This window comes from Pinus tabuliformis, chromosome 2_1 (assembly GCF_031772625.1).
Source record: "Pinus tabuliformis cultivar Carrire ecotype Pingquan chromosome 2_1, CPIR1, whole genome shotgun sequence".
NCBI classification, from domain to species: domain Eukaryota; kingdom Viridiplantae; phylum Streptophyta; class Pinopsida; order Pinales; family Pinaceae; genus Pinus; species Pinus tabuliformis.
Window position 1 is genome coordinate 312,612,041 of NC_142299.1, and position 144,179 is coordinate 312,756,219.

The window sequence follows — 144,179 nt, forward strand, 5'->3', positions numbered from 1 at the left end:
CGGGACATGGCCAAGGAAAACTTTTCAGGAAGAGAACCTTTCATTAAGAACTTAATTAAGCACATACCTAAACTGGTATCCAGAGAGGATAATGGTAATCTCAACAGACCTGTAACTAAAAAGGAGATCAGTGAGGTCCTCAAGGAAATGCAAAATGGCAAGGCACCAGGTCCAGATGGATTTAATGTGGATTTCTTCAAAGCCTACTGGAATATTGTTAAAAGGGATATTGTAGAGATATTAGAAGACTCCAGGCGGAACAAGACCATTTTGAAAGCTCTCAATACCTCCTTTATTGCCCTTATTCCAAAATAGGATAATGCTCAAACACCAGAGAAATATAGGCCCATCGCCTTATGCAATGTTGTCTACAAGATAATTTCCAAGGTTGTGTCTAACAAACTCAAACCCCTGCTACCCACGCTTATCTCCGGGGAAAAAACAGGGTACGTAGAAGGAAGACAAATTCTGGACAACATAATTCAAGCTCATGAGGTGGTTCACTCGTTAACATGCAACAAGAGAGCAGGCATGATCATGCAACTAGACATAGCCAAAGCATATGACAAAGTGAATTGGATATACATCAAAAAAGTGCTCACAGTGTTTGGTTTTGATCATAATTGGGTCAGATGGGTCATGGCACTTGTAACGTCATCCAACTTTTCAATTTTAGTGAATGGCTCTCCTTCTGAACTTTTTCTCCCTTCCAGGGGTCTCAAAAAGGGTGATCTGCTCTCTCCTTTTCTCTTCATCCTCGTGATGGAAGGGATGGGGCGGTCCATCAAGCATGCACAAATAATGGGAAGAATTCAAGGACTCCAACTTTCAGAGAATGGGCAAGTTCTGACTCATCAACAGTTTGTCGATGATACCATGTTACAGGGAATCCCCACAGTTAAAGAAGCACTTGCTTACAAACAAATTTTGAATGACTTCACGAAGGCTACAGGTATGGAAGTAAACCTTTCCAAATCAAAAGTCTTTTTCTTTAACACTCATATTTCCATCCGAAAAAATGTCTCCAAAATTTTAGGCTTTCAAAGAGATTCCCTTCCCTCCAAGTATTTGGGAGTTCCTCTTACAGCTAAGTCCCGACACAATAGTATCTGGGATACAGTAGCAACTAAAATGCAAGAAAAGGTTAGGAAATGGACAAACAGATCTTTAAATTTAACTAGTAGACTGGTTCTTACTAAAGCAGTTCTCCAAGCTATCCCAATCTTTATGCTATCAACCCTCCCAGCTCCAATAGGAGTCTTACAGCAATTTCGGAATATTCAACGAGATTTTCTTTGGGGCAAAGAGGAAACAAGGAAAAAATGGGCTTTAGTTTCATGGGAAAAGATCTGCAAACCCAAGAACCAAGGAGGCCTGGGTTTGGACAAACCAGAGATTCTCAATAAGGCTCTAAGAGCCAAACTTTGGTGGAGATGGGTTAAGGATCCCAAAGCTCAATGGGCAAGCATCTGGAAGGAAAAATATGCCAATGCCTGGCCGGCTATTGATATCATATGCATGACAGGTACAGTGAAAGGCTCCCCCATATGGAACAAGGCCTGGGAGAACAGAAAAGTGGTTCAAAAAAATAGTTTCTTGGAAGTTAGAGAGGGAGATCTAGCACTTTTCTGGGAGGATAAATGGCAACAAGAACCTATTCTACTGAAGGAAGAATTGTTAGGCCTCAAACAAGAGACTGAAAATCAAGGATTAGTAAAGGTGAAAGACTTTTGGGAGAATCCACATAATGTAGGAAAGTGGAGAATTTGGAAGAAAATTGAGGGCGGAGAGGATAGGACACTCAACAGTAAAACAGAGTCCCTCAAGAGATTGCTGGATCAGAGAATAATCTTAATAACGGAAGGGCAGGACCAACTGAGATGGGGTAACAACAAAGAGGGCAACTTTAATATTAAGGAAGCTAAAGGTTTTCTCCTTGATCTGGAACCCCAAGCTCCAAATAATACTTGGCAGAAGCTTTGGAGGCACCAAGGCTGGATGAAAATCAAACTCTTCATGTGGTTACTTCACCACAGAAAATTTTTAACCTGGGACAACCTTAAAAAAAGGGGCATGATGGGACCCTCCAGATGTCATCTTTGTGGGACCCAAGAGGAGACTATCGAGCATCTTCTCAACAGCTATATTTTCACCGACAGGATATGGAATTTTTTTACCAACATCTTCAAATAGTCTGATAGAGACAAAGAAAGTATTGCTAACACTCTAAAAATTGGAGGAATAATTTTTCGGATAATGAAGTTGTCAATTCGAATTGGGGTCTCCTGCCAAGTTTCATTATATGGAATGTGTGGAAAGAAAGGAACAAAAGAATATTCAAAGAGGTGAAGACTGACTCACTCAGCCTGGTGGAGCTAATCGTAAAACAACTTAAGGAGACAGTTGGCACAACGGTTAGGAATCTCCCTAAGAATCTTCCCTCAGTAGAAGAGGTAAGAATCCTCCAGTTGTTATACATGCAGGGGTTTATTCCTCAAGGTCTAGACAGGAAAGCAAGCTTGAGAGATAGGGTGGAGGAATTTTGGCATCCTCCCCCTGAAGGTTTTTAAAGTACAACATTGATGGAGCTTCCAAAGGCAACCCGGGAGAAGCAGGCTTCGAGGGAGTTCTAAGGGATGATACAGGTAGTATAGTCTCCCTCTTCCATGGACACTTAGGAAAAGCAACTAACAACATGGAAGAACTAATGGCTTTGGAACAATGCTTAGAATTTTTTATACAGAACGATTGCCAAAATGTTATAATAGAAGCGGATTCAGAGTTAGTCATAAACGCAGCCAAGAGAATCAGTAATGGAACAGGGCCGGAAAATGTCACAAAGAACTGGAGGTTAACTTGGGTTCTACATAGAATTCAAGTACATCTATAGGAACTTCGTACTCTCAGATTTATTCATGTAAGGAGAAAGGCCAACAAATTGGCAAACATTCTAGCCAACCAAGGTGTCAGCTACAAGGATAGCGCAATTTTAAGGAGGTGGAACACAATGGTGCAGAGCAACCTGAAAAAACTTTGTCATAACCAGGCGAAGGAGGACAAAGAAGAGTATAGAACCAAAATGATAGATTCCAACTAGCATTGGACAGTGGTCAGAGGGCTTCGCAAGGGTGGACACAAAGGTACACAATGGAAGGTAAGCCAAGGTTAGCGGTTCAGTTGACCACAATCAGAAATATGCTCAGTGACAGGCGACAGAGTTTCCCTGATCGAAGAAAGCAGCAACCAAAACTTCCGCATCACTCAATTTTTTCAGTGGCTGAAGTCAAAACCACCTCTGGAGTGGTTTCGAAGTGATCGCACCACTTTCATGATTAAATTCGTTTCCGTTTTTTGGTAGCGATGCCATAGATTACTTGACAAGTGGTGGAGGGCCCGGTCCAAAAACCACTCTCCCCGCTCCCTAAAGGTCGACGACTTCGTTTCGTCTTAGTCGTCCGATGGATCAAAGGATTTCAACGCTCAGGATGGAATGAGCAGTTTTGTGGGGCCCATGGGATAATCTGCTTACCTATCCTTGGTGAGAGAGATAGTGTTATGGAACCAGCTCAAGAAAAGATAGAAAAGATAGATCAACGCCTTAGAATTCAGCCTCTTCGAGGGGGCACCTCCTTTACATTACATAAATGAACAATTCTTGGATGATACAAATGAAAATACCTCCTTTCTATATATAGGAGTCTAAGTGGTCCCAATACAATCAAAGCCTACATAACAATAATATTGTAGGGCACAACAATAAAAATAGTGGGCTTCTATGTGGCACAATAGTAACAATATGGGCACTACATGGGTACATCAATATAATAAATGGGTTGTACTAATAACAATAAGGGGTTACACTAGTAGTATAGGGGCCTAACATGCCCCTCTCCTTCAAAAAGCGTTGTCCTCAACGCTTGAGTAGTTCTTGATGCTTATGTATAAAATTCTTGTCCTCCCATGTGGAATCTTCAGCAGGTAAGTTCTTCCACTTGATGAGATACTCTGAAATTGATCGATTTCGTAGCTGTCGGGTTCTTGTCTCTATGACTACTCCAGGTTCCAATATGATTTTTCCTTCCTCTTCAATTTCTGGCAATATTGTTTGCATTGGAATCTTTTGCAACTTTTGAATAAGTGGCCATACTTCTTTGTCCTTCTTCCATTCATCCCTTGCTTCGTTTATCCAATCTGGTTGGATAATAGAAATAGCACAAAGCAATGCTTCCACATCCTCATCCTTGAAGAGTCTTCCCATTCGGTAAGGTCGCCATTTGTTAAGTGCATGTAGTATTGCCCACATTTCCTTCTCATAAATAGTTTTATTTATATGTAGCAGCAAAAATACCCAATCACCTACACCAAAACATTTTTCACTATGATGTTGATCTACCTATTGTTTCATTTGATTTTGCACCAAAGTGGCGTTATCCTTTAAAATTTGGAGAACTTGTTGTTGATGCTTGATGTGATCTTTCACTGCTTGAACCTTTTTCTTCTTGATATGTCCTTCTATATTTAGAGTTTGAGGAGTGGTAAGTTCTTCCAATCCTTTACAAGATATGGTCAGATTCATTTCTTGATGCTCGATGTGATCTTTCACTTCTTGAACATTTTTCTTCTTGATATGTCCTTCTAGCTTGGTAGTTTGAGGAGTGGTAATTCTGACCAATGAATTACAAGATATGGTTGGATTCATTTCTTCTTTCTTGACTTGATCTTTCACTTCTTTCACCTTTTTCTTCTTGATATGTCCTTCTATCTTGAGAGTTTGAGGAGTGGTCTTTCTTGCTAATAGTTTACAAGATATGGTCTGATTCTTTTCTTCTTTCTCTAGGGTTGAGTCCTGGCATATATCCTCTTATTTTGATGTTTCTTGATCATTTTCTTCCTCCTCTTCATACTCTATGTAAAATAATTTCTTCTCGGCACACTTATGACCTTTAGTGCATTTGCTATCACAATTGTAACAAAGCCCTTTTTCTCTTTTTTCTTCCAATTGTTGTGGTATAACCCTTGTAGGTTCTGGAGGGCTTGGAGAAACAACACTTCCATCTTTATAGTTGTGAGGGGTAGACTTCCTTGTTGCCATAATTTTACTTTCCAATATGTCACAAAGCCCTTTTACTCTTTCCAATTGTTGTGGTGTTTCTCTAAAGAAGGTGTTGTTCTTTGTATCCTCATAATGTGCTATCATTTCCTCCGTGACAATTGACCACGTAACAAGTTGTTTACGAGAACAAAGCCCTTTATACCATAAAAATTGATCTGGTTCTAAATATGAAGATGCAATACATACCTTTTGTAACAATGGTACCCCATGTAGATCAAAATATTGCTCCATCTGAAGTATCCAATTTATCGGATCCTTGCCATCAAACTTCCTCATCTTGCCTTTTCTTGATTTTAGGATCTCAATCTTACAACGACTGTAACTCTGTAATTTCGGATATTTAAGTTCTAAAATTGCTACCTGTAGTAGCCCTCTATGTCCTCTTTCCAATGCAACCAGTCTGATCCAAATTTGATTCTCCAAGAAAGAGTTATGCACAATCTCCCAAGATGACCTGATTATAGACCTTTCCAGAAGAGCGAACTTGTATGAAGTGCCACGTGTCAATTTTTCGACCTTTGGTTCTGAAAAATATATACAAGAAACTAAAGTCCATCCTCTTTCTATACCTTCTTACAGAATTTCAATCCGATGCTCGTAGAGAAAGTTATGACGATTTTTCCCAGGTCACCTATTTTGAATGTAATTCAGGAGTCTGCAAAAAGACCAACTTCCTCAGATCATATCTTCGCAAATATCACGCGAAAAGCTCTGAAATTAGGACCCAAGGTTCAGCGTGATTTCTTCTCAAATGGGTTTTTTTTGCGGCTTCTGAAACGTCACAGAAAAAAAGTTATAGCGAAAATTCCACGATGACCTGTTTGGAGCAGCGAAACCCTAGAATCCAAAGCTCTGATACCAAATGTTATGGAACCAGCTCAAGAAAAGATAGAAAAGATAGATCAACGCCTTAGAATTCAGACTCTTCGAGGGGGCAACCTCCTTTACATTACATAAATGAACAATTCTTGGATGATACAAATGAAAATACCTCCTTTCTATATATAGGAGTCTAAGTGGTCCCAATACAATCAAAGCCTACATAACAATAATATTGTAGGGCACAACAATAAAAATAGTGGGCTTCTATGTGACACAATAGTAACAATATGGGCACTACATGGGTACATCAATATAATAAGTGGGTTGTACTAATAACAATAAGGGGTTACACTAGTAGTATATGGGCCTAACAGATAGCTTGGCTTGTTAGATCAAAGAAAAGATTGAACGACAGTGTTTGAAAGTAGGGAAGGGGTTGTGGTTTCACAAGGGGAGGGCTCTTAGCACCTGAGTTGCCCGATGTTTTTTCGTGGTTTGGATGCAAAAAGGGTTGGGAGGGTAATTTTGTAAACAGAGGGTTAGCCTTTAGATTTACACTTATCTTTCGCCTGAGACCATTAGAGTGAAGAAGTTTGTTCATATTGTAAATTTTATTTGATATAATGATAAGAAGGCACGTCTCTTGCTTTAGCAAAAAAGAAAAGTGAAGATGAAATCTTCAACTTGATTACTTTGACGATGGTTGAAGAAGATGTACTAGTGCTCCCTCTTAGATGATCTTCTTCCAAATGAAAAGACCTTTCTTCAATAAAGGAGATTGCTCCTTTTATTACAACGCCTTTTTATCTAGCTCCTTTTGATGATGGTGAGTGATGAGGATGTCTTTGTTGCTTCCTTGGATGATATTATTCAAGGAAAAGGAGAGGATCCTTGCTTCAATGAGAGGGAAATTTCCTCATGATAATGCCTTCTTGCTTTCAAAATACTTCAACTAATTTGGAAGTGAATGAGTGCAAATCATAATTGCTTCTAGGGTTTCAACTTTCTCCAAGATGATGTGATCTTCATATTTAAAATCCTTCGAGCTACCTTGATTTGTAGATAACTTGGTGAGGGTGTTTGTGGTCTTTTTACAATGACTAGAGGATCCAAAACTTTTGTTGTTCTAGATTGCATCTTCGATTTAGGGTTTTATTATTCAATGTATATCTTGATATTTTTCTTTGATAACCTTCGACTTGCTTAGATGTCTTTCTTGAAACTCAATCCTTGAGTGTCTTTTTGATTATATGCCCTTCCTTTGACTTTAGAACCTTAGATATAATACCATGTTGAGAAATCTAGGGCATTGGCATTAGGTGATTTCTCTTCGATTAGTGACTATTTGTGAATGATTTTTACTTGTTTAGATTAAGATCTTCTTCATGTTAAATTATTAGTGTTATTCTTCATCAAATAGTAACCAATGCATGAACAAAAAAGACAAGAAACACAACAAGCAGGTTATTAGCTAGGGACAAAACCTCTCTCTTTGAGAGGAAAACCTGCACAATTTTTTCTTATAGAGATTCCAATTGAATAATGCCAAGACTAAGACCCTTGACCTATAAGCCACTCCAAGACCAAGACGCTAGTTCTCTTCTCTTTTCTTATTCTTGATTCCTCTTCTTCTTCGACCTACTTAACGTTGATATCATCTCCTCAACGATATATAGATGCACTAAAGATGGCACTGAGACATGTCAATGTAGTGTCTCCAAAATGTGACCTCTGCAACAGCACTAAAACACAGTAATACAACACTAAACAATAGCTCCAAAATTTCGTTGTCTCTTCATCACTCCTCGCTGACCTACCTAAATTGTTCTCCCTTCTCTGTGATATGAATCTCATAGGGATCCAAATTCCCTTTACTATGAGACAACATTATATTGTAGCTTACACAAAGATATCTTGCCACTACTCATCCAAAAACACAGAGATGTATCGAAACTTCATTTTTCGTCTATCTATCCGAATTCAAAGATCTGAACTTTAATGACTATAGCCTCATCCAAAATTTAGAGAGAGATATCTGAATCACTGTACATGTATCTATCCCTTAGACTTTTTAATTGTTCCATCACCATTTTTACTTGCTACTCCTTTCATCTGAATTAGTCTATGTTATAGAGATCTTAACTATATATTATTATTACCCATCTGAATTCAGAGGATGATCCGAATTTCTGAACTTAAGAAATGTGAAGTACCTTGATGATTATATATAGTGGTTTTCCATCATAAATAAGCCGACTTGAGTGTATGAAGAGACATGTCTCTATATTGTGAGCCGACATGAGATCCTTATTCATTTTAAGGCCGAAATGAAGAGTGGAACTAGTCACTAGTCGTTGGAGGACTTCTAGACACCTTTTTTTACTCATATACATGCTTAAGAAGAGCTCTTCATACATGACATTAATTCTATGACTCTAATGATAAATCCTAAGGCTCTCAATGGGAGCCATTTAAAATAAAATCACTTTCTCATGAAACCCATAAAGAAAGGCTTACAATAATAGTTTTATTTTCTTCATTACATCATTTACAAAAGTCACAATTACATGTCATTATGAAGACCAAACCTAGTTACATTTTTCAACACTTTGGGTATTTTGTGGATATTGCAGGGATCTAGATCGGCATGGCCAAAAATTGTAAAACTCTATTCATGGTCGAGGAATCTATAAACAAACCTCATGATCATGCAAAGGTGAGATTTTTGTGGTTGGAACAACAAATCACAGATATCAACTACAATGTAAGCCTCCTCATGACGCCCCTAAATAACAAGCTGGGGATATTTGGAGAATATGGGGGTTCAAATGCAGAGGAAAAATTTGAACGGGGATTGGAATATGTGCGAGAAATGGAGAACCAATTGAAGAAAGAACGTGTAAAATATCATCAACTTGGTTCGGGTGTCGTGAATCAGTCCCTGTTTAAAATGGAAGCCAAAGTCGATATCAAGCCATACCACAAAGAGATCAATGCTTTGAAGCTAAACCATTGGTTGCAGCAACTAGAAGTTTATTTCAGCATCCATCGGATTGAGGAAGGACAGAAAATCTCATTTGCATTGTTGAAATTGGATGGCCATGCACTGACTTTGTGGAGATCCACAAGGAAACCCTGAGGTTGGAGCGAGATCCTCCAATGACTAAGTGGGAAGATTTCAAAACCCTCATTAAGTCACAGTTTTATCCCATTGGGTACGTGGAGGACTAGTGGATCTAGTGGCATTACTTCAAGAAAAGTCGGACCAAAGCGTGCAGGAGTACACCATAGAATTTAGAAAGATGGCTATAATGTTGGGTATCCAAAGAGCCCAGATGTACTCCTAAGCGGGATAAGAAGAATAAAAAAAGTGGAAAATATAAAAAGATGGCAGCCACAACACACTAGTGTAAAGATCCTAAAAACCACTGCAACATTGATGGATATACAAAGGAAAAATGTTGGAAGTTGCATCCAAAGCTAAACTCGAAGAACAAGAAGAAGAATCTCATGGCCACGGATCTGAGCAACCAAGTTGAAAGTAACTCGGACGTGGATGAGAAGATAATTTGTACGTCGGTGTAGAAGGAGGTGAATCTAAGATCCCTTCGACAATAGGAAGAGAAAGAAATGACCAAGCTCTTCCATATAAAGATATAGGTCAAGAAGACAAAGATTGATGCTTTGTTTGACTTAGGTTCATAGGTGAATATCATTGCAGTAGAGTTGGTCAAGAAGTTGGGGCTGGAAGTTCGTGATCATCCAAACCCATATCCACTAGGATGGGTAAATAAGGATGCAGAGTTGAAGGTTTGTATGCGTGGTTAGTTATTCCATTTGGCCTAAATAATGCACCAGCTACGTTCATGACATTAATGAATTATGTACTGCACCCTTTTATAGATTCATTTGTTATTGTCTATTTGGATGATATATTGGTATATAGTGCTACCTGGGCGGAGCATATTTCACATTTAACGCAGGTGCTAGAAACATTGAAGAAGAACCAGATTCTAGAAAATCTCAAGAAGTCTAATTTTGCACAATAGTCTTTGATATATCTAGAGTATGTGATCAATGGAGGATAACTAAAGATTTATGCTTCCAAGATAGAGGCCATCATGAAATGGTCAATACCTACTAATGTTTCTAAGGTCAATATGTTCATTAGGGAAGCATAGTACCTAAAAAAGTTCATAGCCTCATTTTCAATGGTAGCAGCATCGCTCCATGCCATAACAACAAGTGGTAAGAGTTTCCAGTGGGGAAAAGTTCAGCAGAAGGCTTTTGAGGAGCTAAAGAAGAATATAAGTCAAGCACCAGTTCTAGAATTACCAAACTTGCAGTGGCCCCTTGAAGTGGAGACAGATGTGAGTGAGTATTCTATGGGAGATGTCTTGATACATGGACGAAGGCCCATTTGCTACCATTCTGAAGTATTTCATGGGGCAGTTCTTAACTACCCTACCTAAAACAAGGATCTCTATGTCATGGTGCAAGAAGTGAAGAAGTGGAAGCACTATATGATGGGAAAGGAGACAGTAATCCACATAGATCATCAGTTGTTACAATATTTGCAGGCCTAGAGTAAGCTATAGCAGACTAGGAACTACAAGTGGATGGGTTTTTTACAACAGTTTCATTTCGTGATCAAGTATAAGAAGGGAAGCACAAACAAGTTGGTCGACATGCTCTCAAGGTCACCCACGTCAAAGATCACAGCTTTGGGGAATCTTATGAACATGGATACATTCACCCATGATGCATATAGAGAATCATATTCAAAGGATGGGGACTTCAAGGAGGTGTATCAGCAGTTGCAGATTCATGTGCACAATGGTGACAACACCATTGGCTACCATCTCCAAGATGGGTTACTCTACAGGTTGGATAAGATGTGTGTTCCTAAAGGTGAATGACTGCAGCTTATGAGAGAGGCTCACACCTTCAAGGTTTTAGGGGACTTTGGTGTAGGGAAGACTATGGCTAACTTGCAGAGGTATGTGTATTGGCCCAAGATGCAAGAGAAGGTAGTTAGGTTCATAAGAGGATGCATGTTTTGTTATACCAGCAAGCCTAGCAACGGGAAACAGGGTCTATATTATCCCTTTCTTGTACCTACTCATCCTTGGGAAATAATGATCCAGGTGGATGTTTGTGGCCACCCACCTATTCCACTTGAACGGCCACAATTTTCTCTTTCAGTTTTTAGTTTCCTTAATTATTGCACAATTTACTATTTTTAGCAATTTTCCGAGCACTGAACTTCCGAAGTCGTTTTGAGGCCCTAAAGCACGTTTTTTGGGAAAACTAGGAGCAACATGGGCCCATGGATTGATATTCCTCTTCCCAAATTTGTAGTCCTTGGATATATCTTTCTAACGAGGTATTGTGCATGTCAAACAAAGATCATATGCCAAAGTTACGACCCTGGAAAGTTGATGTACCAATTTACCCAAAACGGGGCCCATAGTTTGGCGCTTCATCTCCTAGGGTTAGATTTTTTTATGTTTAGGGTTTTCCATTGTTTCTCAATAATAAATAAGCCTTCAAACCTCATTGTAACACAGTTCATAGGCATGTAGTTGCAACATCTCTTCTCAGAGATAAGCTACGTCACCCTAGCTAGTTGATTTCCATTTCTATTTGTAAGCATATTTCAGTATTTTACATTAATGAAATGAAGTATTATTTATGTTGCATCTCTTTATTTATGGTTATATCTGTAATTTGTTGCGTTCCTAGTTAAATCCGGATTAGTGGTATCCGAGCAGTCTGCTCTTTCTCTGTTTTTCTTTGCATGTCCCCAACGAGGTCGGGATATAAGGAGTTAGGGCTTGAACTGGTCGAACCTTTGCAAGACTAGCCTCGCAAATCCCGATGACCTCCCATGGCGGATGAAAATAAAGACGAGGGGGCAGGAGATCCTATAAAAAATTTGCTCGAAGAAGCCCTCGAGCGACAAAGGAACGCAATGATGGAAAACCTTGCTCATATCCTTCAACGGCTACCCAGGAGTGACACATATGCTTCCAACAGCTACTCTAGAAATGCCACACCCTTTAAGGTAAAAGTTAACTTTGAAATCCCCATATTTGAGGGTCAAATAGATGCAAATGTCGTAGATAGATAGTTAAATCTGCTAGAAGGTTATTTTTTTGTTCATGATTTTTCCAAACGGGAAAAGATCACTTTTGCACTTCTCAAAGCAGCACCCCACATCAAAGACTGGTGGAAAACCTATTGCGAGAAGAAGGATGAAAGTATGGGCTCACTACTTTCAGCCGCACCCACTTGGAATGCATTCTGAGATGCCATCAAGGAGCAGTACTACCTTGTCAAGAGCTATGAGGACAAATACGTCAAATGGACCACATTATGACAAGGAAGGGACCAAGATATGTTGAAGTTCACAAATATTTTTCATATCCTTCGCACAAAGTTAGGTATCAAGGATTATGAGCTGCATTTGGTACTCAAATACCGCGGCTTCCTACACAGGTACATCCAGGATGAGATGGAGTTCCTGAACATCTCCTCACTTTGTACGGCGTATAGAAATGCTATCAAGATCGAGATGAAGTTTAAAAAAAAAGAAGCGAGACTTTGGATCTGCGAATCCGAAGGACAAAAGACAAAGCCAAGGTAGGGTAACCTAAGACAACCCGCCGAAGCCGCAAGAAAATAACAACACCACAAAGTCAAAGAAGGACACAAGAAAGTGGTGTGATTTCCATAAGAGCCCCACTTATAACACAAGAGAGTGTCAGACCAAGCAGTCGTTGGTGGCCGAGTTGAAGGCTTCAGAATCAGATGCATGTTTCGACCCTGAGTTAGAACCTGATAAGGGGAATGACAAAGGGAAGAAAATCATTGATGCAGAGCCCAACGCTATTATTGCCACTGCCAAGGTACAAAAGAATGAGCTCGAAGATCCAAAGGAGGGGGAGTGTGTTTTCCACTCACAGATGTAGGTGAATGGTTCACTGCTACAGTTCATTGTTGACAGTGAGAGCCAAAACAACCTCATTTCAGCAGAGGTCGTGAAGCGGCTGGGACTACCAACCATACCACACCCGCAACCATATAGCATCGAGTGGCTTCACCAAGGACGAGATCTCTGAGTCCGCCAGCAGTGTCGCCTTCCCTATAGTATCAAGCCCTTCACAGATGAGGTATTGTGTGATATTGCACTGCTTGATGTTTGTGATGTATTATTAGGCCAACCATACTTGTGGAAGCGACATGTTGTGTAGGAGTTAAGGCTTCGCGTTGTTATTATTTATTTGTTTAATACACTATATAAGATATCAGAGGTAGCCCCACCTACCGCCACTTCTTTGATCTCTGCTAAGAAAGGAAATAAGATCATCTCCCAGACTAGGAATTTTATTTTCTATCTGGTTTGCTCTCAAAGTAAGGGGAAGATCATAGCCACATCCATGGCCCCCGGGAAGGGTTCCTCCACGTAGCAGAAGCAGGTGGATATGATCATGAAAGAAGATAGGGACATCTTCTCCTCACCCACAGGGGTCTCGTTGCACTGTTAGGTCAAGCAGTCGTTTGATCTAACTTCCAAAGCACCTCTACCCAACGGGCCAATCTATCATCACTCCATTCTAGAAAATGCCAAGTACAAGCAGCGACATGATCAGCATCAGGTACCACACAAGTTTCAGGTGGGCGATAAAGTCTGGTTGCATCTGCAAAAGGAACGCCTTACTAGAGCCCATGAGAAGCTCAGACCACTCCGATATGGTCCTTACACCAGTGCCAAGGCTATGGGAAACAATTCTTTGGAGCATAGCGTTCCCCCATTCCTTCGCTTGCACCGAGTGTTCAAAAAGGACCACCCTCAACCAAGCTTCCCACCATTACTAGACACATCAGAGGTTGCAGAACAGCTCACTAGGGACCAAGTTTAGCAGAAGTTTCCTCATCTCATGGAGGAACTCAACGCAATGGGGACCATTTCTTCCTAAGGGGGCAGGAATGATCCAGGTGTATGTTGGTGGCCACCCACCTATCCCACTTGGACCCCCACAATTATCTCTTTCAGTTTTCCAGTTTCCTTAATTGTAGCACAATTTGCTATTTTTAGCAATTTTTCGATCCCTAAACTTCCGAAGTCGTTTTAAGGCCCTAAAAAATATTTTTTGGGAAAAATGGGAGCAACATTGGTCATTCCTCGGATAGATATTTCTAACGAGGTATTGTGCGCATCAAACGAAGATCGTATGCCAAAGCTACGACCCTGGGAAGTTGATGTACCAATTTACCCAAAACGAGGCCCATAGTTTTGTGCTTCATCTCCTAGGGTTAGGTTTTTGGATGTTTAGGGTTTTCCATCATTTCTCAATAATAAATGGACCTTCGAGCCTCATTGTAACACTATTTAGAGGCATGTAGCCACCCATCTCTTCTCAGAGATAAGCTACCAATAGCTGGTTGATTTCCATTTCTGTTTGTAAGCATATTTCAGTATTTTACATTAATGAAATGAAGTATTATTTCTGCTGCATATTTGTATTTATGGTTATCTCTGTAATTTGTTGTATTCCTGTTTAAATCTGGATCAAATGATTTCCATGGAATTTGTGGAAAGTTTACCGAAAAATGGGAAGGGACATGACTACATGTTCGTGGTAGTTGATAGGTTCAACAAGATGTGTGTTCTGGCGCCCTATAAAAAGACCATTAATGGACAAGAAGCATCAAACTTGTTCTTTGGACAGGTCTAGGTGCACTTTTGCATACTAAGGCGCATCATTTCAAACATGGATACAAGATTTCTCAGTGCATTTTGGACTACATTGTGGGAATATATGGACACAAAATTGAAGAGATCTACAACATTCCATCCACAAACAAATGGGAAGATAGAAGTAGTCAATAGGACTTTGGTGCAGCTTCTGAGGGAATACAACTAGAAGCATCTGAAAACTTGGGATGAAAATTTGGTATATATACAACATTCTTACGACATAGAAATCCACACTTCTATAGGAAAGTCCCCATTTGAAACTTGTTTAGGATATTTTCTACCTTCACCTTTGGATAATGGATATGGGCAAAAAGGAGGAGTGAGGGAAGATCTTACAAGAGATGCTTTGAGGGCTGAAATTTTTTTAGAGAGGATCAAGAAGATCCATCTACAAGTACAAGAAACACTACAAAAGTCACAAGAGAAGTATATGGCCAAGGATGATTAGCACAAAACAGATAAATCATTCAAGGTGGGAGATAGAGTATGGCTATAGTTGAACAAGGAGAGGTTGTAGGGGGCTGGTAGGAAAATCAAGGCTCGGAGATATGGTCCCTTTGAGATACTGGAAAAGGTGGGTGATAATGCCTATCAACTCATTTTACCACTGGATATACACATTTTCTCAATTGTGAATGTGGATAACTTGAAACTCTATGAGCCTTCCATGTTAGATTAGGAAGAGGAACAGGTCCCACCTTCTGTGGAGAATTTGGTACCAGACGCTCAGGAAGAGTTGACAGAAGATATATTTTTGCAGAAGAGGTCCAGAACTACAAGACAGGAGCAACATGACCTTTGGCAAATTGGGTTAAAGGGACAACTTCCAAGCAAAGCTAAATGGTACACTAGAGAGAAGGTGGAGGAAAAATTTCCTCACCTCATTTAGTAAAATCTTTTTGGGACAAAATTCCTCTCAAAATGGGGAGGTGTGATCTATATTTGATCATTATATTGTTTTCATCCATATTGATGCATTCGGAGTGGAAAAAGTGGAGGAATCAGCTCACGGGACCGTTTTTACCAGCAGGATTGAGATTGGCAAAAACTTGGTCTGAAACCTTACGGGATCGTTTTGAGGCATCAAACAAAATTTTAGAGGGGGTAAAACTTTATCGCTTTAATGCAACATCTTTCAATGCTATTCTACACATAGATATATTTCCAATGGCGTAAGAATTACGTCAATCGGAGTCCATATGCAAAATTTATTCACTTAAAAGTTGACCTTCCTATTTTCACACCTATAGTTCAGGAGGATGTCGCATCAGCCCCCATTAATCATGGAAAAGGGGCTAGCCACGTGCTTTTGATGTAAAAGACTCTAGAAGAGTCTATGTTGTAACTCTATTTAAGAGTTGATGTAGTCAAACTTAACCACTAGTAGGCTATCGGGTTGTGTTATAACCGAGCCACTAGGAGGAAGAGGCATTCCATTCTTTTGAGAGAATTTTGTTCCATAGTTAAAAACAGATATCCAAGAGAGAGAGGAGGTAGAGCGCATAGAGAGGATTTGTACATTGTAGCAACCCATGGGCCACAAGCATTACTTCTTTGTACTTGCAACCACATTTCCAAACAGAGAAAGAGAGCGAAGTGGCCTCACCTTCTAGCTGGGTTTTCTCCCAAAAGGATTTCCCAGAGCATATCTTGTGGCTTATATGTCTGTGTGAGCTTATTTTTCATTCTATACTTTTATGTATAATTTCAATTCTCATGCATGCACTAATTACAGTTAGATTTACATATCTAGAAGTATAATAAAATTGTAACTGTGTAAAAATCCAGAATTTTAATATAATATTATCATATTTGTTGTGACGAACTGTCTAGTGGAATCTCCACAACAGTTTATGGATAAGATCCCCTAAGAGTGGTTGTGTTATGGGTTGTAGGTGTCGGAATTAGGAACAAGAAGATATGTTTAGGTCATATGGTGCAAGTGTTTTCCTCCCCTAACCATGGAATTTAAGCTCAATAAGGTTCAATTAGGGATGAAGCACTTTCCCCCCCTTAACCATATATTTAGGTGATAAGACACATTTCCACTATGTAAAACATATTCATGGCATGTGCATCCACTCAAATGCTAAAAAACACCAACCATGGTCTTAAGAGGCATTGTTAGTGTGGACCCAAGACACATTATTGTTTAGGGCCTATGTTGTGGTTTAATCATGACACTCATATCACTCTAATGGGCTAGAGATAATAGGGTTCCATGTAGTTATTAAAGGATTCATTAATGGAACTATAGCCTAAAATATGGTTGATGGGTTGTAGATGTTGTTCATAACTCTTGAGTATGAGAAGCTTCACTAAAAAAGAAAGGTAATTATTGTCCTACCTTCAACTTGATTAATCCTTGAGAAGCACTCCTAGTTCATAAATAATATATCCATGGTGTCACATGTAGGTGAATATGTCGTATAAAGGTCCCATGTGATTATTTAAGGGTTGTTCCTTGGATCCTAAGCATGAAGCAAGGTTTAGGGCTTCAGGATCTTGTTTCCCATTCTTAACTTTAGCGAAGGACTTAAGACCCATTATTTATGGTCAAGACTTTGTAATAGAATCCATATTCAACTCAAACCTCAAATACTACCTAGAGAGGGCTTCTGACATGGTTTTTAGGCGTTGTTCATGGAATTTGAGCTTAAGAATATTCAATTCACGTATAAGGCCTTATTTCCCATCTAAAACATGTTTAAATCGTGACATCCATTTCCATTTAAGAAAACCTACTCATGGTGCATGTCTCCTAGTCGAAATTTGCAAGGAACCACTACAAAGAACTCATATGTTTCTTTGAGGACTCATTCATTGCTCTTGAGCTTGGGAAGAATAATAAAATCAAAAAGCATTTTTTTACTTCCTTAGCCATGCTTATGGCTCCATGAGCCATCCTTGATGCACATAACCTTGTAATGGTGTCCATAACCAAGTCTAATTGCAAAGATCCCCTAGATTGTTTATTATGATTTGCACATGTTGTTCATGATGTGGTTTTAATGGAAATCACGCTTTGCAAACATGGATTGAAATTAATGTATAGGTCATCCATCAAGATTAGGAAGCGTTGAAGCAATTCAAATAGGAATAAGGTTTTCCTAAAACATTTGCACATTCTTGATATTTTCAAAAAACATGCATTCCTTTTACAACAATTTCAAAAAGCGACTTTATACACCTATCATTAATTACTAAATGACCATGACTACATTTATAATTTTATCTGTTAAAATTGAAATTTTTAAAAATATATAAATTGAAAAATTGACCTAAAATATACTTAGTATCAAATGTTATATATATATATATATAGATATTATTTAATTATTATATTATCACTATCCATATCTCTTAATAAAGAGCTTAATGGTTAAGAGCATATATTTTCTCCTAAAAAAATCACCATTTCAAAATCAAAAGAAGTTAAAATATATATGCCTACAGTGAAATCACCTTTCACCATTTTTTTAATCCCTAAATTCGCTTGTGCTCGACACTTCCCTACCCAAACAAAATTAATACGTTTTCTAACCTTAAAACGATCGATTAGTCATATATATATAGACAAGCCAGATGTCCGTGTGATGCACCAGACAGTAAATTTCTTCTATTTCTTCGCAGGTCTCACCTTGAAGCTTCCGCAGTAAATTTCCAAAAGGCTATTTCGCAGGTCTCACCTTGAAGCTTCCGCAGTAAATTTCCAAAAGGCTATTTGAGCAACAATTGAATCTGCAAAGGGCGATTTGGCAGGGGAGTGACAGTAGAATTTGCGAAGGGCGAGAGGCTTTTTGGCAGTCTGTCGTCGAGGCTTGAAGAGTAGAAGCCATTCTTTTTTGCGAAAGAGGTATTTATTTCAGTATACGATATCTTTTTCTTTATTCTGCTTTTGTACGAAGAGAGATCAAAGAATTATATTTAAGTTTGAAATTTTAGATTCTTATTTGTTTTTGAATTTTGAGAGATTTAGAAGTTGCGAAAGTTTGATTTGTTATTTGCGAAAATTTGGACTTCGTTGTCTTAAATTGCTCTGTATCGACTCTGTATTTGGACAGTTTTTAAGCTATTATTCCTAATGTTTGTATTCTGGTTCTGGTTCTGTGAGTTTGAGTAATATGAAAGCAAAATTATCCCTAATTCCTAATTCCTGGCGCACGCAGGCCGACCTCGCAAGCGAACAAGATGGCAGGCAATAAGAAGGGCGGGAGGAAGAGATGTGAGCAAGAAAAAACCAAAGCTGCAAATGGTCCCTCTTCCACGCGTGAATTAGATGATAAAGTATCGAAGCTGAACGACCTCAATCAAATCCTTATGAAAGAAATTACTGTCTTAAGAGAAGAAAAAGCTGTTTTGTCCACAAATCTCACTGAAATTGAATCCACAAGGAAAATGACTGAAGAATGGAAGGAGGTTGAGAAAGAATTGAGAAAAGAACTTGCAAAGAAAGATGCTGAATACGAAGCTGCGATTTCTCAAATACACAGGCAACTGCAGGAAGCTGAGAAACAAATGAATATCGAAATTTCTGCGAAAGAAGAGGAGCGTAGAGCAGTTAATCTTGATCAAAAGAATCTGGAGGCAACTGTTTTGCAGTTGAAAGATAAAATTGAAGAGATATCTGCAGAATTAGAGGTAACCGCTAAACATGCGAAATGTGAAAAGGAAGTGCTTTTATCCCAGATTATAGCAGCCAAAAACGAGACTGATCAAATCACCAGCAGTAGCCAAATAGCAGAGGATGCTTGGAATTTGGAGAAGGAGAAAATGCTGAGCAGGTTTGCAGAGCTAGAAGCTAACCTTGAGTTGATGTCCAGCGAGAAAGGCTCACTGAGCGAGACAAACAGGGAGCTAAGGACTGAAGCGGAATCTTTGAAGGCCCAGTTGGTATCAGAAATTGAGTCTGCAAGGAAAATCACTGATGAATGGAAGGAGGCCGAGAAAGAATTGAGAGAAGAACTTGTAAAGAAGGATGACGAATACAAATCTGCGAATTCTCAAGCAGTCAAAGAATTGCAGGAAGCCAAGGAAAGATTCAATGCCGAAATTTCTATGAAAGAAGACGAGTGTAGAAGACTTAACCTTGATAAGAAGAATCTGGACGCAACTGTTTTGAAGTTGAAAAATCAAATTCAAGTGATATCGTCAGAATTAGAGACGGCCAATGAAGATCGGAAATTGGAAACCGAAATGTTTCTATCGCTAGATATTGCCAGAAAAGAGACTGCCGAGATCAACAGAAGTTACCAAATGGCACAGGAAGACTGGAATGCTGAGAAGGAGATCCTGCTGAGCAAGCTTGCAGAGCTACAAGCAAAGCTTCAGTTGGTGGCTAGCGAGAAAGGGTTGCTGAGCGAGACGAATAAAGACCTAAAGACGGAGGCGGAGCCTTGGAAGGCCCAGTTGGTATCAGAAGTTGAGTCTGCAAGGAAAATGACCGAAGAATGGAAGGAGTCTGAGAAAAAATTGAGAAAAGAACTTGAAAAGAAGGACGAGGAATACCGAGGTGCGATTTCTCGAGCACTCAAACATTTACAGGAAGCCAAGAAAAGATTACATACTGAAACTTCTATGAAAGAAGAGGAGTGTAGAACACTTCATCTTGATAAGAAGAATCTGGAGGCTACCGTTTTGAAGTTGAAAAATCAAATTCAAGTGATATCATCAGAATTAGAGACAACCAATGAGGATCGGAAATTGGAAAAGGAAGTGTTTTTTTCACTAGAAGTTGCCAGAAAAGAGACTGCCGAGATCAGTCGAAGTTACCATATGGCAGAGGAAGATTGGAATGCTGAGAAGGAGATCCTGCTGAGCAGAATTGCAGAGCTACAAACAAAGCTTCAGTTGGTGGCTAGCGAGAAAGGGTCCCTGAGCGAGACCAACAGAGAGCTAAAGACTGAAGCGGAGTCTTTGAAGGCCCAGTTGGATGACTATAATGATAAATTGGTTGGTATGGAAGATGAAAGGCAGGACTTGAAAGCTGCGTCTGTTAGCATTGCAGAGAGGTTGGAGGCTTTGCAGGTAGATGAAAATGTAAAACAAAACTCTGATGTAATTCAGGAGTACAATGTGGAGGAGTTGAGCAAAAGAATTGTAGAGCTGCAGGAAACACATGTCAAGGTATTGCAGGAATTTGAAACACTTCATGCAGAGGCTATCAGGAAATGTGAAGAGATGACAGAAAAACACTCTGAATTGTTCAGCGAAAAAGAAGAACAGGGGAAGACAATTAACTCATTGCGAGGACAGATTAATTCTCTTATGAACGAAAAGAGTTTGCTTTCTCGAAATCTCAAAGAGGCAACCAAAAAATTTGAAGATTTTGCAGAAAGATGTTTACAGATTGAGCATTCAACTATAGCAGAGGAAGAAAGGAGTGCGTTGGTTGATATTGCAAACCGTATAGATGTGCATGAAAAGCCAAACAGAGCAACTTGAAGGGAAATCAAAACCCAAGCGATGTCAATGGAAAGCCAAACCCAAGCGATGTGATTGAAACGCAAAGTATGCAGGAAAATATAAAGCCCAAGGGTGGTTATCAAACAAAAACGCCAAAGAAGTCGCAGAGAAAGAGAAGGTGAGAACCAAGTTCTCACATAAGCACTGAATTTCTTTCTGCAATTTTCCGGGTATATTCTTTCCAACTATGTAAATAATTGTATTTTTGTTGTGATGCTGTAAGTGTTAGTTTATGCCTGCAGCAGCCATGTGCGATGGTTTTAAAATTCAGAACTTCCCAGGATTACTTATCTAGTTTTGCTCAAAGTGAATAATGTTTCACTTTGAAGGTTGTGTGTCATGTACTTTGTTATTTTTGTGGAATTTCAAATTAGATTTATAATGTGGGAATCTGATTTTTCCAATTAAATGATTTATATAATTATAATTATTGTTGTGAAGTTATTTTATATTTTTTAGTCTTTCTGATATTTATATTCATAATCTAGTTTTGGTCCAAGTGAAGATGAATGTTTAGCTTTCAATGTTATGATGAAGTGTGTTATCTATGGATGTTTGACTTTGAATGTGTTATTGAAATGGGTTATGTGGATGTTTGACTTTGAATGTGTTATTGAAATGGGTTATGTAGTTGTTATTTTTTTGAATTTCAATTTGCATGTATATAATGTATATTTGTATATAATGTGTTACATATATAATGTATATATGTACATAATGCGTTAGGTAGTTGTTATTTTTTGGAATTTTAATTTATATGTATATAATGTGTTATGTAGTTGTTATTTTTTGGAATTTTAATTTATATGTATATTTACTTTGAATGTGTTACTGAAGTGTGTTGTGTAGTTGCTATTTTTTGGAATTTTAATTTACATGTATATTGTGGGATTCTGATTTTTTTAATTATAATTATTGTTATGAAGTAAAGTTGTTTCATTTTTTAAAATTTTTCATATTTCTATTGATAAATTAAAATATTAGATACGAAAAATTAATTAGATGACAAGAGAAAGATTTAATCATTTATGATTATTTTGTATATGACTAATAGTTAGGAGGAAGTGTTTTCAAATAAAAATATTAGTAAAAAATTTAAATGTAAATTTAAAAAAGGATAAATTAAGATGTAAAGTATTATGGAGTTGGAAACTAGGGTTTATAACATGTCTTTTTTTTTCATAAAATGGAGTCACAATCCAGGGATTTGAATCTCTCAATTATCTCAAGACTCATGTTTCTTGGATCACCAATTGAGCTACTCACTAGGACATGATCTCAAAATGATTAATTGAAATTATTTGCATATAACAATTAGAAATATATTCACCTTACAAATAGATAACGAATGTTAATTATGCAAATACAATTTTAATAATTATCAATAATTCTTAGGTGGATGGTAGGGATTTAACCCTTTAGAAAAAAACATTGATATATTATGAAAAAAGTATCCAATACATATATTAGAGATTGTTCAAAATAGATAGCAGCATAAGAGCCATGTCCATCACACTCAAAACAAATTGTTTCGTGTAAACCATATATCCGTGATGTCACAGTCCAAACAAATTGTCTCATGTAAACTATATATCCCAAATTGTCTCATGTAAACCATATATCCCTGCCCTGAATATTGAGTGTTATACAAAACATTACATCATATTGAAATACCAAATTAGAGTCATCTATATCCATCATTATAAGACTAAAAACATAGCTTATGGGAGAGGAATGGAGCCCTCATCTTTAATTTTTACTTATCAAAGATTAAGATATAAGTATAGTGTTATGAAATGAGTTATGATTTTTTTAGCATACGATATTGATAAGTCATAGTACTGTAATAAATTTTATTTATGAACTAGAATCTCCATGGTAAAGTGGAGGTAAATCTTTGTGAATAAGAATCTTGTTCCATGTTTTTTCAAATGTATATATAATTTAGTTAATTTTATTATTTTAATTTTAATAACTTGAGATGTTTATTATAAATGGATGCAGATTAACATTTATGAACCAATTAATTTATATAATTATCCTAATAAAAATACAAAAATTGTAAATTATGAAAAATATTCCTTATTCATTAATGATATAAACATCTTTAATATATCAAGAACATTTAACATTCAAACCTTACAAACTTCCCTCACTAATAAGGTTCCTTCCTTTAAGCTCAAGGGTGGTATTGAAAGGTTCATAATTCCTATTGGTTCATGCGGATTGAAAGGGGCATGCATATTGGTAGGCGGACTGAAAGCGTAATGGGGGGGATTGGTTCCTGAAAGCATAATGGGGGAAATGCATATTGTTCCTTCCTTCCTGGGTGATTGTACTAGGCAGGCGGACTGAAAGGGGAATGGGGAATGCGGGCGTGTAATGCTCTCAGTATGTGTAAGTGTGCGGTAGGTTCGGTAATCAATTGCAATGCCGTGATTCGTTAATCTCTTGCTGGTTCGGTCGTGGTGATTGATGTGCGGTAGGCAGGCAGGTTGACGTGTCGGTCGGTAGGTGGAAACGTGATGGTTCGTTCTCGCGGTATTGGTTTAGAATTCTTCTTGGACCTGGGTAAATTGCTGCGTGAAAGTTCTCATCACTTCTTCTCGTTTCTTCATTGGTGACTTGAGATCCCACCTCCAGAAGATCCTCTTGGCCTACTGGTTTGCTTGGTTGATTGCCTATATTTGGTACGGGTGTGATCTGTGATACTTGTAGTTGGCCATAGTCTTTTTTTTTCTTTTCATTATTCATCGTGGCTAAATCACAGGTCCATCGGTCCTGTAGACTTCATGGGATTTCTCCCATTGAGGAGGAGCCTTATCCTAGTCGACGTCGGTTGACCTTCACCACGGAGGGACCTTGTATCTTGGACAAAGAAAGTGTTTCCGTCCATAGTGATCATGTTGACGTCGAAGGTTGAAGAGGGCACAGTCCCGCCTTCCAATCCTCCTTTGACTGATCCTTTCGGCCCTGTTCTCATAGAGGTAGCCCCTAGGATTAGTGAACCTTTATCTGTTTTACACCATCGGCCCATTATGTAAGGTGTTAGTGAGTCTTATTCTATGGATTGGCCCGTCCCATCGTCTCTTAGTCAGTCAGGAGGAGCCCCAGTGCTTCCCCCTTTGCCAGTTATTGGTGGAACAGGTGTTTCTTCCCATGCCCCTAGCACATATACATTCTCCCTTTGGGGAATGTCGTCGATCCCATCTATTCCATCCTCAAGTAAACCCAGTGTAAGTCCACCTGTTGCATCTTCGCAACCACCTGCATCTAGACTCGGTCAGGGGAAAAGTCCTAGTTTCACCGTCGGTAGTGGGTTTTCACCTCCTTCCGATAGATTTCCAGGTAACCCGGTGGTTTCTAATACTACGTTCCCATCAGGATTGAATGTGAATATAGGGAGTCAACCTTCCCCTCTTAGTGGGGGCCAGAATGCATTCATAAGTTTCAATTATCTAGGGGCAGCAATGTCTCTGGAGGTTTCCCATTCCCTAGTGTTTTTCATACTCCTTAGAGTGTTCCTTATATTGGGGGCAGCCACTTACCCAGGAATCCTTACTTTACTAGAAGCAACCATGCTTTCCATAGTTCCTTCCCTTCTCGAGGCAAAAATATATGGGTACCTTTTAGTCCGACTAGTGTCGGTGTCCTATTACCTTTCCACCATCCCTTAGACGTCAACTAGCAGTTGCCATTTCTAGCTACTTTGGACCGATCTATCTTGGTGTATTAATGACCCTATCATGCATAACCCCTTGTGGCTGACCATCCCCGTCAAATTGCCTTCCAATATCCCAAAGTGAAATGGTAAACCTGGAGAGGATCCTATGACCCATGTGATTACCTACCATCCTTGGTGTTCCTTGAACTCATTGATGGATGACAGCATCAGTTGAAATGGAATTATTTGAATCAGTTGAAGGAACATAATTCCTAGCAGTTGAAGAAGCAATCCCAACAGGATCAGTTCCAGCAGTTAGAGTTGCACTATGACAAGCAGTCCTAGCAGCTTCATTAGAACCAGCCTCATTCCAAAGAGCAGCTGAAGGAGCAATCCCAGTCCCATTTATAGCAACAATAGCCTAACCAATTGAACCTGAATCTCCTCCAGAGGCATCCCCACCAGAAGTACCAGTTTCACCATCCTAATTTTAAGCATTACCAGCAGCCTCATTGGCATAAGTTGAACCTGGATTCCCAACGTCACCAATTGAACCAACATCATTCTTATTCCCAAGAACAGTTCCAAGAGCATTTCCATAATCAGTTTCACCGGGATTCTTCCCATCAGTGTAAGCCCCGGAAGTAGTCACAACACTAGATAGAAATGGAATGATTTCGATCAGCAGTTGAAAGAGCAGAATTTCCAATCAGTTGAAGCATAATTCTTAGCAGCATTACGGCTAGCAACCTAATAAGCACCAGTTGAAGGAGAAGAATTCCTAATAGTCTTCCCAGCCACACCAGCTGCACCCGTTGTTGAACCTACTACAGTCCCAACAAAAGCAATTGAACCAACAACTGACTAAGGATCTGTCCGAGCAGCAACTGTTAAAGGAGTTGTTGAAAGTCTAATAGTCTCAGCAGTTGATGACCCAGCATTTCCGGCTGAAGCATTCCTAGCAGTAGAAGCAGTAGTTAATGAACTAGCAAAGAGAATGTAAGAAGAAGTAGATCCTGGATTACCTGCTTAACCAGAAGTCCTAGTTTTAGCTACACCTGTTGAACTAGCCTCCCCAGTAGCAGTAGTCCCTGCAGCAGCCCCATCAAAAGTTGAAACAGAAGTCCCATCCTCTCCAGTAGAACAAACATTGATTGAAACCAGTTATCTAATTATTGACATAAGCATTATTTGGACCAGCATTTCCAGGAACAAACGGATTCTCAGCAAAGGTATTATTTCCAACAAAGGAGGAACATACCTAACAGTAGAATAACAACAGTTTAAGCGGCATAACCAGCATTTCAAGCAGCTTCATTAGAACCAGCAGGATCAATTCCAGGAGAATTCCCATCAGTAATATTCCCAGTTTCACCAGCCTCATAATTTCCAGCCTCAGCACCAATAGCAGTTCTATCAACACCAGTTGAAGGAGCATGATTCCCCATCAACACCAGTTTCACCAGCCTCCTCAAGATCATTTCTAGAAGCATAAGTCGAAATGAAATGATTTCAATAAGCAGAAGCAGGAGGATCAAAATCCCCAGAAGCACCAATTGAACCAGAATTTGAATAAACAGTTGAAGGGGGCATCATTGAAATGAGCAGTTAAAGAAGCATAATTCCCAACAGCCCAATAAGCATCCCCACCATTAGCAGCACTAATTGAACCATATGTGTAAGCCCAAGCATCACCAGTTGAACCAACATCAATTGAATAAGGAGTCTTACCAGCACCAGTCCCAGCCTCAGTTCCATAATTATTTGAAGAAGCTGCATTTTCACATTGAGCCATTGAGAAAGGAGTCCCATTTTAGGATGATCTCCGATCTCAAGATCTACAAATTATGAAGATTATGATTTGATTAGCATAGGTATAGATTCTCTTACTTGCCGGTTCCTCCCCCCCCCGGCTCGGGTAGGATCGCGCACTATTAATAGAGATAAGCGGAATTCGATTGGAACAACTTGTTTGGGTTCGGTCACTTGCTTGGAGGTAAGGCATAGCTAGAAAACCAAGAATTGATTCATTCCTATAGTATATATATTCCAGTTCATTTGATCAAAGGTAGAGCGTGACGTAGTCTATAGTGCTAGCAGTAGGAAGCATAGTAGTGTAGTTCAGATAGGAAGTCTGAGTTAGTAAGGTTAGTTGAAGTGGCGGGTCAGTGTTAGCAGCATGGGTAGTTAAGGCTAGTGTTAATCCTGATGAGTCAGGAAGGGTAGTGAAAGTCTGGTAGTTCTGGCTAGTGTTAATCCTGGTGCTTTATTTCTGGCTAGTGTTAGTTTCGGCTAATGAGGGTAGGGGGTATGGGCTTGCGAATGATATCTTGCTTGGCGGGTATGCTTGCTTGGCAGGTTCAGTAGAATCAGTCTATCTCAGTAGGCAGGCTAATCTTATCTTAGTGAGCTATCTTTCCTTTCTCTTGCTATCTTGGCGAGTGAGCTATCTTTCTCTTGAGATCTTGGCAGGATAGATTGCTTGGGGGTAGGTCAGTGGGAATCCAAGAAGAGAATATTGTTGGCTTTTCCCTTCTTTGGGTTTATAAGCATGATGAGTGAATCCATACCAACGATTGGATCTGCAACTCGGACTGTATCTGCATATGGAACTAGATTTGCTCGCTCGGTTTTTGGGAAGGCCTGTTGACCTAAGGCTTCAGGGTTTGACTCGGGCTAATTAGCTTAGAAGGTGATGAATAATAAAGTATAAGCCCAGATGACCAATCTTTCCTTCCTTATCCTCTATCAGGTATGGTGGCTCGATAGCGGGGGTTCTGATTTTCCTAGGAGATAAAGTCCAGTGGGGAGGGATCTTTTTTCCCTTTATAATGGAAAAATCCATATAAACGGGATTAAAGACCTGCTTTCAATTAAATGAAATATATCTGCTTTTGGTCTACCTTTTTTCACGTATGCTTCACCCCCTACCTAAGGTTCTTCAGTTGCTGGCCCTTCCCTTAGACTGTCAGAGGTATTGCAGGAGAGGCTGAGGGACCAAAATGAAACTACCTTAGCTGATGTGAAGGAAGGAGAAGGTGGTATGCTACTGGGAGGGGGTTGGAAGACCTTTAGAGACCTGGGATTGGATGCTAACTCAGCCGGAGAATGGGACTCTTTTTTGTGGAAGTGACAGGCGAGCAACTTAGTATTGAGGAACAAGGAAGAGAAATTGGTTTTTGCCTTAAACCCTGTGGGGAGGTGCTTATACAACCAAGCTTGGATATCAAGCTATGTTCAATTCGGAGCAGGGCCAAAACTATCCATGGTGGTGGCAGAAGATCTGGAAGGTGGGGGCCCCACTTAAGTGCAGACTCTTCATGTGGACGACCCTATTAAACAAAGTGCTCACGTGGGAGAATTGACAGAAAAGGAGGTTTGAAGGCGGCCCGAATAGGTGCCTGCTGTGCAGAGAAGCCCCAGAGACTATCTTCCATCTTCTGGTATCTTGTCATTTAGAAAATAGGTTTGGGAAAAAAACTGGTGGTGTGGGAATGTGGAGAGGGGATACTCTCAAGGAATGCCTTAAAGCATGGAGAGAGAACAAGAGATTGGAAATCTTACTATCATCTTGACACGCCTCCTTTTCTCTAGCGAATTTCCCATCTTGATAGGTTCGCATTCTCTCTCTATCATCATTAGCAGTAGGTATTATGGTCTTAGTTGGTATAGGCACTCGCACCTACCCTCGCCTATCCCTATCATCAGACTAGACACCGCTGGAACCAATCCCACTCCGGGCGCTATAGGAAGCAGGAACAACTGTTTCTGAACCATTTCAAGGGGGATCAACGGCTGCTACGTCAAGGGCTGCGTCATCGGCTTCTTTCCCTTCCTTTGTCCGTGCTACTGATCGAGGACCTGGAACAACTGCTTATATAGATAGCTCAAATGCTGCGACTAATGCTCTAGGTAGGGGTAGTAATAGATAATGCATATAGCTAATGTGTTTGTTTTTTCGAAACAAGGTAGAATTGACCAAAAGTAGGAACAGGCTAACCAGTGGGTGAATAATCTCTTTTTGCATCTGTCTAATCTACTGTTCCCACGGCTCACTTTGCTATTGGTAGTTGTTACGCTTGATCTGGTCAAGGTGGTGGTGCTTGCTCTGATGTCTCCCCTGCTTTCACTTGGTCAAAAGGTTCAAGGTAAGCGACTGGGTCAAGCTCATCAACTGGATCAAAGTAAGAAACTGAAGAACAAAGATCAAGATCATAAGAAAAGTCAAAGTCAAAATCAGAATAAGAAACTGCTGGCTGGGTATACTACTGGTGTTGGTGCTGGATATACTGCTTATGATGCTGGAGGATCTGGTAATGGACTTTGTCTAGCTACCTCTGTGACTCCTTGTCTAAGGTTGGTCCTGCAGATGGTTTGGCAGGTGGTTCAGCAATGGTTAAAGCAATAGATCCATCCACCAATCAATACTTCCTTCGACAGCTCTACCATCGCAAAGTATGCGTGCGTACCCAATAGTATGGAGTTATTTTCATGAATTATGCACTAATCGGGTCAATCGTCCAAGGCTCGGTTCAGTCCAGTCAAAGTCAAGGAGGGGAAACTACTCCCAAGATTCACCTCCCAAGATCGCTTGCCAGGATATATTTATTGGGCTTGGCTTTGCATCTCCATTCAACTCCTTGGCCCCACGCACATTGATCTTAATTTGAAACTACTTGAAATTTGTTTGCACGGTATTCAATTCAGAATTAAACATGTTTAAAAGATTTCCATGTCTTGCAGAAAGAAAACACATGAAATTTTCAATTGTTCATGACCCATTTAAGCATAGCAGAGTTATTTCCTTTTACTGTTTAACACATTAAAATGATTTTGATCTGCAAAATAAATCAACCACAAATGCAAAAGAAGTTGATAAAGCAGTTCACCCCCTCCAGGACTACGTCTGCTGGGTCCAAAGCTCCCAACCAGGCTTGTCCTTGTTTTTATTAAATGTTAAAATTGAAAATACAGCTGAATAGAAGCATCTACAAGAGAAATAGATGGTAAAAATGGATTCAGAACACTTGAATCCTTCAGGATTGACTATTGGATCACCTCCAATGGATACCTGCAACCCTATACAGTCTTCACAAAACTGGGCCCTAGTGGCTCCTAAAACTTTCACGGCTCCAAAACCTCTACAAATGACCTCAGATGGCTGTAAGACCTGTACTAATGGCTTCAGAAGGTCAAAAATACCCAAAATCAAAAAAAAATTCGTCCAAAACTGACTTTCCTAGCCAACGTTATGGCCATTTAAAGTTTCTCCAGTTTGCCCCTAGAAAAACTCCAGCTAACTTTAGTTAACTCCAGATAGCTCCGCCAATTATGGCGGGTCCGCCAAATTTGGCGCTCCTGCCAAAATTCCGCCAACTTAACTGCAGTTACATTTAATGTTTGGGTGGTTGCCTCGGATTTCGTGCAGGCGGAATATTCCTTTTTTAATTTTTTTTTTGAAAAATTAAAATTTCTAATGTTATGGACAAATTCTTCTTTTTGCCATAACTTCCTCATACGGCGACCGTTTTTCGAACCATTTGCGGCGCTGGAATCGGGAAGATGAGCAATTTCCAGTCATTCAATTTTGAACCAGTTCTAAGCACTTTAAATTTTGAGCATTTTACGACACTTAGGACATGAGCACCTGATCACGCCTCCCCATTGGGAAGCTTTTGGACCCCAAAAGCCTTCAACTACCTGTTAAAGAGGTGAGGGTACAACTCCCTCACTCTGTCCACCTCCATCCACTTTGCCTTGTTCGGTTTGCTGCCTTTGAAACCAACCCGAACATAATCTACACTGCCCCTTCTTGAAGTGCGTGTCCTTCTGTCAAGGATTGTATCTTCTTTCAGCTCATCTAAGAATTCTGGCGAGAAATCTTCTATAGATGGCAGCTGAACAACATTTTCATGATCAACAATTAAAGGAGGTTCATACAAACGTAAGTTCTCTACATTGACAACAGAATACATTTGCATGTAGGAAGGCAAATCTAATTGAAAAGCATTATTTCCAACCTTCTTGAGGATTTTGAATGGACCATAACGAATAGGCTTCAGCTTTTTACCTTCTCCTTGCATCCTTTCCTTACTGATGTACAGCCATACCTCATCTCCTTCTTGAAACTTGTGATTGACTCTATGCTTGTCGTGTCTTTCCTTGTACTTGCCTTGACTCTTCTCAAACTGTTCTTGAATTTGCTGATGTATTTGCTGAATTCTTTCAATGAATGAACGAGCTTTGTCAATGTCACTATGTCCCTCAATGGCAACATCTTTCTTAAGAATGAAATCAAGAGGTGATTTTGGCAAGTAACCAAAACAAGCTTCAAACGGTGAGGTGTTTGTGGAAGAGTGCTTGGCACGATTGTAAGCATGCTGCATGTAGTGCAAATGTTCATCCCAAAGCTTGGGATGCTTGTTGCAATAACCTCTCAAGAGGTGCACAATGGTTTTGTTCACAACTTCGGTTTGTCCATCTGTTTGCGGATGGAAAGCAGTACTTTTCTTCAACTTTGTGTCCATCATCTCCCATAGGTTGGACCAAAAATTCCCCACAAATCTGGAATCCCTGTCACTAATAATGGAAGTAGGCAAACCAAAGTGAATCCATACATGATGAGAAAATAATTCAGCAGTTTGTTCAGTAGTTATAGTTTTCTTACAAGGCATAAGTATACACATTTTGCTGAAACGATCAACTACTACATATAAATAATCATGCTGCTTTCGAGATTTTGTCAAACCTCCTACAAAATCCATAGATATGCTCTCCCATGGTCTAGAAGGTACCGGCAAAGGAGTATACAAACCAAGCTTCATGTTGCTAGGCTTGCTTGTAGCACATAATGAACAACCTCTTATGAACCTTGAAACAGAATCTACCATGCAAGGCCAATAGCAATACCTCTGTAGATGTGCAATTGTTTTGCTCACACCAAAATGGCCAGCAATAAGAGAAGAATGAGCTTCTCTTATGACATTTATCCTCTCCCCCTGTGGTATACACAACTTGCCCAAATGAAACAGCAAATTGTTATGCATGTGATAGTCATTTTCCTCTACATGATTTCGTTTACTCAAGTTAGCATACACATCTTTAAAGTCTTCATCAGATGCATATTGTTCTATGTAACTATCATGTACAATGGAATCATTCTTAAGTAAAGTAATAGCACCAATAATAGGCCTTGAAAGCATATCAGCAACCTTATTCAAAGTACCTTTATTATATCTTATTACCAAATGGAACTGTTGCAAGAAGCCCATCCATCTGAAGTGTCGTGACTGTTGTAACTTGCTTTGTGATTGCAAGTACTGTAAGGGCTGATGGTCGGTATGTATAACAGTTTCTTTGCCCATCAAGTAGTGTTTCCACTTTTTGATGCTTTGTACCAACGCATACAACTCCTTATCATATGTAGGATAATTTACAACAACACCATTAAAAGTTTCAGAATGAAAAGCAATAGGCTTACCATGTTGTGGAAGAACTGCACCCATAGCATAATCACTAGCATCAATTTGTATCTCAAATGGCTATCTCAAATCCGGTAATGCAAGGACTGGAGCTGAACTAATATTCTCTTTCAAAGATTCGAAAGCTTTTTGCTGCTTGCCTCCCCATTGGAAAGCATGCTTCACACTTGTCACTGCATGCATAGGAGCTGCTATAGAAGAGAAGTTAGAGATAAACTTCCTCCAATATTGAGCTGCACCCAAAAAACTTCTTACCTCTGTTATGGATTTGGGAGTAGGCCACTTCACGATAGCCTCAATCTTAGCAGGATCAATTCTCAAAGCACCTCCTCCTACTATGTGTCCCAAATAAACCAAAGAAGTCTTTCCAAATTCACATTTTGACATTTTAAGAAATAACTGATTCTTCTTCAAAACATCAAGTACTTTTCTAACATGCATGACATGATCTTCTCTAGACTTGCTGAAAATTAAGATGTCATCTAAGTAGACAATAACAAAATCATCAAGAAAAGGACGCAAGACATCATCCATTACCCGCATGAAAGTTGCAGGTGCATTGCACAAACCAAATGGCATCACAAGCCACTCAAAGAGTCCTTGTTTGGTTTTAAAGGCTGTCTTCCAAATGTCACTTTCTTCAATTCTTACTTGATGATATCCACTGCGCAAGTCTAGCTTAGTGAAATATCGAGAATCTTTCAACTGGTCTAGCAAATCATCTATCCTTGGGAGTGAGTAACGATTCTTTACCGTTATCTTGTTCAAGGCCCTGAAATCAACACACATACGCCAATTGCCATATTTCTTTGGAATCAATACAATCGGTGACCCACATGGCGAAGTACTTGGCCTTATGAAACCCTTGTCCAACAAGTCCTCGATTTGCTTCTTTATTTCAGCATTCTCCATAATAGACATGCGGTACATGCCTATGTTTGGGAGAGGACAATCTGGATGCAAATGGATTTCATGTTGAATCTCCCTCTTAGGAGGCAAACCTGTTGGCTCCTGAAACATCTCATGATATGCATCAACTACATCATACAGATCTGATTTAAGTTCTGGATCACAATTGTCAAATGACTCATGATTCACATCAACCTTGGGCTTAATCATAAGAAGAACAAAATTCTTACTTTAATTGACCAGCCTTTTTACCTGTCCTGCATTCACCATCGCTATATTTGTCTTCTTGCGATGAGCTCTAACAATGAACTCCTTGCCATCTTTGAAAAGATGATATTTGTTTTCATGGCGATGAAAGATAGCTTTCCTGTCAAACAAGTAAGGACTTCCCAAAACAATTCCTGCTATATCAAAAGGTACCACATCAAGTTCAACTATGTCAATAAAATGTGCAGTAATTGCAAAGCGCAATGTGCACTTTCTTGAAACTTGTAAATTTGCATCCTTGCAAATCCATCCAAGTGGATATGGCTTCCGATGTGGAACGGTCTCAAGTTTAAGCTACTTTACCAAGTCCTCTGATATAAGGTTTGCTTGTGACCCATTATCAAAAAGTGTGTCAATTTTAGTATGTTTTGAAATCACCCTCACATGAAACAGTTCAATTCTTTATTCCTCATTAGGAGCTTGTACATGGCAGTTTGAGGTACTAGTGCTGGCTTGAGTTTCAATTTCTTTTCCCTTCAAGTTTTTCAAACCCATGGCTGCAATTTTGGTTTCATCACCTGAATCTTCCCCTAAATCTTGTGGTGTAGATGTAGTAGCAGCAGTTTTCTGTTTCCCTTTGGATTTGTTAAATTGAGGTCTTTTTTCAGGATATAATTTCCAACAGTTTTTCTCCTCATGGCCTGGTTTAGAACAGTGTTTACAGATCACTTTCTCACTCTCTTGTTTGACAGATGCATTCTTTTTTCTCTTTCCCTTGGAGGTTTTCTCTTTGTTTTTCCCCTTGGGGGGCTTGTTTCTACCCTCTTGAAATGTGTTTTTTCCCCTTGCCTCTAAATGGGTAGCTTGGACACAAACCTCGTCCAGGCTAGTAGGGTTAAACATCAAGATGGTGTGTCTAAGGTAGCTATGCAAGCCACCGATGTATTTCAGCAAGGTTTCTTGGGTCTGTAAATCTACCCCTAACAAGAGAGCTCTTCTCCTGAATTCTTGGGTGTAGTCTTGGACACTCTGACCCTTAAGTTGTCTAAAATTTTGCCAATTCATAATGGCCTTCTGCATGTGAGCAAGAGGATAAAACTGTTTTTTAATGGCTAACAGAAATTCAAGCCATGTTAAGGTAACCTTACCAAATTTCTTGATCTCCTCTTTAGTCTTGGCCTCCCACCAGACCAATGCTGCTCCATCCATTCTCAAAGAAGCCAACTGAATCTTTGTGGCATCATCATGCATATTCTGGATCCTTAAGTAAACTTCCAACTGCCTAATCCAGTTGTCAAGCTTTTCTGCATTCACTTCACCATTAAACATAGGTAATTCGAATTTTACATCAAGCTTCAAAAAAGGACTTTTTCCAGAGGATCTATGCTTATGAACAAAAGAAGACAAGGATGAAGAGGAAGAAGGTGAATATGGGGGTGGTGGATCACCATTTCCTCCATGTCCTTTCTTGGAATGATCATCATCCTTCTTACCTCCTGAAGAGCCCTCTCCTTCATGTGGATGTTTGGACCCTTCTCCAGCCAATTTCTCATTTCTTTCTTGGTACAATATCCTCACCATTTCATTGAGGTCCAAGAAAGCCTTTCTGAAGACTCTTTCTTCTTCTCTTGGATCTGTCTCTGTAGGAATTTCTCCTTCATGTTCAGACATCCTTAAAGCTTCCGTTGAGACTCTTGAGGGTGAAATTGAAGGTAGAGGTGATGGCTCTCTGGCCTTTCTTGACTGAGGATTCTCTCGTTCTCTAGTCAACTGTCCTTCCCCTCTTTTAAGTTTCAACCTGGTAAGCATCAATACTTTGCAAGACAGTTAGAAGATCTTTGCACAAAAACCATGGGCTCTGATACCAACTTGATCTGAATTTGAAACTACTTGAAATTTGATTGCAAGGTATTCAATTCAGAATTAAACATGTTTAAAATATTTCCATGTCTTGCACAAAGAAAACACATGAAATTTCAGCTGTTCATGACCCATTTAAGCATAGCAGAGTTATTTCCTTTTACTGTTTAACACATTAAAATGAATTTGATCTACAAAATAAATCAACCACAAATGCAAAAGAAGTTGATAAAGCAGTTCACCCCCTCTAGGGCTACGTCTGCTGGGTCCAAAGCTCCCGACCGGGCTTTTCCTTGTTTTTATTAAATGGTAAAATTGAAAATACATCTGAATAGAAGCATCTACAGGAGAAATAGATGGTAAAAATAGATTTAGAACACTTGAATCCTTTAGGATTGACTATTGGATCACCTCCAATGGATACCTACAACCCTATACAGTCTTCACAAAACTGGGCCCTGGTGGCTCCTAAAACTTTCACGGCTCCAAAACCTCTGCAAATGACCTCAGATGGCTATAAGACCTACAACAATGGCTTCCGACGAAAATACCCAAAATCCAAAAAAAAAATCGTCCAAAACTGACTTTCCTAGCCAAAGTTATGGCCATTTAAAGTTTCTCCAGTTTGCCCCTAGAAAAACTCCAGCTAACTTTAGTTAACTCCAGATAGCTCCGCCAATTATGGTGGGTCCACCAAATTTGGCGCTCCTGCCAAAATTCCGCCAACTTAACTGCAGTTACATTTAATTTTTGGGTGGTTGCCTCGGATTTCGTGCAGGCGGAATATTCCTTTTTTAATTTTTTTTTGAAAAATTAAAATTTCTAATGTTATGGACAAATTCTTCTTTTTGCCATAACTTCCTCATACGACGACCGTTTTTCGAACCGTTTGCGGCGCCGGAATCGGGAAGACGAGCACTTTCCAGTCATTCAACTTTGAACCAATTCTAAGCACTTTAAATTTTGAGCATTTTACGACACTTAGGACATGAGCACCTGATCACACATTCTCTTCCAACTATCGATTAAGGTGTCGCTGTAGTTGGGGAAGGTTAACACCACCCATAGAGACGACCAACTAGATACGACTCAGAGTCGAACCGGTAACACCGGAATGAATCAATTTCTCTGAACTCTTTTGCTGCGTTGCAAACGGGAAAGACTTTATTTGCATAACCGGGTCAACATGAATTCTCTTTATCATATAATGCACAACCTGACGATACGATCGAGAAAGTATTTGAACTCCCACTTCGTTAACTAAGGAGAAGAAACCAGCTAGTATAAAAATAGCAGGATAAGGGAAAGGACCTATCTAGGTTGGCAAAAGGACTGGTCCTGAGCTCTGCTCAGGCTTTGAGGGGAAGAAATAGAATTCACTTACCTGAAAGAAGGTAGGCCTATTGAAAGCCTTTGAGGGGAAGAAATAGAAGTACGGTAAGAAACATCCGCCTTCATATTGATTATATTCATTATATATGATTCAATGCAATTCCTTGCACTAGGAAGCGCAAGCCCCTCCGGGACCTTTTCATTTGCATTAACAGCCGAAAGAATATCTAATGTGCACTCTCCCTTCTTCTGTTTCCTAATGATTATATATGTCATAATTTGTGCATATGTTCTGATGCACCTTGTAGTGATTGTTGGGATAATGGGAACCCTTGTTGCCTTTGTGCATGCCATGCTTGTTGCATAGGTTGTTATAACCAGTTTGATTTGCTCGCTTATTTTCTTGAAAGCTCGTCTAAACTTCTGGCTCATCCATGGAAAGACCCATCATATCTCGTATTTGCTTCAGTATAATGGGATATGGCTGCCCTAGTCGTGATTAACCTGGTGTACTCTTATAATAAGTAATTTGATGCATCTCTGGACTAGGGGTGTTTTGCCAAAGGTCGGGACTTGGATTAAGTTGAGTAATGATGAGACCTGAAGCATCTGGCATTCATCTGTTACCTCTATTATGACATCTCCAGTGATTAGCTAAACAGGCCGCATATCTTAATCTTCCCAGAGATTATGGAATCGTTTTGGGGATTTCTATATTGCTCAGGGCTGCTTGTGAGATAATGTTCTTTTCTTCTTGCGAAGTCTACTCTCCCCATGAAGTATCCTCTCTTGTGTACTCTGACATCAATGGGGCCTACATGCACTGCTTCTTTGTGGTCTGGAGCTATTCAAATTAGAACCTATGCCCATTTTTCTATTAAATGAGCTCAATGTATAATATAAACTAAAGATAGACACTTTATTATATACTAAATTCATGCTTGCTGGTCACCGGTCTGGTTCATAAGTTGGAGCTCAATAACTTGGACGAACACTTACCCGTTTTCACTCACTATGCCATCACTTCAAACATTAATGACAATTTGAAACTTGATGTGATAGTGCTGGACTCCAAAGACCCGTCATGCTAAGTTATGATCAGACTCGGCTACGTGACTACACAACTCATAACGGTGCAGTCTGACAACAACATGTATAAACTTGTTAACACAACATTTAGCTATCTTCATCTGAATGCTAGTCCAAACTGAGATGATAGGCAATTTCCCTCCCCGAACACAAAGGTGGTGTATGTTCTTCAAAAACCAAATGAACAATGATGGACTCAATTGACCACCTTTATGAAGTAGGGAGATGAATGGAAGGATGGGAGAGATGATAAGGCTATAGTATAATAATCAAAAGGTTAAGGTAGAGGTCAAGGCCTAGGCCTGAGTTACGATCCTAAGGGGTAAGGCAAGTGTTTATGGTCATGGTTAGGCTAAGGAGTCACTAGATCGATTACAACAATATGACCGGGATGGATTACCTATTCTACAGAAATGGGCTAACAAGTGGTTGAATGTAATTGTATTGGCTCACATGGTGTTAGAATCTCAAATGCAAAACTCACCAAGGCCCACTAGATCAAAAGAGAGGTTGAGTGCTAGTTCAGTCTCTATCATGGGACCATGCAACTGGTGCTCAAGGCCATATAGAAATGGTAACTTATCTGTAAAAAGCTACAAGTCCTCAACTTTGGATTGAACTTTACTAGGAACTGCCATAATATGTAAGGGTGTATTGTGCTACTCAATCAATGCTATAAACTAGGTATTAGAGTTATCATGTTTTACATTTTGTAATAGTCAGTGGATAAAGATGGAGTCTTGGTATGCTATATGGTCTCAGCTCTAGGTGCTATAAGTGAGGGAATAATCTTATGGTCATCATGCTCAGTAGTGGGTGGCTTAACAGGGTAATACATAAGTGGATCAGGGTCACTAGGGTAGCCCATTTCTAACCCTTGTATAAGAACACAATGTAATAGAAGAGTGCGGATGGGATAGCTCACATGCAGTGTAGCCATAGGTGACCGAGCAATAGATTATAGGTTAGGGATATATCGATGAGAAAGCAATATCTAACCAAAGTAATGGGTCCCCAATGATTGGGATCTTCACAATGCCTAAACGATCTCACATGAGTCATATACATGGCATGTACAGGGGGTGGCCTGGATATCATCATTAGTGTAGTGCATATTAAGGAGGAACGACTCACCTGAGGGTAGGAAGGTTAGGAGGACATCATGCAAAATGACATTAACCTAGAGCCATAGTTTACTAGGATGTGACATAGCAGGGGCCCATAGTAGCCTTGATGTATAGTGCAAGATCATGTGTAGCAAGTAAGTCACTATCTATAGGTAGGCAACCAGTGTCAAAGATGAAATGTCGGATTATACAACAAGCATAGAACAGGATTCAATTAGAAGGTCCCATCATTCATTCGCAATGACCGGGAAAGGAATAACCTCCCGTGCATCTCTATGTAGTCAGCAGGTGATTATGCTATTTTGAGAGATCGAATTGTGAACTTCTTCTAGCCAGTTATGAATTCTATTTGTAATTATGCGATTTCGAGAGATTCAGTCTCAGTAGGCCAGGTCCGGCTTGAACTCTACAGATGATGATCTTCACTCCAATGGAGACTCTCTTAAGGCGAGTTTCTCTGCTGGACCAAGAAGGCTAAGACTAAAGCAAGTGTCCATAGGGGGCTCCAAGGCAGGACTAACAGGACTAATAAGCTCTCTTAAGGCTAGTTTCCGAAGAGCTCTTACTCTCCGAAGCTCCAGACTACTCTTATATAGAGACCTGAACTCTAGGGCTTAAGGCCTTCCATCCATCCATAGGGGGGTACTAGTACACCAGTCCAATAGGCTAATACTTCAGCTAGTCCAGTCCAATGGGGCTCTTACTCTGTACAGACTAATAGGGCTTGTCTCAAAAGGCTTGTTTCTATGGACCAAGAAGACTAGAGCTAGTGTCCATAATAGGGCTCCAGGCGGGACTAACTGCTTGGACTAAGCTAGAGTATATCTGAAGGCAGCTTGTTTCTCTGTTGCTTGGACCAAGAATATGAAAGCTCTAGTGTTGTCCAAAGGGCTTACTCTGTACAGACTAAGGCTTTGTCTCTTAAGGCTTGTAGTAGCGTTCAGTAAAGCTGTAATAAGGCTGTGCCCTTCGGGAACGATTGCTAAAAGGCTGTAACGTTCGGTCTTCCTATCCTTCCTCTCGTGTAGCGCGTCATGAGCACTGAGCAAAAGGTGGTTGAGCCGCTCAAGTGGGGCGAACCGCCCCCAAGGGAAAGAAGGGAGAGGGTTGCGAAGGTGGCCTCGTTATCCACACTGTAGGTACGGGGAATGGGGTACGTCCCCCACCTGCACACCTAGCATACCAGCATCACTAGCTATCAGCATAGCCAGATAGGTCAAGCCTAGGACTGAGGGGGAGGCTACCTTGGGCACGAGAGTGACACAGGATCCAGGGAGTGTTGCAGGGCCTTAGAAGCAGGCAGAGGAGGGTACTTTAGATTCCTGAGGACTCATACTCTTTTTTCTCTTTTTTTTATCCATGTGTACTGACACTACTCGCCTCCGGGATGTGGATGAGTATCTTATTTTTAGAATTGACACGGTACAGCATTTTTTAGTATATATATATATAAGATGTGATGTTTGGTTATTAAAAAAAAATACTTTAAAAATTTAAAATATTATCAGCATAAATACATCAAATGTCATCAAATTATCTTAAAATTAAAAACTTATGAGCATAAATACATCAAATGACATTGGTACACATCACTCTCCCACTTTAATTCTTGATGGCCTTGTGGTGTTTGATGGTGAGAACGCAAGTTCTGAGAATGGAATTCATGAGTCAATGTAGGGTTAGGGACTCTGATGTACTGATGATAATTTATGAGTACTTATGATAATTTATGAGTACTTATGATAATTCATGAGTGACACTCATGAACTAATCTGGGGTTAGGGTATTGGGATGGGTACTCATAATTGTTTGTGAAACTGCAAAAGTAGAATTTTTTTCTAAAACGCCTTGTGATGAGATTTATCTAAACTCAAATACTCAATGCTTAAACTCAAATACCATGGAATATACATGGAATTTGTAGTCATGAAACATATTATGAATATTTTACATTATTTATGAGTTGAAATATGGTGTATCATTCCTTTTAATAAATTACAATATGATTTGTAATTTAAAATTATCATTTTGTTTGAAGTACACATGTATTGTATTTTAATATAAAATATAAGAAATACAATTATGTAGTTACAAAATTGTGGCATCGTATATATAAAGTTGTAAGGTTATGGAGTTAATATTGAATAAAATGTTACATGGTTGATGAATAGAATACTTAATGGATTATATGATATTAATTATAATTTTTTTATTTAATTAATTTTAAATTTTTTATTTATTATTAAAAATATATTGTTTAAATTAAATTAATTAAAAATATTTTATAAAATATTGTATAAATTTATTTTTAAAAAATGTTAAAATATTTTAGATTAAGTAGTTTGATGAATAATTTGTTTCTCAAGTGTGTGCATTTAAGTTTTTAGAGATATGTTATGGTCGGTTTATTACTGGTATTTACCAAAAGTTGTATCTAATGTAATAGTGGTATCTTATATTTTGAAATTAGTAATTTTCTAGAGATTCTTATTATTGTTTTAAAAGAGAATTTCAAATAAATATAAGAATTTAAAATTTATTTTTTCATTTAATCAAATATAAATGGTAATATTATATTTTTTAGCTATGTAAATTTTATAATACTAAATATTATAAAAAATATATAAATAAGTGAGAAAAAAAAAACTAATTTAAATATTATTCTCTATCTACATTAAAAAAAAATAGTACATGTTGAATAAAAAAATTATCAAAAATTAAGAAAAGTAGAGAGAAACGAAAGAAGATATATTTATAATAGTTTTTTTTTCTTTTTTTTTTTTATTTTTTCGTCAAATAAGAGTGGAGCCTTCTATTAACCACAAGAAAGATTACATATGTTACATGGCTTTATAAAGTAAGGATCAACAAGGGCTAACCCTATAAATGGTAACCAAATCCATAACCCGAAACCATCTAAGATCTCGTGTGATCCGACGATCACAAACACTCTCACCTCGGCAACCTGCGCCCCTTTTACTCGGTTCACAGACCCGAAATGATTGTGAGACATTGGTTTATAAAAGTTCGGGTCCATTTTGAAACTTAAGCTCCAATTTCTTGTAGAACTCGGCGATTGATCTGACGGTCCTCCGAGATATCGGAGCTAGAACCTGCACATTCTATAACTGCCTTTTCGGACTCGATGAGGATTATAAACCGTTAGACTAAAGAGCATCGGGTCCGCTTTGTTGGTTAACCTTTGATTGCTTTTCCGCCCAATGGCCATTAGATTACACAGGCTGTCAAGATTCGTGGCCGACAACCAACGAAGAGACCTAATGTTTATTAAGTGCTTCTCCCCTGTGTAAAGCTCTGTTTTAAGTATTTATCTTCCCCCTTTTTTTCCTTTTCTTCTTCTTTGAAAATTAACGGTTAAAAATGACTTCCACTTCCGCTTTCTCTTTCTTCCACTAGTCTTCCTTCTTGTTCAGTCCTAATAGTTTGGAAGTTTTCCATGTCTTTGTCCACCTGTCTTTGACAATCCTCACGCAATTTCCCTGAGGGTGTCGAGTCCCATGCATGCCTGTTGTACATTTCTTTGCAAAACACTCCTTCATTCGCCAGACAATCAACTAGCATATTGGCTTTTCTTCGCACATGAATAAAGCTAGCCGTTCTTAGGGTTTGAAGGTGGGAATGAATACACTAAAAGACTTGTAAGAGTCACCAATGTTTTGATACTTTTCCAGGTGCTTTTCCATTGCAGATCTTCTTGTCCGCATTAAAAACCAATTCCGAGTCTGCTTCAATGATGACATTATGAGAATTTGACTCAATTAGTATTTCAGGCACTGCTCTAAGGCCATGAGCTCTACCATGTTATTTGTGGCAGTTCCCAGATGGCTATGAAAAATGTCCTTTATGCACCCCTGCTCATCTCTAATGACCCTACCAAAACCAGCCATCCCTAGGTTTCCTTTAAAGGCTCCATCTATGTTAATTTTCAAGAAACCATGAGGAGGAGGTTGCCAAAAATCTTTACCAACGTCTATCCAGCTCACATCCTTGTGTATGCTATGGGGAAATAGCGAATGGAGACCCAACTGCAACAATATACGAGTGTCCTGGGGCTGAGTCGGGTTCTCAGGAGGTCTCCCTAACATGGCACCAATGGTGTCTTTGAGCTATCTTAATATCTGTGCAATAATTTTCTGGGTTGAGCCAGTTTTTCCCTTGAAAATCATGCCATTGCATTCTTTCCAGACGTCCCAGATTACGAAGCATGGAACCAGAGTCCAAGCGTTGTTGATGATCTCATTGCCTGAGAAGTTCCTTCTCCAATTCCTCTAAGTGTTAGTAATACTAAGGCCATGCCTATCAGTTTGCCTGAAGACTAAGGCCACCCAATCCCACAATGTTGAGGTGAAGGGGAAAAGGTTGAGTAAGTGGTCCATCGTCTCCTCTTTTGTGCCACACAGATAGCATTTGGATGGGCCAACAAAACCTTTCTTCAGAAGATTTTCCCAAGTTATAATTTTCTTTTGTTGAACTAACCACATGAACAGCTTTATCTTCATGCAATGTGAGTGTTGCCAAAGGTTCTTCCATGCCTTATCAGGGTTTTGATAATCGAATCCTAGAGCTATTTGTTTGGCTTCTTTTAGGTTAAAGTTACCTTCTGTGCTTCTTCCCCATCTTAGTTGGTCAGGCGAGGATGATACCAAAATTTTCCTTTTTTCCAAGTCCATAGCAAGAGAGTTTGTCTGAGCTTTCAAAGGGCTCTCTTCCTTGTAGCCTAGATCCTTCCATATTCTCCATTTGCCATTGTTCCTTACCTGCTCCCAGAAGTCACTTACCATGCATAAAGCTTTGTTGTTAGTGTCATTCTTGAGATCAATTAGTTCTTCCCTAGCCAAGTTTGGTTCTTGCTGCCAGTCGTCCTCCCGAAATCTTGCCAAGTTCCCATCTCAGATCTCCCAGAAGCTGTGATGCTGAACAATACCTCTATTTTCCCAAGCAAGATTCCAAATGTCAGAGTCCTTGATAAGCCCAAACATTCGAATATGATCCCTTTCCTACCAATTTCTTGCATATTTATATTTCCAAAGCTTGGCCCATGGGGCTACCGATTCCTTTAGCCACCTCCACCAAAGCTTTGCACCCGAAACTCTGCTGAGGCTTTTGAGGTCATGAAGCCCTAATCCTCCGTGGGCCTTAGGTTTGCATAGCTTGTCCCAAGCTACCAAAGCCCACTTCTTTTTCTCTTTCCCTCTACCCCAAATAAAATATCTTTGAATGTTCCTGATCTATTGTAAAACTCCTTTAGGAACAAGAAGATCAGACATTATGAAAATGGGTATGGCTTGTAGGACAACTTTTGTGAGCACAAGGCGCCCTGCTAAGTTTAAATATCTACATGTCCATTTCTTGAACTTATCCTGAAGTTTATTAATGACCAGCTCCCACACTCCCTTGCTTAGAGGTTTGTCTGTAAGGGGCATTCCCAGATATTTAGAGGGTAATTGATCCCTTTGGAACCCTAGAATTCTAGTAAGATTTCTTTGAATAGCAATGTCAGTGTTAAAAAAGAAAACTTTTGATTTGTCCAGGCTTACCTCTATACCAGCGGCCATAGCAAAGTCTTTCATTTGTTTAAAAGCTTTGGCTTCCTTGACTGTGGGAATGCCCTACAGCATATTGTCATCAACAAATTTTTGGTGAATTGAGGTTGCTCCATCTGTGGTGAGTTTCAAACCCTTGATTCTTCCCTCAGTACTTGCAATTTTTATTGTTGTGCCTAGCCCTTCCATCATGAGCACAAAGAGGAAGGGGGAGAGCAGATCTCCTTGTCTTAGTCCCCTAGAGGGCATGAAGGTTCTTGAGGGCGAGCCATTAAGCAGGATTGAGAAACTGACCATAGATGCAAGGGCCATAACCCATCTGATCCAATTGTGGTCAAAACCATAAGCTTTCAACATTGCCGTGATGTAAGTCCATCATAGATTGTCATAAGCTTTCGCTAGGTCAAGCTGTATGATCATACCAGCTTGCTTGTTGCGTTTCAGAGAGTGTACCATCTCATGAACTTGTATGATATTGTTGAGAATCTGTCTTCCTTCCACATAACCAGTTTGCCCCTCTGAGATGAGAGCTGGAAGAAGGGGCTTGAATCTGTTAGCAATCACTTTTGAGATTATTTTGTACACCACATTACATAAAGCGATGGGTCTGAATCTATCCGGTGTGATGGCTTTCTCCTGCTTTGGAATCAAAGCTATGAAAGAGGCATTGAGAGCCTTCAGGACTGATCTGGATCTTCTTGAGTCTTCCACCACCTCAAGGATGTCTTGTTTGATTGTTTTCCAGCATGCTTTAAAAAAGTCCACATTGAAACCATCTAGGCCAGGAGATTTCTCATTTTTCATCTCATTGATAACTTCACTGACCTCATCTTTGGATACTGGCCTATTGAGATTATGATTGTCTTCCCTTGTGACAAGCTTGGGAATGTACCTTGTGAATTTGTTAATGAACTATGACCTATCTAAGAGAGGCTCCTTTGCAATGCTAAGTAAGTGTTGTACTAGGACATATTCCATTTCTTTGTGGGTGACGAGCTCTTTCCCTTGAGAGTCTTTGAGTTTTAGAATTATGTTCCGTGACCTGTGACTCAAAGTTTACTTGTGAAAAAACTTTGTGTTTCTTTCCCCTTCTTTAATCCACTGTACTCTCGATTTCTATCTCTAGAAAATCTCGTCTTGCCTGCACCTGTCATCCCCTTCCTTCTTAAGAACATCTTCCTGAGATTGCCTTTCCTTGTTAAAGCCATCTGTGATCGTAAGTTGATTAATCCCCTGAAGTTTTTATTCAACTTCTTTTTTGGCTTCGAAAATGTTACCAAACTGTTTTTTTTCCAATCTTTGAGTCTGACTTTAATGTGTTTAAGTCTTTGTTGTAGCATGAAAATTTTGGTAACTTGAAAGGGAAACTCTTCCATCCATCATTTATCAATATTGTTGGTGAAGTCAGGGTGAGAAAGCCAGACATTTTCAAACCTGAAAGGTTTGTTCCTCGGTGTGCCCATAAAAGTTGGCTTCAAGAGGTGTGACCTTTGGAATTCAAATTCGTAGGTCTCTTCCCATTCTAACTACTTAAATTTCTTTGTTTACATATTTACACAGTTTTTCCTAATCCATGAGGATTAGGTATATAAGATCCCACCCCCCACCCGCCAATCTGAAGGGGTGTTTGTGAGTCCAAGCATCATTCTAAATCTTTCAATCTTTTCTCTTCTAGGTGCTTTGGTGAATACGTCTAAAATTTTCTCATTTGTGGAACAATGTTGTAGGTGAATAGTCTTGGTCACTACATGATGTCGAATCAAATGATTATTTGTGTTGATATGATTGGTTCAATCATGGAATTTTGGATTCTTGGCCAATTTAATTATAGAATTATTATTGATCAGAAGAGGAGTAGAGTTCAGCTATTTCTCCTGCAAATATTCAATAATTTTCCTGAGCCACACAATCTCCTTGGTTGCTTATGTAACTGCCACATATTCTTCCTCTATTGTGACTCTACTAGAATTGACTATTTTTATGACCTTCAGGAGACAACTCCTAATCCAAGACTCATAAAATAACCTAAAGCGGACACTCCATTCCCCTTATCTCCATCAAAGTTTGAATCATGATATCTAATCAAGCTGAAGTCATCCACCGTGAATATTTGAGTCCAAAATATTGAGTTATTTTCAAGTACTTTAGAGCTCTTTTTGCAACAAACCAATGTCCTTCACAAGGCTTTTGAATAAACCTAGAATGGATTCCAAAAACAAATGAAATATATGGTCTGGTAGTTGTGAGGTATATAATACTTCCCACAAGTTGTCTATGCTTAGTTGCATCCTCAAATTGATTTCCTTCTTTAGATGTAGTTTCATATTTTGTTCCATTAGAGTAGACAAAGGATTGCATTCATCCATGCCAAACTTGTTCAACAATTCTCCAATGTACTTCTTTCTAGAGAGGAATATATATCTTGGATATTGGGTCACTTTAATGCCCAAGTAATAATGAAGGTGTCCCAAATATGTCATCTCAAATCCTTTCTTCAATTCTTTCTTTATGGATGCAATATAATGGTCATTGTTCCTTATTATCAAACGATCTACATATACCACAAGAGAGACAATAGGGTTGCCAACTTTCTTGATAAATAAATATGCATCATCAATATTAAAGTGTTTGAAATTTAATTTCAGGAGTTGCTCAGTCAAATTTTCATACCAGGCTCATGGTGCTTATTTTAGGCTATACAAGGATTTGATGAGTTTGCATACTTTGTTCTTGTCCCTTCACAACAAAACCTTATGGTTGAGACAAATACATTTTCTTTCAAGTCTCCATTTAAGAAGCAGTATTTACATCCATTTAATGGAATTTCCATCCATTTTTGAGCTAAGAGAGTCTGGATGGTGGCTCATTTTATTGTGGGGGGAAATGTCTCTTCATAATTGACACTTTTTTGTGAAAAATAATTTTTCACAAGCCTTGATTTATGCTTGTCAAGTGAGCCATCTAATTTATACTTGTTCTTGAAGACCCACTTGAAACCAAATAGCCCACCCTTTAACATTTCTTTCGGACCCGAAGAAAGAATAGGCCACCAATCTATATTTTTTCGGGTCCGATTGTAGAGTTAACCTACACGTATTTTCCAACCCGAAATCCATAGGATGATAGAGATCCGGGCCATCTTTGGTCAAGAACCTTCCAACCTGCCTGATGTTTACCTTCTGCTTCTTCCTTGTGAATGGTCCTCTTTCTTCAGTTTCCATTAGTCTTTGCTTTGCTTATTTCTCAAGCTCTGAAAGTACTCTCGGTCTATGTTAGCCTGTTGCTGACAGTCTTCGCGCACTTTTCCTAGGGGGTCGACATCCAGTTATATCTTCTATTAATTTTTTAACAGATTACCCCTTCATTCGCCAACCGATTTGCTAGCCTATTAATAGTTCTACGAACATGAACAAAATTGAGGGTTCTCAGTGTTTTCAGGTGGGATTGGATACGTTGATATACCTGCAATAACGCCAGTGTTTCGACACTCTTTCTCGTGTTGTTCCATTACATATTTTCTTGACCGAATTGATTATGAATTCAGAGTCAACTTCGATGATGGTGTGATGCAAATTTGATTCAATTAATATTTCTAGGCATTGCTCTAGGGCCATGAGTTCCACCATATTATTAGTGGCTTTCCCCAAAAAACTATGAAAGATGATTTTTGTGTATCCCTGCTCATCTCTTATGACTCCGCCATAACTAGCCACCCCAGGGTTTCCTTTAGAGGCTCCATCTAAATTGAATTTCAAAAATCCATGTGGAGGAGATTTCCAGAAGTCCTTATCTGCTGTTATGTGACTAACAATATTGCTTATGCCCTGGGTGAAAGACACCTGAAGATCCAGATGCAAAAGTATTTGAACATCCTGGTCTTGAGGTGGGTTCTCGGGGGGTTTCTTTATAAGGATGCCTACAGTCTCTTTGAGTTGTCTAATGATCTGAGCTATGACGCTCTAGGATGAGGCCATTCTATTCTTCAAAATCCTATTGTTGCGTTCTTTCCAGACATCCCATATTAAAAATCCTGGAACCAAATTCCAAGCTTTGTTGGTTATTTCATAATCAGAGAATTTTCTCCTCCAATTCTTCAAATTTCCAGTGATGCTGAAAATGTCCCTATCTGTTTGTCTGAAGACTAAAGCCACCCAATTCCACAAGGTGGAGGTGAAAGGGCAAAGATTGAGAAGGTGTTCCATTGTTTCTTCCTGTAATTCACATAGCTAGCATTTGGATGGGCCTGCTACACCTCTTCTCTGAAGGTTATTGTCTAGTCAATTTAACATCTTAAATTTCTCTACATAAATTATCAATCCGGGTATCGTAAACTGATGAAGTGTGGTGCACCATATGTGCTTAGTTAACCTTTTTCTTACTTCGTTGTTTTATAGTTTTTGTTTTGTTTTGGGGTTTTGTTCTTGTTGATCTCCTAAAGTGTCTAATGCAAATGGAAATCCTATTCCTAAGTCTCTAGAAGGCAAGTATGGTTACAGATTTTAAGGCAATTATGTCCTCTATAATGATTTCCAGAACTTAACACTTCAGAAGGTCTTAGAATGTACTAGTGATGACAGTAATGCTTGAACAAGAATGGAAAATTTGCTGCTATTTAAACAAGTAAATAATAAACTACTGATCATGAAACTATTATCTCTGCTACTGTCTAAATACAGAAAAGCGATTTAAGCTACTGCACTCAAAGAAATAAAAAATTGCAAGGAAAGTAAGACTAAAATCAAATTACACATTCATAATTCAATCCCTCGCCAGTAGTCCAGCTATGGCTTTCGGAGGTAATTATCAATGTCATGAGCAATCTCATATCTAATTGCAGAAAAGTAAAACTAAAATCAAATTACACATTCATAATTCGATCCCTCGCCAGTAGTCCAGCTATGGCTTTCGGAGGTAATCATCAATGTCATGAGCAATCTGATATCTAATTGCAGAAAAGTAAAACTAAAATCAAATTACACATTCATAATTCGATCCCTCGCCAGTAGTCTAGCTATGGCTTTCGGAGGTAACCATCAATGATATGAGCAAGTTGATTTCTAAACTAACTAACAAAGCAAGTAAAGAAGACTGAAATCAAAACAGAACTGGAATTAAAAAAACTAAGAAAAGCAAAGTTAGCAGAGAGGTTAATCTCATGTCACTAGTTGATGCAAAAACATATAAAGAAAAACTAATCTACAATCAACCGGTTGAACACACTTACATGAATTAAAATTGCATGAATGGAAAATCTAATCTATCAAACTTGAAAGCAATCAAATGACATAATGAAATCAAAGCAAAATTACAAAATGAAATCTACTCTACCTTACATTCTAATGTGCTCCATGACATCTACTTCACATCTCCTTCCATGTTGAGAACATCAAAGCTTTATTCAAATTCTTCAAAATTACAAAGTACAACAAAGCTCTCCAAAGCTTTCAAAAGCCATCTCACAAGCTAACAAGCTTAAGAACTAACAAACTAAGACTTAAGAACTCACAAGCTAACAAATGAAGGAGAGAGATCTCCTATTTATACAAGAAGATGAGAAGCCATCTCATTAATGAAACTAGAGTTCTAATCAAAATAGGAACTGATAAGACACATGTCTTCTTAGAGTTACAATATAATTAGGAGATGTGACACATATCCTCATGATCCCATGATTCTTTCCACTCAAATTCGAATTTGGCCTTAGAGTGCCACATAAGGGTCTTCTAGAAGCCTCCTTTCAACCTACACATGTCAACAATCTCAACCCATCTGTTAGGTATAAGCATATGCACATTATTTTCTAATTTTTAACCACAAATTCACTTAAAAAGCTTAGAATTAATAAAGTTTGGAAAAACATAAATGTGGCCCAATGATAATGAAAGTGGGATGAATGTGGCGAAATAGTAGTGAAATGGAGGTGCAATGGAGGTGATATAATGGACATAATAGTGAAATTGTAATGGAAATGAATGACATTTTCAAGACTCAACAGTTATCCCAAGTCAGAATTTTCTTATGATGCACCAACCACATGAACATTTTGATTTTCATCCAGTGCAGGTTCTGCCATAGGTCCTTCCATACCTTATTAGGGTTTGGTAATTCAAACCATAGGGTCAATCTCTTGGCTTCCTTAAGGTTGAAGTTGCCTTCGTTGTTTCTGCCCCATCTCAATTGGTCTGACGATGTTGATGTCAAAATATTTCTCTGTCCCAAGATCATTGCAAGAGCTTCTACCTAGGCCTTCAGAGGGGTCTCTTCACTATAAACCAGTTCCTTCCATGTTCTCCATTTTCCCTTGTTCCTGGCCTAATCCCAGAAGTCACTTACCCTAAGTAGGCCTTTATTATCAGTGTCATTCTTGAGATAGGCTAGTTCTTCTCTTAACATAATAGGTTCTTGTTGCCAGTTGTCCTCCCAAAACCAAGCTAGGTTTCCATCTCTGATCTCCCAGAAACTGTGTTTCTGTACAATGGCTCTATTCTCCCATGCTTTTTTCCAAATGTGGGATCCTTTGATGAGCATAAACATTCGAATGGGATCCCTTTCTTGCCAACTATTTGCATACTTCTTTTTCCAAATCTTGGCCCACGGGGGTACCATTTCCTTTAGCCATCTCCACCATAGTTTTGCCCCCAAAACTCTGCTTAGGGTTTCAGGGTCATGAAGTCCCAAACCTCCATTTGTTTTATGTTTACAGACCTTATCCCATGCAACTAAAGCCCATTTCTTTTTCTCTTCCCCTTTTCCCCAAAGAATGTCTCTTTGGATACTTCTGATCTGTTGCACAACTCCTTTAGGAGCAGGAAGGGCTAAAAACATGAAGATAGGAACAATTTGTAGGACAACTGTTGGGCAATTTATTGGGCTTAAATTTCTGCATTAAATTATCAACCAAGGAAATTCGTAAGCTTGTGATGATGCCAGCAAAATATATGCAGGAGTAGGCAACTAACTCTATGTCTAACTGAATTATTTACGATTCAGTATAATATGCAAGGGAAGAGGCTCCTAACTAAGGAGGTCATGGTTGTCCTTCCCTACAGTATCATAGAGAAATCATTGATTACATGAAACTAAAAACTTGAAATGAAGACAAGAGAATGAACTTAATTATTGTTCAGATTCAAGTAGAGAGAGAGACTAACTTAGTCTCTTGATTGTCCTCTCATGTACTAATCCAAACTAAACTAAGATTCATTCATAAGCATAAGAAATGAAATGACTTGAAACATAAAAGCACAAAAGAATGAATTTCAATTACCATATAAATCAATGGAGTGAGAGCCTAACTTAGACTCTTGGTTATCTCCTCATATGATACTTGAAACATAAAAGCAAAAGAATGAATTTCAATTATCATGCAAATCATATAGAGAGAGAGCCTAACTTAGACCCTTGGTTGTTCTCTCATGTGCTGATAAGACTCTAATTTAAAACTCATTCATCAATCTCAAACAAATCCTCAAACATCAAACATCTAAGCAATTAAATGAAATAAGATCTAATATGAAATAACATGTTTCTCTCATCCTTTTAGAGTGAGCTCAATTCTCTTAAGAACAAGACAAATTATTCCATATACTACATTAAGGAAACTTATATCTAAAAACTACATAATGAAAATAAAACTACATAATGGAAATGTATGTAAATGGAGCTTTATTCTATTCCATCATAAGCTGGATACATGCTCTAAGAGTCCTCTCCTTGGAATGGAGCAGGTACTCCTATTTATACAATAGGATGAGATAACAAACTCATAATGATGATCCACTAATCTCTCTTTTAGTTCCATACATTTCTCAACCATCTAGACACATAACCCTATCCTCCATGATCTCCTCCATGAGGTCCATGATTTTCTCCATGATCTTTTCCATGAGGCTTATCTTATCAAATTCGAATTTGATCATTCAAGGCCACATAAAGATGCCCTGGAAGCTTCCTTTGTACCTACACATGTCAACAAACTCATTCTAATTGTTAGGTATAAGTATAAGCATATTATTTTCTAAAGTTTAACCATAAATTCACTTTAAAATGTTAAGAATTAATAAACTTTGGAAAAGCATAGTTATAACCCAATAATGAGGTAAATGGAATGATGTGGAGGTGGAATGGAGGTGACATGAAGGTAAAATGTGAAGATATTGGTGAATAATGGAGTGAAAATAGGGACCATTGTGAGGCCCAACATCTGCCCCAAACTGAAGGTATTGCATGTCCTCATGCAATCTATTACATTACTTTTTGGTACTTGAGCTTTGGCTTAAACTCTGCATGATATCATTTACATAACTTTTGCAAATCGTTAGTTTGATGAATTACAACTTGGTTGGTTCTTGTGTTTCAGCCATATTTTGTTTGTTGCATTCAATGTATGATCTTTGCATATTGATAATGTGATTTTTGTTGCAGAGTATTTTTGTAGGAATGCATCATGGTTGGTTCTTGTGTAACAACCATGATCGTATTGGCATCCAATTATCTTTTAAATACTTTTGTCAAAGCCATTTGTATGCTCATGTAATAGTGAATATATTTTGAAGGTAAGTGGGGTTTATAATGTGATATATGAATGTGAATATGAATGTGACAAAGCATGTATGTAAATGTATCTTTCCCCTTAAATAGATGGTTTGGATAGTTATGTGAAATGGGGAAAGAAAGGGGAAAGGAAGTGAAGTTTTTCCAAAAATTATTATTCTAACTTTTCAAGGAATTTAATGGTTAAAAGTTAGAAAATATCATACCTTAACTTACCCTTCCAAAAATGGATGAGAGTTGTGCACGTGTGGCTGAAAAAACTGTTGTTCGTAGTCTTCTTTACTTGGTTGGGAAAATGGTGGATGAATCATGCATGTTCAGCTGCCACAATTCTGCTCTGAAGCTTCTTCTTCAAGTTGTGGATGAAAGATGGATCTGTATTGTCGTATCGGCTGTTGGATCCTCTGCTACTAGATGATGAATCTGAGGAGTCTGCTGAACATGGCTGAAAGTCGTATCTGCTGCTGGATCCTTTGCTGTTGGATGATGAATCTGATGAGTCTGCTGAATATGGCTGAAAATCTATAAGGCTTGGAAGGTATACAAAATATATAAGTGACATTTCCCTCCCAGCCTTATTGATTGACTTGTCCTCAAGTGATGACAAACTGATGAAAGGAAATTGGCTGCATCTGCTACAAAATATGGGTCTTCAAGTCTTCAATGCTCGATGGCACAAATCTTACTATGTGATTAAATGTGTCGATGTCGAACATAGCAAGAAGTTGTTGACTTAGTGGCCGTTAATGAATGCCCCTAGCCAACACAAGAACTCCCACCATTGATTCCAATGGGAGTCAGGATGCCCAACACATCTTTGTAGGTACGAATAAATTTGTCGTAGTCGAGTCACCTACAAGATCCAACGAACAAGGGATATTAATGTACTCCCATTGTTCATTGGCAAGAGTACTTACCATTAAGGCATGCAAGCCTCTAGGTGTTTTTTCAATGATACTTAGACTCTAGGACTTTGACTCAAGCAGGGTTTTATTGGTGGAAATGAAGGGGAATGGTAATGACAAGGAAAACGGATGGATGTAAGGAAATGCATGGTGTATGAAATAAGAACTCTTGCTGTGAAAAATGGATATGGAAGTGTCACGCTTTATGGATGTACGATTGGTGGAATTCAAAATCTTTTTCAGAAAGGGAGGTGGAAGGTAGTGGTTGTGGAGATGGATTTGTCTTCAAAATTTTTCATGAATTTAGTCTTTGGAAGACTAATTGTCGTCACAATGTAATCTCCTGAATGATCACTTTGTTATCCTGTAACCTGTAAAAACCTTGGCAGAAAGAAAACATAAGTTTGTTCAAGAAGAATTGCGCATTTTCTTCATGATTCTTACGCAAAAATTTCATACCAAATAAAACAGATTTAAGAGAAATCAAAGTGGTGAAAGTAACTTAATTCATGATATCAATTTCAATCCATTCTTAAAATCAACCATGAGAAATAATACTCCCTCGTTGTTAGATAACTCTTGTGCTTGGCAATTCTGTCCTGCATATTAGTGCATCATAAAGCATAGAACAGAAAGATGTGATGGGTTACTGCCAACTTAAAGTTATCAGAAATAATTATCGTCTTTAGAATCCTCCAATCGATTTTTGAAATGTGTTTCCAAGTATTCCATTTTTTATTTTCAAAGCTGTGTGAATTTTTGTGAATTTTTTTTTGTTTTTTATTTTTTATTTTTTTTTTTTTTTTATTTTTATTTTTTATTATTTAGTTTTTCGTTTATATTTAGTTTTTAGTTGTTTTGATTTAGTTATATTTTAATTCTAATTTTTAATATAGTTAAAGTTTGTTTTTTTATATTATATTAATATATTAATATAATATAATATAATCGTAATTTGTTATCTTTGTTATTTTAAATATAATTCGTTATGTTTGTTTGTTATATTATTTGTTTGTTATATTATTAATTAATGTTTGTTATAAAAATGTATTAATATATTAAAATGTTGATATAATTGCATTAATTAATATAGTTATAATTTTATTTTATTTTGTTTCTGGTTATTTGTTGTATACAATTGTTGTTATATTTGTTATGTTATAATTATATTAATTGTTAGGTTACAATTGTTATTGTAATGATATGATTAGTATTACATTTTTTATTTATTTATTTCTAATTGTTATGTGTTTTATGACAGTGATAGTTTTGAAAGGGTGAATATTGGCATGTGACGAATATTGGTATAAAACAAAATTTTGGTGGTATGCAAATTGAGAGAATCATGAGAAGTATAGAAACTGGTTGGTACAGGTGCAAAATAAAAATTAAAAAATTTAGATTAAAAAGTTAAAAAGAAATTCACAAAATTCACGCAGGATTGAAAATAAAAAAAATGGGATACTTGGAAGCACATTCTGAAAATCGATTGGAGGATTCTAAAGATGATAATTATTTTCGATAGCTTCAAGATTGGTTATCTAACACAAACAGGGAGTATTATTTTTCATGGTTAATGGATTGAAATTGATATCATGAATTGAGTTACTTTCAACACTTTGATTTTTCCTAAATCTGTTTTATTTGGTATGAAATTTTTGCGTAAGAATCATGAAGGAAATGCGCAATTCTTCTTGAACAAACTTATGTTTTCTTTCTGCCAAGTTTTTTTTACAGGTTACAGGATAACAAAGTGATCATTAAGGAGATTGCATTGTGACGACAATTAGTCTTCCAAAGACTAAATTCATGAAAAATTCTGAAGACAAATCCATCTCCACAACCACTACCTTCCACCTCCCTTTCTGAACAAGATTATGAATTCCACCAATTGTACATCCATAAAGCATGACATTTCCATATCCATTTTTCACAGCAAGAGTTCTTATTTCATACACCATGCATTTCCTTACATCCATCCGTTTTCCTTGTCATTACCATTCCCCTTCATTTCCACCAATAAAACCCTGCTTGAGTCAAAGTCCTAGAGTCTAAGTATCATTGAAAAAAACACCTAGAGGCTTGCATGCCTTAATGGCAAGTACTCTTGCCAATGAACAATGGGAGTACATTAATATCCCTTGTTCGTTGGATCTTGTAGGTGACTCGACTACGACAAATTTATTCGTACCTACAAAGATGTGTTGGGCATCCTGACTCCCATTGGAATCAATGGTGGGAGTTCTTGTGTTGGCTAGGGGCATTCATTAACGGCCACTAAGTCAACAACTTCTTGCTATGTTCGACATCGACACATTTAATCACATAGTAAGATTTGTGCCATCGAGCATTGAAGACTTGAAGACCCATATTTTGTAGCAGATGAAGCCAATTTCCTTTCATCAGTTTGTCATTACTTGAGGACAAGTCAATCAATAAGGCTCGGAGGGAAATGTCACTTATATATTTTGTATACCTTCCAAGCCTTATAGATTTTCAGCCATATTCAGCAGACTCATCAGATTCATCATCCAGCAGCAGAGGATCCAGCAGCAGATACGACTTTCAGCCATGTTCAGCAGACTCCTCAGATTCATCATCTAGTAGTAGAGGATCCAGCAGCCGATACAACAATACAGATCCATCTTTCATCCACAACTTGAAGAAGAAGCTTCAGAGCAGAATTGTGGCAGCTGAACATGCATGATTCATCCACCATTTTCACAACCAAGTAAGGAGGACTATGAACGACATTTTTGCAGCCACACGTGCACAACTCTCATCCATTTTTGGAAGGGTAAGTTAAGGTATGATATTTTCTAACTTTTAACCATTAAATTCCTTGAAAAGTTAGAATAATAATTTTTGGAAAAACTTCACTTCCTTTCCCCTTCTTTTCCCCATTTCACATAACTGCCCAAACCATCCGTTTAAGGGGAAGGATACATTTACATACATGCTTTGTCACATTCATATCCACAGTCATATATCACATTCTAAACCCCACTTACCTTCAAAATATATTCACTATTACATGAGCATACAAATGGCTTTGACAAAAGTATTTAAAAGATAATTGGATGCCAATACAATCATGGTTGTTACACAAGAACCAACCATGATTCATTCCTACAAAAATACTCTGCAACAAAAATCACATTATCAGTATGCAAAGATCATACATTGAATGCAACAAACAAAATATGGTTGAAACACAAGAACCAACCAAGTTGTAATTCATCAAAATAACGCTTTGCAAAAGTTATGTAAATGTTATCATGCAGAGTTTAAACCAAAGCTCAAGTACCAAAAAGTAATGTAATAGATTGCATGAGGACATGCAATACCTTCAGTTTGGGGCAGATGTTGGGCCTCAAAATGGTCCCTATTTTCACTCCATTATTCACCAATATCTTCACATTTTGCCTTCATGTCACCTCCATTCCACCTCCACATCATTCCATTTACCTCATTATTGGGTTATAACTATGCTTTTCCAAAGTTTATTAATTCTTAACATTTTTAAGTGAATTTATGGCTAAACTTTAGAAACTAATATACTTATACTTATACCTAACAATTAGAATGATTTTGTTGACATGTGTAGGTACAAAGGAAGCTTCCAAGGCATCTTTATGTGGCCTTGAATGATCAAATTCGAATTTGATAAGATAAGCCTCATGGAAAAGATCATGGAGAAAATCATGGACCTCATGGAGGAGATCATGGAGGATAGGGTTATGTGTCTAGATGGTTGAGAAATGTATGGAACTAAAAGAGATATTAGTGGATCATCATTATGAGTTTGTTATCTCATCTCATTGTATAAATAGGAGTACCTCCTCCATTCCAAGGGGAGGACTCTTAGAGCATGTATCCAGCTTATGATGGAATAGAATAAAGCTCCATTTTACATACATTTCCATTATGTAGTTTTATTTTCATTATGTAGTTTTTAGATATAAGTTTCCTTAATGTAGTATATGGAATAATTTGTCTTGTTCTTAAGAGAATTGAGCTCACTCTAAAAGGATGAGAGAAACATGTTATTTCATATTAGATCTTATTTCATTTAATTGCTTAGATGTTTGATTTTTGAGGATTTGTTTGAGATTGATGAATGAGTTTTAAATTAGAATCTTATCAGCACATGAGAGAACAACCAAGGGTCTAAGTTAGGCTCTCTCTCTATTTGATTTGCATGATAATTGAAATTCATTCTTTTGCTTTTATGTTTCAAGTATCATATGAGGAGATAACCAAGAGTCTAAGTTAGGCTCTCACTCCATTGATTTATATGGTAATTGAAATTCATTCTTTTGTGCTTTTATGTTTCAAGTCATTTCATTTCTTATGCTTATGAATGAATCTTAGTTTAGTTTGGATTAGTACATGAGAGGACAATCAAGAGACTAAGTTAGTCTCTCTCTCTACTTGAATCTGAACAATAATTAAGTTCATTCTCTTGTCTTCATTTCAAGTTTTTAGTTTCATGTAATCAATGATTTCTCTATGATACTGTAGGGAAGGACAACCAGGACCTCCTTAGTTAGGAGCCTCTTCCCTTGCATATTATACTGAATCGTAAATAATTCAGCTAGACATAGAGTTAGTTGCCTACTCCTGCATATATTTTGCTGGCATCATCACAAGCTTACGAGTTTCCCTGGTTGATAATTTAATGCAGCAATTTAAGCCCAATAAATTGCCCAACATTTTGCAATTTAAGCCCAATTTAAGCCTTAGAAATTCCCGTAATAGCTCTATGGTTGATATGGTTGCAGGACACTTGGGCACGAATGGAATGCATGGATGGACAGCTTGGGAACTAGGACTAAGACAACAATGCTTAATTCGAACAGAACAAGCTTTATTAGGCCCATTTAGTGCTAGTCAACCATGACTAGTCATGCAGGAATCCCATAGAAATAGGGCTGTTTTGAGATTTCATAGGAATGGTCATCTTTCTTGGGATGGGGATAATGAATTCGACTTGGATAGGTGGATGAGAGTAGATGGGTTTGTTTGAGTGAATATAGATCAGTTTGTTCATGAGACTTCTTATTTAAAGCCAAAACTTTGATGGCTTATGTATTGATTTTGTGACATACTTTTATGTTGTCACATCTTTGGATTGAGAAGTTAATTTGAAGACTTGTGTTATTATTATTTTGCTGTGCAATACTATGGATGTGTGACTGATCTAAGCTTCTGATATCACCTCTCAAAGTGTGCAAGGCAAGGGTGGAGGGCCCCCACTCCAAGCTAAGTACACTTCCTTGTTAACTAGTTTTATTTCCTTGTAATCTGATTGATTGTAGCACTAGTTTTTCAAAGCTTTATTTCAGTTTGCTTTATGGTTCATGCATAGTGATTGATTTCATTTGTTAATATCTTATTCATCACTTTATTTAGTTGGAAAAACGGGTGTTCAAGTTGGGCATCCCTTCTGCTAAAATGATGAATCAAAACTAGTTTCTTTTGTTTGCATGCAAGTAGTTTTATTTCCATTAAGATTTAGATATTGAGATGAATGAATTATGATGGAATATCTTATGTGTCTCTTAAGTTAAGAGCTTCTTTCATTAATAATTTATCCATCTTAAGCTTTTGGTTTCAATCTCTGATTCATTAAGTGATAATTGAGGTGAAGGTGGACTTCTTGAGGTCAAGAACCCTTTCAATGTTTCTCTCTTTTTAAGCTGATTGAATTAGAGTTATAAGATGTATTACTTTTATCTTTTGCATAACTTATCTTTCAAGGTTTGGTTATATCTGATCTTCACATATAGTGAACTTGCCTCAAAGCATAAACAACCCGGATTGATAAGAAATAATTGTGTTAATTTAGGACCATAAATTAGCTCAACATTTTGGCGTCGTTGCCGGGGAGGCAAATATCGGCATAGTCAATAGGAAGATAAAATTCAAAACCACAAAAACATTAGTTACATTCCATTTAAGTTATGTTTCTTTATGCCTAGATATAGAGATCCTCAAGGTAGATTTATTAAAAACCCCCCAAAAGTAGAAATAGGATCATCACACACTCCAGTTACTGGTAATCCAACAATTGAGGAGTTGGTAGAAAAGCAAAGAACTGGCCAAAGATTAACCTTGATTGAAAGGCAAACTTTGTTAGCTTGGGAAGCAAAACAAAAACAATTCTCCACTTCCGGAAAACAAAAAGAAAAAGGGAAACAACTTGTTTTTCCATCCGTCAATCCTCCTATCTTCCAACAATTTGAAATTCCACTTGAAATTGAAATAAATCAAACAATGGCAGAAGAGGGACATGGATCTGTTATTCTCACTCCTGAACAACAAAGGGCTGAATATGAAAGACAACAGAGAGAATGGAGAAGGAAGAGAGAGGAAGAGGCAAAACAAGAAAATGATAGGAAGCTAGAAAATGACCAGAAAAGACAAGAAGATGGACTTGACCAAGAAACTACTTTCGGTTTTCCGATAGTAGATACAAGTGCAATATTGGGAGAAGAAGTAAAAATGAAAAATATTCCACCTTCTGTATTGCCAAACTTCTATGGAATGTCTACAGAAGATCCTGATGCATTCATGTTTGAATTTGATATCTTATGTAGAACATACGGATATACTGATGACGTTCATAAACTTTGTCTTTTTCCTGCAACATTAAAAGCAGCAGCTTTAAAATGGTTTATGGGTTTAGGAGAACAAACAATAGCCTCATGGGATGATATGCGAACCATCTTCCTCAAGAAATATCAAGCTTATTGTAGATCTAGGGATTCAAAGGAAGATGTTTTTAGAATGACACAACAAGAAGATGAAAGTTTAGAAGAATATTTGGAAAGATTCGCATATAATCTTCAGAAGTCTAAACAACATTCTCTAACTCAAGAAACTGTTCGCACAATCTTTCTCAAAGGTGTAAGGGATGAATACCTTGACATTTTGAATGTGATGGGTAAAGGAGATATTTCAAACCTTCCATTCGATGAAATTGTCGAGTTATGTCAAAAATATTCTAGAGGAAGATCAAAAACCGGAAGAAGGGAAGTGAGTTCCAAAGCAGCAAAGTCAGCTGCAGGAGGGATAACAAGAGCTAAAATAGGAAGTCTATTGGAAAATTTCAAAACAGATCTTTTGAGTACATTAGGGACACAAGTGGATGTACTAAAGGCAAACAAAAAGAAAGAAGAACAAGAACAAGCCTTAGCAATATTTTGTTCAAAATGTAAAAAGAAACATCCTTTGAGAGACTGTCCTTTGGATAGTATTCAGGTTTGTGGTCTTTGTACAGGCAATCATTCCACAGAGAATTGTGTAAAATTGAAAGAGTTACAAATTAACTCAATGGAAGAAGTGCCAGGGACAGAAGGTTTCTATTATGTTGCACCACGAAGACCATGGCAACCTAGGATGCCTCAACCAAATCAGCCGCAATTCCCTCAACAAAATTATGCTTATCCACCTTATAATCCTTGGACCCCTCCAATGCCATGGCAAGCTTGGCCTCCACAACAATATTCACAACAACCTGCACAAGGTTGGAGAGGATATGGTTATGGAAACCAGCAACCTCAACAGTATCAACAACAATACCAGCAACAAAACCAACAACCATTTGCATATCCACAATATCCGCAATCCATACCCTTTCAACAACAACATTCTGTATATCCGCAATCCATCCCATTTCCACAACAGAATCCTCCATCGTTGTTGACCCAACCACAACAATTACAGCTACCTACAAATCAACCCAGACCAACTCAACTACCAGCCCAACCAATGGCCAATCCAAATAACAAGGTGGACAAATCTGCATACACTGTAGAGGAAGCAGCATGTTATCCTACATATTCGATCCTTCCTCTTGATGATGTCCATCTAAGGTCTGGAAAAGTGCTTAAAAAGGATTCTCCTCCAATTATAGAAGAACCAACTGAACAAGGAGAATCATCTGAAACATCACAAACTGAGGTACAAAATCAGAAAGGAACAAATGTTACAACACAAACACCACCTTATCCTGAAAGGTTAGTGGAACAACAAAACCAAATGATCCTTCCTGAATTTGATATCTTAGATGAGTTAAAAAATGCTTATGTCAAAATTCCTTTGTTGAAGGCAATTAAAGAAATACCAATATATGCTAAAACAATAAAGGAATTGTGCATTCGGAAATCAGAGAAAAAGAAAAAGGATCCTACAACAATCCAAGTCATTGGTAAATTAGCAAGCCTCATGTCTACACAAACCATAGTAGAAAAATATATTGATCCTGGTATCCCAATGGTTACCATATCAATAAATAATTTCTCTGTACCAAATACATTAATAGACTTGGGAGCAGCTATAAACGTAATGACAATGGAGACAATGAAAACTTTGCAATTAAACAACATTAGGTCAACTTCCACAATCTTGGAATTAGCAGATAGATCTAAAGTTTTTCCTGAAGGAATATTAGAAGATATCATAGTCTCCTTGGATTCATGGGAGTATCCTGTTGACTTCCTGATCTTGCAACCCAAGACAAACTTGGGAGGACATCCTCTAATTTTAGGCAAACCATGGTTAGCCACTGCTGATGCCTTCATAGGATGCAGATCTGGAAGCATGATTATTTCACATGGAGATGAAAGGAAACATATCACTCTTTATTCACCTGCACAAACCACTTCTTTAGAATCGATACTTGAAACTCAAGAAAAGCAGCAACCAAAATCAGTTTTAAGTATAAATCAATTCTTTGATTTTAGAGAAGAAGAAGAGAATGAAGATTTAATGGACCTTTTTATCTCAGAACCAAGTATCTCAGAGCAGCTTAGAGAAGCCCAATATGAAGCTGCAAATAAACTTTTGAATCAATGTTTTCAGGAAACTTGTACTATTCAAACTTTGCGGAAATCTTTTATAGACATCTTTCCTGTAAACACAATCTCCACTCCTACAACAAAAACAATTGAGGTATATCCTGGAAAACAATTAAATATTGGAAATCAATTGCAATCAGCACAAGAGCAAGAGGTAATTGCGCTATTACAGAAATATTCAAAAGCTTTTGCATGGGATTATACTGATATGCAAGGAATTCATCCTAGCACATGTATCCACCACATCTATACAGATGACCAACTTAAACCTGTAAGACAACCTCAAAGACGAATGAATCCCATGATGAAGGAAATAGTGAAAGAAGAGTTGCAAAAATTGTTGCAAGTTGGATTCATTTATCCTATTTCAGATAGTCAATGGGTTTCTCCACTGGTTATTGTGCCAAAGAAAAATGGAAAATGGAGGGTATGTGTAGACTACCGGGAATTAAACAAAGCTACACTCAAAGATCATTTTCCTCTACCTTTCATTGACCAAGTGTTAGACTCATTAGCTGGCAAGAAATTTTTCTCCTTCTTAGATGGGTTTAGCGGATACAACCAGATCAGAATAGCAGAAGAAGACCAAGACAAGACAACATTTACTTGCCCATGGGGAACCTATGCATATAATGTTTTGCCATTTGGTCTATGCAATGCACCTGCAACTTTTCAACGAGCAGTACTTGCAATATTTGCTGATCTAATTCATGAATGTGTAGAGGTCTATATGGATGACTTCACAGTTTACGGAAACACATACAATGATTGTTTAAACAACCTTGAGAAAGTTTTGAAACGATGCATTGAAACAAATTTGTCATTAAGCAATGAGAAATGCTATATGATGTTGACAGAAGGAATAGTTCTGGGACACCACATTTCTGCCTCAGGAATAAAGGTGGATCCAGCCAAGATCCAAGTCTTAGTAAACTTAATGCCTCCTACAACACAGAAAGAGGTTAGAAGTTTCTTAGGCTATGCAGGCTATTATAGACGATTTATTGAAAACTTTAGTAAAATAGCCCAACCTCTGTTCAAATTATTAGCAAAAGATATTGAATTTCACTGGACAAATGATTGTCAAAATGCATTTCAAATTCTGAAAGAGAAATTGTCTGTTGCCCCCATTCTTCGTGGACCAAACTGGTCTTTACCATTCCATATCTCAACTGATGCATCTGATACAGCGATAGGTGCCTCTCTTGGACAGAAAGAGAACTTGTTTACTTATGCAATATACTTCATAAGCAAAAATCTAACACCTGCAAAAATGAACTACACAGTCACAGAAAGAGAAATGTTAGCTGTTATACATGCAGTAAATAAATTCTGACACTATATAACAGGATATCAAGTTTTCATCCATACTGATCATTCAGCAATCAAATACTTGATGAACAAACCCATCACCAATGGACGAATAACAAGATGGTTACTGTTACTGCAAGAATTTAATATCACAATACAAGACCGGCCAGGAAAAGAAAATCAAGTGGCTGACTTTCTGTCCCGCATACACTCAACCCCTGATCCAAATCCAGTTGTAGATAACTTTCCTGATGAACATCTGTTTGCCATCACAGTCAAAACACCATGGTTTGCAGATATTGCAAACTATTTGTCATCTGGAAGGTTTCCAGCTCAATTCACTAAAAAGCAAAAACACAAAATTGTTAGAGCAAGCTCTAGATATACATGGGTCAATGGTGATTTATTTTATACTGGTTCAGACCTAATAATTAGAAAATGCATACGAGAATATGAAATATTGGACATTCTAAGAGCATGTCATGATGAATCTTGTGGTGGCCATTTTGCAGATAAACGAACGGCGTATAAGGTGCTGCAACTAGGCTATTACTGGCCATCCATCTTCAGAGACTCTAAGAAGTATGTCAAGCAATGTGATAGCTGCCAGAGAACAGGACGACCAATAACATCAGATGAAATGCCACTAAAGCCACAGGTTCTCATAGAACCATTTGAGCAGTGGGAACTTGACTTTGTTGGACCTATCAATCCACCATCAAATGGGAAGAGGTACATCTTAGTATGTACAGACTATGTAACCAAATGGACAGAAGCAAAAGCAGTTAACAGAGCAACAGAAGATACAGTGGTCACCTTTCTTTTTGAAGAAATCTTTGTCAGATATGGAGTATCTAGACAAATTGTAACCGATCAAGGAACACAGTTTACATCAAAGCTGGTATGAGATCTAACAGAGAAATACAAGATCAAGCACAGGAAATCAACACCATATCATCCACAAGCAAATGGTCAAGTCGAATCAACAAATAAAGTCCTGGAAAATATTATGACAAAAACAGTACAGACGAATAGAAAAGACTGGTCTGAAAAATTAAAAGACGCACTCTGGGCCTATAGGATCACTTGGAAAACAACAACTGGTTTCAGTCCATACCAGTTAGTATATGGGAAGGAGGCTCTACTACCTATAGAGTTTCAGATACATATATACAGACTAGCAGCTGAACTAGGACTCGACTTGACAGAAGCACAACAACAACGGATCATGGAACTGAATCAGTTAGATGAGCATCGTCAGCAAGCTATGGAACATGCTACATTAGTGCAACAACAAAGAATGAAGTGGCACGACAGATACATCAAAACAAAGACATTTCAGAAGGGAGACTGGGCATTGCTTTTCGACTCCAAATTCAAAGACTTCAAAGCAAAGTTCACAACACACTGGCTAGGCCCATATGAAATTGACGAAATCTTTGACAATGGAGCAGTAAGGATCAAGACAATTGACCAGGATTCCACCTCATTTATAGTGAATGGACATAGGCTCAAAGTTTATAATAGGCCTATCAGTAAAGAAGCATTTATGAAACAACTGATCGAAGACACAGAACTGGAACTCATGGCGCAAGATCCGCCATCTTCCAGTCTACTAGTTGAAAAAAACAAAAACGAAAAAAAAAAAAAAGAGAGAGAGAAAAAAATATAAAAAAAACATCAAAATAAATAAATTGTTTGCAAGTGAAAACCAGGCAACTGGCACATTGCAAGCACGAATTCATAGGGGAAAACCAGGGCAACTTGGACTCTATGAATTCTTTCTACTTGTTCTACTGTTCTCAGATATCTTTACTACAGGTACACTCCACCAACCAATGACTTGAGGACAAGTCATCTCTTCAACAAGGGGGGAGACTTGCATTTGCTCTTTAAGTGGACAGCTGAAGTTTCAACCATCAGCTCTTTAGCTGGAAACAAGACCTGTATTGTCACTAGAAGGACCTGATATACCAAATCATTGCCAAGGGACCTAAAAAGACCTGCCAATATCAACAGAACATGTGCATCTTTTGTAAGCAGAAAAAGGGACCTGAAACAATGAATCATTACAGAGGGACCTGATTATCAATTCAAGATTAGAACCTGAAGAACAAGGAGCAGCAATAAATTCTACATTTGAATCCATCTACAACATCTGATCAATTGATTTCATCCTACTTGTACAGCCATCATCCAGGGGAGTATATGTGGTCATTTTGTGCTTTAAAAATTCAAATTCTTCTTAGAAATTTTTGGTTTTTGTTAAGTTGAAATTAGTACCTGGGGATATTCATTATCATTTACATCCTATATTCCTATAACCTTATACATTATAACCCTATTCCCTTTCATTTCCATACATTTCCCTCTTTTCACTAACCCTACTACCCCTAAGTATTTTTCTTTGCAAGCTTAAAAAGGCCAAACTGGGACAACTTTCAACCTGCACATACAATTCAGGCAATTCAGAGCATTAGTGATGGTAATAATTTTAAACATGACCCCAATGGTCATTTTAAAATTATAAAACTATGTTATATAAAGAAAAAAAAAAAAACTTATGCGCTATATGGAAATCAAAGAATATATATACCATAATATATATGGAAATCAAAAGAATATATATATACCATAGGTTGACAAAATGAGTGAATGCGCTATATTCATTTCTATTACCAAACGCGCATATGGTATATGGTAAAAGGTATATATATATGTGTTGCATATAAATAAAATGCGCATATGGTTCATACATATGGTATAAGGTATGGAATATAACATAGTCACAAGCAAAGGTTCATGCATCGACGTTTATGAAATATGGTGGACGACTGTGAATAAATAAACATTAGAACGTTACGGTGGGAAATGGGGTTCAAACATCATTGCATAACATATCATTACACAGAAAGCAGTGAATATATGGTAGTGCAAGCATACGGCGGTGGGTATGATGATAACCATTGCAATGAATGAAACAAGTAATCCCATACGACAACCGGCCAGCACTTAACACGGTGGCATGGCGATTTGTTTACCCATTGGCTGATACGCTGCGCAGGGATCATGCGTACCAAGCCATGACTTGGCCATCCTCATGACACAGTCGGGCGACTGGTCAATAGGACGGCCATGTAAGCCACGACCTTTTTAAACACCAATGGATATACATTTCGGTACAGCCTGAAACGGTCATGAACACTGACCGAGCTCATGTGCAGTTCAAACAATAACCCTGTGTCGTGTTAAACCATGATCCTCATCGCCGCATAAGCTCAGAAAAATGGTGTTTGAAGCTGCAGCCTAGTGAAAAGAAAAGCGAACTGAGTCGGGAGAATTTAAAGAGGCAAATTGTTCCGGGTTTGACATTTGAAATAACGGATTTTCAGGGATTCAATAAGGTAAGGTGTTGGTTGTTTAAAAAGCTCGGCACAGTGAATCAAAGTTAGACTCTCAGTCATTTATGATAACGATTGTTTTCCTTGCCACCAGTCAAATTGAAACGATTAAACCAAGATTTGGAGCGCCGATATCCCTCCAGGTGCTCGGTGATCTAAGGTAAGCCGAAATCGTAGCCCCAACTCGTTGATGATCCGGATTTAAACAGGAACGCAACAAATTACAGAGATAACCATATACACAAAGATGCAGCGGAAATAATACTTCATTTCATTAATGGAAAATACTGAAATATGCTTACAAACAGAAATGGAAATAAACTAGCTAGGGCGATGGTAACTTATCTCTGAGAAGAGATGTGATGGCTACATGCCTCTGAACTGTGTTACAATGAGGCTCGAAGGCCTATTTATTGTTGAGAAACAATGGAAAAACCCTTAACATTCCAAAACCTAACCCTAGGAGATGAAACGCCAAACTGTGGGCCCTGTTTGGGGGTAAGTTGGTACATCAACTTCCCGGGGTCGTAACTTTGGCATATGATCTCCGTTTGACGCGTACAATAGCTCATTAGAAAGATCTATCTGAGCACTATCATTGTTGGAACGGGCAACACCATTCCATTCCATGGACTCGTGTTGGCCCCGGATTCCCCAAAAAACGTCGTTTAGGGCCTCAAAACGGCTCCGGAAGTTCAGGACCCGAAAAACTGCTAAAAATAGTAAGTTGTGCTACAATTAAGGAAACTGAAAATGCTGAGAAAGACAATGGTGGGGGTCCAGGTGGACTTGGCAGGTGGCCACCAATATCCACCTGGATCATTCCTCCCCCCTTAGGAAGCAATGGTCCCCATTGCGTTGAACTCCTCCATGAGATGAGGAAACTTCTGCTGAACTTGTTCCCTGGTGAGCCACTTGCCCTGCTGAAGGAGTTGGCCCGCTTTGACAACTCGATACAGTTGGATATTCTGTTGGCGAGTGTTCTTGATCTGTGTGTCCATGATCCGATCAGTTGCAGCTTGTTCCATGCAATCTGGATTTAATTCTGTGGGTTTGAGCTGTTCTGCAATGTCGGATGTGTCTAGCAATGGTGGAAAGTATGGCCGAAGGCGGTCCACATTGAATACTGGGTGCAGGCCAAGGAATGGGGGAATGCTGAGCTCAAATGCATTGTCTCCCATAGCCTTAGTAATGGTGTAAGGACCATATCGGAGTGGTCTCAATTTCCGATAGGCTCCAGTAAGGCGTTCCTTTTGCAAATGCAACCAGACTTTGTCGCCCACCTGAAACTTGTGTGGCACCCGATGTTGATCATGTCGCTGCTTGTACTTGGCATTTGATTTCTCAAGAATGTCATGGACCTGCTGGCGAATATGTTGGATGCGCTCAATGAAGCTGGTGGCCTTATCTGTTTTGGACTGGACATGAGCTGAATTCATGTGAGTAGCTGCAAGTGGCATGGCCACATCAATGGGGCATAGTGGCTGGAATCCCAAACCCACCTGAAAAGGGCTATGGCCAGTGGAGCTGTGAAGAGCTCGGTTGTAGCTGTGCTGAACGTAGGGGAGGCTCTCGTCCCATGTGCGTGGATGCTTTGAGTTATACATGCGCAGAATGTGCACAATCATCCTATTGACAACCTCTGTCTGGCCATCAGTTTGAGGATGGAAGGCTGTGGACTTCGTGAGTTTGGTGTCCAGCATTGACCAGAGACTGGACCAAAAGGTGCTGAGAAACCGACTGTCCCGATCTGAGATGATAGACTGTGGGAGCCCAAAGTGCACCCACACTCGTTCAAAGAAGAGTTTAGCAGTGGCTTCTGCTGTGATATTCTTCTTGCAGGCCATCATAATGGCCATCTTTGAGAACCTGTCGACGACCACAAAAACACAGTCATTTCCATGCTTAGTGGAAGGAAGGCCTGACATGTAATCCATGGAGATGGATTCCCAAGGTCGACTAGGGGTAGGCAACGGGGTATAGAGGCCTTGCTTCTTAATGGTCGGTTTGGCAATGGCACAGGCAGTACATGATCGGATGTACTTCCCAACATCCTGTCGAAGATTCGGCCAATAGAAATAGTTTTGCAGTACTGCCACTGTTTTCTCGACCCCGAAATGCCCAGCAGCCTGACTGTAGTGTGCTTCCCAAATCATCTTGGCACGCTCGCTTGAAGGAACACAAAGGTGACCGAGGTGGCATAATAGGGCATCTTGGAGGTGAAAATCTGCAACCTGCCGACCCTCCAAGAGTGTCTGGTATGTGTGGCCGAATTCTGGGTCGCTTTTGTAGAGAAGTGGCCAATCAGAAGTCTCGTGCCCGCAAGAGTTGAGCACGGTGGTTAGCGCCATGATCGGTGGTCGACTGAGGCAATCTGCAACATTATTGGTGCTGCCCTTTTTATACTTGATATTCAAGTGAAACTGTTGCAGGTATGTAGACCACTTCTGATGGCGATCATTCTGCAATTTCCCTTGGGTCTGTATGAACTGCAGAGGTCGGTGGTCTGTGTGGATGACTGTTTCCTTCCCCAAAATGTAATGCTTCCATTGTCGGCAGGCCTGTACAATGGAATACATCTCTTTATCATAAGTGGGGTACTTCCGGACTGTGTCTGAAAGTGTTTCACTGTGATATGCCACTGGATGTCCATGTTGAGTAAGGACTGCCCCAATAGCATAGTCAGAGGCATCTGTCTCGACCTCAAATGGTTGTTGTAAATCTGGTAACGCGAGCACTGGTGCCGTGCAGAGGCGATCCTTCAACTCCCTGAATGCCTTCTGTTGAGATTCAGACCAAAAGAATTTTGCTTTCGCCCCGCCCTTGGTGACTTGACTCAAGGGCCAAGAAATATGAGAAAATCCCAACACAAACCTGCGGTAGAAGTTGGCAAGACCTAGAAAGCTGCGGAGCTCTGTTAGAGTGGTTGGAGAGGGCCAATCCCGAATGACTTGGACCTTGGCTGGATCGACATGCACCCCCTGTTCATCAATGATGTATCCCAGATACTGAACCTCGGTCATGCCAAAAGTGCATTTCTCCAAATTGGCACATAGCTTGTGTTGCCGCAGTGTTTGGAGAACCTGTCGGATGTGTTGGAGGTGCTCTTCCCAACTCTGGCTGAAGATCAGAATGTCATCCAAGTATACTACTACAAAGGAGTTGGTGAATGGCCGCAAGATGTCATCCATTAGCCTCATAAAGGTTGCAGGAGCATTCGTCAATCCGAAAGGCATGACCAACCATTCGAAGAGGCCCTCCTTGGATTTGAAGGCAGTCTTCCACACATCTGAGGGTTCAATTGGTACCTGGTGATATCCTGACTTCAGATCGATCTTGCTGAAATATTTCGCCCCCTTTAGTTGGTCTAGGAGGTCATCAATTCGCGGGATCGGGTACCTATTACGGACAGTGATCTTGTTCAACGCCCGATAGTCAATACAGAGTCTCCACGTCCCATCCTTCTTCTGTACCAACACTATCGGGCTCCCACAGGGCGAAGAACTCGGACGGATGTGACCTTTCTGCAGGAGCTCCTGAATCTGCCTCTTGATTTCATTGTTCTCCAGAACGGAGCGCCGATAAATTGGTCCATTGGGTAGCGGCGCACCTGGGGTCAGATCGATGGAGTGCTTGACTTGACAGTGCAGAGGAACCCCTGCCGGGGAGGTGAAGATGTCTTCGTACTCCTCCACAATCTTGTCCATCTGTAGCTGCCGTGCAGAGGGACCCCGTTTGGAGGCCGCGACCACTGTCTTCTTCTTCCCTTGAGGGCGTATCATCAGGAAAACAAATTTCCTGGTTTTGGAAATGATCTTACTGCATTGTTTTGCAGTAATCAAAGAGATGGCGGCAGGTGGTGCTACCTCTGGAATCCTGAACAACTTATTTCCCAATGTAATAATAACAGCACGGGGCCTTGATTCATACACAGCATGTCACTTCCACAAGTATGGTTGTCCTAGTAATACATCACAAACTTCAAGGGGAGCAATGTCACACAATACCTCATCCGTGAAGGGCTTGATGTTGTATGGAAGGCGACACTGCTGGCTCACGCGAAGATCTCGCCCTTGGTGAAGCCACCCAATGGTGTATGGTTGTGGATGTGTTGTGGTCGGTAAGCCCAACCGCTTCACGACCTCTGCCGAAATGAGGTTTTTTGACTCCCGCTATCAACAATGAACTGTATCGGGGAGCCCTTTACCCACATCTGGGAGTGGAAGAGACGCTCCTCCTCCTCTGGATCTTCGGGTTCATTTTTCTGGATCTTTGCGGTAGCAACAGTGGCGCTGGGATCCGCATCAATGATCTGCTTCCCTTTTTCATACCCCTTATCGGGTTCTGACTCAGAGTCGGAACATGCATCTGATTCTGAAACCTTTAGCTCAGCCACCAGTGACTGCTTGGCCCGACACTCACTTGTGTTGTGAGTGGAGCTCTTATGGAACTCGCACCATTTTCCAGTGTCCTTTCTCGGCTTCGCGGCGTTGCTCTTTGCTTGCAGCTTCGGCTGGTTGTCTTGGGCTGTCCCGCCTTGGCTTTGTCCTTTGTTCTGTGGTTTAGGGGCACCTTTCCCCTGCTTTGGATTCGCAGATCCAAAGTCTCGCTTCTTTTGTTTAAACTTCTGCTCGACCTTGACGGCATACCGGTATGCTGCGCCGAGCGAGGGGATGTTTAGGAACTGTATTTCTTCCTGGATGTACTTGTGCAGGCAGCCACGGTATTTGAGTATCAAATGTTGCTCCGAATCCTTGATACCCAACTTTGTGCGAAGGGTATGGAAAAGATTGGTGAACTCCGGCACATCTTGGTCCCTTCCCTGCCGCAGCGTGGTCCACTTTATGTATTCATCCTCATAGCTTCCGACAGGGTAGTACTGCTCCTTGATGGCATCCCGAAACGAATCCCAGGTGGGTGCGGCTGAAAATAGTGAGCCAGTACTTTCATCCTTCTGCTCGCAGTAGGTTTCCCACCAGTCCTTGACGTGGGGGGCTGCTTTGAGAAGAGCAAAAACAATCTTTTCCCGACTCGAAAATTCATGAACAGAAAAATAACCCTCTAGCAGATTTAACCATTTATCTACGGCATCGGCGTCTATCTGACCCTCGAATATGGGGATTTCAAAATTAACTTGTACCTTAAAGGGTGTGGCGTTTCCAGAGGAGCTGCTGGAAGCCGATGCGCCGCTTCTGGGTAGCCGCTGAAGGATCTGCGCAAAGTTGTCCATCATCGCGTTCCGTTGTCACTCGAGCGCTTCTTCGAGCAAGATTTTGATGGGATCTCCTGCCCCCTCGTCTTTCTTCTCGTCCGCCATGGGAGGCCGTCGGGATTTGCGAGGCTGGTCTTGCAAAGGTTCAACCAGTTCAAGCCCTAACTCCTTATATCCCGACCTTGTTGGAGACATGCAAAGAAAAACAGAGAAAAAGCAGACCGCTCTGATACCACTGATCCGGATTTAAACAGGAACGCAACAAATTACAGAGATAACCATATACACAAAGATGCAGCGGAAATAATACTTCATTTCATTAATGGAAAATACTGAAATATGCTTACAAACAGAAATGGAAATAAACTAGCTAGGGCGATGGTAGCTTATCTCTGAGAAGAGATGTGATGGCTACATGCCTCTGAACTGTGTTACAATGAGGCTCGAAGGCCTATTTATTGTTGAGAAACAATGGAAAAACCCTTAACATTCCAAAACCTAACCCTAGGAGATGAAACGCCAAACTGTGGGCCCCATTTGGGGGTAAGTTGGTACATCAACTTCTCGGGGTCGTAACTTTGGCATATGATCTCCGTTTGACGCGTACAATAGCTCATTAGAAAGATCTATCCGAGTACCTCGTTTAGGGCCTCAAAACGGCTCCGGAAGTTCAGGACCCGAAAAACTGCTAAAAATAGTAAGTTGTGCTACAATTAAGGAAACTGAAAATGCTGAGAAAGACAATGGTGGGGGTCCAGGTGGACTTGGCAGGTGGCCACCAATATCCACCTGGATCAGTTGATTTGCTGCATGAATGTTGGTATGAATCCTTAGTGGATCAGGTCTCACTTAAATGCGAATGGTTTGCATGGTCAACACGTAGATTTTGGCATTGTATGTGGAGTTGTATGCTGTGCCGTGTCAATAATGAAACCCATGAACTAAGGAGGCACATAGTGCAGTGTTGTTGCATGTTGAATGGCGGTGAATGGCAATGAAAAGCGCTGTAGAATGCGCATTGCATATGTATTGTCAAACAGTTAAAACAAAACGCATTCATAACCCTTGCTGCACACTGATTTATACCAAAACAGGGGATTGATATGCTTTAAGGATTGAATGTGTAACGCCATTTTTGATGAAAGGATTGCATGTCGAAACCATTTGAATGTGTTGTTATTTGTTTTTGTTTTGAGGCCGAGAGTTTTTATGAGATAGCCGAGAGCGTTTTTGTAAACTTTTGATGGGCCGAGGATTGTGTTTTGCCAGGAGTATTTGCAATTTGTTTATGAGGCCACGAGCATGATTTCAAATGCGTTGTGTTTATTTGTGTTTAGAGGCTGAGCGTATGTGAATAGCCCTCTATTTTCCTTCGTGCTCATAGCTCTGTTGCACCTGAATGTAGTTTGGTATATGATTGAGGCCGTGTGCATAATTTTGGCACATTACACAGTCAAATTTTTTTATTTTTTTTTAAAAATGATATATTGGGTTAGGCCGAGAGCATTTTGAACATTTGTTGGTGAGGCCGAGAGCCAAATGTATGTGCACTACACAGTTTTCCTGGTTAAAACATAAACAGTAATCAATTATTTGAATTTTGGTAAACAAAATAAGGACCAGGAGCATGTATAAACATTGTTTGTATGTGTATTTTTGTTTTCAAAAACAGAGGGAATCATATTAACAGGGTATACAGGCATTTGTTGCATTGAACAGGGATTAAAACAGTGTTGTTGCAGAGGGCAGAGTCAAACAGAGGTGAATTGAGTTGATTGAAAAGACGAAGGTAAGGTTCTTTGCCTTCAAAAATTTCATTTCGAAATCAAACAAATAGCTACATCTTTCTTTCAAAATGAAATTAGTAACAGTAGAGGAATTTATTCATTGGTTTACAGAAGCAATGTCAATCAGAGTAGAGCCAAAATTCCAGATAGAGAGTTGGGGGAAGGAAACTATAGAAAAACTTTACCAAGCAGGGGTGATAAGTTTCCTACAAAAATTTGATGGCCACTCTGAACAAATAACCAGGGATTTTATAAACAATTTCAATCAAGACCAAACACGGGTGGGAGATGTCATTATTCCTGTAACCCAGGAATATCTTTCCCAAGCCTTAGATCTGCCCATGATAGGTGAGAAGTATTACTAAGGCCTGCACTTTAAAGAGAAAGCCTGGACTTTCTTTCTTGAGAAGAACCGGAAGGGGACATTTGACAGAACAAAAGGGATACCCAGGGAATGGTTTAATGAACCATGGGGTGAGTTGGTTTTGGTTATCCAAAAGTTTTTGACCTGTGATAGGGGGTATAGCATGGCTCACTTGTATCATGTCATACTTCTGCAGCATATAAAAGGGAAGGATAGGATTAATTTGCCTTATTTCCTATATAGGAGCCTTTTGAGAATGATTGAAACAGTCAAACATGAACACAGGCCTAAATCAGTACAGATATACCATCAAGGATTAATCAAAATCCTAGTTGAGTATCAGGTGAGATCACAGGGCATAGTGTGGTGAGAGTTCATATCTAAAAATCAATTCATTGAACAGGTTCATGAGGTACAGGATAAAACAGAGCAGGAAAACAAAGGATTGATGAACTCACCCTTATATCATAGAACAAGAGCCAAACAACAGAACAGCATGGCCATGCAAGAAAATGAAACATCTGTTATGTCTATTCCTAGGCAATTTAGGAATAAGAGTCCCATTGACTTAGAGAAGGAAGTAGAAACATATTCCCCAAGACAGCAAGAAGAAAATGATTTTGCACAAGAGGCATTTGAGAAGGATTCTTCCTATGATGGTGCAGCAACAACATCACTTATGAAAACAACACAAGACTTTGAGAGAGAACTTAATTTAGGAAGAATCAGGGATCTAACTAACCAATTGGAAATTAGCAAAATCTTAGAGAAGCAATTAAAAGAAGAAAACAAAGCAAATAAGAAAGATAATGCTAAATTGGTCAAGGCAAATGAGAAATTGAATGAAGAATTGGGGAGGTTGAAAAGGAAAAATGATCTACTTTCTAAGCAAGCATTTAAGTGGCTAAAGGAAAAGAACATGTGGCAGGCAAAATATGAAAAAAAAAAGTCAAAGCAACTTTGTTTAGGGAGAGACATGATACAGGTTTGGATTGTTTGGCCAAGGCAACACAACAGGAAGCATCTATAGGTACAGCATCTACTACAGAAAGGTGAAGGTCAAAGAGGAACAAGCAAGCATGGGGACATGCTTGATGATAAGCAAGGGAGAGATGTTGAGCCTTAGTTTTGGTCTTATTTTTGCTCAAAGAAACTTACTTATCCATCTATTTTCCATCCATTTTCCCTTCATTTATCCCATTTTGATGTATATTTGATATCCATTCAGGTATTTAATTTTAATTTTTCAATTTCTAAAGTTTTTATGAAAATTTGGTTTTTAGTGAAAAATTGGCAGATTCAGAAATTCCCGTAATAGCTCTATGGTTGATATGGTTGCAAGACACTTGGCCACGAATGGAATGCATGGATGGACAGCTTGGGAACTAGGACTAAGCTAGCAATGCTTAGTTCGAACAGAACAAGCTTTATTAGGCCCATTTGGTGCTAGTCAACCATGACTAGTCATGCAGGAATCCCATAGAAATAGGGTTGTTTTGAGATTTCATAGGAATGGTCATCTTTCTTGGGATGGGGATAATGAATTCGACTTGGATAGGTGGATGAGAGTAGATGGTTTTGTTTGAGTGAATATAGATCAGTTTGTTCATGAGACTTCTTATTTAAAGCCAAAACTTTGATGGCTTATGTATTGATTTTGTGACATACTTTTGTGTTGTGACATCTTTGGATTGAGAAGTTAATTTGAAGACTTGTGTTATTATTATTTTTCTGTGCAATACTATGGATGTGTGACTGATATAAGCTTCTGATATCACCTCTCAAAGTGTGGAAGGCAAGGGTGGAGGGCCCCCACTCCAAGCTAAGTACACTTCCTTGTTAACTAGTTTTATTTTCTTGTAATCTGATTGATTGTAGCACTAGTTTTTCAAAGCTTTATTTCAGTTTGCTTTATGGTTCATGCATAGTGATTGATTTCATTTGTTAATATCTTATTCATCACTTTATTTAGTTGGAAAAACGGGTGTTCAAGTTGGGCATCCCTTCTGCTAAAATGATGAATCAAAACTAGTTTCTTTTGTTTGCATGCAAGTAGTTTTATTTCCATTAAGATTTATATATTGAGATGAATGAATTATGATGGAATATCTTATGTGTCTCTTAAGTTAAGAGCTTCTTTCATTAATAATTTATCCATCTTAAGCTTTTGGTTTCAATCTCTGATTCATTAAGTGATAATTGAGGTGAAGGTGGACTTCTTGAGGTCAAGAACCCTTTCAATGTTTCTCTCTTTTTAAGCTGATTGAATTAGAGTTATAAGATGTATTACTTTTAGCTTTTGAATAACTTATCTTTCAAGGTTTGGTTATATCTGATCTTCACATATAGTGAACTTGCCTCAAAGCATAAACAACCCGGATTGATAAGAAATAATTGTGTTAATTTAGGACCATAAATTAGCTCAACAATGACGTCATCATGACATCATCATGTACGAACGGTGACGTGGCATGACACATGGCAAGGGGCCACGTAGGTAGATGACTCGACATGTGACTGGGCAGAGGGGGTGACGTAAGCGGTGACTGTGCAGGGGGTGACGTAAGCGATGACGTCACCGGGCAGGAGGCGGTAAGTGGTTTTGTGGCGCACCACCTTTGGGGGGGGAGCGGTTTTGTCAGAGGGGGCTCCGCCACAGCCCAGGAGCTGACGCGTGGCGGGAGGTACGGCGGTAATACCGCCCATCTCCCGGACGCTAACGCTCGGGCGTTTTGGAGATGGGACGGCCCGCCCACCGTCGATCTGCGGGGCGGACGATCCGACGGCTGGCGGCCAGGACGAGGCGGGGGCGGGATAACGGACGGGGATCTGTGGGAATATTCCCATTTTAATAAAGCGCGGCGGTGGGTTTAGAACTTAGGAAATGGCGGAGTTTGTGGGTTATGTGGGTTAATGCGCGCGGATTAATATTTTCAGGGGTGAGACTTTGGGAAAAAGGGGAAAATAGTGTGGGCGGGGTTTGAATATTTACAAGCCCAACTTTTGGGGGAAGGGTGGCAACAGGGGCATTGTAGAATCAGGGGAACGGCTATTAGTCTAACCAGGTGTTAGACTAATTCCAAGACACGGATGGGCTAATGGCAGCCCCAGATGGACTATTCTTTCCCTGACTTAGAAAATATGGCTATATTGCCAGGGAGGGGATATTTACATAAGGGAGTGTTATATACATTCTTTTAGTAGGAGAAGGGGGAAACTGATAGGGAATTATATAATACTGTTAGTAGTTAATATGACGGTGATCAGCAAGCGCTAAGGTCAGGGACCTTAGGCTATTTTGGGGAAAAGACCTTGAAAAAAAAAAATCCTTGAGTGAAGCAGATCTTCACCAAGGCAACTGATATGGATGATGATGAATCTAAGAGGAATCAAGCAGATCTTGACCTCTTTGGGAAGTTAGTAAGGGACTTGGGGAATTAGAAGAAGGGGGGAGTTAGTTATATCCACCTTTGAGCTCCTTTGCATGAACACTGCCATCTCTCTCCCATCCATATCAGTTGCCTTGGTGAAGATCTGCTTCACTCAAGGATTTTTTTTTTCAAGGTCTTTTCCCCAAAATAGCCTAAGGTCCCTGACCTTAGCGCTTGCTGATCACCGTCATATTAACTACTAACAGTATTATATAATTCCCTATCAGTTTCCCCCTTCCCCTACTAAAAGAATGTATATAACACTCCCTTATGTAAATATCCCCTCCCTGGCAATATAGCCATATTTTCTAAGTCAGGGAAAGAACAGTCCATCTGGGGCTGCCATTAGCCCATCCCTGTCTTGGAATTGGTCTAACACCTGGTTAGACTAATAGCCATTCCCCTGATTCTACAATGCCCCTGTTGCCACCCTTCCCCCAAAAGTTGGGCTTGTAAATATTCAAACCCCGCCCACACTATTTTCCCCTTTTTCCCAAAGTCTCACCGCTGAAAATATTAATCCGCGCGCATTAACCCACATAACCCACAAACTCCGCCATTTCCTAAAGTTCTAAACCCACCGCCACGCTTTATTAAAATGGGAATATTCCCACAGATCCCCGTCCGTTATCCCGCCCCCGCCTCGTCCTGGCCGCCAGCCGTCTCTCTCTCTACTTGTTTAGATTCAAGTAGAGAGAGACTAACTTAGTCTCTTGATTGTCCTCTCATGTACTAATCCAAACTAAACTAAGATTCATTCATAAGCATAAGAAATGAAATGACTTGAAACATAAAAATCACAAAAGAATGAATTTCAATTACCATATAAATCAATGGAGTGAGAGCCTAACTTAGACTCTTGGTTATCTCCTCATATGATACTTGAAACATAAAAGCAAAAGAATGAATTTCAATTATCATGCAAATCAAATGGAGAGAGAGAGTCTAACTTAGACCCTTGGTTGTCCTCTCATATGTTGATAAGATTCTAATTTAAAACTCATTCATAAATCATAAACAAATCCTCAAACATCAAACATCTAAGCAATTAAATGAAATAATATCTAATATGAAATAACATGTTTCTCTCATCCTTTTAGAGTGAGCTCAATTCTCTTAAGAACAAGACAAATTATTCCATATACTACATTAAGGAAAATTAAATCTAAAACTACATAATGGAAATATATATAAAACTTATATCTAAAACTACATAATGGAAATATATGAAAAATGAAGTTTTATTCTATGCCATCATAAGTTGGATACAATGCTCCAAGAGTCCTCTCCTTGGAATGGATGAGGTACTCCTATTTATACAATAGGATGAGATAACAAACTCATAATGATGATCCACTAATCTCTCTTTAGTTCCATACATTTCTCAACCATCTAGACACATAACCCTATCCTCCATGATCTCCTCCATGAGGTCCATGATTTTCTCCATGATATTTTCCATGAGGCTTATCTTATCAAATTCGAATTTGATCATTCAAGGCCACATAAAGATGCCCTGGAAGCTTCCTTTGTGCCTACACATGTCAACAAACTCATTCTAATTGTTAGGTATAAGTATAAGCATCTTATTTTCTAAAGTTTAGCCATAAATTCACTTAAAAATGTTAAGAATTAATAAACTTTGGAAAAGCATTGTTAGAACCCAATAATGAGGTAAATGTAATGATATGGAGGTGGAATGGAGGTGACATGAAGGTAAAATGTGAAAATATTGGTGAATAATGGAGTGAAAATAGGGACTATTTTGAGGCCCAACATCTCAAAATGTTGGGCAATTTATTGGGCTTAAATTGCTGCATTAAATTATCAACCAGGGAAAACTCGTAAGCTTGTGATGGTGCCAGCAAAATATATGCAAGAGTAGGCAACTAACTCTATGTCTAACTAAATTATTTATGATTCAATATAATATGAAATGGAAGAGGCTCCTAACTATGGAGGTCTTGGTTGTCCTTCCCTACAGTATCATAGAGAAATCATTGATTACATAAAACTAGAAACTTGAAATGAAGACAAGAGAATGAACTTAATTGTTGTTCAGATTCAAGTAGAGAGAGAGACTAACTTAGTCTCTTGATTGTCCTCTCATGTACTAATCCAAACTAAACTAAGATTCATTCACAAGCATAAGAAATGAAATAACTTGAAACATAAACACAAAAGAATGAATTTCAATTACCATATAAATCAATGGAGAGAGAGCGTAACTTAGACTCTTGGTTATCTCCTCATATGATACTTGAAACATAAAAGCAAAAGAATGAATTTCAATTATCATGAAAATCAAATAGAGAGAGAGAGAGCCTAACTTAGACCCTTAGTTGTCCTCTCATATGCTGATTAGATTCTAATTTAAAACTCATTCATCAATCACAAACAAATCCTCAAGCATCTAAACAAGTAAGCAAGTAAATGAAATAAGATCTAATATGAAATAAAATGTTTCTCTCATCCTTTTAGAGTGAGCTCAATTCTCTTAAGAACAAGACAAATTATTCCATATACTACATTAAGGAAAATTAAATCTAAAACTACATAATGGAAATATATATAAAACTTATATCTAAAACTACATAATGGAAATATATGAAAAATGAAGTTTTATTCTATGCCATCATAAGTTGGATACAATGCTCCAAGAGTCCTCTCCTTGGAATGGAAGAGGTACTCCTATTTATACAATAGGATGAGATAACAAACTCATAATGATGATCCACTAATCTCTCTTTTAATTCCATACATTTCTCAACCATCTAGACACATAACCCTATCCTCCATGATCTCCTCCATGAGGTCCATGATTTTCTCCATGATCTTTTCCATGAGGCTTATCTTATCAAATTCGAATTTGATCATTCAAGGCCACATAAAGATGCCCTGGAAGCTTCCTTTGTACCTACACATGTCAACAAAGTCATTCTAATTGTTAGGTATAAGTATAATCATATTATTTTCTAAAGTTTAGCCATAAATTCACTTAAAAATGTTAACAATTAATAAACTTTGGAAAAGCATAGTTATAACCCAATAATGAGGTAAATGAAATGATGTGGAGGTGGAATGGAGGTGACATGAAGGTAAAATGTGAAGATATTGGTGAATAATGGAGTGAAAATAGGGACCATTGTGAGGCCCAACATCTGCCCCAAACTGAAGGTATTGCATGTCCTCATGCAATCTATTACATTACTTTTTGGTACTTGAGCTTTGGCTTAAACTCTGCATGATATCATTTACATAACTTTTGCAAATCGTTAGTTTGATGAATTACAACTTGGTTGGTTCTTGTGTTTCAGCCATATTTTGTTTGTTGCATTCAATGTATGATCTTTGCATATTGATAATGTGATTTTTGTTGCAGAGTATTTTTGTAGGAATGCATCATGGTTGGTTCTTGTGTAACAACCATGATCGTATTGGCATCCAATTATCTTTTAAATACTTTTGTCAAAGCCATTTGTATGCTCATGTAATAGTGAATATATTTTGAAGGTAAGTGGGGTTTATAATGTGATATATGAATGTGAATATGAATGTGACAAAGCATGTATGTAAATGTATCTTTCCCCTTAAACAGATGGTTTGGATAGTTATGTGAAATGGGGAAAGAAAGGGGAAAGGAAGTGAAGTTTTTCCAAAAATTATTATTCTAACTTTTCAAGGAATTTAATGGTTAAAAGTTAGAAAATATCATACCTTAACTTACCCTTCCAAAAATGGATGAGAGTTGTGCACGTGTGGCTGCAAAAACTGTTGTTCGTAGTCTTCTTTACTTGGTTGGGAAAATGGTGGATGAATCATGCATGTTCAGCTGCCACAATTCTGCTCTGAAGCTTCTTCTTCAAGTTGTGGATGAAAGATGGATCTGTATTGTCGTATCGGCTGCTGGATCCTCTGCTACTAGATGATGAATCTGAGGAGTCTGTTGAACATGGTTGAAAGTCGTATCTACTGCTGGATGATGAATCTGATGAGTCTGTTGAATATGGTTGAAAATCTATAAGGCTTGGAAGGTATACAAAATATATAAGTTACATTTCCCTCCCGGCCTTATTGATTGACTTGTCCTCAAGTGATGACAAACTGAGAAATAATGAAAAGAAATTGGCTTCATCTGCTACAGAATATGGGTCTTCAAGTCTTCAACGCTCGATGGCACAAATCTTACTATGTGATTAAATATGTCGATGTCGAACATAGCAAGAAGTTGTTGGCTTAGTGGTCGTTAAGGAATGCCCCTAGCCAACACAAGAGCTCCCACGATTGATTCCAATGGGAGTCAGGATGCCTAACACATCTTTGTAGGTACGAATAAACTTGTCGTGGTCGAGTCACCTACAAGATCCAACGAACAAGGGATATTAATGTACTCCCATTGTTCATTGGCAAGAGTACTTGCCATTAAGGCATGCAAGCCTCTAGGTGTTTTTTCAATGATACTTTAGACTCTAGGACTTTGACTCAAGCAGGGTTTTATTGGCGGAAATGAAGGGGAATGGTAATGACATGGAAAATGACAATATGCTTGTAAGGAATGGATGTAAGGAAATGCATGGTGTATGAAATAAGAACTCTTGCTATGAAAAATGGATATGGAAGTGTCACGCTTTATGGATGTACGATTGGTGGAATTCAAATCTTTTTCAGAAAGGGAGGTGGAAGGTAGTGGTTGTGGAGATGGATTTGTCTTCAGAATTTTTCATGAATTTAGTCTTTGGAAGATTAATTGTCATCACAATGTAATCTCCTGAATGATCACTTTGTTATCCTGTAACCTGTAAAAACCTTGGCAGAAAGAAAACATAAGTTTGTTCAAGAAGAATTGCGCATTTTCTTCATGATTCTTACGCAAAAATTTCATACCAAATAAAACAGATTTAAGAGAAATCAAAGTGGTGAAAGTAACTTAATTCATGATATCAATTTCAATCCATTCTTAAAATCAACCATGAGAAATAATACTCCCTCTTTGTTAGATAACTCTTGTGCTTGGCAATTCTGTCCTGCATATTAGTGCATCATAAAGCATAGAACAGAAAGATGTGATGGATTACTGCCAACTTAAAGTTATCAGAAATAATTATCGTCTTTAGAATCCTCCAATCGATTTTTGAAATGTGTTTCCAAGTATTCCATTTTTTATTTTCAAATCTGTGTGAATTTTTTTTTTTTTTTTATTATTTATTTTTATTATATATATTTTTTTGTTTTTTTTTTTATTATTTTTTTTATTTTGTTTTTTTTTTAAACAACAAATTTTAAAAATAAAATATTAAAAATGAGTAAAAATTTTTATTTGTTATGTTGATTTTATTTAGATTTTTCTTTAAACAATAAATTAAAAACATAAAATTTTAATTTATTATTTAAGTTGAAAGCTTTTTTTAAAATCAACAAAATTTTATTTATTAAAACCTAATAAAGAAAAATTCTAAAAATATACTATAACTAAAATGAAGTTAGTTAGTTAGTTTTTTTTTTTTTTTTTAAATTAAAAATAAAAATAAAAATAAGGAAAATCTGTTTATTTTAAATAAAAATAAAAATTATTTTGTGTGGTTTTGATTTTTTTTATTATCCAAAATATTACACAAAATATTTTTTATTTTTATTTAAATAAAAAAACAACACTACAAAATAATTTTTTATTTTTATTCAAATAACAAATTAAAAACAACACACAATTTTTTTATTTTTATTTAAATAACAAATTAAAAACATTGTTTTTAATTTATTATTTATGTGGATTTTTTTAGAAATTTTTTAGTTGTAAATAATAAATAAAAAACTAATTAAAAAAACAACAAACCGTAAGCCAAAATGTTTCACAAAGCTCATAACCACCGGCGATAATGATGGAAGCTCACAAGCGCCAGCAATAATGATCTTTTAGATTTATTCTTTGTCATCCCAGAAATGGAGGGCAATCTCCTTCCCACCGCTCACAATATCTTGCCAATGATTCTGTATCTCCAACGCCGGATCGCCCCCATCAATTTTGTGACAACATTAGCAAACTCATCCATCATCCCATTGTTTTTGAAATCATCTTCCCTTGCAGATGGTGGCAATGGGGCAGTAGGAGGAGCCTCAGTTTCAATTAATAATTTGATTTTCTGATCGAATTCGCCAGACTCCTCATTCATCCCTCCCAAGCACGATTCATTGAAGAAAATCTTAAAAACAGATGAAGAACATTTCTACCCTCGGTGACTGCTGCATTTAGATCGGCTTCATCTTTCTTCCTAAGGGAAATCTTCCATAAAAAAAAAATAAATAAATAAACTTGAGATCTGTGCCCAAAATTCTTGATACATTCCGCCAAGGAGGATTCTCCACCAAATCGCGCATTAAAAATCTCCCCACCGATAGACGCAGGGTCGTCCCTCCACAAGCCTCTCAGCCTGTGGCCAGGTATGTACCACTCACCCGTCACAAATGCTCTGTGGCACGCGAGGTCCAACATATTTGAAAGACTGTTGGATCCGTCTGTGGATGCGCCCCCACAGAGCCAATTGCTATCCAAAACGCCCAGCCAGAGCCGCACCAGTATACTCTACAACTTCTCAAGCGATTACATACTGCGGAAACAGTACAGGGATCCGTGGAACGACGTCAGGATTGGAAAGCTCTTGGAGGATTTAGATGCACTGGCGGGAACCATAGCTTTTAAGGGGAGACTGAAACAGGGGACTCCGTTGCTCTAATTGCAAAATTTATGTTTGTTGCACGAGACTCAATAACAGGAAAATCGGCCCCTGTTACCGGCTTGTAGCACAAACAGAACAAGAAAAGGCATTGCAAGCAGAAGGTGAAGCAAGAGATATGAGAAGGAAGAAAGAGAGACAAAGACAGGGAAAGGAGTTTGAGGAAGGCCATAGGCTGCATTGCAATGGTGACAGACTGAAAGATTTGTTGAGGAAGGTCGTGTGTTGTGTGATATGCCTACTTTAGCAGACAGGGACAACACGCTGATCATCATGATCATCATAGCGTCCTGGATTTGTAGAAGCAAACAAAGAATGTCCAGCGTTGTTTCAGAAGGCACGATGCTGGAAGCATATCTTGACTAAAGTTTTTTAAGAGAATTCAAAACATGAAGAAGATCCAATTGTTCGAATCTCCAGATTTGTTGCATCCCTTGAAAATGATTTGACAGTTAGAGCTAAGACAACTGAAGTTGCTGTCAAAGACTTCAGCTCGGGATCTTATGGTACCATCTTTTCAGAAGAGGTTGGCCGCAGAATCAAACAAGTTCGACTTGCATTCTACAAGTCTGTACCATCTACTCTATTTCATGAAAAAAAACAGCACAGATTGATGATCCAACTTTAGATTTTGCAGGGTGGAGTTTTACCACTTCTGTAACCAAAGCAAATTAACTCCACTGTCATCCCATTTGAAGATCATCAAGTTCCAATTGGATTCTACCCAGTGAAGATGGTATGGTACCACTCAATCTGTTGCTGGCGAGAGATATTCTCCAAACGCTTTGACTAAAGTAGTGAGATATTTGTTTTTTTTTTATTTTTTTTATGTTATGCATTTTTTTAAATATCTAAAAAAACAAAAAAAAAATAGTTAGTTTTTTTTAAATATCAAAAAAACAAAGAAAATGGTTAAGTTTTTTTATTTTTTTTTTTTTTTATTTATTTTTAATAATAATATGTGTATATATAATACATATATTATTATTCTTTTGTGGAATTTTTTTATTTATTATTATTTTTTTAATATCTAAAAAAACAAAAGAAATGGTTAGGTTTTTTTTTATTTTTATTTCTTAATAATAATAATATGTGTATATATGATACATATATTATTATTATTTTGTGGAATTTTTTTAATCTAAAAGTTAAAACTAAATTTTTTTATTTTTTAAATCTAAAATTAAAAACTAAATTTCATCTAAAAATTTAAAGATGTTTTTTTTTTTCATTCACAAAATTCTTGATTGTCTTTTTGCAAATTAGTTCTCCAGCAAGAGTATGTTTATTTGAACAAAATCAATAGACTTTCTGATCTTCCTGATCGCACGAAGCGCAGGAAGAGAGCATACTAATCACTTGATTTGTTTTTATTCATGCAGGGGGGGTGTTTTTGAAAAGACAAAATTTAAAACTAGCTAAACACTAAATCATCAGAAAACTTAAACTTAAACTTCTTTGTGAAGATCCTGCTGTCACCAGGTCTCACAAGTTATTTTGTCTAAAGAAAAATACTAGTACTAAATTAAATTTCTAATGCCTAATCCCTTAGCACCATCCCTGGCAGCGGCGCCAAAATGTTGGGCAATTTATTGGGCTTAAATTGCTGCATTAAATTATCAACCAGGGAAAACTCGTAAGCTTGTGATGGTGCCAGCAAAATATATGCAAGAGTAGGCAACTAACTCTATGTCTAACTAAATTATTTATGATTCAATATAATATGCAAGGGAAGAGGCTCCTAACTAAGGAGGTCCTGGTTGTCCTTCCCTACAGTATCATAGAGAAATCATTGATTACATAAAACTAGAAACTTGAAATGAAGACAAGAGAATGAACTTAATTGTTGTTCAGATTCAAGTAGAGAGAGAGACTAACTTAGTCTCTTGATTGTCCTCTCATGTACTAATCCAAACTAAACTAAGATTCATTCACAAGCATAAGAAATGAAATAACTTGAAACATAAACACAAAAGAATGAATTTCAATTACCATATAAATCAATGGAGAGAGAGCCTAACTTAGACTCTTGGTTATCTCCTCATATGATACTTGAAACATAAAAGCAAAAGAATGAATTTCAATTATCATGCAAATCAAATAGAGAGAGAGAGCCTAACTTAGACCCTTAGTTGTCCTCTCATATGCTGATTAGATTCTAATTTAAAACTCATTCATCAATCACAAACAAATCCTCAAGCATCTAAACAAGTAAGCAAGTAAATGAAATAAGATCTAATATGAAATAAAATGTTTCTCTCATCCTTTTAGAGTGAGCTCAATTCTCTTAAGAACAAGACAAATTATTCCATATACTACATTAAGGAAAATTAAATCTAAAACTACATAATGGAAATATATATAAAACTTATATCTAAAACTACATAATGGAAATATATGAAAAATGAAGTTTTATTCTATGCCATCATAAGTTGGATACAATGCTCCAAGAGTCCTCTCCTTGGAATGGAGGAGGTACTCCTATTTATACAATAGGATGAGATAACAAACTCATAATGATGATCTACTAATCTCTCTTTTAGTTCCATACATTTCTCAACCATCTAGACACATAACCCTATCCTCCATGATCTCCTCCATGAGGTCCATGATTTTCTCCATGATCTTTTCCATGAGGCTTATCTTATCAAATTCGAATTTGATCATTCAAGGCCACATAAAGATGCCCTGGAAGCTTCCTTTGTACCTACACATGTCAACAAACTCATTCTTAGGTATAAGTATAAGCATATTATTTTCTAAAGTTTAGCCATAAATTCACTTAAAAATGTTAAGAATTAATAAACTTTGGAAAAGCATAGTTATAACCCAATAATGAGGTAAATGGAATGATGTGGAGGTGGAATGGAGGTGACATGAAGTTAAAATGTGAAGATATTGGTGAATAATGGAGTGAAAATAGGGACCATTGTGAGGACAACTTCAGTTAGCACTAGCCGACCTACCAGATTCAAAGACCTACTTGTCCATTTTCGGACATTGTCCTGGAGTTTATTAGTGACTGACTCCCAAACAGCCTTGCTCAGAGGTTTGTCCATTAGGGGAATACCCAGATATTTGGAGGGTAGCTGATCTCTTTGAAAGCCCAGAATTCTAGTGAGGTTTCTCTGAATAGTAATGTCAATATTAAAAAAGAAAATCTTTGACTTGGTAAGACTTACCTCTGTCCCAGTAGCCATAGCAAAGTCGTTCAGTATTTGCTTGAAAGCTTTAGCTTCTTTGACCGTGGGTGTACCCTGCAGCATAGTGTCATCCACAAATTGTTGGTGAGTTAATGCATCCCCATTCGTGGTGAGTTTAAGACCATGGATTTTTCCTTCTGCTTTGGCTGATTTGATCACATAGCCTAAACCTTCCATCATGAGAATAAAGAGGAAGGGGGAGAGCGGATCGCCTTGTCTGAGGCCTATCAAAGGCCTAAAAGTTTTGGATGGAGAGCCATTAAGCAGGATTGAAAAACTAACTGTGGTAACAAGGGCCATTACCCATCTTATCCAATTGTGGTCAAAGCCATACGCTTTTAGTACTTCCCTGATATAGGCCCAGCTTAGCTTATCATAAGCTTTTGCTAGGTCAAGTTGGATGATCATACCTGCTTGCTTATTGCTCTTGAGAGAATGTACCACCTTGAGAGCTTGGATGATGTTGTTTAGAATTTGCCTTCCTTCCACATATCCAGTTTGTTCCTCAGACACAAGAGTTGGTAGAAGGGGCTTCAGCCTGTTTGCATTTAGTTTGGATATAATTTTGTACACCACATTGCATAAAGTTATGGGTCTAAATCTATCAGGTGTCATATCTTTTTCCTACTTTGGAATCAAAGTTATTAAAGAGGCATTAAGCACCCTCAAGACAATTTTATTCCTCCTCGAGTCCTCCACTACCTCAAGGATATCATGTTTGACTGTTTCCCAACATGCTTCAAATAAGTCTACATTGAACCCATCTGGGCCTGGAGCTTCCCATTTTGCATCTCTTTGATAACTTCGCTGACCTCCTCTTCAGTCACTGGCTTGTTAAGATTGTAATTGTCTTCTCTAGTTACCAACCTAGGAATGCGCTTTGTGAAGTTATTGATAAATTATGATCTGTCTACGAGAGGCTCCTCTGCTATGCTTTGTAAACGTTGAACTAGAGCAGATTCCATTTCTTAGTGGGTGCTGAGCTGTTTTCCTTGAGTATCTCTGAGTTTTGAAATCCTGTTATGAGACTTGTGTTCCATGGTTGACTTGTGAAAAAACTTTGTGTTTCTTTCTCCTTCTTTTAACCATTGCACTCTCAATTTCTGTCTCCAAAATATCTCCTCTTTCTTGTATTTTTCCTCCCATTCCTATTGGAGAGAGTTAGCTTGTATTTTCCGTTCCTCGGTAAAACCATCTAAGATGAGGACTTGGTTAATTCCCTGTAGTTTCTGTTCAACTTCTTTTTTGGCTTTGAATATATTGCCAAACTCATTTTCGTTCCAATCTTTTAGCCAGAGTTTGATGTGTTTCAATCTCTGGTGTAGAAGGAACATAGTAGTTCCCTGAACAGGCATGTCTTCTGTCCACCATTTTTCAATATTGTTGATGAAGTCAGGGTGTGTGAGCCAAATATTCTCAAACCTGAAAGGTCTATTTCTCAGAGTGCCTATAAAAGAAGCTTCTAGTTGGATGGGCCAGTGATTTGAGCCTCCAAAAGGGAGGATTAAAGTAGACAAGTCAAGGCCTATGAGAATGAGGTCCTCAGAGATTATAAATCTATCAATCTTAGAGGCAACTTGAGAAGCCCCTCCCCTTTTGTTATTCTAGGTAAAGGTGCCATTTTTTGTCTCCGTATCCACTAGCCTAATGTCATTTAGGAAGTTCTGAAAGGCTATGGAGTCTCTACCTAGTGTTCTATTCCCACCTTTCTCTTCCGTAAGAGATCTGATCATATTGAATTCCCCTCCCAGAATCCAGGGCATATCAAGATATCTTTCTCTTAGCTCCTCCAGAGAGATGAGAAGCTTGAGTTTGTCTTCAAGTTTTTGAGGACCATAGACATTTGTGAACAAATAGACTTCCTTGTCACCCAAAGGTTGGATTACCATCGATAGGTAGTTCCTAGATGCTTCAGCATCTAGGATTCCAAGCTCATGGGGCTTCCAAAGTGTAAGAATTCCTCCTGTTGTGTTGTCTACTTTAACTTCTAGATATTCATACTTGATGAGCCATTTGTTGTGTATTTCTCTTATGCTATCTATTGAACATTTTTTTCTTGGATAAACATCATATCTGGTTTTTCTTCTTTTATTCTATTGCTAAGATTTCTTTGTTTCCTTTTACTTCCTAGTCCCCTAATATTCCATGTGGTGAGCTTCATTAAGAAAAGTTTGTAAAAGAGTAACTGGTAAGATCTTTCATCTTACCTAAGTTGATCATGAGTTTCCCACACTCTATCAATAGCTCTTTCTGTCTTTTTCTTCCTCTTTTCCTGCCTGGATTCTTTGGATCATGTCCCGGTGTTGCCTCCATAGTTTTAACCCCTTTGTTTTCCTGGCTATCATGGTTTCTTTTGACTCTAGAGCCCTTTGCTTGAGATCTCCAAAGGAAGATATGTTGAACTCTATCATACTCCTCTTGTGGTATGGAATCAACCCCTTTGGTAATTCCCTGCTCCAGGAATTTTCCTAGATCGAGATTCTCCCTTTCAAGAATTTCCTGCAGCTCATGGTCCTATGTTCCAACCTCGCTTGGGGTCATCTCATGGTCCCTGTCAAGTTCCATAGTGCTAGGCAGATCCTCCTTTTGTTTATTGTTTTCAGGTGTATCCTCCATGTTATCATCTTTTTCCTTTCTGCAGGACTATCCTCCATTACCTGGTTCGTCCCATTATTCCCATCTTCTTCTTCTAATATTTTGAAGCTGTTATAACTTGGTTGTTGCTCCTCAATGGTTTTCTTTTGGTTCTTTTTCCCTCCTTTCCCTCTTCCTCCCACCTTGGTAAAGCCTTCAGTATCCTTGCCTGTGTTGGTTTTAATATTTTTCTCCATCTTGTTCAATGGGCAGTCTCTGAAGAGGTGCCTGTGTTCATGACATTTGCGGCATCTGAATGGGACATGTTCGTAGTCCACCCCCTGCACCTATTCTTCATCATAAACTTATAGAGTGATTTCATCTGGAAGTGCTCCAGACAGGTCCATTTCTACGCATATTCGGGCAAAGGAGGTGTATTTCCCTCGCAGAGTCGCATCTGATATTTTTTAAAAATGACCTAGTTTATTGCCTATGGATTTTAAGGATTCTTGCAGCCAATAATCTAAAGGTAGGGAGTAGAGTCTTATCCATACCGGCACTAATGTGAATTTCTCTCGTTCTGGGACAAAATTCATCACCCATGATTGCATATAGAGGCCTGCAGCCACGTAAAAATATGGTCCTCCTTCAAATACTTTGTCTTTGTCCTCTAAGTTTGTGAACACAACTGTGAAGAAACCCTTGGACCCAAGGTGAAGATTTATTTCTCCCTTAGGTTTCCAGTGGTTCTTTATCCAATCATACAAAGCCTTCTCAGTTGACCATATTCCCATAAATTTGCATATTACTGCATAAGTCACCTTGTGATCTCTGTGCAACTGAAGCACTAGGTCACTTAAAACAACCCGGGGTGTGATGGTTGACCTAGGTTTGAAGATTCCTGTCATTTTCTTGTGCTCCACTCTCTGACTACCTCTTCCTATTCTCTTTTCTCTTCTGCCTTCCTCGTGATTCTCTTCCTATTCCTGATCCTGAAATCTGATGTTTCCCTATTTCTCAGTGTTGATGCTCCCCGTTCCTGTCTCCATTGGCTTCTTGAAGCTGTTCGAAACTACATGACTATAGGAGGAAGTGGAACTCCCCCCTCCTTGTCCCTCCATGGTGACCAGCTCTGAAACCCTATTGTAAACCCTAGTTCATCGTGCTTGATGCAGAGCTCCCTACTCTCATGGTTCTTATATTCTACTCAAAGGCTTACAATGGAATTATGTAGGGGTTTAAGGAGTTGTTCATGGCTCTTCTACTGGAGAAGATTAAAGTATACATCAAGGCATTAGTTTTCCTTACTATAATATTGTTAATACTTCATGGCCAATTCTTAGTGTCTGAAAACTCTTAATCTCATCTTTATTAAACTCATATGTTAAAGATCCCCTAAGAGTGGTTGTATTATGGGTTGTAGGTATAATTTATGGAAATCAAGAACAATAAGCTATGTTTAGGACCTATGGCCTAAGTTATTTCCTCCCTTAACCATGAAATCTAAGCTCAAAAGGTTCAATTATGGATAAAGCCTCTTATTTCCCCCCTTAACCATGTTTAGGCCATGAGACGCATTTTCACTACATAAAACATATTCATGTAATCTATGTCCCACTCAAATGCTAAAGAACACCAATCATGGTCCTAAGAACAATTCTAGTGTGGGTCCAAGACACATTCTTGTTTAGGTCCTATGTTATGGTTTAAACATGGCACTCATATCCCTCTAGTGGGTTAGAGATACAGTATAGGGGGACCATGTAGTTATTCAAGAATGCATTCATGAAACTATAGCCTAATATGGTTCATGGATTGTAGATGATATTCACATTGCTTGAGCATGATAAAATTCACCAATAAAGAAAGGCCCTTATTATCCTCCCTTAAGTTTGATTAAACCTTAAGACCCATTCCTAGTTACAAATAATATAGTCATGGCATCACATGGAGGTGAATGATTCCATATAGAGGTCATATGTGGAAGTTCAAGGCTTGTTCCTTGTATTTTGGGCCTAATAAATAAGGTTTATTGCTATAGGCACTTATTTCCCATTCCTAATTATGGTCAAGGACCTAAGACCCATCCCTAGTAGTCAATACTTTGTAATAGCATCCATATTCAACTCAATTCCAAAGACAGCGTACAAAGGGCTTCTATCATGGTTTCGAGGTGTTGTTCATGGAATTTAGCTTAAGAATATTAAGTTCAAGCTTAAGGCCCTTTTTTCCCCTCCAAAACATGTTTAAATCATGACATTCATTTCCAATGCACAAAACCTATTCATGGTGCATGTCGTGGATGTCTCCTAGTTTGAGATTTGCAAGGAACCACTAAAAAGAACTCATCTATTGTTTTGAGGACTCATTCATTATTATTAATCTTACGAAGAATTATTAAAATCCAAAGGAAATTTTTTCATTCCTTAACCTTACTTAGGTGTCCATGAGCCATCATCGGTGCACATGGCCTTCTAATGGTGTCCTTATCCAATTCTAATCACAAAGATCCACTAGAGAGTGCATTTATTATTGTTTGCACATGTTGTTCATGATATGATATTAATGGAAATCACACTTTGTCAACATGGATTAAAATCATTGTGGAAGGCACATTAGAGGCATGCATGGGCCATCCTTCAAGGTTTTGGAAGCGCTAAAACAATTCAAATAAGAACACAATTTTTCCTCAAAACATTTCCACATCCTTGAGATTTTCAACAAACATGCTTTCCCTTCGCAACAATTTCAAGAAGTAACCTTACACACCTACCATTAATTACTAAATTATCATGACCATATTTATAGTTTTACATATTAATGGAAAAATTGAAACCTTAAACAATATACATATTTACATAATGGTATAAAAGCTATATTTTTAGTGTTATAACTTAGCAAGGGAGTTGGATATGTTATATGCATAATGTTTGTATTTACATTCCATGGTCATGGTTAAACACCCAAGACCCATCAATAGTGCACAAAGCATCTTGATGCATATATCCAACTCATATGCTAAAGATCCCCAAGTGACAGCTCATGTTGGGTTTTCTAATTTTTTCCATGATTCTTGATAATGAGATGGTTAAATTATGGTGTGTGGTCTTAATTTTACCCTTTGACCATGTTTGAACCTTAAAAACCATTTATATTGCATAAAAATTACTCATGGGGCATGCATCCTGCCAAAAGGATTATAAAGAACCCTTAGAAAGGAGTTGTGTATTAGTTTAAGACCTTTCTTAGGGCTCTTGATCCCAAACTATTTGATAATATCCTAAGGAAAATTACTCATGGTTCCTATATTCTACTTAAATTCTTGCAAAGGACTCATATGTCGGTTTGAAGACTTGTTCATGGCTTTTCTGCTAGAGAATATTCAGTGTATTCCTCAAGGCACTAGTTTTCGTTCCTATAATATTCTTGAGACGTCATGGCCAACCCTTAGTGTCTCAAAACTCTTAATGTCATCCATATCAAACTAAAATGCCAAATATATTGATATGGATTGGATCATTATATTTTTTTTCATCCATCTTTATGCATTCGGAGTGGAAAAAGTGGAGGAAGCAGCTCACGGGACCATTTCTTACCAGTGGGACCCAGATTGGAAAAACAAGGTCTAAAACCTTCTAGGAGTGTTTTGAGGCATCAAACAACATTTTTTGGGGATAAAAATTTTCCGCTTTAGCATGGAACCTTTCCATGCTATTCTACACAGAGATATATTTCCAGCTGCAAAAAAAGTGCATCAATCGAAGTCTGTATGCAAAATTTATGCCACTCAGAAGTTGACCTTCCTATTTTCACACCTATAGTTCTGGGGGATGCCGTGTCAACCCCCATTATTCATGAAAAAGGGTATATAAGCATGTTTTTGATGTAAAAGACTCTAGAATAGTTTATATTGTAACTCTAGTTAAGAGTTGATGTAGCAAAACTTAACCACAAGTAGGCTATCAGGTTGTGTGATAACCGAGCCACTAGGAGGAAGAAAAATTCCATTCTTTCAAGAGAATTTTGTTCCATATTTGAGAAAATATATCAAAGAGAGATAGGAGGTAGATCACACAGAGAGGATTTGTGCACTGTATTAGCCTACGGGCCACAGGCATTACTTATTTGTACCTGCAACCACATTTCCATATAGATAAAGAGAGTGAAGCGCCTCACCTTCCAGTTGGGTTTTCTCCTGAAAGGGTTTCCTAGAGCATATATTATGTCTTATGTGTGTGTGTGACATTATTTGTCGCTCTTTACTTTTCTGCATAATTTCCATTTGCATGCATGCCCTAATTAACTTTAAATTTACAGATTTAGAAGTTTAATAAAACTATAATAGTGTAAAAATTCAAAATTGTAATATAATATTATCAGATTTGTTGTGATGAACTGTCCATTGGAATATCCACGGAAATTTATGGATCATTTGGTATCAAATCAGGTTTCTTTATGTTGATAAATGTAGGAATTTACAGGGTAAGTTCCTTAGATAGAACACCAAAGGACACCACTCACAAATAGATCACAGATTAATACACCAGTGTTATTGACGTGGTTAAAAACCTCAAAGAGGGAAACAGTCCACGGCCTGAGCCAATGCGGCCACTTCAGGCAATTTATTAATAAAAGAAATAAAAATTACATAAGCTTCTCTCATGAATTGTCAACCTACAAATGACCTTCCATGCTCTTTAAATAGAGATCATGGACCAATCGGGTGTTAAGCCACGGATCAAGTGTCGGTAATACCGAGAAGAGAATGAACCGTCGGATCACTTCATGTCTAGAACATATCGTGACCATCAGATTGTAAGTTACAAATTTACATGGTAAAGAAACACACTTTACCTAACTCTACACTAGACCAAGTTATACTTAACTATTTCTTATGTGTCGGAATATCCTAACATCCCCCCTTAAGAACAACTTGAGATAGGATTTAAGGATGTAAAAATATGACACAATATGAGAAGGAAGGAGGCATTAGAACCTATCCCCCCTTAGTGACAACTTCCTAAACTCCAACCATAAATCGAAGTTTAGTAAACTTCACCTCTGTGAGAGCCTTTGTAAAGATGTCTGCAACTTGATCATCGGTTGACCAATATTACACTTCAAGAACATGGTCATGAATGAACTTTCCGACGAAATGCATGTGTAGTCCAATGTGTTTTCTACGTTGATGTTGGACTGGATCTTTGCATAGTTGAATGGCACTTTGATTACCACACCAAAGTGTAGTCGGATGTTGCTGCTAAAAGCCAAACTCTGACAGGATCTGATGAAGCCACAGGGCTTCCTTACTAGCTTCTAGGGCGCCACGATACTCTGCTTCTACTGAAGAAAGAGAAATGACACTTTGTTTCTTGCAAGCCCATGTAATAGGTCCAGAACCAAGAGTGAACACATAACCTGCAATAGACTTCCAATCATCAGGGTCACCAACCCAATCGGAATCAGTGAAACCAACCAATAGAGTTGATGCTTCTGCACTGTAATGAATACCAAACTAAATTGTACCTTGAACATAATGAAGTATTATTTCAGATGCTTTCCAATGAATTTCATGTGGGTTTTGCATAAACCGAGCAATAAGGCCAACAGTAAAGGAAAGGTCAGGACGGCTATGGGTCAGATACAAAAGTTTTCCTACAAGCTGACGGTATAAGGTAGAATCAACTTCAGGGGAAGTACAAGTGACTGAAAGTTTGGCTCCATACTGAAAGGGAGAAGGGGTTGGCTTATAGTCTTCCATATGAAAGTGGCATAGAAGATCATAGGCATACTTGGACTGGGAAAGGGAAATACCTTCCTTGGATTGCAAGACTTGAAGACCAAGAAAATAATGCAAGTGTCGTAAGTCTGTCATTTCAAAATTATTTTTAAGGTTGGACTTCACATGGTTTATAAGGTTGGGATCACTACCAGTAAGGATAATATCATCAACATAAAGAACAAGAATGATAAGAGACTTACCCACTTTCTTGGTGTAGACATTGTTGTCAGAATGACACCTAGAAAAGCCAGTATCTAAAATAAAGCTATCTATTTTGGCATACCAAGACCGAGGGGCTTGCTTGAGACCATAAAGGGATTTGTTAAGCCGACATACAAGGCTAGAGTCTGTTTATATATAGCCAAGAGGTTTTTCCATATAGATGTCTTCATGCAATTCCCCATGCAAGAAGGCAGATTTAATGTCCATCTGATGGACTTCCCATTTGAAAGAAGAAACGAGGGAAAGAACAAGGCGAATAGAGTTCATTTTGGCAACAGGGGAGAAGGTTTCAGTATAGTAAATGCCTTCAACTTGTGAAAAACCCTTAGCAGCAAGACAAGTTTTATGTTTATCAACTTTTCCATCTGGTCCAAACTTGGTTCTGTAAACCCATTTGCATCTAACAAGTTTTTGTCCCTTTGGAAGAGGAACAAGATCCCATGTCTCATTTCCCAATAATGAATGATATTCTTCTTTCATAGTTGTGTCCCAATCTGGATGGCTTGAAGCTTCTGCAAAGGTGTCAGGATCATAATTCGTTGAAGCTTGAGCCAGTAAAGAAGAGGCTCTATTGAACTGAGAACGTGTACGTCGCTGATATGTAGGATCACCTGCAAGAGCACCTGCTGCATCCCGAGTAGCACGGACCCATTTTGGAAGCTGAGGAGTTGAAGGAGGATCCTGAGAAGGTGGGGGAGGATTGTCATCCTCGCTCTCATCATCTAAAGAAGAAATATTTTCAGAAGTATAAGGGATAGAGAGAGGTGGCACATCCATCGAACTAGGCTCGTAGGCCGATATATTTACAGCGAACTTTACATCTCATCTAATGATAACATTTTTTGACTTAAGTGGAATAATTCTATATCCTTTGACATCTTCAGAGTATCCAACAAAAATACATTTTTCACTCTTCGGTTCTAAAGATTTATGTTTCTCAACTGGAATATAGGCCCATGCTTCACTTCCAAAAACGTGAAAGTGACTTACATCTAGTTTAATTGAGCTCCATGCTTCTTCCGGAGTGATATTCTTTAAAACGTTAATAGGAGTGTGATTTACCATGTAATTTGCACAGTTAATTGCTTCTGCCCAAAAATTAAGACTAAGTCCTTTAGATTGAAGCATACAATTAGCCATTTCCTTTAAGGTGCGATCCTTCCTTTCAGCTACACCATTTTGTTGTGGAGTATATGGAACGGTATGTTGCATTTGAATTCCATGCTCAGTGAAAAAGTTGATGAATTTGATGTCTAGATTGTTTCTCAACAAAGGCCTTAAAGGCCAAGAACATGTTAAAGACTTCACTCTTGAGTTTTAATAAGTATACCCAAGTGCATCTGGAGAAATCATCAATGAAAGTTAAGAAATACTTATAGCCAGAGAATGAAACAACTGGAAGTGGACCACATAAATCACTATGCAGAAGTTGTAAAGGGGTTGAGGCGTGCCAAGAGGCACGTTTTTCAAAACTATCTTGATGATGTTTTCCAAGTACACAATCCAAAACAAACACCATCTCTGCAAGATACCATAGGGAGACCTGTCGCCATATTTTCTTTACATAGATTTTGAAGGGAGTGATAGTTTAAGTGACCAAGTCGCTCATGCCAAAGTTTTCTCACTTCATCATTATGAGCGACAAATACCGAGGGAAGAGTTGATGACCTAAAGTTGTTAAACTTATACAACCTTGTAGAATCATCAGCAATGCCAGTAGCTAAAATGTGTTTAGGATCTCTTAGGTCCTTAATTACAACATCATGATGCGAAAATTCAACAGTTTTACCTTCACCTGAATGAGTTATCTGATATACAGATAGAAGGTTGCAAGATAAGGTTGGAACCCATAATACATCATTAAATTGACCATTTTCTAGATGAACAGTTCCAGTCCCTACAACACTAAGAGATCTATCATCACCAACATATATATTTTTGGTGTTACAAACCTTTAAAGAAGAAAACATGGCTTTGCTTTTGGCTATGTGATAATAAGCTCTAGAATCAATGAGCCACTCATGAGAATGAGAATAAGAAGATACATTTAGTGCATAACCAGACCAAGATGCTTGACAACCGCATGCAGAAAGTGTTATTCCTGAAGATGAAGTTGAAGTTGAAGAGTGCTCCAAATGGATGTTATGCTTCTTCATTACTGCTTCCAAGGCTTCCATCTTCTTAAAGCATTTGGATTCTAAGTGGCCATCTCGATTACAAAAGTGGCAATGTCTATCAGTCTTCTTCCCTTTGTCTTTATTTGCCTTATCATTTTGTTGAAATGATTTTTCATTTTGAGACTGAAATTGCTTAGGACCCTTGTTTGGCTTAGGACCATTCTTTTTAGGATATTGCTTCTTAGGATTCTTTGAATTTGATTGTTACTGGGCGGCTAAGGCTTTCTTAGAAGAGTCTCCAAGATTAAGAAGGCCAAGATGTAAGAGTTTTTCTTGTTCTCTTATTAAAGAATCACAAAAGGCATCAAAAGAGGGGGACTTGTAGTCTTGTCCTTGAGAAACAAAGGCTTATCTAGTAGAATGGAAGGTAGAAACAAACACGGAGTAGGTTGGTCCCAACAAAGTAAGAATCGAACAGATAAGGCTACCATCTTCTTTCTTAACCTTAACACCTTCCAAGAGAAGTATAAGGGTTTTGAACTTGGACAAAAAACTTCAATGGAAGAAAAATTATTGGGGTCCAACGTAAGCAACTCATTGTCAAGTTGATGGGCTCTAATTTCATTTTTAATTCCAAAAACTTTAGTGAGTTGTTTCATTTCTTCATTAGGGGTATTAAGTTCTGCGATATGGAATCTAAGGTTTGGAGAAATAAACATCCCTATCAACCCACGTGTTTGATCTTGCCTATTTTCCCATTTGACTGCCTTATCTTCATCTTTAGGTTTGGTTTCTTGGCCTAAGGCTATTCGGTAAAGACCTTTACTTCTAAGTAAATCCACAATGTAGGACCACCAATGGAAGTAGTTGGTGCTGTCAAGAATAATGTGGCATGGACTTTCCATTTTAACAGGAACTGAAGCTGTAGATGTTGAAATTAAGCGTTCTAATGGAAATATCTCAAAAAATTAGGCCGATTACAGAAAACGGCTCTGAAAATTGCTTCCGAATGAAGAAGTTATGGCTTTTTGAAGAAAAGTTATTGAAGATGTTGACGAAGTGCGTGAATGTGCAGAAGTGAATGATAATGTTATATTTAAAAAAAAAAAAATCCCCTCCCCCTTTCCAAACTTAATCTAATTAGCTCACTTTAAAAAGAGATTTTATGTGACCCACTTTTATAAATAAGTGAAAGTCATTTTTAAAATGGTACTTTATGAGATACTTACTAAATTGTAACTTAAATAAAAGATAAAAAAACTTTAGAATTATAAGTGACTCACTTTTTATAATGGATGACAACACTTTTACATAAAGTAACTTTAAAACATAAGTTACATGCGTTTTTTGAAAAATTAACTCAACAAAAAGAAAGACTTGAACCCAAGACCTCTATTTTCATAAAGCAACTTTGGACCAAGTGAGCTAGTTTAAAAGGTTTGTAAGTTTTGGAAAAAATGAAGGTTTTTTTTTTAGTCATTGAAGTTTTAGGGTGTGTGCTTACTTGAAAAAACTATTTTTGCCTACAAAACAAAAAACCACACAACCAACACAGGCATGCAAAAAAAACCAAACCTTATGGCTTGAAGTTAGTTTTCACCGAAAACTAAATATTTTCCTCAATGTTTCTTATTTTCCGAGATCACACTAAGGCACAGCGGAAAAGAGCATTTCTTATCTTCCCAGATCGCACAGAGTCGCGGGGCAAAGAGCATACGCAGAAATGAAAGGTATAGATCCGGTAATAAAAAACAGAGAGCTAAATAAACTGAAATAAACAGAGAAATGAATAACTAAAACTGCAAATAAAGACTGTATACATCCATATCTTAAAAATGATGTAGCTGGGGCTACCGGAAACCTTTTCACGTGAAACGAAATGGGTTCCTCACTGGAACAAATGCTCCTAACACAATAGAGCAGTCCTCGGCCCGAAAACAGTCAGAAACAATAGATTTAGGAAACGATAGTCGAATGCAGTTGCACTGGCTTCGAATTTGGATCACCAATGGATGCGGCCCTCAAATAGCTCTGATACCATGTAGGAATTTATAGTTTAAGTTCCTCAAATAGAAGACCAAAGGACACCGCTCAAAAATATATCACAGATTAATACACCAGTATTCTTGATGTGGTTAAAACCCTCAAAGAGGGAAACAGTCCACGATCCGAGCCAACGCGGCCACTTAAGATAATTTATTAAAAAAAAAAATTACATAAGCTTCTCCCATGAACGGTGACCCTACAAATGACCCTCCATGCTCTTTAAATAGAGATCATGGACCAATTGGGTGTTATGCCACGGATCAAGTGTCGATAATACCGAGGAGAGAATGAACCGTCGGATCACTTAATGTCTAGAACATATCATGACCGTCGAATTGTAAGTTACAAATGTACATAGTAAAGAAACACACTTTACCTAACTCTACATTATACCAAGTTATACTTAACTATTTCCTATGTGTCGGAATATCCTAACAATAAATCTAGGGCATTAGCATTAGATGATTTCTCTTCTATTAGTGATTGCTTGTGAATGTTCTTTACTTGTTTAGATTAGGATCTTCTTCATGTTAGATTATTAGTGTTCTTCTTCATCAAATAGTAACGAATGCATGAAAAAAATAGACAAGAGACAAAACAAGTAAGCTATCAACTAGGGCCAAAACCTCTCACTCTTTGAGAGGAAAACCCGCACAAATTCTTCTTATAGAGATTCCAATTGACGAATGCTAAGACCAATACCCTCAACCTATAAGCCACTCCAAGACCAAGACACTAGTTCTCTGCTCTTTTGTTCTTCTTAATTCCTCTTCTTCTTCGACTTAATTAACACTGAGATCATCTCTTCAATGAGTTGTAGATGCACTAAAGCTGGCACCGAGGCATGTCAATGTAGTGTCACCAAAATGTGACCTCTGCAGTAGCACTAAAACACAGTGATACAACACTGAAAAATAACTCCAAAATTTTGTTGTCTCTTCATCATTCCTCGCTAACTTATCTGAATTGTTATCCCTTCTCTGTGATCTGAATCTCAGAGAGATCCATATTCCCTTGACTATGAGACATCATTGTACTGTAGTTTCCACATAGATATCTTGCCACTGACCATCCGAAAACACAGAGATGTATCTGAACCTCATTTCACCTCTGTCTATCTGAATTCAGAGATCTGAACTTTGATGATTGTAGCCTCATCTAAACTTCAGAGAGAGATATCTGAATCATTGTACTTGTAGCTAGCCCTTGGACCTTTTTGTTGTTCCATCATAATTTTTAGTCATTTCTCCTTTCATTCGAATTAGTCTTTGTTCTAGATATCTGAATTGTATATTATTATTACCCATCCAAATTTATGAACTTAAGAAATGTGAAGTACATTGATTCCTATAATAGTGGTTGTCCATCATAAATAAGCCAACTTGAGTGTATGAAGGGATGTGTCTCTTTATTGTGAGCCTACATGATATCCTTATTCATTTTAAGGCCAACATGAAGAGTGGAACTAGTGCTTGTTGTTGGAGAGCTTCTAGACACCTTTATTGACTCATATGCATGCTCAAGAAGAGATCTTCATACATGACATTAATTCTATGACTCTAATGATAAATTCGAAGGCTATTAATGGGATCCATCTAAAATAAAATCGCTTGCTCATGAAACCCATGAAGCAAGGCTTAAAATAACAATTTTATTTTCTTCATTACATCATTTACAAAAGTCACAATTACATGTCATTATGAATACTGAACCTAGTTACATTTTTCAACACTCCCTCTTAAATAAGGAGGTATTCATAATGGTACTGGGTCATTCTCAATCTTAAGAATTTCTCATAAGAATATAGTCGGATTGGTAACTCATTTGTATAGCATCATATCAACCAATATTTTCACATATCAAGGCCTTGACTAATAGCTCTATCTCTCCACAAGATTTGAGCTCAATGCTGGCGAGACCAATGATTTATAGACACTCTCATCATTGTCTCTCCCGGAACATACCCTACCCGAGTTCTCAGGGTGTGTTCCATGAGGACTATTTTTATCTTGGATTCCCAGTCCTCAAATAATATTGGTCCTCCACGACTACTCTTATCTTGGATGCCCTATATCATCCTCAAAGAGTATCAGATGCCAAATGATTACCCAATCCTCATTTTGTATTCCCAAGTGAAGATAAGAATGATGTGTCTATCTCTCCCTCTTAATTAGAGAGGACATATTTATTCCAATAAAGAAATGTACTCATTCCTACACAAGGAATGTAACTAAGCTCCCTCTCAGCTTAGGAATTTCCAAGTTTCTTCTAAGTAAGAAACTTGTTTCTAGGCTCCCTCTTAATTAGGAACCTATGGCAGCTCCTTGGGTGGAGATAATGGAACAACTAGCTGCTTTGAAGAACTCCTTCCTTCGATGTCAGGAATTTCTTTGTCACTGAGTCTTCATCTTTTTGGGACTTCTTCATAGGGCACAGACCATCCATCACTTTCACCCATGAGTTAGTCATGTCATCATTCCTTTCATCAGAAAGTGATCGATCAGTCTACATTTGTTCTTACTTCATGTCATGCTACATTCATCATGATTTATTCTTAAAAAATATCTTACATCTTTCTACATGGTCCTCTAGGAAGACATCCACAGTTCTTCCCTTTGGCAATCATGCATAAGCCCATCCAAATATTTGGACAAATATAAGAAATGAATACTTAAATCAAAATTACCTTTGTGATGGTCTTTCATCATGACATCTTCTTGTAGGTATCAGCATCCTTCATACATGTAGACACATCTCGCAAAGATATCCATTGTCAAGGGTCTCTATCTTTTTCAGACTTCCATCAGAGTCTTCATATCTTTCCGGGAGATTTCCTAGTCAAATCTTCTTGGTCTTTTTGATGTTGATTTCCTTTTTCATGGCTGCATATCTCATAATATCTTCCTTCCTTTCTTCACACCTTCCATTCCCAAGATCTTCCAATCAGATTTCCTTAATTGTAGTCAACCACCTCATACTTCATATGAGGACATATTATGTTGATTTCGTCTAGTGTGACTTATGCCTTCCTGCGTCCTTTCATAGGAGGAGATCATTTTCCCTTGATCAGATTCTCAATATATAAGTAGTGATCCATGTTATCTACAACCATATGATATGACATTACAATATTAAATACAAGCATACATACCTCATTTACCTTTAGGTCATCTAGGCTTCTTTCATCAGCTTCCTTGATTGAAAATATCTTCAACCCCTTGATCTACTTCATATCTTATGTCATCATACCATCATGCTATGAACTCCACAAGTTGGAGTCCCTGGTGAAACAGTTGCTTCCTCTCTAGATCGATGAACCATCTGATGAGGATTCCATCAAAGAATTTTGAGGATATTGCATATCCCTATCCGGAAGATGTTTCCTTTTGACTTGATGTATAATGAGCCTTGTCTTGGATGACTTATTCCTTTCCTTAAGTTTGCAATGAGGTTCCCAAGAGCTATATCCTTCATATTTGACTACCATGGATTTTTTTCTTGACATCCTTCATGTTTCCTATGGTGATGTCACGAACTCTTATTTCTAATGCTTCCATGATGCCATGATGCATATTATTATTTATTATAGCCATATCCTATAACATAATATTTATAAGCTATCTTAGACCTTTTGTGAGTGAGACTATATTAGTCATAGTAGATATTTCTTACTTCCTCTTTTCTTGGACTTCTTTTTAGCTTCCTCCACTTCTTCGATGATGTGGAATTCTTCTCTTGTTTTGATATTGTCCCTTTAAGACAATCTTTCCTGTAATGTCCATAATTTTTTACATCCGTGATCTCAACTATGCTCTTCTTTCTTTTCCAAGGACCAAACTTCCCTTTCCTTCCTGCAAATGTTTGAGTCCATTAATCTTCAATACTTTTTCCCTCAACTTATCTTCTTCTATCTTGCATAGAAACCACAAGTTTTTGAATGAGGCAACTTTCTTATCCTCATGTACATTTGTTACCTTGTTCATCAGTTAGTGCATTTAGAACAATGATGATTATCTTCTTATCATCTCTCCCAGATCTTGCAGTTGATATCTTATGAATATATCCCTTCATTCTTTGATACGTTCAATTTTGTGTAGATCAGATCTAAGTCATGTGACCTTCTTTATCGCATCTTCAGAGAATATTCTTACGAGTTTATCATATACATCTCTTTGATGTCTCTAATATTGTTATATGAGGGGACTTTTCATAAGAATCCCTTTCCATGAATTCAAAGTAGACCTTTTTCATTGATGTGTTCAATGACTTCACTTTCTTCAAGGACTAGGTCTATCCTCCATTTTCATGCAAGGAATTTCGATGACCCAACCAGCTTATAGATCTCCTTGCAAAAATGAAGTCATTTTTCCAACTTTGATTAAAGAATGAAAGATACTTACTTGAAAAGTGAAGATGAAATCAAATACATGTTCGAAAATATATCAAGAGATTCAAAGACAGGGAGCGGAAGAGCGGAAGACTAGGGTTGAGCAGTTTCTGCGCGGGTTTTTCTCCATGGACGGAGGCAGAGGAGGGAGCTCCACTCCCTCCTACAGAGAGGTAGTGGTTAACAAGGGCAAGACACCTCTAGAATTAGGTAGAGGTAACACGATGGTAGGAGGAAAAAATAGGGAAGAGGAAACAGAAAGCAACACGGAGAAGGAGAAGGATGGCACAAAAGACAAGGAGGAAAATGACAAAATACATGGAACAAAAGACAGGAAAAAAAGGGACCGTGCAAGCCCAGAGCTGAAATCACTCCCAGAGTAATCTTAAATAACCTAGAGCTGCAGGCCCACAGGGAGCACATGCAGACTTATGCGATCATATGCAAATTCATGGGACTATGGCCCACCGAAAAGGCTTTACAAACATGGATCAGATACCATTGGAAGCCTAAAGGAAGCATTGATCTTCATCTAGGATCCAAGGGTTTTTTTCACTGTGGTGTTCGCAAGCATTGAGGACAAAGACAGAGTGTTTGAAGGTGGGCCCTACTTCTATGCAGCAACAGGGCTCTATATGCAGCTGTGGATGATGAACTTCGTGCCGAAGTGGGAAACCTTTACCTCAGTCCCGGTTTGGGTAAGACTCTATTCACTACCTCTAGATTATTGGCAAATAGAAACTCTAGCAGCCATAGGCAATAAATTAGGGAGGTATGTCAAAACTTCTGAAGCCACAAGAAGGGGAAAATACACCTCCTTCGCTAGGATTTGTGTAGAGATGGACCTATCTGGAGCACTTCCAGACGAGGTCATATTAGAGGTTTATGATGAGGAATGGGTGCAGACGGTTGACTACGAGCATATTCCATTTAGATGTCGAAAATTCCATGAACACGGGCACCTTCTTCGAGACTACCCTCTCAATAAGGCAGAGAACAAAAGCAAACCTAACACAATGAAAGAAACAGATGGTTTCCACAAAGTAGCTCACAAAGGTAAAAACAGAAAAAAATGGCCAAAACAACACCAAAGTGGAGACCAAAAAGTGAGGCCGAATCAGTTCCATGTTCTCGAAGAGGAGGAAGAGATAGCAGTTGAAAATCAAGTAATGAAGGATGAAAATGATAAGCAGGAGAAGGAAGAAGAATAGGTAAAGGAACAGGTAAAGGAAACAGAAATGGATCATGATGAGTGAAGCAGAGATGGATATGGATCAGGAAATGACCCAGAGTGAGATGGAAATGGAAGACAATGAGTTACAAGAGATTCTTGACAGGGAAAACCTAGATCTGGAAGGGTTCTTGAGTAAGGGAGCAATGGGTGGGGTAGAATCTCTACCACAAGAAGAATGAAATAGAATAAAGCAGTTATTCTTATGGAAAACTCAGGAAAAGGGCTTGGTAGAAGATAATAGCATTGAAAAACAGAGCAACCATGGAATGAAAGTAGTAAAATCAACTCCAGGATTAGCTCCAAGAAACCCGGGGAAAAAAGGGGCAGAAAAAAGCAGAACGAGCTATTAATGGAATGTGGAAAGCTCATGATAGACTCAGGTAAGATGAAAGATCTAACCAGTTACTCCTTTACCAATCTGTAATTATGAAGTTTACAACTTGGAACATCAGAGGTCTAGGAAGCAAAAGAAAACAGAGAATGTTGAATAACAAAAAAAAACAGGTAGCTCCGGATATAATTTTTGTCCAAGAAACGAAATGCTCTGTTCAAAAGATAAGACAAATCCACAGTAAGTGGTTCAGCAGATTTGAGTTTATAGAAGTCAAAGCAAAAAATACAATAGGGGGTATCCTCATCCTCTGGAATCCCCAAAAAATAGGTATTATTGATGCGAAGGCATCAAGAAATAATCTATCAGTTGTTATACAGCCTGTAGGGGACAGGGACACTTATCTTGTAACGAATGTTTATGGCCCTCAAAGGTTAGATGACAAAATCAAGTTTATTGATTCCTTAGTGGACCTTCGAAACAGATTTGCAGGGCTACCATGGATTATAGGAGGAGATTTCAACATAATTAGATCTCTCTCGGAGAAAAAAAGGGGTACAAGAGCACTAAACAAATATTCCTCAGCTTTCCAATGTTTTTCTGAAAACATGAAGTTGGTGGATATTGAGACTAACAATGGTCTTTGCACATGGAATAACAAAAGAGGAGGGGATTCCCAAGTAGCTTCCAAGCTAAACAGATTCATGATCTCTGAAGAGCTCATGCTTATAGACAAGGAAATAATAGCAGATATTCTTCCTTTTGGAGGCTCAGATCACTGGCCGATTCAAATGGAGATCAAGGGCATTGGCACCCCAAGAAACAAACCGTTCAGGTTTGAAAACATATGGCTTTCACACCCGGATTTCATCAGCAACATTGGTAAATGGTGGGCTGAAGACCTGCAGATTCAGGGATCATCTATGTTCCTGCTACATAAAAGATTAAAACACATCAAGCAGAAGCTAAAGGAATGGAACCAGAAGGAATTTGGCAATATTTTCACAAGTAAAAAAATGGTGGAAAACAAAATCCTATAGCTCAATCAAGCTTTGATCAAGAATGGCTTTGATAAAGACAAAAATGATCAAGCAGAGAAATATGACCAAGAATGGGAAATGTTGTGTAAACAAGAAGAAATTTTTTGGAAACAAAAATCTAGGGTTCAATGGTTAAAAGAAGGAGAATGAAATACTAAATTTTTACACAGATCTACCATCGCCAACAGAATTCACAACAGAATATCTTCGATTAAGGACGAGAATGGCCAAATTCATCAATCCCATGAGGAGATAGATGCAGTGTTAGTAAAGAATTTTCGGGACATGGCCAAGGAAAACTTTTCAGGAAGAGAACCTTTCATTAAGAACTTAATTAAACACATACCTAAATTGGTATCCAGAGAGGATAATGACCTGTAACTGAAAAGGAGATCAGTGAGGTCCTCAAGGAAATGCAAAATGGCAAGGCACCAGGTCCAGATGGATTTAATGTGGATTTCTTCAAAGCCTGTTGGAATATTGTTAAAAGGGATATTGTAGAGATAGTAGAAGACTCCGCTCTCAATACCTCCTTTATTGCCCTTATTCCAAAAAAGGATAATGCTCAAACACCAGAGAAATATAGGCCCATCGCCTTATGCAATGTTGTCTACAAGATAATTTCCACGGTTGTGGCTAACAAACTCAAACCCCTGCTGCCCACGCTTATCTCCGAGGAACAAACAGGGTACATAGAAGGAAGACAAATTCTGGACAACATAATTCAAGCTCACGAGGTGGTTCACTCGTTAACATGCAACAAGAGAGTGAGCATGATCATGCAACTGGACATAGCCAAAGCATATGACAAAGTGAATTGGATATACATCAAAAAAGTGCTCACAGCGTTTGGTTTTGATCATAATTGGGTCAGATGGGTCATGGCACTTGTAACGTCATCCAGCTTTTCAATTTTAGTGAATGGCTCTCCTTCTGAACTTTTTCTCCCTTCCAGGGGTCTCAAACAGGGTGATCTGCTCTCTCCTTTTCTCTTCATCCTCATGATGGAAGGGTTGGGGCAGTCCATCAAGCATGCATGAATAATGGGAAGAATTCAAGGACTCCAACTTTTGGAGAATGGGCAAGTTCTGACTCATCAACAGTTTGTCGATGATACCATGTTATAGGGAATCCCCACAGTTAAAGAAGCACTTGCTTACAAACAAATTTTGAATGACTCTGTGAAGGCTACAGGTATGGAAGTAAACCTTTCCAAATCAAAAGTCTTTTTCTTTAACACTCATATCGCCATCCAGAAAAATGTCTCCAGAATTTTAGGCTTTCAAAGAGATTCCCTTCCCTCCAAGTATTTGGGAGTTCCTCTTACAGCTAAACCCCAACACAAGAGTATCTGGGATACAGTAGCAACTAAAATGCAAGACAAGGTCAGGAAATGGACAAACGGATCTTTAAATTTAGCTGGTAGACTGGTTCTTACTAAAGCAGTTCTCCAAGCTATCCCAATCTTTATGCTATCAACCCGCCCAGCTCCAGTAGGAGTCTTACAGCAATTTCGGAATATTCAACGAGATTTTCTTTGGGGCAAAGAGGAAACAAGGAAAAAATGGGCTTTAGTTTCATGGGAAAAGATCTGCAAACCCAAGAACCAAGGAGGCCTGTGTTTGGACAAACCAGAGATTCTCAACAAGGCTCTAAGAGCCAAACTTTGGTGGAGATGGGTTAAGGATCCCAAAGCTCAATGGGCAAGCATCTGGAAGGAAAAATATGCCAATGCCTGGCCGGCTACTGATATCATACGCATGACAGGTACAGTGAAAGGCTCCCCCATATGGAACAAGGCCTGGGAGAACAGAGAAGTGGTTTAACAAAATAGTTTCTGAGAAATTAGAGAGGGAGATCTGGCACTTTTCTGGGAGGATAAATGGCAACAAGAACCTATTCTACTGAAGGAAGAATTGTTAGGCCTCAAACAAGAGACTGACAATCAAGGATTAGTAAAGGTGAAAGACTTTTGGGAGAATCCACATAACGTAGGAAAGTGGAGAATTTGGAAAAAAATAGAGGGCGGAGAGGATAGGACACTCAACAGTAAAACAAAGTCCCTCAAGAGATTGCTGGATCAGAGAATAATCTTAATAACGGAAGGGTAGGACCAACTGAGATGGGGTAACAAAGAGGGCAACTTTAATATTAAGGAAGCTAAAGGTTTTCTCCTTGATCTGGAACCCCAAGCTCCAAATAATACTTGGCAGAAGCTTTGGAGGCACAAAGGCTGGATGAAAATCAAACTCTTCATGTGGTTAGTTCACCACAGAAAAATTTTAACCTGGGACAACCTTAAAAAAGGGGCATGCTGGGACCCTCCAGATGTCATCTTTGTGGGACCCAAGAGGAGAGTATCGAGCATCTTCTCAACAGCTATATTTTCAGCGACAGGATATGGAATTCTTTTACCAACATCTTCAAACAGTCTGATAGAGACAAAGAAAGTATTGCTAACACTCTAAAAAATTGGAGGAATAATTTTTTGGATAACGAAGTTGTCAATTCGGCCCAGGATCTCCTGCCGAGTTTCATTATATGGAATGTGTGGAAAGAAAGGAACAAAAGAATATTCAAAGAGGTAAAGACTGACTCACTCATCCTGGTGGAGCTAATCGTAAAACAACTTAAGGAGACAGTTGGCACCACGGTTAGGAATCTGCCCAAGAATCCTCCCTCAGTAGAAGAGGTAAGAATCCTCCAGCTGTTAGACATGCAGGGGTTTATTCCTCAAGGTCTAGACAGGAAAGCAAGCTTGAGAGATAGGATGGAGGAATTATGGCATCCTCCCCCTGAAGGTTTTTAAAGTACAACATTGATGGAGCTTCCAAAGGTAACCCGGGAGAAGCAGGCTTCGGGGGAGTTCTAAGGGATGATACAGGTAGTATAGTCTCCCTCTTCCACGGACACTTAGGAAAAGCCACTAACAACATGGCAGAACTAATCGCTTTGGAACAATGCTTAGAATTTTTGATACAGAACGATTGCCAAAATGTTATAATAGAAGCGGATTCAGAGTTAGTCATAAACGCAGCCAAGAGAATCAATAATGGAACAGGGCCGGAAAAGGTCACAAAGAACTGGAGGTTAACTCGGGTTCTACATAGAATTCAAGTACATCTATAGGAACTTCGTACTCTCAGATTTACTCATGTAAGGAGAAAGGCCAACAAATTGGCAGACATTCTAGCCAACCAAGGTGTCAGCTGCAAGGACAGTGCAATTTTAAGGAGGTGGAACACAATGGCGTAGAGCAACCTGAAAAAGCTTTATCATAACCAAGCGAAGGAGGACAAAGAAGAGTATAGAACCAAAATGATAGATTCCAACTAGCGTTGGACAGTGATCAAAGGGCTTCGCAAGGGTGGACACAAAGGTACACAATGGAAGGTAAGCCAAGGTTAGCGGTTCAGTTGACCACAATCAGAAATATGCTCAGTGACGGGCGACAGAGTTTCCCTGATCGAAGAAAGCAGCAACCAAAACTTCCGCATCACTCAATTTTTTCAGTGGTTGAAGTCAAAACCACCTCTGGAGTGGTTTCGAAGCAATCACACCGCTTTCATGATTAAATTGGTTTCCATTTTTTGGCAGTGATGCCATAGATTGCTTGACACATGGTGGAGGGCCCGGTCCAAAAACCACTCTCCCCGCTCCCTAAAGGTCGACGACTTTGGGCGCGCGATTTTCATCTCAGCCGTCCGATGGATCAAAGGATTTCAACGCTCAGGATGGAACGAGCAGCTTTGTGGGGCCCGTGGGATAATCTGCTTACCTATCCTTGGTGAGAGAGATAGCTTGGCCGTTAGATCAAAGAAAAGATCGAACGACAGTGTTTGAAAGTTGGGAAGGGGTTTGTATTTGTGGTTTCACATTGGGAGGGCTCTTAGCACCTGAGCTGCCCAATGTTTTTTCGTGGTTTGGATGCAAAAAGGGTTGGGAGGGTAATTTTGTAAGCGGAGGGTTAGCCTTTAGATTTACACTTATCTTTGGCCTGAGACCATTAGAGTGAAGAATTTTGTTCATATTGTAAATTTTATTTGATATAATGATAAGAAGGCACGTCTCTTTCTTTAGCAAAAAAGAAAAGTGAAGATGAAATCTTCAACTTGATTACTTTGATGATGGTTGAAGAAGATGTATTAGTGCTCCCTCTTAGATGATCTTCTTCCAAATGAAAAGACCTTTCTTCAATAAAGGAGATTGCTCCTTTTATTACAACGCCTTTTGATCTAGCTCCTTTTGATGATGGTGAGTGATGAGGATTTCTTTGTTGCTTCCTTGGATGATCTTATTCAAGTGAAAGGAGATGATCCTTGCTTCAATGAGAGGGAAATTTCCTCCTGATAATGCCTTCTTGCTTTCAAAATACTTCAATTAATTTGGAAGTGAATGAGTCCAAATCATAATAGCTTCTAGGGTTTCAACTTTCTCCAAGATGGTGTGATCTTCGTATTGAAAATCCTTCGAGCTAACTTGATTTGTAGATAACTTGGTGAGGGCTTTTGTGGTCTTTTTACGATGACTAGAGGATCCAAAACTTTTGTTGTTGTAGACTGCATCTTCGATTTAGGGTTTTATTATTCAATGTAGATCTTGATATTTTTCTTTGATAACCTTCGACTTGCTTAGATGTCTTTCTTGAAACTCGATCCTTGAGTGTCTTTTTTATTATATGCCCTTCCTTTGACTTTAGAACCTTAGATCTAATACCATGTTGAGAAATGTAGGGCATTGGCATTAGGTGATTTCTCTTCGATTAGTGACTATTTGTGAATGATTTTTACTTGTTTAGATTAAGATCTTCTTCATGTTAGATTATTAGTGTTATTCTTCATCAAACAGTAACCAATGCATGAACAAAAAAGACAAGAAACACAACAAGCAGGTTATTAGCCAGGGCCAAAACCTCTCTCTTTGAGAGGAAAACCTGCACAAATTTTTCTTATAGAGATTCCAATTGAATAATGCCAAGACCAAGACCCTTTACCTATAAGCCACTCCAAGACCAAGACGCTAGTTCTCTTCTCTTTTCTTATTCTTGATTCCTCTTCTTCTTCGACCTACTTAACGTTGATATCATCTCCTCAACAATCTATAGATGCAATAAAGATGGCACCGAGACATGTCAATGTAGTGTCTCCAAAATGTGACCTCTGCAACAGCACTAAAACACAGTAATACAACACTAAACAATAGCTCCAAAATTTTGTTGTCTCTTCATCACTCCTCGCTGACCTACCTGAATTGTTCTCCCTTCTCTGTGATATGAATCTCATAGGGATCCAAATTCTCTTTTCTACGAGACAACATTATACTGTAGCTTCCACAAAGATATCTTGCCACTACTCATCCAAAAACACAGAGATGTATCCAAACCTCATTTTGCCTCTATCTATCCGAATTCAAAGATCTGAACTTTAATGACTATAACCTCATCCAAAATTCAGAGAGAGATATCTGAATCATTGTACATGTATCTATCCCTTAGACTTTTTCATTGTTCCATCACCATTTTTACTTGCTACTCCTTTCATCTGAATTAGTCGATGTTCTAGAGATCTTAACTATATATTATTATTACCCATCTGAATTCAGAGGATGATCTGAATTTTTGAACTTAAGAAATGTGAAGTACCTTGATGATTATATATAGTGGTTGTCCATCATAAATAAGCCGACTTGAGTGTATGAAGAGACATGTCTCTATATTGTGAGCCGACATGAGATCCTTATTCATTTTAAGGCCGAAATGAAGAGTGGAACTAGTCACTTGTCGTTGGAGGGCTTCTAGACACCTTTATTGACTCATATACATGCTTAAGAAGAACTCTTCATACATGACATTAATTCTGTGACTCTAATGATAAATCCTAAGGCTCTCAATGGGAGCCATTTAAAATAAAATCACTTGCTCATGAAACCCATGAAGAAAGGCTTACAATAATAGTTTTATTTTCTTCATTACATCATTTTAAAAAGTCAGAATTACATGTCATTATGAAGACCAAACCTAGTTACATTTTTCAACACTTTGGGTATTTTGTGGATATTGCAGGGATCTAGATCGACATGGCCAAAAATTGTAAAACCCTATTCATGGTCGAGGAATCTATAAACAAACCTCATGATCATGCAGAGGTGAGGTTTTTGTGGTTGGAACAACAAATCACAGATATCAACTACAATGTAAGCCTCCTCATGACGCCCCTGAATAACAAGCTGGGGATATTTGGAGAATAAGGGGGTTCAACTGCAGAGGGAAAATTTGAACGGGGATTGGAATATGAGGGAGAAATGGCGAACCAGTCAAAGAAAGAACGTGTAAAATATCATCAACTTGGTTCGGGTGTCGTGAATCAGTCCCTGTTTAAAATGGAAGCCAAAGTCGATATCAAGCCATACCACAGCGAGATCAATGCTTTGAAGCTAAACCATTGATTGCAGCAACTAGAAGTTTATTTCAGCATCCATCAGATTGAGGAAGGACAGAAAATCTCATTTGCATTGTTGAAATTGGATGGCCATGCATTGACTTGGTGGGAGATCCACATGGAAACCCTGAGGTTGGAGGGAGATCCTCTAGTGACTAAGTGGGAAGATTTCAAAACCCTCATTAAGTCACAGTTTTATCCCATTAGGTACGTGGAGGACTAGTGGATCTGGTGGCATTACTTCAAGAAAAGTCGGACCAAAGCGTGCAGGAGTACACCACAGAATTTAGAAAGATGGCTATAATGTTGGGTATCCAAAGAGCCCAGATGTACTCCTAAGCGGGATAAGAAGAATCAAAAAAGTGGAAAATATAAAAAGATGGCAGCCGCAGCACACTAGTGCAAAGATCCTAAAAACCACTGCAACATTGATGGATATACAAAGGAAAAATGTTCGAAGTTGCATGCAGAGCTAAACTCAAAGAACAAGAAGAAAGATAACAAGAAGAAGAATCTCATGGCCACAGATCTGAGCAACCAAGTTGAAAGTAACTCGGACGTGGATGAGAAGATAATTTGTACGTCGGTGCAGAAGGAGGTGAATCTAAGTTCCCTTCAGCAATAGGAAGAGAAAGAAATGACCAAGCTCTTCCATATAAAGATATAGGTAAAGAAGACAAAGATTGATGCTTTGTTTGACTTAAGTTCATAGGCGAATATCATTGCAGCAGAGTTGGTCAAGAAGTTGGGGCTGGAAGTTCGTGATCATCCAAACCCATATCCACTAGGATGGGTAAATAAGGATGCAGAGTTGAAGGTTTGTATGCGTGGTTAGTTATTCCATTTGGCCTAAATAATGCACCAGCTACGTTCATGACATTAATGAATTATGTACTGCACCCTTTTATAGATTCATTTTTTATTGTCTATTTGGATGATATATTGGTATATAGTTGTTATGAAACCAGCTCAAGAAAAGATAGAAAAGATAGATCAACGCCTTAGAATTCAGCCTCTTCGAGGGGGCAACCTCCTTTACATTACATAAATGAACAATTCTTGGATGATTCAAATTACAAAACCTCCTTTCTATTTATAGGAGTCTAAGGAGTCACAATATAACCCAGCCAACCTAACAATAATAATATAAAGCCACAAAAATAACAATAGAGGGATTCTATGGGGCACAGTAATAACAATATGGGGACAATAGGGGCACAAAAATACTAATAAGGGATACAACTACAATAGTAATGGGGTAATCACTAGTATTATAGGGACCCAACATGCCCCTCTCCTTCAAAAAAGTGTTGTCCTCAACGCTTCAGTAGTTCTGGATGTTTCTGTATAAAATTCTCATCCTCCCATGTTAGGCCCCTATACTACTAGTGTAACCCCTTATTGTTATTAGTACAACCCACTTATTATATTGATGTACCCATGTAGTGCCCATATTGTTACTATTGTGCCACATAGAAACCCACTATTGTTATTATTGTGCCCTTACATTATTATTGTTATGTCGGCTCTGATTCCAAATGTTATGAAACCAGCTCACAAAAAGATAGAAAAGAGAGATCCACGCCTTAGAATTTAGCCTCTTCGAGGGGAAACCTCCTTTACATTACATAAATGAGCAATTCTTGGATGATACAAATGAAAAGACCTCCTTTCTATGTATAGGAGTCTAAGGGGTCATAACATAATCAAAGTCGACATAACAATAATAATGTAAGGGCACAATAATAACAATAGTGGGCTTCTATGTGGCACAATAGTAACAATATGGGCACTACATGGGTACATCAATATAATAAGTGGGTTGTACTAATAACAATAAGGGGTTACACTAGTAGTATAGGGGCCTAACATGCCCCTCTCCTTCAAAAAGCATTGTCCTCAACGCTTGAGTAGTTCTTGATGCTTCTGTATAAAATTCTTGTCCTCCCATGTGGAATCTTCAGCGGGTAAGTTCTTCCACTTGATGAGATACTTTGAAATTGATCGATTTCGTAGCTGTCGGGTTCTTGTTTCTGTGACTGCTCCAGGTTCCAATATGATTTTTCCTTCCTCTTCAATTTCTCGCAATATTGTTTGAATTGGGATCTTCTGCAACTTTTGAATAAGTGGCCATACTTCTTCGTCCACCTTCCATTCATCCCTTGCTTCGTTTATCCAATCTGGTTGGATAATAGAAATGGCACAAAACAATGCTTCCACATCCTCATCCTTGAAGAGTCTTCCCATTCGGTAAGGTCGCCATTTTTTAAGTGCATGTAGTATTGCCAACATTTCCTTCTCATAAATATCTTGCTTGAGATGTAGCAGTAAAAATACCCAATCACCTACATCAAAACATTTTTCACTACGTTGTTGATCTACCTGTTGTTTCGTTTGATTTTGCACCGAAGTGGCGTTATCCTTTAAAATTTGGAGAACTTGTTGTTGATGCTCGATGTGATCTTTCTCTGCTTGAACCTTTTTCTTCTTGATATGTCCTTCTATCTCTAGAGTTTGAGGAGTGGTAAATTCTTCCAATCCTTTACAAGATATGGTCGGATTCATTTCTTGATGCTCGATGTAATCTTTCACTTCTTGAACATTTTTCTTCTTGATATGTCCTTCTATCTTGATAGTTTGAGGAGTGGTAATTTCGACCAATGAATTACAAGATATGGTTGGATTCATTTCTTCTTTCTCAATGTGATCTTTCACTTCTTGCACCTTTTTCTTCTTGATATGTCCTTCTATCTTGAGAGTTTGAGGAGTGGTAATTCTTGCCAATGCTTTACAAGATATGGTCTGATTCATTTCTTCTTTCTCTAGGGTGGGGTCTTGGTGTATATCCTCTTCTTTTGATGTTTCTTGATCCGATTCTTCCTCCTCTTCATATTCTATGTAAAATAATTTCTTTTCAGCACACTTATGACCTTTAGTGCATTTGCTATCACAATTGTAACAAAGCCTTTTTTCTCTTTTTTCTTCCAATTGTTGTGGTGTAACCCTTGTAGGTTGTGGAAGGCTGGGAGAAACAACACTTCCATCTTTATAGTTGTGAGGGGTATGCTTCCTGGTTTCCATAATTTTGCTTTCCACTATGTCACAAAGCCCTTTTACTCTTTCTAATTGTTGTGGTGTTGCTCTAAAGAAGGTGTTGCTCTTTGTATCCTCATAATGTGCTATCATTTCCTCCGTGAAAATTGACCACGTAACAAGTTGTTTACGAGAACAAAGCCCTTCATACCATAAAAATTGATCCGGTTCTAAATATGAAGATGCAATACATACCTTTTGTAACAGTGGTACTCCATGTAGATCAAAATATTGCTCCATCTGAAGTATCCAATTTACCGGATCCTTGCCATCAAACTTCCTCATCTTGCTTTTTCTTGATTTTAGGAGCTCGATCTTGAAACGATTGTAACTCTATACTTTCAGATCTTTAAGTTCTGAAATTGTGACCTGTAGTAGCCCTCTGTGTTCTCTTTCCAATGCCACCAGTCTGATCCAGATTGGATTCTCCAAGAAAGAGTTATGCACAATCTCCCAAGATGACCTGATTATAGACCTTTCCAGAAGAGCGAACTTGTACGAAGTGCCACGTGTCACTATTTCGACCTTTGGCTCTGAAAAATATATACAAGAAACTAAAGACCGTCCTCTTTCTGTACCTTCTTATGAAATTTCAATCCAATGCTCAGAGAGAAAGTTATGATGATTTTCCCCAGGTCACCTGTTTGGAATGTAATTTAGGAGTCTGCAAAAAGACCAACTTCCGCAGATCATATCTCCGCAGATATAGCGTGAAAAGATTTGAAATTCGGAACCGAGATTCAGCGCGATTTCTTCTCAAATGGGTTTTTTTTTTAGCTTCTGAAACGTCGCAGAAAAAAAAGTTATAGTGAAAATTCCACGATGACCTGTTTGGAGCAGCGAAACCCTAGAATCCAAAGCTCTGATACCAAATGTTATGAAACCAGCTCAAGAAAAGATAGAAAAGATAGATCAACGCCTTAGAATTCAGCATCTTCGAGGGGGCAACCTCCTTTACATTATATAAATGAACAATTCTTGGATGATTCAAATTACAAAACCTCCTTTCTATATATAGGAGTCTAAGGAGTCACAATATACCCCAGCCGACCTAACAATAATAATATAAAGCCACAAAAATAACAATAGAGGGATTCTATGGAGCACAGTAATAACAATATGGGGACAAAAGGGGCACAACAATATTAATAAGGGATACAACTACAATAGTAATGGGGTAATCACTAGTATTATAGGGACCCAACAATAGTGCTACCTGGGCGGAGCATATTTCACATTTGACGCAGGTACTAGAAACATTGAAGAAGAACCAGATTCTAGAAAATCTCAAGAAGTCTAATTTTGCACAATAGTCTTTGATATATCTAGAGTATGTGATCAATGGAGGATAACTAAAGATTTATGCTTCCAATATAGAGGCCATCATGAAATGGTCAATACCTACTAATGTTTCTAAGGTCAATATTTTCATTAGGGAAGCATAGTACCTAAAAAAGTTCATAGCCTCATTTTCAATGGTAGCAGCACCGCTCCATGCCATAACAGCAAGTGGTAAGAGTTTCCAGTGGGGAAAAGGTCAGCAGAAGGCTTTTGAGGAGCTAAAGAAGAATATAAGTCAAGCACCAGTTCTCGAATTACCAAACTTGTAGTGGCCCCTTGAAGTGGAGACAGATGTGAGTGGGTATTCTATGGGAGATGTCTTGATACATGGAGGAAGGCCCGTTTGCTACCATTCTGAAGTATTTCATGGGGCAGTTCTTGACTACCCTACCTAAAACATGGATCTCTATGTCATGGTGCAAGAATTGAAGAAGTGGAAGCACTATATGATGGGAAAGGAGACAGTAATCCACATAGATCATCAGTTGTTACAATAATTGCAGGCCTAGAGTAAGCTACAATAGACTAGGAATTACAAGTGGATGGGGTTTTTACAATAGTTTCATTTGGTGATCAAGTATAAGAAGGGAAGCACAAACAAGTTGGTCGACATGCTTTCAAGGTCACCCACATCAAAGATCACAGCTTTGGGGAATCTTATGCACATGGATACATTCGCCCATGATGCATATAGAGAATCATATTCAAAGGATGGGGACTTCAAGGAGGTGTATCAGCAGTTGCAGATTCATGTGCACAATGGTGACAACACCATTGGCTACCATCTCCAAGATGGGTTACTCTACAGGTTGGATAAGCTGTGTGTTCCTAAAGGTGAATGACTGCAGCTTATGAGAGAGGCTCACGCCTCCAAGGTTGTAGGGGACTTTGGTGTAGGGAAGACTATGGCTAACTTGCAGAGGTATGTGTATTGGCCCAAGATGCAAGAGAAGGTAGCTAGGTTCATAAGAGGATGCATGTTTTGTTATACTAGCAAGCCTAGCAACAGGAAACAGGGTCTATATTATCCCTTTCTTATACCTACTCATCCTTGGGAAATAATGATCTAGGTGGATGTTTGTGGCCACCCACCTATTCCACTTTAACGGCCACAATTGTCTCTTTCAGTTTTTCAGTTTCCTTAATTATAGAACAATTTACTATTTTTAGCAATTTTTCGGGTCCTGAACTTCTGAAGCCGTTTTGAGGCCCTAAACCACGTTTTTTGGGAAAACTAGGAGCAACATGGGCCCATGGATTGATATTCCTCTTCCCAAATTAGTCCTTGGATAGATCTTTCTAACGAGGTATTATGCACGTCAAACGGAGATCATATGCCAAAGTTACAGCCCCGGGAAGTTGATGTACCAATTTACCCAAAACGGGGCCCATAGTTTGGCGCTTCATCTCCTAGGGTTAGATTTTTTTATGTTTAGGGTTTTCCATTGTTTCTCAACAATAAATAAGCCTTCAAACCTCATTGTAACACAGTTCATAGGCATGTAGCTGCCACATCTCTTCTCAGAGATAAGCTACGTCGCCCTAGCTGGTTGATTTCCATTTTTGTTTGTAAGCATATTTCAGTATTTTACATTAATGAAATGAAGTATTATTTCTGTTGCATCTCTTTATTTATGGTTATCTCTGTAATTTGTTGCGTTCCAATTTAAATCCGGATCAGTGGTATCCGAGCAGTCTGCTCTTTCTCTGTTTTTCTTTGCATGTCCCCAACGAGGTCGGGATATAAGGAGTTAGGGCTTGAACTGGTTGAACCTTTGCAAGACCAGCCTCGCAAATCTCGATGACCTCCCATGGTGGATGAAAATAAAGATGAGGGGGCAGGAGATCCTATCAAAATTTTGCTCGAAGAAGCCCTCGAGTGACAAAGGAACGCGATGATGGAAAACCTTGCCCAGATCCTTCACCAGCTACCCAGGAGCGACACATCTGCTTCCAACAGCTACTCTAGAAATCCCACACCCTTTAAGGTAAAAGTTAACTTTGAAATCCCCATATTTGAGGGTCAAATAGATGCAGATGTCGTAGATAAATAGTTAAATCTGATAGAAGGTTATTTTTTTGTTCATGATTTTTCCAAACGGGAAAAGATCACTTTTTCACTTCTCAAAGCAGCACCCCACGTCAAAGACTGGTGGGAAACCTATTGCGAGAAGAAGGATGAAAGTATGGTCTCACTACTTTCAGCCGCACCCACTTGGAATGCATTTCGAGATGCCATCAAGGAGCAGTACTACCTTGTCAAGAGCTATGAGGACAAATACGTCAAATGGACCACATTACGGCAGGGAAGGGACCAAGATGTGCTGAAGTTCACAAATATTTGTCATACCCTTCGCACAAAGTTGGGTATCAAGGATTATGAGCTGCATTTGGTACTCAAATACCATGGCTTCCTACACAGGTACATCCAGGACGAGATGGAGTTCCTGAACATCTCCTCGCTCTGTACGGCGTACAGATACGCTATCAAGATCGAGCTGAAGTTTAAAAAAAAGAAGCGAGACTTTGGATCTACGAATCCGAAGGACAAAAGACAAAGCCAAGGTGGGGTAACCTAAGACAACCCGTCGAAGCCGCAAGAAAAGAACAACACCACAAAGTCAAAGAAGGACACAAGAAAGTGGTGTGATTTCCATAAGAGCCCCACTTATAACACAAGTGAGTGTCGGACCAAGCAGTCGCTGGTGGCCGAGTTGAAGGCTTCAGAATCAGATGCATTTTCCGACCCTGAGTTAGAACCCGACAAGGGGAATGACAAAGGGAAGAAAATCCTTGATGCAGAGCCCAAGGCTATTTTTGCCACCCCCAAGGTACAAAAGAATGAGCCCAAAGATCCAAAGGAGGGGGAGTGTCTTTTCCACTCACAGATGTAGGTGAAGGGTTCACCGCTACAGTTCATTGTTGACAGTGAGAGCCAAAATAACCTCATTTCAGCAAAGGTCGTGAAGCGGCTGGGACTACCAACCATACCACACCTGCAACCATACAGCATCGAGTGGCTTCACCAAGGACAAGATCTCTGAGTCCGCCAGCAGTGCCGCCTTCCCTATAGTATCAAGCCCTTCACAAATGAGGTATTGTGTGATGTTGCACTGCTTGATGTTTGTGATGTATTATTAGGCCAACCATACTTGTGGAAGCGACATGTTGTGTAGGAGTTAAGGCCTCGCGTTGTTATTATTTATTTGTTTAATACACTATATAAGATACCGGAGGTAGCCCCACTTATCGCCACTTCTTTGATCTCTGCTAAGAAAAGAAATAACATCATCTCCCAGACTAGGAATCTTATTTTCTATCTAGTTTGCTCTCAAAGTAAGGGGAAGATCATAGCCACATCCATGGCCCCCGGGAAGGGCTCCTCCACGTAGTAGAAGCAGGCGGATACGATCATGAAAGAAGATAGGGACATCTTCTCCTCACCCACAGGGGTCTCGTTGCACTGTTAGGTCAAGCAGTCGTTTGATCTGACTTCCAAAGCACCTCTACCCAATGGGCCGATCTATCACCACTCCATTCTGGAAAATGCCAAGTACAAGCAGCGACATGATCAGCATCAAGTACCACACAAGTTTCAGGTGGGCAATAAATTCTGGTTGCATCTGCAGAAGGAACGCCTTACCAGAGCCCATGAGAAGCTCAGACCACTCCGATATGTTCCTTACACCAGTGCCAAGGCTATGGGAAACAATGCTTTGGAGCATAGCATTCCCCCATTCCTTCGCTTGCACCAAGTGTTAAAAGTGGACCACCCTCGACCAAGCTTCCCACCATTACTGGACACATCAGAGGTTGCAGAACAACTCACCAGGGACCAAGTTTAGCAGAAGTTTCCTCATCTCATGGAGGAATTCAACGCAAAGGGGACCATTTCTTCCTAAGGGGGCAGGAATGATCCAGGTGTATGTTGGTGGCCACCCACCTATCCCACTTGGACCCCCACAACTATCTCTTTCAGTTTTCTAGTTTCCTTAATTGTAGCACAATTTACTATTTTTAGCAATTTTTCGAGCCCTGAACTTCCGGAGCCGTTTTAAGGCCCTAAACAATATTTTTTGGGAAAAATGGGAGCAACATTGGTCATTCCTCGGATAGATATTTCTAACGAGGTATTGTGCGCGTCAAACGAAGATCATATGCCAAAGTTACGACCCCGGGAAGTTGATGTACCAATTTACCCAAAACGGGGCCCATAGTTTGGCGCTTCATCTCCTAGGGTTAGGTTTTTGGATGTTTAGGGTTTTCCATCATTTCTCAATAATAAATGGGCCTTCAAGCCTCATTGTAACACAGTTTAGAGGCATGTAGCCACCACATCTCTTCTCAGAGATAAGCTACCAACGCCCTAGCTGGTTGATTTCCATTTCTGTTTGTAAGCATATTTCAGTATTTTACATTAATGAAATGAAGTATTATTTTTGCTGCATATTTGTATTTATGGTTATCTCTGTAATTTGTTGCGTTCCTATTTAAATCCGGATCAAATAATTTCCATGGAATTTGTGGAAAGCTTACCGAAAACTGGGAAGGGTCATGACTACATGTTCGTGGTAGTTGATAGGTTCAACAAGATGTGTGTTCTGGTGCCCTATAAAAAGACCATTAACGAACAAGAAGCATCAAACTTGTTCTTTGGACAAGTCTGGGTGCACTTTTGCATACTAAGGCGCATCATTTCAAACATGGATACAAGATTTCTCAGTGCATTTTGGACTACATTGTGGGAATATATGGACACAAAATTGAAGAGATCTACAGCATTCCATCCACAAACAGATGGGAAGATAGAAGTAGTCAACAGGACTTTGGTGCAGCTTCTGAGGGAATACAACCAGAAGCATCTGAAAACTTGGGATGAAAATTTGGTATATATACAACATTCTTACGACATAGAAATCCACACTTCTATAGGAAAGTCCCATTTGAAACTTGTTTAGGATATTTTTTACCTTCACCTTTGGATATTGAATATGGGCAAAAAGGAGGAGCGAGGGAAGATCTTACAAGAGATGCTTTGAGGGCTGAAAATTTTATAGAGAGGATCAAGAAGATCCATCTAGAGGTACAAGAAGCACTACAAAAGTCACAAGAGAAGTATATGGCCAGGGATGATTAGCACAAAACATATAAATCATTCAAGGTGGGAGATAGAGTATGGCTATAGTTGAACAAGGAGAGGTTGTAGGGGCCTGGTAGGAAAATCAAGGCTCTGAGATATGGTCCCTTTGAGATACTGGAAAAGGTGGGTGATAATGCCTATCGACTCATTTTACCACTGTATATACACATTTTCTCAATTGTGAATGTGGATAACTTGAAACTCTATGAGCCTTCCATGTTAGATTAGGAAGAGGAACAGGTCCCACCTTCTATGGAGGATTTGGTACCAGACACTCAGGAAGAGTTGATAGAAGATATATTTTTGCAGAAGAGGTCCAGAACTACAAGACAGGAGCAACATGACCTTTGGCAAATTGGGTTAAAGGGACAACTTCCAAGCAAAGCTAAATGGTACACTAGAGAGAAGGTGGAGGAAAAATTTCCTCACCTCATTTAGTAAAATATTTTTGGGACAAAAATCCTCTCAAAATGGGGAGGTGTGATCCGTATTTGATCATTATATTGTTTTCATCCATATTGATGCATTCAGAGTGGAAAAAGTGGAGGAATCAGCTCACGGGACCGTTTTTACCAGCAGGACTGAGATTGGCAAAAACTTGGTCTGAAACCTTACGGGATCGTTTTGAGGCATCAAACGAAATTTTAGAGGGGGTAAAACTTTATCGCTTTAATGCAGCATCTTTCAATGCTTTTCTACACATAGATATATTTCCAATGGCGTAAGAATTATGTCAATCGGAGTCCATATGCAAAAGTTATTCACTTAGAAGTTGACCTTCCTATTTTCACACCTATAGTTCGGGAGGATGTCGCGTCAGCCCCCATTAATCATGGAAAAGGGGCTAGCCATGTGCTTTTGATGTAAAAGACTCTAGAAGAGTCTATGTTGTAACTCTATTTAAGAGTTGATGTAGTCAAACTTAACCACTAGTAGGCTATCGGGTTGTGTTATAACTGAGCCACTAGGAGGAAGAGGCATTCCATTCTTTTGAGAGCATTTTGTTCCATAGTTAAAAACAGATATCCAAGAAAGAGAGGAGGTAGGGCACATAGAGACGATTTGTACATTGTAGCAACCCATGGGCCACAGGCATTACTTCTTTGTACCTGCAACCACATTTCCAAACAGAGAAAGAGAGCGAAGTGGCCTCACCTTATAGCTGGGTTTTCTCCCAAAAGGATTTCCCAAAGCATATCTTGTGTCTTATGTGTGTGTGTGAGCTTATTTTTCATTCTATACTTTTATGTATAATTTCAATTCTCATGCATGCACTAATTATAGTTAGATTTACATATCTAGAAGTATAATAAAATTGTAACTGTGTAAAAATTCAGAATTTTAATATAATATTATCATATTTGTTGTGACGAACTGTCTGGTGGGATCTCCACAACAGTTTATGGATAAGATCCCCTAAGAGTGGTTGTGTTATGGGTTGTAGGTGTGGAAATTTATGCTCATAAAATTAGGAACAAGAAGATGTCATATGGTGCAAGTGTTTTCCTCCCCTAACCATGGAATTTAAGCTCAATAAGGTTCAATTAGGGATGAAGCACCTTTCCCCCCCTTAACCATATATTCAGGTGATAAGACACATTTCCACTATGTAAAACATATTCATGGCATGTGCATCCACTCAAATGCTAAAAAACACCAACCATGCTCTTAAGAGCCATTGTTAGTGTGGACCCAAGACACATTATTGTTTAGGGCCTATGTTGTGGTTTAATCATGGCACTCATATCCCTCTAATGGGCTAGAGATAATAGGGTTCCATGTAGTTATTAAAGGATGCATTTATGGAACTATAGCTTAAAATATGGTTGATGGGTTGTAGATGTTGTTCATAACTCTTGAGTATGAGAAGCTTCACTGAAAAAGAAAGGTAATTATTGTCCTACCTTCAACTTGATTAAACCTTGAGAAGCACTCCTAGTTCATAAATAATATATCCATGGTGTCACATGTAGGTGAATATGTCGTATAAAGGTCCCATGTGATTATTTAAGGGTTGTTCCTTGGATCCTAAGCATGAAGCAAGGTTTAGGGCTTTAGGATCTTGTTTCCCATTCTTAACTTTAGCGAAGGACTTAAGACCCATTATTTATGGTCAAGACTTTCTAATAGAATCCATATTCAACTCAAACCTCAAATACTACCTAGAGAGGGCTTCTGACATGGTTTTTAGGCGTTGTTCAAGGAATTTGAGCTTAAGAATATTCAATTCACGTATAAGGCCTTATTTCCCCTCTAAAACATGTTTAAATCGTGACATTCATTTCCATTTAACAAAACCTACTCATGGTGCATGTCTCCTAGTCGAAATTTGCAAGGAACCACTACAAAGAACTCATATGTTTCTTTGAGGACTCATTCATTACTCTTGAGCTTGGGAAGAATAATAAAATCAAAAAGCATTTTTTTACCTCCTTAGCCATGCTTATGGCTCCATGAGCCATCCTTGATGCACATAACCTTGTAATGGTGTCCATATCCAAGTCTAATTGCAAAGATCCCCTAGATTGTTTATTATGATTTGCACATGTTGTTCATGATGTGGTTTTAATGGAAAGCACACTTTGCAAACATGGATTGAAATTAATGTGGAAGCCAACATAGACACCTGTATAGGTCATCCATCAAGATTAGGAAGCGTTGAAGCAATTCAAATAGGAATAAGGTTTTCCTAAAACATTTGCACATTCTTGATATTTTCAAAAAACATGCATTCCTTTTACAACAATTTCAAGAAGCGACTTTATACACCTATCATTAATTACTAAATGACCATGACTATATTTATAATTTTATCTGTTAAAATTGAAAATTTTAAAAATATATAAATTGAAAAATTGACCTAAAATATACTTAGTATCAAATGTTACTATATATATATATATATATATTATTTAATTATTATATTATCACTATCCATATCTCTTAATAAGGGTTCCATATCTCTTAATAAGAGGTTTAATGATTAAGAGCATATATTTCCTCCTAAAAAATCACCATTTCAAAACCAAAAGAAGTTAAAATATATATATCTTCATAAACTTAACAGTGAAATCACCTTTCACCATTTTTTTAATCCAAAGATTGAAACCCCTAAATTCGCTTTTGCTTGAATCGCATGCTTGCATTGGGTCGACACTTCCCTACCCAAACAAAATTAATGTTGAAAAGTGTGCAACAAGAAATGCTTGTTGAGAGTGCAACAAGATGATGGAGCTTAGTGAAAAGAGTCGCCTTCACTAAGTGGGCTCGCAGGCTATTTTTGGCACAACTCTATTTTTAGACTATGTCTATTTTTAGACATATGGATCATGTCTATGGATTGCAGGTTGTTGTTTATGGATGATTGGTCAAGTTGGGAAAAATAGATGGACTTCTATTTTTTATCAAAGTGTGAGTGATCACAGTGTGAGTGATCAAAGTCTATTTTTAGACTGGCTGTCAAAAATAGAAAAGTCAAATATTATTGTCTCATAATAATATTTGGACTATAAACTTGATCTTATTCTCTTGGAGCACTTCAGTTTGAGCTACAGAGGTGGCACATGCAGCTGTCAGAAGGAAATACGCTTTTCTTATGAGTCAGTTGAGTTGTTGCATGCATGACTTCAGTTAGAACTCAAGTGAGTTGAGTTTAGTGGACTGGAGGTACAGTTGATGGAGTTGTGTTCAGTTTAGCTTTGTTAAACTGGTTGTATTTAGTCTAACTGATCAATAGACTAGAGATGAGTTGGGTGAATTAGTTATTAATTAAATTCACAAGTTATTAACTCATAATACAACTATAGAATACATCAGTTAACTCAGTTGCATGTTAGTGCATGTTCAGTTCAACAGGGATAGGTGGTAGAGAATCAGATTGCTATCAGTTGTGACTATAGTTGTGCACCAAATCTTGCACAATCAAGGGATTGAGGATGCCAATGAGTTTGCTCACGTATTTGCCCAGTATTGTAGCCTTTGCTCACGTCCAACAAAGTGTGAGTGATTATTTTGAGGTGAAATACGATTTTGGGAAGCCATTCTCATCAGTTCTTGAGCAGGTATTGAGCAGTGGAGGCAGGCAAGCAGCGGGAGAGATTTGGAGATCAGATCTGAGCTGTATTGTGTGTAACAGGTGGAGATACTTGTGAGAAGTATTATGCTGTGTATTGTTACATGATTCAATCAATATAATATATAGATAGTGTGGGGTTTTTAGCGAGATGCTTTCCCCGGGATACACACTGTGTTAATGAGTTTGATTGATGCTTCTATGTGTGCCTGTGAATGTTTCTGGTTCTGTAAATTGATGATCAACGTAGAGGAGATTATGTATTATACATGTTCCGCTTATAATTGTATGATCGAGATAATCTCTGTGAATATATGTTAAATTATTCAAAATTTCTACCATTAATACGTTTTCTAACCTTAAAACGATCGATTAGTCATATATATATAGACAAGCCAGATGTCCGTGTGATGCACCAGACAGTAATAGCTTTCGGAGTGATTGGCTTCTATTTCTTCGCAGGTCTCACCTTGAAGCTTCCGCAGTAAATTTCCAAAAGGCTATTTGAGCTAGTTGAGCGACAATTGAATCTGCAAAGGGCGATTTGGCAGGGGAGTTACAGTAGAATTTGCGAAGGGCGAGAGGCTTTTCGGCAGAGTCTGTCGTCGAGGCTTGAAGAGAAGCCATTCTTTTTCTCGAAAGAGGTATTTATTTCAGTATACCATATCTTTTTCTTTATTCTGCTTTTGTATGAAGAGAGATCAAAGAATTATATTTAAATTTGAAATTTTAGATTCTTATTTGTTTTGGAATTTTGAGAGATTTAGAAGTTGCGAAAGTTTGATTTGTTATTTGCGAAAATTTGGACTTCGTTGTCTTAAATTGCTCTGTATCGACTCTGTATTTGGACAGTTTTTAAGCTATTATTCCTAATGTTTGTATTCTGGTTCTGGTTCTGTGAGTTTGAGTAATATGAAAGCAAATTTTATCACTAATTCCGAATTTTGATATTTAAAATCGATTTACACTAATTCCTGGCGCACGCAGGCCGACCTCGCAAGCGAACAAGATGGCGGGCAATAAGAAGGGCGGGAGGAAGAGATGTGAGCAACATCAAGCTAAAGCTGCAAATGATCCCTCTTCCACGCGAGGAGATGATAAAGTATCGAAGTTGACCGACCTCAATCAAATCCTTATGAAAGAAATCACTGGCTTAAGAGAAGAAAAAGCTGTTTTGTCCACAAATGTCACTGCATTAGGATTAGAAATTGAATCTACAAGGAAAATGACTGAAGAATGGAAGGAGGTTGAGAAAGAATTGAGAAAAGAACTTGCAAAGAAAGATGCCGAATACGAAGCTGCGATTTCTCAAATACACAGGCAACTGCAGGAAGCTGAGAAACAATTGAATTCCGAAATTTCTGCGAAAGAAGAGGAGTGTAGAGCAGTTAATCTTGATCAAAAGAATCTGGAGGCAACTGTTTTGCAGTTGAAAGATAAAATTGAAGAGATATCTGCAGACTTAGAGGTAACCGCTAAACATGGGAAATGTGAAAAGGAAGTGCTTTTATCCCAGATTATAGCAGCCAAAAAAGAGACTGACCAAATCACCAGCAGTAGCCAAATAGCAGAGGATGCTTGGAATTTGGAGAAGGAGAAAATGCTGAGCAGGTTTGCAGAGCTAGAAGCTAACTTTGAGTTGATGTCCAGCGAGAAAGGCTCACTGAGCGAGACAAACAGGGAGCTAAGGACTGAAGCGGAATCTTTGAAGGCCCAGTTGGTATCAGAAATTGAGTCTGCAAGGAAAATGACTGATGAATGGAAGGAGGCCGAGAAAGAATTGAGAGAAGAACTTGTAAAGAAGGATGACGAATACAAATCTGCGAATTCTCAAGCAGTCAAAGAATTGCAGGAAGCCAAGGAAAGATTCAATGCCGAAATTTCTATGAAAGAAGACGAGTGTAGAAGACTTAACCTTGATAAGAAGAATCTGGACGCAACTGTTTTGAAGTTGAAAAATCAAATTCAAGTGATATCGTCAGAATTAGAGACGGCCAATGAAGATCGGAATTTGGAAACCGAAATGTTTCTATCGCTAGATATTGCCAGAAAAGAGACTGCCGAGATCAACAGAAGTTACCAAATGGCACAGGAAGACTGGAATGCTGAGAAGGAGATCCTGCTGAGCAAGCTTGCAGAGCTACAAGCAAAGCTTCAGTTGGTGGCTAGCGAGAAAGGGTTGCTGAGCGAGACGAATAAAGACCTAAAGACGGAGGCGGAGCCTTGGAAGGCCCAGTTGGTATCAGAAGTTGAGTCTGCAAGGAAAATGACCGAAGAATGGAAGGAGGCTGAGAAAAAATTGAGAAAAGAACTTGAAAAGAAGGACGAGGAATACCGAGGTGCGATTTCTCGAGCACTCAAACATTTACAGGAAGCCAAGAAAAGATTACATACTGAAACTTCTATGAAAGAAGAGGAGTGTAGAACACTTCATCTTGATAAGAAGAATCTGGAGGCTACCGTTTTGAAGTTGAAAAATCAAATTCAAGTGATATCATCAGAATTAGAGACAACCAATGAGGATCGGAAATTGGAAAAGGAAGTGTTTTTTTCACTAGAAGTTGCCAGAAAAGAGACTGCCGAGATCAGTGGAAGTTACCATATGGCAGAGGAAGATTGGAATGCTGAGAAGGAGATCCTGCTGAGCAGAATTGCAGAGCTACAAACAAAGCTTCAGTTGGTGGCTAGCGAGAAAGGGTCCCTGAGCGAGACCAACAGAGAGCTAAAGACTGAAGCGGAGTCTTTGAAGGCCCAGTTGGATGACTATAATGATAAATTGGTTGGTATGGAAGCTGAAAGGCAGGACTTGAAAGCTGCGTCTGTTAGCATTGCAGAGAGGTTGGAGGCTTTGCAGGTAGATGAAAATGTAAAACAAAACTCTGATGTAATTCAGGAGTACAATGTGGAGGAGTTGAGCAAAAGAATTGTAGAGCTGCAGGAAACACATGTCAAGGTATTGCAGGAATTTGAAACACTTCATGCAGAGGCTATCAGGAAATGTGAAGAGATGACAGAAAAACACTCTGAATTGTTCAGCGAAAAAGAAGAACAGAGGAAGACAATTAACTCATTGCGAGGACAGATTAATTCTCTTATGAACGAAAAGAGTTTGCTTTCTCGAAATCTCAAAGAGGCAACCAAAAAATTTGAAGATTTTGCAGAAAGATGTTTACAGATTGAGCATTCAACTATAGCAGAGGAAGAAAGGAGTGCGTTGGTTGATATTGCAAACCGTATAGATGTGCATGAAAAGCCAAAACCCAAGTGATGTCAATGGAAAGCCAAACCCAAGCGATGTGATTGAAACGCAAAGTATGCCCAAGGGTGGTTATCAAACAAAAACGCCAAAGAAGTCGCAGAGAAAGAGAATTCAGTTCACATAAGGACTGAATTTCTTTCTGCAATTTTCCAGTTATATTATTTCCAACTATGTAAATAATTTTATTTTTGTTGTGATGCTGTAAGTGTTAGTTTATGCCTGCTGCAGCCATGTGCGATGGTTTTAAAATTCAGAACTTCCCAGGATTACTTATCTAGTTTTGCTCGAAGTGAATAATGTTTCACTTCGAAGGTTATACTGAAGTCTGTCATGTACTTTGTTATTTTTGTGGAATTTCAATTTAGATTTATAATGTGGAAATCTGATTTTTCCAATTAAATGATTTATATAATTAAATCATTTAATTATAATTATTGTTGTGAAGTTATTTTATATATTTTTTAATGTTTCTAATATTTATATTCATAAACTAGTTTTGGTCAAAGTGAAGATGAATGTTTAGCTTTGAAGATTATATTGAATTGTGTTATGTAAGAATGTTTCACTTTGAATATGTGATTGAAGTGTGTTATGTAATTGTTATTTTTTGGAATTTCAATTTATATGTATATTTATTTTGAATAGTGGAGTGTGTTGTGTAATTGTTATTTTTGGAATTTTAATTTACATGTGTATTGTGGGATTCTGATTTTTTTAATTATAATTATTGGTATGAAGTAAAGTTGTTTCATATTTTTTTTTAATTTTTTATATTTTTATTGATAAATTAAAATATTAGATGGGAAAAATTAGTTAGATGATAAAAGAAAGATTTAATCATTTATGGTTATTTTTTATATGACTAATAGTTTGGAGGAAGTGTTTTTAAATAAAAATGTTAGTAAAAATTTAATGTAAATTTAAAAAAGGATAAATGAAGATGTAAAGTATTATGGAGTTGGAAACTAGGGTTTATGACATGTTTTTTTTTCATAAAATGTAGTCACAATCTGGGGTTTATTTTGAGATTGTTCAAAATAGTTCAAAATAGATCGCAGGATAAGGGCGATGTCCATCACACTCAAAACAAATTGTTTCATGTAAACCATATATCCCTCACAGTGCAAACAAATTGTCTCATGTAAACCATATATCCCAAATTGTCTCATGTAAACCATATATCCCTAGTGCCTTGAATGTTGAGTGTTATACAAAACATTACATCATATTGAAATACCAAATTAGAGTTATCTATATCCATCATTATAAGACTAAAAACATAGCTTATAAGTAGTGTTATGAAATGAGTTATGATTTTTTTAGGATACGGTATTGATAAGTCATAGTATTGTAATAAATTTTATTTATGAACTAGAATCTCCATGGTAAAATGGAGGTAAATCTTTGTGAATAAGAATCTTGTTCCATGTTTTTTCAAATATATATATAATTTAGTTAATTTTATGATCTTAATTTTATTAACTTGAGATGTTTATTATAAATGGATGCATATTAACAAACTATTTAACTTATATAATTATCCTAATAAAAAACCAAATTTATAAATTATGAAAAATATTCCTCATTCATTAATAATATAAACATCTTTAATATATCAAAAACATTAACATTTAAAACATAAAATTATTTATTAAAAAAAAAAAAAAAAAAAATCTGCATAAATACATCAAATGACATCAAATTATCTTAAAATAAATAAGAATCGGATAATACAACATGTTAATTCTTGTACTAATTTGTTGGCAGACATTGGTACACATCACTCTCCCACTTGAATTCTTGATGGCCTTGTGGTGTTTGATGGTGAGAAAGCAAATTCTGAGAGTGGCATTCATCAGTCAATGTAGGGTTAGGGTACTTTGATGGGTACTGATGATAATTTAATTTATGAGTGACACTCATGAGCTAATTTGGGGTTAGGGTATTGGGATGGGTAGTCATAATTGTTTGTGAAACTGCAAAAGTAGAATTGTTTTCTAAAACGCCTTATGATGAGATTTATCTAAACTCAAATACTCAAAGCTTAAACTCAAATACCATGGAATATAAGTAGAATTTGTAGTTATGGAACATATTATGAATATTTTACATTATTTATGAGTTGAAATATGGTGTATCATTCCTTTTAATAAATTACAATATGATTTGTAATTTAAAATTATCATTTTGTTTGAAGTATAAATGTATTGTATTTTAATATAAAATATAAAAAATACAATTATGTGGTTGATGAATAGAATACTTAATGGATTATATGATAATAATTATAAATTTTTTATTTAATTAATTTTAAATTTTTTATTTATTATTAAAAATATATATGTTTAAATTAAATTAATTAAAAATATTTTATAAAATATTATATAAATTTATTTTTTAAAAATGTTAAAAGATTTTAGATTAAGTAGTTTGATGAATAATTTGTTTCTCAAGTGTGTGCATTTAAGTTTTTACAGATATGTTATGGTCGTTTATTAGTGGTATTTACCAAAAGTTGTATCTAATGTAATAGTGGTAACTTATATTTTGAAATTAGTAATTTTCTAGAGATTCTTATTATTGTTTTAAAAGAGAATTTCAAATAAATATAATAATTTAAAATTTATTTTTTCATTTAATGAAATATAAATGGTAATATTATATTTTTTAGTTATGCAAATTTTATAATACTAAATATTATAAAATATATATAAATAAGTGAGAAAAAAAACTAATAAAAATATTATTCTCTATCTACATTCAAAAAAAATAGTACATGTTGAATAAAAAAATTATCAAAAATTAAGAAAAGTAGAGAGAAATGAAAGGATATATTTATAATAGTTTTTTTTTTGGTCAAATAAGAGTGGAGCCTTCTATTAACCGCAAGAGGGATTACATATGTTACATGGCTTTATAAAGTAAGGATCAACAAGGGCTAACCCTATAAATGGTAACCAAATCCATAACCTGAAACCATCTAAGATCTCGTGTGATCCAACGATCACAAACACTCTCACCTCGGCAACCTGCGCCCATTTTACCCGGTTCACAGACCCAAAATGATTGTGAGACATTGGTTTATAAAAGTTCGAGTCCATTTTGAAACTTAAGCTCCAATTGCTTGTAGAACTCGGCGATTGATCTGACGGTCCTCCGAGATATCGGAGCTAAAACCTACACAGTCTATAACTGCCTTTTCGGACTCGATGAGGATTATAAACCGTTAGACTAAAGAGCATTGGGTCCGCTTTGTTGGTTAACCTTCGATTGCTTTTCCGCCCAATGGCCATTAGATTACACAGGCTGTCAAGATTCGTGGCCGACAACCAACGAAGAGACCTGATGTTTATTAAGTGCTTCTCCCTTGTGTAAAGCTCTGTTTAAGCATTTATCTTCCCCTTTTTTTCCTTTTCTTCTTCTTTGAAAATTAACGGTTAAAAATGACTTCCACTTCCGCTTTCTCTTGCTTCCACTAGTCTTCCTTCTTGTTCAGTCCTAATAGTTTGGAAGTTTTCCATGTCTTTGTCCGCCTGTCTTTGACAATCCTCATGCAATTTCCCCAAGGGTGTCGAGTCCCATGCATGCCTACTGTAAATTTCTTTGCAAAACACTCCTTCATTTGCCAGACGATCAGCTAGCATATTGGCTTTTCTTCGCACATGAACAAAGCTAGCCATTCTTAGGGTTTGAAGGTGGGAATGAATACGCTAAAAGACCTGCAAGAGTCATCAGTGTTTTGATACTTTTCCAGGTGCTTTTCCATTGCAGATCTTCTAGGCTGCATTAAAAACCAATTCTGAGTCTCCTTCAATGATGACATTATGAGAATTTGACTCAATTAGTATTTCCAAGCACTGCTCTAAGGCCATAAGCTCCGTCATGTTATTTGTGGAAGTTCCCAGATGACTATGAAAAACGTCCTTTATGCACCCTTGCTCATCTCTGATGACCCTGCCAAAACCAGCCATCCCTAGGTTTCCTTTAAAGGCTCCATCTATGTTAATTTTCAAGAAACCATGAGGAGGAGGATGCCAAAAATCTTTACCAACGTCTATCCAACTCACATCCTTGTGTATGCTATGGGGAAATAGCGAATGGAGACCCAACTGCAACAGTATACGAGTGTCTTGGGGCTGAGTCGGGTTCTCAGGAGGTCTCCCTAACATGGCACCAATAGTGTCTTTGAGTTATCTTAATATCTGTGCAATAATTTTCTGGGTTGAGCAAGTTTTTCCCTTGAAAATCATGCCATTGCGTTCTTTTCAGACGTCCCAGATTAAGAAGCCTGGAACCAGAGTCCAATCGTTGTTGATGATCTCATTGCCTAAGAAGTTCCTTCTCCAATTCCTCTAAGTGTTAGTAATTTACTGAGGCCATCTCTATCAGTTTGCCTAAAGACTGAGGCCACCCAATCCCACAATGTTGAGGTGAAGGGGCAAAGGTTGAGTAAGTGCTCCATCGTCTCCTCTTTTGTGCCACATAGATAATATTTGGATGGGCCAACAAAACCTTTCTTCAGAAGATTTTCCCAAGTTAGAATTTTCTTTTGTTTAACTAACCACATGAACAGCTTTATCTTCATCCAATGCGGGTGTTGCCAGAGGTTCTTCCATGCCTTATCAGGGTTTTGATAATCGAATCCTAGAGCTATTTGTTTGGCTTCTTTTAGGTTAAAGTTACCTTCTGTGTTTCTTCCCCATCTTAGTTGGTCAGGTGAGGATGATACCAAAATTTTCCTTTGTTCCAAGTCCATAGCAAGAGTGTTTGCCTGAGCTTTCAAAGGGCTCTCTTCCTTCTAGCCTAGATCCTTCCATATTCTCCATTTGCCATTGTTCCTTACCTGCTCCCAGAAGTCACTTACCATGCATAAACCTTTTTTGTCAATGTCATTCTTGAGATCAGTCAGTTCTTCCCTAGCCAGGTTTGGTTCTTGCTGCCAGTTGTCCTCCCGGAATCTGGCCAAGTTCCCATCTCGGATCTCCCAGAAGTTGTGTTGCTGGACAATACCTCTATTTTCCCAAGCAAGATTCCAAATGTGGGAGCCCTTGATAAGCCCAAACATTCGAATATGATCCCTTTCCTACCAATTTCTTGCCTATTTCTGTTTCCAAAGCTTGGCCCATGGGGTTGCCGATTCCTTTAGCCACCTCCACCAAAGCTTTGCACCTTAAACTCTGCTGAGGCTTTTGAGGTCATGAAGCCCTAATCCTCCATGGGCCTCAGGTTTGCATAGCTTGTCCCAAGCTATCAAAGCCCACTTCTTTTTCTCTTCCCCTCTACCCCAAAGAAAATCTCTTTGAATGTTCCTGATCTGTTGTAAAACTCCTTTAGGAACAAGAAGAGCAGACATTATGAAAATGGGTATGGCCTATAGGATAGCTTTTGTGAGCACAAGGTGCCCTGCTAAGTTTAAATATCTACATGTCCATTTCTTGACCTTATCTTGAAGTTTATTAATGACTGGCTCCCACACTCCCTTGCTTAGAGGTTTGTCTGTAAGGGGCATTCCCAGGTATTTAGAGGGTAATTGATCCCTTTGGAACCCTAGAATTCTGGTAAGATTTCTCTGAATAGCAATGTCAGTGTTAAAAAAGAAAACTTTTGATTTGTCCAGGCTTACCTTTGTACCAGCGGCCATAGCAAAGTCATTCAAGATTTGTTTAAAAGCTTTGGCTTCCTTGATTATGGGAATGCCCTGCAGCATAGTGTCATCCACAAATTTTTGGGGAGTTGAGGTTGCTCCATCTGTGGTGAGTTTCAAACCCTTGATTCTTCCCTCAGTACTTGCCATTTTTATTGCTCTGCCTAGCCCTTCCATCATGAGCACAAAGAGGAAGGGGGAGAGCGGATCTCCTTGTCTTAGTCCCCTATAGGGCATGAAGGTTCTTGAGGGCGAGCCATTAAGCAGGATTGAGAAACTAGCCATGGATGCAAGGGCCATAACCCATCTGATCCAATTGTGGTCAAAACCATAAGCTTTCAACATTGCCCTGATGTAAGTCCAGCATAGATTGTCATAAGCTTTCGCTAGGTCAAGCTGTATGATCATACTAGCTTGCTTGTTGCGTTTCAGAGAGTGTACCATCTCATGAGCTTGTATGATATTGTTGAGAATCTGTCTTCCTTCCACATAACCAGTTTGCTCCTCTGAGATGAGAGTTGGAAGAAGGGGCTTGAATCTGTTAGCAATCACTTTTGAGATTATTTTGTACACCACATTACATAAAGCGATGGGTCTGAATCTATCCGATGTGATGGCTTTCTCCTGCTTTGGAATCAAAGCTATGAAAGAGGCATTGAGAGCCTTCAGGACCGATCTGGATCTTCTTGAGTCTTCCACCACCTCAAGGATGTCTTGTTTGACTGTTTTCGAGCATGCTTTAAAAAATTCCACATTGAAACCATCTGGGCCAGGAGCTTTCCCATTTTTCATCTCATTGATAACTTCACTGACCTCATCTTTGGATACTGGCCTATTGAGATTATGATTGTCTTCCCTTGTGACAAGCTTGGGAATGTACCTTGTGAATTTGTTAATGAACCGACCTATCTAAGAGAGGCTCCTTTGCAATGCTATGTAAGTGTTGTACTAGGACATATTCCATTTCTCTGTGGGTGACGAGCTCTTTCCCTTGAGAGTCTTTGAGTTTTAGAATTATGTTGTGTGACCTGTGACTCAAAGTTTACTTGTGAAAAAACTTTGTGTTTCTTTCCCCTTCTTTAATCCACTGTACTCTTGATTTCTGTCTCCAGAAAATCTCCTCTTGCCTGCACCTGTCATCCCATTTCTTCTTAAGAACATCTTCTTGAGATTGCCTTTCCTTGTTAAAGCCATCTATGATCATAAGTTGATTAATCCCCTGAAGTTTTTGTTCAACTTCTTTTTTGGCTTCGAAAATGTTACAAAACTATTTTTTTCCAATCTTTGAGTCTGACTTTAATGTGTTTAAGTCTTTGTTGTAGCATGAACATTTTGGTGCCTTGAAAGGGAAACTCTTCCATCCACCATTTATCAATATTTTTGGTGAAGTCAGGGTGAGAAAGCCAGACATTTTCAAACCTGAAAGGTTTGTTCCTCGGTGTGCCCATAAAAGTGGCTTCAAGTTGGACTGGCCAGTGGTCTGAGCCTCCAAAAGGAAGGATTAAAGCTGACATGTCATGGCATGTGAGAAATAGGTCCTCTGAGATCATGAATCTCTCTAGTTTAGAGGCAACTTGAGAAGCCCATCCTCTCTTGTTTTTCCAAGTGAAGGTGCCATTTATTATTTCAGCATCCACTAATCTCATGTTATTTATGAAGTTCTGGAAGGCAATGGAGTCTCTGCCTAGTGTTCTGGTACCCCCTTTTTTCTCTGTAAGAGATTTGATCATATTGAAATCCCCTACCAGAATCCAGGGTATATTAGGATATCTCTCTCTTAGCTCCTCAAGGGAAGTTAGAAGCTTGATTTTGTCTTCTATTTTTTGAGGACCATAGACATTTGTAATCATGTAACTCTCCTTATCACCCATAGGTTGTATTACCAGCGAAAGATAGTTCCTGGACACTTCCGCGTCAAGGATTCCAAGTTTTTGGGGATCCTAGAGCATAAGAATCCCTCCTATCAAGTTATCTGCCTTAACCTCTAGATACTCATACCTACTCAACCATTTGTTGTGTATTTCTTTGATTTTATCCATCGAGCATTTTGTTTCCTGAATGAAAACCATGTCTGGTTTTCCTTCTTTTATTCTACTGCTGAGATTTCTTTGTTTCCTTTTACTTCCTAGGCCCCTAATATTCCAGGTTGTAAACTTCATTAAGAAAGATTTTTAAAAGAGTAACTGGTTAGATCTTTCATCTTACCTGTGTTGATCATGAGTTTTCCACATTCTGTTAGCAGCTCATTCTGTCTTTTCCTTCCTCTTTTCCTTCCTGGGTTCTTGGAAGAGTGCCCCGGTGTTTCCTCCATTGTCTTCATCCCTCTATTTTCTTGGCTTTCATGGTTTCTTTTGACTCCAGAGCTTTTCGATTGGGATCTCCATAGGAAGAGTTGTTGAACCCTATCAAACTCCTCTTTTAGTAGGGAGTCAACTCCTTTGGTGATACCTTGCTCTAGAAACTTTTCTAGATCCAAGTTTTCCTTCTCAAGAATCTCCTGTAGTTCATGATGCACCGTTCCCGCCTCACTTGGGGTCATCTCATGGTCCCTGCTGAGCTCCACAATGCTTGGTAGATCATCCTATTGCTGGTTATTCTCTGGTATGTCCTCCATGCTAGTATCCCTATCCTTCTCATTGGTCTTAGTCTCTGATTTCTAGTTTTCCAATTTGTTTCTCATTTCTTCTTCTAAGATTTTACACTATTATGGCTCAGTTGTCCATCCTCATTGACTTTATTTTGGTGTCGCTTTCCTCCTTTCCCCTTACCCCCCACCTTAATGAAACCCTCGGGATCTTTGCTTGTGGTGGTTTTTTTGTTGCTTTCCAGTTTGTTTAATGGGCAATCTCTGTATAGGTGCCCATGTTCATGGCACTTGCGGCGCCTAAATGGGACATGCTCATAGTCGAGGAAAGATTTAATATCAAAACTTCTATGAAAGAATAGGAGTGTAGAACACTTATCTTAATAGAATAATTTGGAGGCTAATGTCTTGAAATTTAAAAATCAAATTCAAGTGATATCATTAGAATTAGAGACAACCAATGCAGATCGAAAATTGAAAAAGGAAGTGTTTTTATCACTAGAAGTTGCCAAAAAGGAGATTGTCAAGATCAAAATTCAAAACTCAAAATATAAGTCACAATATTGATGTTCCTAATCTCCAAAGCCTCATCAAAACTATGGTAATCTTGGAACACTATCATGATTGTATTTTAGGCATCTAAATAAGATTATACCTTTATCTTTATCATATAATAATTTAGAAGTATATTTACTTTAAAAATAGATAATGAATGTTAATAGATTTCAACACTTTAGCTATGTAAAATATTTCTCATATATTAATAATATATAGACATCTTTGATGTGCCAACAACAATAAAGATTCAAACAAATTAAACTATTGAATAATGAAAAAAAAAAAAAAAATTTGTTAAATTTCTCAAAGAGCATATAACTTGCTTTACAAGCCTTGTGAACAAATCTATCCATGCACGTTGATATGTTTCAACCGTGGTAAAAATGAAGAGAAAATGGCATCAAATTATCTTAAAATAATTTAGAATTAGATAATATTATTGATTGATTCTTGTGCTAGTTTGTTAGGAGACATTGGACCTACACATCAGTATCCTAGTCTAATTCTTAATGGCCCTGTGGTATTGGATGATAAGAAGGAAACTTCATAGAGTGGTACTCATAAGCTAATGTAGGGTGAGGGTACTATGATGGGTATTGACGACAATCTGTGAGTGACACTTATGAGCTAATTTGGGGTTAGGGTACTGGGATGGATACTAATGATTATCTCTGAAAGTACAAAAGTAGAGTTGTTTTACAAAAATACCTTATTATGAGGCTTATCTAAAACACCATTTAATCAGGCTTAGCGTTTCTAAGAGGGCTCACTAGATCACCACAACTACTTCAAGAAATAAGGTGACTCTACAGTGTCATGCAAGTTTTGCACTATCATCATGGGTCTCTAGTGCATAGTACAGGGGTACAATATCTACTTCATTATAGACCATCCATAGTTGTTGTATTATCCATAATTGTAGTTGAAATTTGTTGGCTCATGTTGTAATATAGGAGTCATGGTGTAGTACTTGCATCATATAATTATGTTTATCCCATCTCTCAAATCAGAGTAAAATGTTGCATTCATTTCAAGGTATTAAATTATAAAGTCATGGAATATTTGTAGTCCCATTAAATGCATATTTTATATATCAATTATTCAATTGTTTGTTACTTCTATTTATACTTGTGCATTTCATATTTTTATTTTTTTAAGGAATTTCAATGCATTATATTCAAATGTCAAGGAATACACATGGGATTTTCATGGTCAGGGAACATATAATGACTATTGTGGTCGTCATGAGCTACCAACATGTGAAAAATTAGGAAAGTTTTACATTATTGATGAATTGAAATATGATCTAACATTATTTTTATTATAATTTGATTTGTAATTTAAAATCATTATTTTGTTTAAAGTAAATACATATTTTAATTTTTTTAATATAAAATATAATAGATACATTTATGGAGTTACAAAATTGTGGAATCTAATAGATAAATTTGTAAGGTTATGGAGTTTAATGTTGCATAAATTCTTGTGATTATTTATTTATTTTTTATACATTACTATCAGGCATAGGGAAATAGCTCTAAAAGTTATATATTGCATTAATGTGAGTATCATTATATACATGAATAGGTGTGACCTTTGGAATTCAAATTCGTAGGTCTCTTCCCATTCTAACTACTTAAATTTCTTTGTTTACATATTTACACAGTTTTTCCTAATCCATGAGGATTAGGTATATAAGATCCCACCCCCCCCCCCCCCAATCTGAAGGGGTGTTTGTGATTCCAAGCATCATTCTGAATCTTTCAATCTTTTCTCTTCTAGGTGCTTTGGTGAATGTGTCTACAATTTTCTCATTTGTGGAACCATGTTGTAGGTGAATAGTCTTGGTCACTGCATGATGTCGAATCAAATGATTATTTGTGTTGATATGATTGGTTCAATCATGGAATTTTGGATTCTTGGACAATTTAATTGTAGAATTATTATTGATCAGAAGAGGAGTAGAGTTCAGCTATTTCTCCTGCAAATATTCAATAATTTTCCCGAGCCACACAATCTCCTTGGTTGGTCAGGAACCTTCCAACCTGCTTGATGTTTACCTTCTGCTTCTTCCCTGTGAATGGTCCTCTTTCTTCAGTTTCCATTAGTCTTTGCTTTGTTTATTTCTCAAGCTCTGAAAGTACTCTCAGTCTATGTTAGCTTGTTGCTAACAGTCTTCGCGCACTTTTCCTGGGGGGTCGACATCCAGTTATATCTTCTATTAATTTTTTAACAGAGTACCCCTTCATTCGCCAACCGATCTGCTAACCTGTTAATAGTTCTACGAACATGAACAAAATTGAGGGTTCTCAGTGTTTTCAGGTGGGATTGGATACGTTGATATACCTGCAACAACCGCCAGTGTTTCGACACTCTTTCTTGTGCTGTGCCATTGCATATTTTCTTGACCGAATTGATTATGAATTCAGAGTCAGCTTCGATGATGGTGTGATGCAAATTTGATTCAATTAATATTTCTAGGCATTGCTCTAGGGCCATGAGTTCTGCCATATTATTAGTGGCTTTCCCCAAAAAACTATGAAAGATGATTTTTGTGTATCCTTGCTCATCTCTTATGACTCCGCCATAACCAGCCACCCTGGGGTTTCCTTTAAAGGCTCCATCTATATTGAATTTCAAAAATCCATGTGGAGGAGGTTGCCAGAAGTCCTTATCTGCTGTTATGTGACTAACAATCTTGCTTATGCCCTGGGTGAAAGACACCTGAAGATCCAGATGCAAAAGTATTTGAACATCCTGGTCTTGAGGTGGGTTCTCGGGGGGTTTCTTTATAAGGATGCCTACAGTCTGTTTGAGCTGTCTAATGATCTGAGCTATGATGCTCTGGGATGAGGCCATTCTGTTCTTCAAAATCCTATTGTTGCGTTCTTTCCAGACATCCCATATTAGAAATCCCGGAACCAAATTCGAATATTTGTTGGTTATTTCATAATCAGAGAAGTTTCTCCTCCATTTCTTCAAAGTTCCAGTGATGCTGAAAATGTCCATATCTGTTTGTCTGAAGACTAAAGCCACCCAATTCCACAAGGTGGAGGTGAAAGGGAAAAGATTGAGAAGGTGTCCATTGTTTCTTCATGTAATTCACATAGCTAGCATTTGGATGGACCTGCTACACCTCTTCTCTGAAGGTTATCCCAAGTCAAAATTTTCTTATGATGCACCAACCACATGAACATTTTGATTTTCATCCAGTGCGGGTTCTGCCATAGGTCCTTCCATACCTTATCAGGGTTTGGTAAGTCAAACCATAGGGTCAATCTCTTGGCTTCTTTAAGGTTGAAGTTGCCTTCGTTGTTTCTGCCCCACCTCAATTGGTCTGACGATGTTGATGTCAAAATCTTTATCTGTTCCAAGATCATTGCAAGAGCTTCTACCTGGGCCTTCAGAGGGGTCTCTTCACTATAAACCAGTTCCTTCCATGTTCTCCATTTTCCCTTGTTCCTGGCCTAATCCTAGAAGTCACTTACCCTAAGTAGGCCTTTATTATCAGTGTCATTCTTGAGATATGCTAGTTCTTCACTTAACAAAATAGGTCCTTGTTGCCAGTTGTCCTCCCAAAACCAAGCTAGGTTTCCATCTCTGATCTCCCAGAAACTGTGTTTCTGTACAATGGCTCTATTCTCCCATGCTTTGTTCCAAATGTGGGAGCCTTTGATGAGCATAAACATTCGAATGAGATCCCTTTCTTGCCAACTATTTGCATACTTTTGTTTCCAAATCTTGGCCCACGGGGGTACCATTTCCTTTAGCCATCTCCACCACAGTTTTGCCCCCAAAACTCTGCTTAGGGTTTCAGGGTCATGAAGTCCCAAACCTCCATTTGTCTTATGTTTACAGACCTTATCCCATGCAACTAAAGCCCATTTCTTTTTCTCTTCACCTTTGCCCCAAAGAAAGTCTCTTTGGATATTTTTGATATGTTGCACAATTCCTTTAGGAGTAGGAAGGGTTGAAAACATGAAGATAGGAACAATTTGTAGGACAGCTTTAGTTAGCACTAGCCGACCTGCTAGATTCAAAGACCTACTTGGCCATTTTCGGACTTTCTCCTAGAGTTTATTAGTGACTGAATCCCAAACAGCCTTGCTCAGAGTTTTGTCCATTAGGGGAATACCCAGATATTTGGAGGGTAGCTGATCTC